The sequence below is a fragment of the Gossypium hirsutum genome, chromosome A11 (assembly GCF_007990345.1).
Source record: "Gossypium hirsutum isolate 1008001.06 chromosome A11, Gossypium_hirsutum_v2.1, whole genome shotgun sequence".
Lineage (NCBI taxonomy): Eukaryota > Viridiplantae > Streptophyta > Magnoliopsida > Malvales > Malvaceae > Gossypium > Gossypium hirsutum.
In genome coordinates this window covers 5686672-5830337 of record NC_053434.1, presented here as the reverse complement: position 1 = coordinate 5830337, position 143666 = coordinate 5686672, and the positions used below count along the sequence as shown (strand labels likewise).

General features: G+C 32.2%; 11 protein-coding genes, 2 long non-coding RNA genes and 2 pseudogenes across 22 annotated transcripts; 7 read left to right on the top strand and 8 right to left on the bottom strand.

Moving 5' to 3' along the window:
- The first annotated feature begins 4936 nt into the window (after positions 1-4936).
- Positions 4937-21445, top strand: LOC107924210 (uncharacterized). 4 transcript variants are annotated; one of them, XM_041080766.1, is made up of 22 exons: positions 4937-5008; positions 5330-5556; positions 5632-5694; positions 5799-5962; positions 6061-6121; positions 6225-6302; positions 6388-6447; positions 6563-6667; positions 6978-7088; positions 7939-7980; positions 8129-8242; positions 8318-8505; positions 9904-10193; positions 10267-10388; positions 10546-10588; positions 10690-10781; positions 16778-16826; positions 17459-17529; positions 17680-17799; positions 18764-18864; positions 20219-20264; positions 21179-21445. In XM_041080766.1, the coding sequence occupies exons 2-22, from the start codon at positions 5419-5421 to the stop codon at positions 21245-21247; spliced, it is 2127 nt and encodes a 708-aa protein (XP_040936700.1). In that variant the 5' UTR covers positions 4937-5008; positions 5330-5418; the 3' UTR covers positions 21248-21445. The 4 variants fall into 4 exon arrangements, 3 of the variants coding, with proteins under 3 accessions (XP_040936700.1, XP_016710041.1, XP_040936702.1); XM_016854552.2 differs by having other exon boundaries at positions 4953-5226; XM_041080768.1 differs by lacking the exons at positions 4937-5008; positions 7939-7980 and adding an exon at positions 5023-5226.
- Positions 21446-26572: 5127 nt separating this feature from the next.
- Positions 26573-36434, top strand: LOC107923825 (aspartic proteinase nepenthesin-1-like; annotated as a pseudogene).
- Positions 32148-33497, bottom strand: LOC121209682 (uncharacterized). Its single transcript, XR_005904770.1, has 2 exons — positions 33439-33497; positions 32148-32425 (listed from the first exon to the last, which is right to left on the bottom strand). It is a non-coding gene; the product is annotated as an uncharacterized lncRNA (long non-coding RNA).
- A 5302-nt stretch (positions 36435-41736) lies between the features above and the next one.
- Positions 41737-48683, bottom strand: LOC107924604 (CBS domain-containing protein CBSCBSPB3). 3 transcript variants are annotated; one of them, XM_041080765.1, is made up of 15 exons: positions 48417-48683; positions 48162-48330; positions 47935-48067; positions 46892-47056; positions 45482-45560; positions 45251-45364; positions 45057-45123; positions 44491-44596; positions 44354-44412; positions 43464-43570; positions 43260-43393; positions 42928-43010; positions 42737-42826; positions 42099-42231; positions 41737-42016 (listed from the first exon to the last, which is right to left on the bottom strand). In XM_041080765.1, the coding sequence occupies exons 1-14, from the start codon at positions 48530-48532 to the stop codon at positions 42100-42102; spliced, it is 1554 nt and encodes a 517-aa protein (XP_040936699.1). In that variant the 5' UTR covers positions 48533-48683; the 3' UTR covers positions 41737-42016; position 42099. The 3 variants fall into 3 exon arrangements, with proteins under 3 accessions (XP_040936699.1, XP_016710620.1, XP_016710621.1); XM_016855131.2 differs by having other exon boundaries at positions 42099-42270; positions 48417-48682; XM_016855132.2 differs by having other exon boundaries at positions 41737-41988; positions 42099-42270; positions 48417-48682.
- A 1156-nt stretch (positions 48684-49839) lies between these two features.
- On the bottom strand, positions 49840-58831 carry LOC107924778 (fatty acid amide hydrolase). Of its 2 annotated transcripts, none has more exons than XM_016855366.2 (20): positions 58577-58831; positions 58136-58245; positions 56454-56514; positions 55801-55991; positions 55537-55666; positions 55185-55262; positions 54954-55101; positions 54757-54869; positions 53772-53847; positions 53612-53683; positions 53307-53358; positions 52631-52702; positions 52431-52511; positions 52069-52172; positions 51871-51966; positions 51237-51305; positions 51053-51117; positions 50885-50946; positions 50670-50765; positions 49840-50176 (listed from the first exon to the last, which is right to left on the bottom strand). In XM_016855366.2, exons 1-20 carry the CDS (start codon positions 58674-58676, stop codon positions 50114-50116), a joined length of 1839 nt encoding a protein of 612 aa, XP_016710855.1. In that variant the 5' UTR covers positions 58677-58831; the 3' UTR covers positions 49840-50113. The 2 variants fall into 2 exon arrangements, with proteins under 2 accessions (XP_016710855.1, XP_016710856.1); XM_016855367.2 differs by having other exon boundaries at positions 51871-51963; positions 58577-58829.
- Positions 58832-72570: 13739 nt separating this feature from the next.
- On the top strand, positions 72571-79468 carry LOC107923929 (probable glucan 1,3-alpha-glucosidase). The gene is made up of 6 exons (XM_016854128.2): positions 72571-74404; positions 76188-76461; positions 76539-76674; positions 78151-78361; positions 78467-78673; positions 78966-79468. The coding sequence occupies exons 1-6, from the start codon at positions 72833-72835 to the stop codon at positions 79317-79319; spliced, it is 2754 nt and encodes a 917-aa protein (XP_016709617.2). The 5' UTR covers positions 72571-72832; the 3' UTR covers positions 79320-79468.
- A 1119-nt stretch (positions 79469-80587) lies between these two features.
- LOC107922693 (aspartic proteinase Asp1) lies at positions 80588-84218 on the bottom strand. The gene is made up of 8 exons (XM_016852823.2): positions 83480-84218; positions 83054-83171; positions 82421-82641; positions 81652-81876; positions 81413-81551; positions 81108-81311; positions 80933-81005; positions 80588-80817 (listed from the first exon to the last, which is right to left on the bottom strand). Exons 1-8 carry the CDS (start codon positions 83665-83667, stop codon positions 80705-80707), a joined length of 1281 nt encoding a protein of 426 aa, XP_016708312.1. The 5' UTR covers positions 83668-84218; the 3' UTR covers positions 80588-80704.
- Positions 84219-86035: 1817 nt separating this feature from the next.
- On the bottom strand, positions 86036-102897 carry LOC107922919 (DNA topoisomerase 3-alpha). Of its 2 annotated transcripts, XM_016853124.2 has the most exons (25): positions 102475-102890; positions 101713-101891; positions 101554-101626; positions 100719-100841; positions 100514-100635; positions 100342-100414; positions 100129-100245; positions 99676-99759; positions 97951-98130; positions 97731-97859; positions 96750-96824; positions 95962-96051; positions 95746-95850; positions 94439-94473; positions 92963-93092; positions 92466-92518; positions 92294-92393; positions 91357-91395; positions 91070-91148; positions 90636-90707; positions 88474-88545; positions 87874-88035; positions 87217-87337; positions 86501-86743; positions 86036-86264 (listed from the first exon to the last, which is right to left on the bottom strand). In XM_016853124.2, the coding sequence occupies exons 1-24, from the start codon at positions 102760-102762 to the stop codon at positions 86515-86517; spliced, it is 2730 nt and encodes a 909-aa protein (XP_016708613.2). In that variant the 5' UTR covers positions 102763-102890; the 3' UTR covers positions 86036-86264; positions 86501-86514. The 2 variants fall into 2 exon arrangements, with proteins under 2 accessions (XP_016708613.2, XP_040936697.1); XM_041080763.1 differs by lacking the exons at positions 86036-86264; positions 86501-86743; positions 87217-87337 and adding an exon at positions 87344-87526 and having other exon boundaries at positions 102475-102897.
- Positions 102898-106952: 4055 nt separating this feature from the next.
- LOC107922704 (uncharacterized) lies at positions 106953-110672 on the top strand. 3 transcript variants are annotated; one of them, XM_016852839.2, is made up of 4 exons: positions 106953-107600; positions 108007-108083; positions 109529-110123; positions 110321-110672. In XM_016852839.2, the coding sequence occupies exons 1-4, from the start codon at positions 107391-107393 to the stop codon at positions 110342-110344; spliced, it is 906 nt and encodes a 301-aa protein (XP_016708328.1). In that variant the 5' UTR covers positions 106953-107390; the 3' UTR covers positions 110345-110672. The 3 variants fall into 3 exon arrangements, with proteins under 3 accessions (XP_016708328.1, XP_016708327.1, XP_016708326.1); XM_016852838.2 differs by having other exon boundaries at positions 106955-107600; positions 110519-110672; XM_016852837.2 differs by lacking the exon at positions 110321-110672 and having other exon boundaries at positions 106955-107600; positions 109529-110313.
- Positions 110673-111817: 1145 nt separating this feature from the next.
- On the top strand, positions 111818-113833 carry LOC107924425 (RNA polymerase II transcriptional coactivator KIWI). Its single transcript, XM_016854872.2, has 4 exons — positions 111818-112028; positions 112200-112305; positions 113388-113410; positions 113489-113833. The coding sequence occupies exons 1-4, from the start codon at positions 111891-111893 to the stop codon at positions 113546-113548; spliced, it is 327 nt and encodes a 108-aa protein (XP_016710361.1). The 5' UTR covers positions 111818-111890; the 3' UTR covers positions 113549-113833.
- A 563-nt stretch (positions 113834-114396) lies between these two features.
- LOC107924426 (AUGMIN subunit 1) lies at positions 114397-117350 on the bottom strand. Its single transcript, XM_041080762.1, has 6 exons — positions 116832-117350; positions 116602-116734; positions 116363-116497; positions 116148-116271; positions 115421-115558; positions 114397-114807 (listed from the first exon to the last, which is right to left on the bottom strand). Exons 1-6 carry the CDS (start codon positions 117097-117099, stop codon positions 114700-114702), a joined length of 906 nt encoding a protein of 301 aa, XP_040936696.1. The 5' UTR covers positions 117100-117350; the 3' UTR covers positions 114397-114699.
- A 12151-nt stretch (positions 117351-129501) lies between these two features.
- Positions 129502-130313, top strand: LOC121209680 (uncharacterized). Its single transcript, XR_005904768.1, has 2 exons — positions 129502-129759; positions 130033-130313. It is a non-coding gene; the product is annotated as an uncharacterized lncRNA (long non-coding RNA).
- Positions 130314-134967: 4654 nt separating this feature from the next.
- On the bottom strand, positions 134968-136061 carry LOC107923737 (putative methyltransferase DDB_G0268948; annotated as a pseudogene).
- A 1253-nt stretch (positions 136062-137314) lies between these two features.
- LOC107923801 (uncharacterized) lies at positions 137315-138468 on the top strand. Its single transcript, XM_016853955.2, has one exon. It carries the CDS (start codon positions 137543-137545, stop codon positions 137981-137983), a length of 441 nt encoding a protein of 146 aa, XP_016709444.1. The 5' UTR covers positions 137315-137542; the 3' UTR covers positions 137984-138468.
- A 4172-nt stretch (positions 138469-142640) lies between these two features.
- LOC107923793 (nuclear transcription factor Y subunit B-1) lies at positions 142641-143340 on the bottom strand. Its single transcript, XM_016853951.2, has one exon. The coding sequence runs from the start codon at positions 143288-143290 to the stop codon at positions 142661-142663; it is 630 nt and encodes a 209-aa protein (XP_016709440.1). The 5' UTR covers positions 143291-143340; the 3' UTR covers positions 142641-142660.
- Between the last annotated feature and the right edge of the window lie 326 nt (positions 143341-143666).

The following is a 143666-nucleotide window of genomic DNA, read 5'->3' as shown; positions in this document are numbered from 1 at the left end:
CAACCATCATATCTTCAAGTTCATATAAATTGTAAGAAATATATTGAGAAGATCCCTTAAAAAGGCCCATTAATCTGTCATATATAGTAATTCATTCATATAAATCATTTAGATTAAATCTAATAATACTTTAAAATGATACTCGTGACCCTACAATTGCACATAAACTCAATGAATGAGTCCCATGTTAGAGATTACTTTTCCTTATAAATACCTTCCTGACCTCAAATAAAAAGGAAAGATTAACTTCACCCTACAAAAAAATTCATCTGTTTCGATTTTATTGACTAATGCTGTACAGAAATGTTTAAGCTTAAAAGTGTCTCAGGTCATGCATTTATTCTTGTAGACCACAACCTTTTTTCTAGAAAGGGAAAAAGACAATATTGTTGGTGGGGTGAGGGGCCCTAAAATGTAAGATATTACATTTTATTCTATTCAAAAATAATAAAATTACGCCTTCAACATTTAAAAAATATATAATTTAATCTTAATCTAAAACAATTCACCAATCATAAATCCAGGAAAAATATTAAAATTAAATATGCAATCGTATGAAATTTAATTTGAAACAAAATGTTCTATCCCGCATATTAAATTTATTATTAGGTTAATATAAAATATAGACAAAATTTATTTATTAATGTTTAGATGAGTTTGAAAAAAATCAGGTATTTTTTATGGAGATTATTTTTAATAATTGGAGTAATCGAGTTGTATCATTAGGATGACTTTTAAAAAAAAAAATTTAAAACATAATCTATCTAATTACATAAAAGTAATGCGAAAAGAAAAAAACACTTTTTGCCTTGTCAGTTTCTAGGTAAACTAATATTGCCATAGGAGGAAGATAAAAAATTTAAGTCCTTTTTTTTTAACTAAAGTTAGTTTAGTTAAGTAATCCGTAACTTAATTTTATTTTCTAAATATGTAATATAATTTTTTTATATAAAAAATATTAAATTCGTTTAATCAAGATTAAGTAATCGGATTTGTATCTAGGGGCGAAGCTAAGGGGTTAACAATGAGCCCCTATCCCTCTTATAATGTAAGTTTATTCTTTTGATCTTTAAAATTTTTTAAAAATTATAAATTAGTAAAGATAAAATTATACTTTAACCTCTTAAAATTATAAAAAATTAATTTAATTATTTATAAATTATAAAAATATAAACTATAAAAAATTAAAATTTTATCCAATCTCTCTAAATATTTATTCTGGTATCACTACCATGACCTTTTGAAGTGTTTGTAAAGGCATTGTTGTTTCCAGAAAATGCCTTCACGCGCAATAAATGTATTCGGATTTCCCACTAATATCTTTCAAGAAAAAAAAAAATTGTGATTGTTTGCAACCATGGGTTGAAACAGGGGAAGGTAGTGGTGATCACAACATTTATGGCCAGATTGATATGTGCCAACTAAAAAGGCTTATGAAGATATGGAAAACAATAAATACAAATAAATAATAACCTTAATATCAATTATACATTTGAAATTGAATTTAAAAAAATTTAAAACATTTAACATTATCTATCAAACCCAAATTAAGACATTACTATTATACGTTTAAGAATTCTAGTTTTTCTTTTTAACGTATAAAAAGTTTTCAAATTAAAAATAATAATAAATTATTTTTTTAATCAATTAGGTACTTAAACCTTTAAAATGTATCAAAAAGGCCCTTAACCATTTTAAAAAAAGCAATCAAGCTTCTGATTATTTTTTATACTCAATTAGGTACTTAAATTATAAATGCATTAAAAAGACTATTTAATCATTAACTTTAATAGTTGAACATTAAAGTTAGCTGCCTCTAATTTTTTTCAGTTAAAGTCACTCGTGTCACAAACACGGCGTGACATGTGAAAAAAATATAAAAAGTAAAAATAAATAAAAGTTATAAAAATTATTAAATTTTAATAAAACAATATAAAAATTTTAAAAATAAAAATCGTAAAAAATTATAAAAAATTATAATTTTTTATAAAAATCATAAAAAAAATTATAAAATGTATCAAAAAGACCCTTTAACCATTAACTTTAATCATTGACCGTTAAAGTTAATGACCTCTAGTTTTTTTCCTGTTAAAGCCATTATGTGTCGCAACATAGTATGACATGTGGCGAAAAATGGTAAAAATAAAAATTAATAAAAGTTGTAGAGAAATTATAAAATGCTTCTTTTAGTACGATATTTTTTTACGAATTTTATATTTCTTTACATTTTTTATAATTTTCTTACGACTTTATAAAATTTTATAATTTTTTTCTATATTTCTATATATATTATAAATTTTTTTTTAAGATTTTTATAAAATTTTATAATTTTTAAACAATTTTTATAATTTTCTCTTCTAATTTTTAATAAAATTTAAATATTTTTATTAAAATTTAATTATTTTTATAACTTTTAGTGATTTTTTTATCATTTTTTGCCATATATCACGCTATGGTTGTAACATGTGGTGAATTTAATTGAAAATTATTAGGTGTGGTTCAAGTATCCAATTGAGTGCAAAAAAAAAAAGAGAGCTTAATTGCTTTTCTGAAAAAGTTTGAGGGCCTTTTTAATATATTTTAAAAGTTCAAGTACCCAATTTAGTGCAAAAATAAAAACAGGAGCTTAATTGCTTTTTTAAAAAAATTTAAAGGTCTTTCTAATACATTATGAAAGTTCAAGCAGTCAAATGAGTGACAAAAAACACAGGTTTTTTTTTTTTTTACACCCTTAAATTTTGTTTTCTTCATTGTCTTAGGGTAGGTTTTGAGTTTTCCACTGGGCCATTCTTTCCGAGCCTTATATAATGGATTTGGGCCAAAGTATTAATTTATGATCTAATAAATCAAGCAGACTGACTTTCCCTGTTCTCAATTCCCTGTTTAACCCTAGTTTCAAGTGATTTATTCTCTTTATTTGAATCGGAACACTAATCTATTTTTAATGTAAACAATAATTTTAAAGCGAAAATAATGGATACAATTACAGTGGTAGGGGTTGTTGTAAAGTTGACATAAAAAAAATCAATGATGAATTCCTATGTAACCACCCATGCTCTCTCTCAAATTGTGATGACTCAAAGGCTAATTATTTAATTAATGATTTTTTCATTATACTTTTATTTGATTTTAATATATCTAAATAACGGTTTGGTTTTGTAGTTAAAAGAAAACAGGCCCAACAAAGCTGTATTGTTGATTGACGTAGTTGGGCCTGTGTGAGGGATTTAATTGTTTGATTTTATCCCGAGTTTTTCAATATTTTCCCTCCATTACTGTTAACGTGAAATCATATTGTCCCACTAACGTGTGTTGTTGATGCTTTGAATTGAAGCCTCCTAGCGTAGCTCTAATGATAATATCCATCATTTCTGCCCAACTCCCAATTACACACTTCCTTTATCTATATCAAGCTTAATTCACTATTTAATAAATAAAAAATAAAAATAGTAAAATTCGATTTAATTTGAAATTTTTTAATTCTGAGTTAATCGAATCAAGTTATTCAGTTTTTTCGAATAAACTCGAATAAATAATTCAAAATTTGAGTTCGAGTTGAATTAAATTTTACTGTTTAAATAATTCAAATCACATATTTTTGTAAATACATATTTACTTACGATTCAAGTTTATCATATTAAAGTATTTTTTCTCTTATTTTGCTTTGAAATAGTTTTCAAAAATATATGTTTTCAAATTTATATACTCTAACATACAATTAGTTATATTGTAACAATATTTAACATGTTAAACATTTTTTAATTTAACTCGAAAAATTTCATTTGATTTAGAGCTGATCATGGGTTGGGCGGCCCGGCCCGGCCCGAAGGCCCGCCTGAAAAATAGGAGGGTTTGGATAAAAATATAGGCCCGAAAAATGGGCTTGGGCAAAAAATCGAGGCCCGTTTAGAAAACGGGCCGGGCCTTGGGTAAGATTTTTTGGCCCGGCCCCAGCCCGAATTATATATTAATATATATTTTTATTTTATTTTTAATTATTTAAAATTTTTAATATAACCATTTTTATTATATTATTAATTTGTGTATTATTTTAAGAATTGTTTTAGTATTATTTTTATTTGTTTTAATATTTGTTTTTATGTTTTTAAATATATTTGATTTATTATATTTTTAAATTTTTTTATTTAATGAAATGAAAAAAAATTAATATGGGCTAGGCCGGGCCGGGCTTGGGCAAAATTTTAGGCTCATATTTTAGGCCGGGCCGGGCCAGGCCTAGTAGACGAGCTTAAAAACTTGTATAGGCCCGGCCCAAACCCGGTCCGACCCGGCCCATGATCACCTCTAATTTGATTCAACTAGACTTAATTTGAAAGAATTTTAAATTAACTTAGGATGATGAAATGAACCTCATCAACTCAAAATTATTTCAGTCGAATCAATTCGGTCAAACACTCGTTACTAATATAAAGTATGAAGTTTGATTTATAGCTTTATTTGATGAGTTATGCTGGGTTGGACAATTGACTTAAACAATGCATTTTTTTTCTTTTTTTAATCAAAAGCGAAAAGGAAGAAGAAATTGAAAGAAAACTTCGAAAACTAAAGTATTGATTTTGAATTTTTTTTTAATAAATTTTAATCGAATTTGATTTGGATATTACTTAATGTGTTCACTTTAATTTAATTTTGAGTTAAAATTATATTATACTTTTTTTATTTAATTTATAAATTTGATAGCATGAAATAAATAATATATATTTAAAATAGTGAAAATAATGAATGTATTAAATTAATTGAAATTTTGAATGGGGTTGAATTCTTTTAATATCTAATTTGATTTGTATTTATAAAAAATGCTGAGCGCGATTAACTTAGATTTGAAATTTAACCATCATATTGTTACTCTAAAAGAAATAATTTAAATAAAATCGTAAAATGAATATAAAATAACACTTATTTATTATCCTTTGATGTTTAAAAATGGATTCAAGCAAATACGTTATCGCCACCTTTTAAGAGCAAGAACCGATGAGAGGAAGACAGAGTCAGCCCTTATTGCGCTGCATATCTATTTCTTTGGTTTATCATATAAATATAATAATTAAATATTACCTAATTATTATAATATAATTATAATTTGCTTGTGAAAACTTAGGAATTTGAATATAATAATAATAATTATAGATATTAATTATTATTGGCATGGGTGGTGAATCTTTGCCGGGTGCTGTAATGAAATATATTGTCTTAGTTAACACGCAGGCACACTCTCGCCTTCCTCTTCCTTTTCCTCCGCCACTCCCACTTATTTCATTGCTTTTCCCCATTTCATGCATAATTTTCTTTGAAATTTGAAATTTGTTAGGTTAGGGTTTTTGGGACAAAAAGGGTCAGCATCATCGAGATTGGATTTGAGATTTTGATTATTGAGAATCAATCGGTGGGAGTAGGGGCATGGAGAACGGTCACGATGGGAAATTGGCGGGCAAATTATCGGGATTGGCCCTCAACGACAAGGAGCCCTTCAACGACGATAGCTTGTTTCAGGTCATGAAAGCCGTTGAGGCCGCCGAAGCCACCATTAAACAACAGGTTTTCTTCTTCTTCTTCTTCTTCTTCTTTGAATAGTAGTAATAATAGAATGATAATTTCTTCTTTGTTTTGCAGGCGGAAGAGAACAATCGATTAAGGTCTGAACTCCAGAAAAAAATTGAGCAACTCGAAAAATATGTAGGAAAATTAACCTTTTTTTTCTTCATTTTAATCAAATTAAGCTCTATATGACTGTTATGCTGTATTTCTGCGCGAATTTATTTATATTTAATGGTAATCAGAAAGTGGATGGTGGTAGTAATCCGAATGCTTCAGCTGACAAAGCTGCCAATACCGATTTTAATGGAACTTTCACTGCACCTGCTTCTTCTTCTGACAATAACAAGGGCCTTCCTATTTCTTTTCCCTCTTCACCCTTATCAGCTGTCTCTTTTCCCCCTACCAGGTACTTCTTTTTTACGTTGCGCCATGTAGCTATAATAACTGGAGGTGTTATAACATGAAATGTACCATTTTTCTGGTTCACTTGTTTTAATATGGTAGGCGTCAACTGGATGGAGAATATGATTCTACATTGCCTCAAGGTCTCATGCCGATTCCCAAAGTAAATAGTTCTAATTCCTATGGAAATAGGTTCCTTTATGCCCTTTTTCCGTGCAATTCCTCCCCCCCTTCTTTTATAGACCGTAACTACTATTTCTCTCCAGGATGTTACCCTAAAGGTACGGGAACAAGAAGAAGAGATTTTGCAGTTGCGCAAACAGCTTGCTGAATTTTCTGTCAAGGTTGTCTCTTGCTTCTTTTCCCCTTTCTATCTTCATTGAAAATGTTTTAGTTTTGGATTCTTTAATAATTCATGGTTAATCACAGGAAGCACAAATACGCAATGAAAAATATGTTCTTGAAAAGCGCATTTCCTATATGCGATTGGTAGGTTCTAGCTTTTACTTCCATTCACTCACTCTTTTTCTTCACCTTATTTGTTTTCTTGTTCTGGAAAGGAGAACTAATCTATAAAATAATTTTTGAAAAATGTTAACATCAGGCCTTTGATCAGCAACAACAGGATCTCGTTGATGCCGCATCAAAAGCTCTCTCTTATAGGCAAGACATCATAGAGGAAAATATTCGTCTTGCATATCAGTTACAGGTGTTTTCATTGTTAATATATATGTTTATATGTATATTCATTTTGACATTATTGGATATGTGCCTGTATCCTATTTGAGCATTGAACCATGTTTTCTGTGTTAATATTTCTCATCATTAATTCTCTAACTATTTCACATGTAAAATTACTTTTTATCTTCACACTTCTTTTCATGTTAGAAGATTTTCTCTCATCATCTTGTGTGATCTTGGTGCCATATATTTTGATATTGCTTATTGATACAATGCTGATGATTTTATCTGTTTTAGAATCGATTTTCATTTCAATGTTCTACTTCTGGTTCTTTCAGGCTGCCCAGCAAGAAAGAACAACTTTTATTTCATCTTTGCTTCCCCTTCTGACAGAATATTCCCTGCAGCCACCAGTACCTGATGCTCAGTCCATTGTAAGCAATGTCAAGGTCAGTCTCTTAATGCATTCCAATTGCATCAATGGATTTTCACTCATACAATCTTTTTTGTTGCAAAATCCATATCAACTCGCTGTAAAACTGGGATGTAGTCTGTATTTTGTATCTATATTGATATTATTTATTTCATCAATTCAAATGGAAGTGTTCTATTCAATCCTATCAACAATATCAAAATGCAAGTGGCAAGCTTAATGCTATTCATGGGGGCATATATCCCCTCCTCAGATACTGAAATGGTCGTTGTTGGTATGAGCATCTTATCTCTCGAAAGAAGAAGTCTCTGCTTTGATATCCTTGTTCTATCAAATCATTGTATCTGCTGATGATTTGCATTTGGTTGAGTCATTTTGACTGTAGTTAGGCTAATTTCTGATGAATATGGTAAAATAGGATAGCATTCTTAGAATTTTATTTAAAAAAGTGTGTTCCATTCGTGTATCTTTGGAGTTTTATTGGCGCTAAAGTCTTTTAGACAACTTGGAGATGATTTTGTTTCCAGTCCTGCATTTTTTTTTCTCTATTTCAAAATTGCCTTTTATTTGTATGCTTGTGGGTGTGTTTTCATTCTTATAATTTGAGGGATGTTTTAGCAGCCATAATAATGTTTTGATCCTACGGTTTATTAACATTATCTGTAGCAAAGTATAAAATATACCTAGCTTCTATTTGCTTTTTTACCTTGATGTCTCTGAGGAGACTGAGTAGAAACGAATGAGGCATATATTAGATAAAGCAAGGGCACAAAACAGAAGAGTGAACAATTATTTTTAATAAGTCAAAACATTTATGTTTCTTTTCTTTAAATCAGAAGCATGAGGTTAGTACTTGAGTTTTGCAGGTTTTATTTAAACATCTGCAAGAGAAGCTTATTGTTATTGAGGTATGTTTGTGGAAATGAAGTTCTTTATAATAGCTGGAGACATCCCTTTTTTCTCTAGTTCTGGTGGAGTTAAACTGGGTTAATTTGTAATCTGTATATATTTTTCTAAATACTTAATCACATTTGTCTTTTTCTTTTGTGGCCTTAGTCAAAGCTTAAGGAGTCACAATATCAATTGGCACCTTGGCGGTCGGATGTCAATCATTCCAATTTTGCCCCCCAATCTCCATTACATTCCCTTGGTGCCACATTGCCTACATCAGTATGCTCATATTTCTTCTTTTGATTGTTCTTTTATATCATAACGATTTTCTTAAAGTCCTATTCTTTGTTTTAGAGCAAAAATGGCCTTGAATTGGTGCCACATCCAACATATTCCCTAGGAAAGACGCAGTTAATTTCTGATGCTCAAAAAGACTTTAAATGGGATCTACCCAGTCAGCAGCAAGGTGGCTTGGGTGGTGGTGTTGCATCTAAAAATTTGGAACCTGATGATTTGGGGAGGTATTCACCTATAGCAAGCAGGTGAGCCTGGTCAAATGGAGACTGCTACTATGAACTGAATGTACAAATTACAACCATCTGCATTTGTTGGTGGGTTCTGTTTTCATTGAATTCTTTTTGTTGTCATGTATACATAAATAATTCTAAAGCTAAATATCCATGATGCACCAATGTGAACCTTCCATTGTGACATTATACTGCCTCCACATTTGATTATCTGTCTACTGGTTAACCATATTGGTATGCTTTCTGTTCTGCAGTTTCTGTTCTATGATCAACACTCTGATCTCATAAATGTCAATGAAGCTTGCTTGCTTTCTTGATCATAAATTGAGGATGCTGAAACATATCATGCCTAGGTTTCCTATACTAAAAAATTTTCACATCGTTCTTATTTTATTACTAACATATATTTTTTATGCATATCACTAATAGATCTATCAGAATTGTGCTTCACATGTTTTGAATTGTTTAATCTAAAACCGATGTCTTTATTATACTTTTACCTAGTTGCCATTGGGAATAAGCTTCTTGGTTATTTCATCCTCAGCTGGCCTGTCCTTTCCGATATTTTCTTGAATATGCTTATTTAGTTTACTAATAGTTCAAGCAAAATGTTAAACTCTTAAATGGATCTTGATATGAATTAAACTTATTTGGAAACTTAAATAGCTGGAGTTGTCCCTTCTCTGATGTCCTCTGTCCTATTAATGTAACTAAGAGATATTTCTTTTTTTATGGAAGTTTGCCTGCTTTTTGGATTGCTAAAAGCCATATGAAGTTCTTTCTGCTGTATTTGTCCTTTGTATGACTTGAAGGTGAAACAATATCTTCTGCAGCTTACCTTTGTATGCAAGGAAATCTAGATTCTTTCTATAATTAATTTGTCTCAGTTTGGTTAATTATGTATTATAGTATTACCGGGTATTTTCTTCCTTAGTATTGTTTTATTTTATGAATATTAATATTTTTGTTAGTATTATTCAAAATAATCATTTCCATGAACGGAATTAATAACTCTAATTAGTTTATCTTTTGCATTGAGATAAAGTTGAGAGAAGCTATTTGCAGATTTTAAAGCTAAATAAATTTAAATATGAAGAGAAAGAGAATTCAGTTCACCTCATTATTAGTGAATCCCAGCAGAGAAATCTGGCCTTTTTGTCAAGATTTGTGAGCCAAGTAATTCCTTATAACTGATATGCATATAAGCATTTTTGAGAAATAGTCAAATTAGGACACAGAAGTTGTTAGTCAAGATGAAAAAGATTATTGAGGTACATTTTCTTGTAGTTTTTGTTTGATTGAAGATGTGTAGAATTTTCTGTGAGGACATGGTGAGCATTTTTTTTATGACAAGGGTATGACATCATTCAAATATGTCAAACTGAAAAAAGGGTTGATGTTAATGGTTTCCAGGGCTTCCACTCCTAATGAGATACCAACACAGCCGGCAGTTATTCCCAGTGACACCCATATTATGCGATATGGTGAAGATACAATTAATAAACAAGTTACATTTCGTGACCCTGTTAGCAGTAGTGAGATGGATTATCCTGATGCTGAGGGACACCAGAATGAAAGAGAACCTCCCTCCAACTGGGGTTCAGGAAACTCTCCTTATGCCGCTGCAAATGATGACCCCGGTCCATCGTACCCTCCTTATCTACCACCGGTTCTTGAGAAGCCTTCGTCTTCTTTTTCTGACGGTACAGTGTTACTGTGCTTTAGTGGTTGCAAGCATTTTTAGGAATATCTTAAATTGTTTATTGCATTTTGCAGCTGCAGAGGATGACCCACTTCCAGCTATAGAAGGTCTCCAAATTTCTGGTGAAGCTTATCCAGGAAGGGAACTCCAGGCATGCGGATATTCTATTAATGGAACTACCAGCTGTAATTTTGAGGTGCCTTTTCAGGATTTATTTTATCCACTGTTTTAAGCATTTAGGATATTGGGAACAAGTACTTCTTCGATGTATTTGGAGATGCCTTGCATTAGATAATATTTCTCTAGATTTGGAAGTATGAATATATAATGCGGTAATGTGCTTGCAATGGCAGTGGGTGCGTCATATGGAAGATGGATCTGTTAATTATATTAATGGTAGTTTCTTATCCTTAATCTTTGTGAGGTTCTCTAATTTATCTTCCCTTTTGATCCATGTTATTCATTGAATATGTTTCTAAAGGAGTTTTGGAAAACAGGAGCAAAGCAACCAAACTATCTTGTTACTGCTGATGATGTCGATACATACCTTGCTATTGAAGTCCAGCCCCTAGATAACAGGAATCGCAAGGTATTGGCTTTAATGTCATTTTCCATAACTGGCACCTTGTGTGTTCATATGTAGCATGTTATCCTTCGCATTTTTGTTTTTACCTATGAATATGGTAAAGGGTGACTTATGAGCATCATAGGACAAATTGCAAGGTGAGTTTAGAACATCGAAAGAAAGAACTTTTTGAGGATGCAGCCACTTATTTTATATTCACCTTTGAAGACCTATTTAACTAAATCCATGTATTTGATAGTTTGCATTGCAGAGTTATCATATTTTCTATCTGTATGTTTAGCACGTGATAGTCATAACATATTCAAAAATTGGTCATTCTGAATTCCTTCTCTTCTTTTTCTTGATAGTGGGTTTGTTTTCACGTAAATGCAAAATGATACATGTTCTGATGGAATTCCATCTCTAACTAATGTGGAAGCAAACAACAATAAAAAGAAATGGTAGAAAAAGAAAAACCTATCTAAAGCTGGATTTCCAGGATGCCTACTAAGCTGGTTGTACCACCGAAGAGCCGATCCTACTAGACTATCCTGAAAACAATGTATGAGTAGCTGGTCTTCATTCACGTAACCAGTCATTTTTCGGCAAAACATGACAAGATGCGCCTTTAGACATCTCGTGCCATCGTATTTTTTGAAATCAGGCACCTTGAACTTCGGAGGCAGAACTAGATCAGGCACCAAACTGAGCTCTTTGGCACTTAGTGCAGAGAAGGCTTCAGTACCCTCTATTGCTTTGAGTCTTTCTTCTAAGCTCTTATACTTCTCTTGAGCCTCGTGATCGTCCGTTCTCAACCTGGCTATTTCCGTTGGATCGTCCAAATCTGGAACAATTGGATTGGCAGGATTAGCCTCAGGATTTGATATGAATATTCCTTGCCCTAAATGAGTACGTGGCACCGGCCGTTGTTCTGGGTCTGTGGGTTCTCCTTGGGTGTACCCTCTTTGTGCTGCGCGGGCGTGTGGTGGAGTGAATCCGGGGGATAGAGCGGGTCTTGATTGTGATTAACTCTTGACCGAGATTCCTCGATGTCAGGGCTCTGCATGGGTTCCTTTCCTTTAACTAAAGCTGACATCATCTCCATCATCTTGGTCATTTGATCCTTCTGTTCGAGCGATTCTTCTCGTGATCTCACCATTAAGTCTCTCGTCTCTTGCTGTGACCTAGCCAACTGCTCTTGTAATTCCTTTTGGATTCTTTCCATTCTTTCAATCTTTTCATTGAATTTAGCCTCCATTGTTCTAGTTTGCTGACGCGTTCTATACGAGTGGCGTGGTTCCAGATTTGAAGTATTGAAACTGCGAATTGTACGTTTTAACCTCAGCAAATGAGTACGGGATATGCCATGAATGAATGAATAAATGCATGAATGCTTGAATGCCAAATGAATGTTAGTCATGAATGACATGTAAGGAATTGGTGTTGATTTCAAGATAGCCCTTATTTAGGCATTTCATTCATCAAAAGAGTTCATTACAAAATATTTTGCCATTTTTGATTCAGATATTACACAAACTTTCTAGCTATATCCCCATATTTCTTTATTCGCTCTAAGAATTTTGATATGCTCGATCGTTGGCTTGGTGGGAATTGGCAACTGAGATTTTCAGCTTCTTCCGATAATTGTACCACGTGCATGGCTACCCCACGAACTTCATTGATCAAATAGCTAAGTTACCTATGACTTATGCTTTCGTGAGTTAACTTTACCTCCGCATAGGCATAAGTAAATGTAATCCCTCGAATTGAACTCGTGAGTCTGTGATGGGCTATAACCGAGGCTTCGTACTAATCTTAGCAGATGACAGTGCGGACAATTCGAGTACCTATCTAGAACCAAAACCGCATATAATAAACCATACGAGCCACCTAACTAGAGCCATGCCGAACCTCCGTCCGTTTAGTAGTCACCAAAATAAGTGCACGGGAGGAACGCCTCTTGCCTTTTGCATTTTCACTTTCTATACAAAGGGGATTGGGTCTGTTTAATAAACTAGATTTGGGTAGTTTGATTCGTTAAATTTTTAATATTTTTTCTGTCTTTATTTAATTACTAATCAAGGTTGTTTGTCTTTGTCGTATTGTTTTTTTATCATGCATTATAGGCATCATATTAGAAAGGTGTTGACTAAAGATCAGTTGCCAAAAAACGGGTTTCTAATGGAAGAGTCAATTATACAAACAACCGAGAAAAATGCCGTAGTCCGAGATTGGTCTCTAAAAACTCAGAAAGAAAAAGGGGATAGTCTACGGGAGGGATGTATTGCCAATTTGCCCGAGCACGTAACTGTGAATGTTCGCCAGAATAACCTTGAAGATTTGGTTCGGGTTTGGAATTAGTGGGACTCGGACACTAGGGGTATCTTCACTAAGAGATATGGGGCCATAGCCAACTTGATTGCTGTCAACATAGACGAACGATTGATCTAAGCCATGGTCAGATTTTGGGATCCGGCTTACCAATGTTTTACTTTCAACCAGGAAGACATGACCCCGACTATAGAAGAGTACGCTGTTCTGCTTCGTATCGATAATGTACAACCCTATAAGATATATGTGAAAGAACCTAAGCCGATGACCTTTAAGAAAAAGTTAGTGAGATTGACAGACATGACTGACGCATTGGCCGAAAAACAGATAAAGAAGAAGAATGAAACCATTTGTATTCCATGGTCTGCCCTACGAGATTTGGTTCTGAACCATCCCAACATGTTAAAAAGGATAAATCTATTCGCTTTGGCCATTTACGGTTTGATCATTTTCCCGAAAGTTCTCGGACATCTTGAAGTTGCAGTAGTCGATTTCTTTGAAAGGTTAAAACAAGGAATCAACCCTGTCCCGACTATTCTAGCCGAGACCTTCAGATCCCTGAATAGTTGTAGGAAAATGGGGAAAGGACGCTTTATCGGATGCGCGCAGTTACTAAATGTCTGGATTTTGAGTCACTTTTGGAAAGTAGAGCGTACCCCGTTCCATATGTTTTCAAAAACATTTGCCCCGTTGGAAGCTTATCTCAAGAAAGAATGGCCAAAGGAAGTCACTGAACAGCATTGGGTCTCAGTTTTTCAGAACCTTCGAGCTGAGGTTATAACGTGGAGAGCACCGTGGATACGCCCTTCGGCTCTGCTATACAAGGTCGGAGATTAAGATTGGGTACCACTACTCAGATTATGGGGAGGAGTCGGATATGCCCCACTATTAGTCCAAAGGCAATTTTCTTCGCAACAATTCATACCCGCCACTGGAGGATTGACACAATCCGAATTCGTTTTCGCAGGCGAAGGGTATATGAAGAGGGTCCGAGACACTGCAAAGTCTTGGAAGAAAGTTCATCTCATGGAATTGGCTCTATATGCTGATACCCTCACCCAAGATTACGACATATGGAGAAAGCAACGAGCGAACAGTCAGCAAATCTCGTCAACGAACTACACCGTCCAGAATCCTTTCTCGGAGGAAATGCCGTCTGAGCTAGAAATGGCAAGACAAGAATTTGAACGAGAAAAGGCCAAGATGTCTCAGGACCTTAGTGCTCTTCAAGAGGAAAACTACCAATTGAAGATCGACGTTCAGATTGAAAGATCCAGAATCGAGAAAGTGCAAAAAGAAGTTGAAGTCGTGAGAAATGACTTAAGAGACCTCCATCTGGAAAATAAAAAGTTAAGAGGCACAATAAAAAATAGTGGGTTGGGCAAGTCGTCGGCAGAATGGAAAGAGGAGATAAGCAACATTAAAGGAGGGATAGAATTTTGGAAAGGAAAAGCAAAGAAAGAGGAAGAAAAGGCTGCGCAGGCTATGATAGAACTGAGGAAGAAGAACGCCGAATATGAAGTTGTGTCTGCCGAGGTGATGACTAGTCGATCTAAACGTCAAGAACTAAAAGAAAGGATACGAGGGTTAGAAGATATGCTGCAAGATCGTCAACAACAGTTAGATACTCTCTTGAAGGCTTTGGAAGAAAATGATAGTCAGTATGATAGACACGTTCGTGCTTACGAAGAGGGCCTCCAGGAAGGCAACTTAGCTATTTGATAAATGAAATTCGTGGGGTAGCCATGCACGTGGTACAATTATCGGAAGAAGCTGAAAATCTCAGTTGCCAATTCTCACCAAGCCAACGATCGAGCATATCAGAATTCTTAGAGCGAATAAAGAAATATGGCGATATAGCTAGAAAGTTTGTGTAATAGCTGAATCAAAAATGGCAAAATGTTTTGTAATGAACTCTTTTGATGAATAAAATGCCTAAATAGGGGCTATCTTGAAATCAACACCAATTCTTTACATGTCATTCATGACTAACATTCATTTGGCATTCAAGCATTCATGCATTTATTCATTCATTCATGGCATATCTCGTACTCATTTGCTGAAGTTAAAACGTACAATTCGCAGTTACAATACTTCAAATCTGGAACCACGCCACAAGTATAGAACGCGTCGGCAAACTAGAACAATGGAGGCTGAATTCAATGAAAGGATTGAAAGAATCCAAAAGGAATTACAAGAGCAGTTGGCTAGGTCACAGCAAGAGACGAGAGACTTAATGGTGAGATTACGAGAAGAATCGCTCGAACAGAAGGATCAAATGGCCAAGATGATGGAGATGATGTCAGCTTTAGTTAAAGGAAAGGGACCTATGCAGAGCCTTGACATCGAGGAATCTCGGTCAAGAGTTAATCACAATCAAGACCCGCTCTATCCCCCGGATTCACTCCACTACACGCCCGCGCAGCACAAAGAGGGTACACCCAAGGAGAACCCACAGACCCAGAGTAACGGCTGGTGCCACGTACTCATTTAGGGCAAGGAATATTCATATCAAATCCTGCCAATCCAATTGTTCCAGATTTGGACGATCCAGCGGAAATAGCCAGGTTGAGAACGGACGATCACGAGGCTCAAGAGAAGTATAGGAGCTTAGAAGAAAGACTCAAAGCAATAGAGGGTACTGAAGCCTTCTCTGCACTAAGTGCCAAAGAGCTCAGTTTGGTGCTTGATCTAGTTCTGCCTCCGAAGTTCAAGGTGCCTGATTTCGAAAAATACGATGGCACGAGATGTCCAAAGGCGCATCTTGTCATGTTCTGCCAAAAAATGACTGGTTACGTGAATGAAGACCAGCTACTCATACATTGTTTTCAGGATAGTCTAGTAGGATCGGCTCTTCGGTGGTACAACCAGCTTAGTAGGGAAAAGATCCGATATGGAAAGTGTGGTCAAAGGCATGACATTGAGTTCCCTACTCATACATTTTGAGGTGCCTTTGATTGATATCAATCGAGCCCGTGGTCTTAAGGGCAAAGGATTTCCATCGAAATGAAGTCCTAGTTGACATTAGGTCCTGGGTTCAATCCTTGGACATCCCTTACACTCTTCCCTTATTAAAAAGAGCTTTGATTGATGGGAGAATTAATTGTGCAATCATCGAAGTCCATAATTCTATCCCTAAGGGACATGCTACCAGTTAAGAACCTGAGCCTTTAACTTGTGGCTCTTGAGTTTGATTCTTGGAATGAGAGAAGTAGAGTAGGGAGACAGGAGGCTTCTCTTTCCATTATGTAGCCTGAGATCATATTTTATTATGAAAAAGAAAATCAAAACCCGGCAGTTCTTTTGTGCGTTTCAGACATGAACCATGAAATAGGGACCTTAATGCATTGGCAATTGAATGCCCTGCATTTGTGATCTGGTTATATCATCAATTCATTTCTATATTGCAAGAAGTCTTTCCATTTTTGTATCTGCATTTGTTATTCCTTGCATGATATGATTTCACCTATCTTGCTGATATAACATCAAGAGGTGCAAATTAGACTGGAGGGTTGCCATCAATAAAGATGAATAGACTGGTTTTTTGTTGTAAAAATTTGTAATTATTCTTTTTTGGGTATATTGCAGTCAGTAATATGAAATATGCAGGAAGAACTATTTTTGCATAGGGACACTATTTCTTATTGTTGCCTTCCATATTGTATAACTTGTTTTCTTTGTTAATTTAGGGAGAGCTGGTGAAGGTCTTTGCCAATGAGCACAAGAAGATCACTTGTGGTGAGTGATATTGATATTACTTCATGTTTCCCTAGCACAGCTTTTCTTTCTAATGTTTGCAAATATGATTTTCTGAAATCAGAGAGAACTTAGCAATTTCCAGTTGATTTCAATAGTGCAATTGTTGCTGTGTTTAATATTGACTAATTAAGGGTGCCGGACAAACATAGACACAACAGTCAACCCTTTTGTCAGATTGACAATTGGTCAAAAACAATATCCATGTTGGTTTGACTCTACAATGCCCCCTGCCAATTACTTTTTTATCCAATACTGTCCTGTACTGTATCATCGTCATCATCATTTGCATATGGGGGATCAATTACTAATAACTGAATCCTAGAGATATAATTGGTGCTTTGGAAATTAATGACAGCTTAAGGAAGGGGGGGGGGTTCTACTTGTATCAGCATGATCTTGGTTTTTATTTTGTTTATTTTATTTTGGTTCTACTAGATTAAGTTTATATTTCTCTGTGCTTGAACAATTTCTCTGCATTTTATCATTTGAAAATTGCTAGAATCTCTGTGTAGTCTCTTGTTAACTTTCTGACTCATTTTCCTGCACTTGATATAGAAAATTCATTACCTGCTTTTTCTCTTCTCCCTTTTTTTTCATTCTACTTTTAACAGATCCGGAGATGCTAGGCTATATAGAGAAGACTCTTTATAGTGGTCATGCTTCATATAAAGTTTCATATTCGGTATGACTTCTACATTTGCACGGTTGTTTTTTCTGCCTTGTTGTGCGATAATGGTTCCATTTAATTTTTCTAGTGCTTATCAGCACAATTAGTTTGAGCTATTAATTGTATTTAATGTGACAGAGTACTTTTAACTCTTTTATATTACAGACAGGATATCTAGATATATGGGAGCCAGCTACATTGGCTATTAAGAGGGACGGTTATACTATTAAGTGTAGTGGACCCCATGGTCTTGTAGTCACCGACAAGTTTCATCCAAACACTGAGGTATGACTCATAATTTACTTGTTCTTTTGAGATCCTATTGGAATGATGCTGGAGTAGGAGGTTAAGATTTACAGCAAATTTGAGATCTAAGTTGATGGAAATCATGAGAAAAACAGGGGAATTGGATGATTCAAATAGAATAAAAAAAATCCCTGAAGTATGAGACCTTGTTTTCCTTCACTGGATCCCTAAGCTTCTCAGGATTAAACTTCACATCTGGTTGTTCTATAGTCCAGTATTCATATAATAACTCCAATTGATTTGGATGCATAGAGTTCATGATGCAGCGTACTTCAGAGGCTTCTCTCTGTTGGAGAGGAGATGCTTTGAGCACCGTGGACTTCAACATTTCACTAAGATCATGCACATTAGTTTTAACCTCAGTACCCTGAATGCCTTGTTTTACAAAGTTTCATAACATTGCTTTTCTTTTTTTTCCCTACTTTATGGACAAACATGTATATTTGACTTCCCCTGCTGCCTCCTCTTAATTAATCATGTTGAAGTAAAGCTAACCTCATTTAAAGTAGTTTTTGAGATTATTTGCCATAAATGAATCTAGCAGAATAAAGTTGAGTTGTTGCAGGAAATCAAATATCACAAGAGATCTTATTGTTTTATTATAATGATAGGGATCCAGGATTAGACGAGTCTAAAAATAGACTTAGAGGTGGCCTTTTAGATCCTAATGATAGTTAATATTCACTTTATGATGTTCCACATCATATTCTACATTTCTTGTCCGTTCAAAACAGCTATCCTTTGTGCAGTTAACAAATTGCCTTAATACACTTGTGCCCATTTATAGCTTTCTGATGGAAATAATGGAATCGGGTTCACTGATCTTGTCTGCTTTTGATATATCTTTTCTTTTTCCTGAAGCATTAGGGATAGCGAGTACTTTCAAATTTACATTCTCATGTATTTATATTTGTTTTTATTTTGTGTTTATTGTTTTCTTTAGGTTAAGATAACATTTGGAGAGCCTACAGAGTTTATGATTATTGGATCAAATGGTGCTCAGCGTCTGTTACGATCTGATAGCAGCTCTCCAGATATTAGCTGGTAAGTTTGAAGTTTCTCCTGTAAGAAATAAATAATTGCGGATTAAGAAATTAACAAGCTCCAAATCCATAAGCAAAGTAAATTTGAGGAACACCTCTTATAGTTCGCAAAATATTATTCTAAGAACAAGCAAGGTACTTCCATTTTATCCAAATGGAGACTTCCATAATCTTCTTTGATGTTTCATCCTGGAAGTTTTATGCTCAGGAATTTTGGGGTGGGGGCTATGGGGGTGAGGTGGGTGCCTCTATTTTTGCAATCAAAGCCCAATGGACCTTCCAAGCATTTACGTAATATCAACCTAGCTAACTTATGATAAATACTATCATTAGGAAGCTCAGATGGCAGTGGTAGGCTCAATGTTATGTAGCATTAAAACCTTACTTAACTCCACTCCTGCATCAAAATATAGAAGGTTTGAAAATGGTTGTTATTCGCCAATTCTAACAGGCTATGTTTCTTCCTCCCACCTCCTTTGTTTGTGTGAGCATACAAAATCGAAGCCATTTATACGGAATCCTATTCTAGCTAGACACAAGTTTAACATTTCGGTTTCACTGGCATTATGCATTCTGAGTTCAGTGAGTATAATCCTCAACTCTTTCCTCCGAATATGGGTAATACCAAATAATCACTTTTGATTACTTATTCCATCTACCTCTATGTACAATGTTGCATGTGATGAGAGAATTAAAAGGGTTGGGGGGGGGGAGATAATACTGGAAGAAAGTGAAATTGAAAGGGACACGATCGGTGGGAAATTTGAAATTAATAGCTAGGTAGGTTTGTTTTAATATAAAAAATCAGAGCCTTTTTTGCACGTTTATGGAGTATGCCAAAGCTTGTTGCTGATCTGAATTAGAGTAAGAGAGCAAATAAGAAGGCCAGAATTCCATGTAGATTTCATAGATATTATGCCCAAGGTTATGTCCATTATGTACTTGTAATGGCAGTTAGCTGAAAAGTTATTGAAGTTGGAGCGCTGATTAAATATGAGGAAATATTGATTTGAATTGATTCTTGGCTCTGAGGACACAAAACACCATCTTATAAGTGTCTAGCACTAAACTCGCCTTGAATGGAGGCCTAAATATATGGAATGATTGTGATTCAGCTAATATTCAAATATATAATGCCAGATCTTGAAATCGATGCATGCCAACTTGGTGTCTTTTCAATTAAACATTACACTTATTCCCCTTTTTCTGTCTTCTATACCTTTATCTCTTTAATCTCTCTAGACAGAACGTTGTGAAAAGGTACAACTATATTATATTATATTATATTATTTTACTTTTCACCACAGTGAGTCTGCAGTGGGTATTGTATTTATGTTTACATTTCCTTTGTGCAGTTCAAGAGACGCAATTGTGCTCACCTTGAGATTATTTATCATACGGGTATTACTCTTCCCTTCTATCCATTTTTCTCTTTGAAAGAGTACCAACTTGCATGCTCACTGCCACGGTAAAAATTCCAAAAGAATTTAAGAGCTTCAAAGTAATTTTTTTTTTTGGCATCTTGGATCTGTTAATCTACTTTCAGATATTTCTTTCAAGTTTACAGACAGGATAGCAATAATAATACTATGGGGTCCAATAATAATTTTCCTAGTTCTTAAAAAAATTGTACTAGTACAATTTCTAATGTTCTGCTCCAGTTGCATGCATCTGCTCTTGAACATGACTTGCTATGTATTTGCCAAATTTTCTTGGTTATTGCCTTAGTTATACCTTATGTCATTCTGGACTGGTTGACTGTCATTCTACTCTAAAATAGATGACTAAGAGCACCTCAAGTCCTATGCCTTCAAAATTGATTTGATTTAGGCCTGTATTATCTCTTTCTGGATCCAAGGATGACACTTTCCCTCTCTGTCTTCTTGGTTTTGGCACTCAAAATTGGCCAGTAACTGTATAAGGCTCTAACCAAACAATTAAAATTTTGTAGGCTCCAACCAAACAATTAAAATTTTGTTTACCATTTTAGCACACAAAATAGTCATACAAGAATTCAAACTTATCTTTGATGACAAAAAAAAAAAAAACTTTTCCACTACCATTTATTTTTGGCTTCGTTGTTTCAACTATTTTAAAGGATGAGAATCTGTTTTGATATATTGGTATGGTTTTGTAATGCATGTAAGCCAGGTTTTCTATGTGAATAACCTGAGATTTTGGCATCATATTAGAAAAAAAAAAAAAACCGATTAGCCGAGTTTCTAGCATTTATAATAGATGTTGTAGGCGTGTTTGATAGGGTTTGTAATCCTTGCAGTATGATGTGCTTACAAGATATTTTTAATGTGATATAGCTTGCACAGGCTGGTGGGAGGAAGAAAGGGAAAAAGAGAGGTTTATTCTTTAACAAGGTACATGGTTAACTCAGTATTAACTATTGATATTGTTTAGTGATATTATTTATTATTATTTGAAGACCGGCTATCTTGGCAAGCTAGCTAGCTCGCTTTTGTGTTCAAATATTTTGTATAAAGGCAGGCAGCTGTGTTGAGTTTGTAATTACAAACTGTATCGATATTTTTGTCCCCCAATGCTGTAATATATCTCAGCCCTTGTTAGTATGTCCTCGCCATCATCATCGTCAATTTCCCATGTCTGCCTGTCCGATTCTCTTTTGGTTTTTACAACGGGAAAGAACGCATTTGGGTCTTATATTCACGAAAAACCAAATGAAACACAGTGATGAGTAGGAGTGAGTAAAATTTGATTTGACTTGAAAAAATAAAAAAAATTAAATTTCGAGTTAAACAAATCGAGTTATTCAAGTTAACTCGAATTTTTTTTTCGAATTTTGAGTTTGAATCGAGTTTGAGACTAAAATATTTTATATTTTTATCCAAACTCCAAACTTTTTTACTTTTCCCTCAAAATTTTTACTCCTTTCTCCCTAAAACTTATACTTTCTTCCCATCTCAATCCCCCAATCTACTCAAAATCAATTTCCCACCAAAATTTTACTCTCCCATTTACTTTTTCTCAAAATTTCACTCTCAAAAACCCTCAAGTTTTTTTATTTTCTCTCAAATTTTTTACTCCCTCCAACCTTTCTCCTAAAACTTTTACTTCCCATCCTACTTTCCATCTACCTCAAATCCATCCTCGCCTCCCAATTTTTTTAATATTTTCACTCCAAAATTTCTCTCCCTTTTTACTTTCTCTCAAACTTTTATTCTTCAAAACCTTTTATTTTTCTCCTAAATTTTTACTTCTTATCCTTTACTCTTAAATAAAAAATCAAAATTATCTAAAAAAAATCAATAAATATAAATAGTAATAATTTTATTTATATCTATTATTTATATTATTAAATTAAATTTCACATTTTATATTATTTATATTATTGAATTGTTTAGTCATATTTAATATTTATATTAAAATTGAATTATTAATTTTGCCGTAAAATATTCGTGTTAAAATTTTATATTGGGATCAATTTCACATTTTATCTTTAAAATAACTTTTATTAAAAAATTACATTTCTACATTTAATATATATTTTAATTTCAAAATACATAGTGACAAGAATATAAAGATAATTGAAATAACTAAGCAAGCAAAGAAGTTAACCAATATATAAAAGATTAATAAATAAATTATGATGTGATGAAAGTTAATAAAAAATTTAATTAAGGTGGAGAAAATTTATTACGATGGGTGATAGTAGTTACTTTAAAATTATTTTTTAAAATTTAACTCGAATAAATATATTTAATTAGATTTGATTCGAATTTCATCTGACTGGACTCGTTTTGAGAAAATTTCAAATCAAATTAGAATGATAAAATATGATTCGTCAATTTGATTAACTCGAAAGTTTTTCATTTGATTCGATTCGATTGAACGCTCACTTCTAATGATGAGATTAAACAAAAAAAAATTATATAAAATTTGCCAGATCCGATCCAGCTTGCTGGGTAGCGGTGTACGATGCAAATTGGAATAATTTTTTTGGGATTTTGTTATTCTTTTCGAATGGATATAATTTGTTAAAAGTAAAATAAAGGGTTTTTTTTTCTGCCTCAAATCTGATTTGATTAACTAAAAACCTTTTAGGAATTCTAAGTGGTTGGGGTCGATTATTTGAGTTAAAAAATTGAATCTGTTATATATATATATATTATATTAATGCCAATTCGACTAGATTATGCCCAGCAACTAATTTTGCATTGTTTCCTTGCGGCTAAAAGGCAAAAAGTAGCAACTTTTACCAAACCACGACAGGAGAAAAATGGAACACAGTAGCTATTTTCGTGTAGTAACCTTTGATTTTGTACAATTCAATATATAAAAAATGATTTTGACTCTGTGCAATTCAATATATAAAAAATTGATTTGGACTCAAGACATTTTTAAAAAAAGTAATCATTAATGTTGGATAAATATAATTGTTTATTTATACTATTATTTAAAACTTTTGATTGGTTTAGTGTTACAAGTTTAAGAAATTATGAGAATGTTTATTTGTAAGTAAAATAAATAATATTATTTGAGTGTATTTTTGTTTTTACTTCAAAAACAATGAAAATATGCTTGTGGGATTTGAACTCTCTCCAATTGTACTAGTAAATTTTTTAATTTGCCATTTAACTAAAGTTTTATTTTAATATTTTATATATTTTAATTTTATTATGCACATTTTATTACCTACCTCAGTTGTATATATTAATAATATTTTTGATTAAATTCGTGTGATAAGTTAACTTAATATTGAATCAAGATTGATGACAACATTATGATAAATAATTTAATATAATTTTTTTCATTTTAATAATGTACATATTTCATGTTATTATTAATTAGTTTCAAACCATATGTTTTATCATTTATTGTGTGTTAATTTTTAATAAATATTTGTCTTCTAAATTTGTGGCTTCTATACGCACATCTGTGTGATAGAATTTGTAGTATATATTAAAAGTTAAATAACGGTGCAATAGACTGATATGTCAACCTAAAGCTTGTGGTGGTTTTAGATTGCATCAATTGAGGGATCACAATAATTCTTTCATGTTGAAGTTGGGGTTCAATCCTGTGACTTACACTAGTTCTCTGTGGGTTTGCGTTCTTAGATCTATTTATGGGGTTAAAGAAGGCATTCTCGATTCCTTAGCTAGTGGTAGGGGGTCTTTTTTGTGAAAATCTCTTTTTAAGATCTGAACCATATTTCGGGATAAATATTTTCTGGTAAGTGGGCAATGAAGATAGAGTTAAATGCTGGAAGGATAACTGGATTTCGGAAATTGGACCCTTAGTTAATCTAATTCCTGCACATGCAAACCTTGATTTGGACTGTCTGCTTAAGGATATGGTTACAGAGGAAGGTATACGGAATTTGGATCTTTTCAGGATTTGGCTGTCAGAAGATATCATAAGATGCATCGCGAGTATTCCCTTGCCTGGTTCTTCAATTGGTTATGATAGAATGGCTTGGGCTAGGAGTGGTTCAGGGTCTTTTTCTATAAAGAGTGCCTACAAAATGCTTTCGGAGGACTCTTGGGATCAAAGAGGGAAAGTTTGGAACCTAGTATAGAAATTTCTGGGACTTCAGAGGGTTTGAATGTTTATTTGGCTAGCCCTCAAACAAAGACTACTAACACAGGTGGAACGAATGAGACGCGGCATCGGGGTCGAGGAGTGTTGTACGGTTTGCGGGCTTTGCGCAGAGGATGTTTTACATGCTATCAAGGTGTTCTGCGGCTAAGGATGTTTGGTCACAAGTTATCCCTACAGACAAGCAAAAACAATTCTTTTCAGGAGATTTACATGATTGGCTTGAGTCTAATTTGAGAAATCGTCTAGAAATTTTCATGAGGGAGATCGATTGGCTGTGTTTCTTTGGGTTAGTAGCTTGGCGAATCTGGAAAAATAGAAATATCTTCATTTTTTAGGGATCGTCGTGGAGTGTTAATGATATTATTAAATGCTTATACAATTGGACTTTATAGTGCAAATCCATGCACAAAGAAGATCATACGAGAAGGTCGAAGCCACAGACAAATCCAAGCAAGATTGATAATTGGATTCGTTTATACTTAGATGGAGCTGTTAAGATTGATTCTGGGGATGCTACCACGAGGGGTATTATCAGGGATCAATGGAGAAATTGGATTCTTGGTTTTGATAGATGGTTGGGACAATGTTCGGTCTTTAATGTTGAGTTTTGAGGTATTCTAGATGGCATGTCTCTTCTTCAAAGCAGAAGGTACAATAAAGTATTGATTCAAACAAACAGCTTGCAGGTTATTAAGGAAATTCAATAAGCATCTTCAAAGACTTCTCATTCAGCTCTAATCGGACGTATTCATCAACTTACAGATCTTTGGGAATTCGAACATATTCTTAAATAAGAGAACGTAGAAATAGATGGTATTGCTAAACTGGCTTTAGACAAGACTACAAGACTATAGCAGTTTGCAGTATGTCCCTGAATATTTTCATATAATTTAGTATGTCCCTGAATATTTTCATATAATTTTGTTAATTTCTTCTATTTGTTTTACATAAAACAAAAGTAATGGTGCAGTAATAGACATGAGTGATTTGTGAAAACTGAAATTTAGTCAAAATATCATCTATACAATCAGATAAAATTAGAACTCGCATATCGTGTTAGATATCATATTGAAGTACATAGATAATTTTTTTTAAAAATTTGACTATTACAAATATAGTACAAGCACATATATATCTAACAACTACATTATAAAATCAAACAATATGAAGCATAATAATGAACAATTAGATGAAAATTAAAAAAAAAATCAAACAAAATTTTCTTCAGGGCATATACATACATTGTGATTGAAAACTTATACATGACAATTACGAATGATAAAATTTATATCCATTTAATATCTTATATTAAATTTTTTTTACATAGAATGCGAAAGACCAATTTCTATGGTCTATCCAAGTTTAAATGTACTACGCTAAGGGACAAAATGAATTTTAATTTGTAGAATTTAAATTTAAACTTCTGATTTTTAATATTTATTTTTTACTATTTAATAAACATTATTAATTATATCAGTTTTTTTTATAAATATATTTATTATATAACTATGTTTTGCATTGCGTATGATATAATGAAATATATATTTGACAATAAAATTAATAAAAATAGATGGAGAAAAGTCTAGTATACATATTGATAAGAAATTAATTAGCAACAATAATGAATATTTGTCAAATTGATAAAATCGTCCAAGGATTAATTTTTTTTGTAATACAACAGCCAATAACATATTGTTAGCCAAATTCCTCGATATGAGTCGAAGCAAATCCTTTGTGCTTTACTATCCCACCTTGATTCATTCATTTGTAGCTCTATATACATACTTGTTCTGGATTCCAAATTATCTTAAAAAAAAATTAAAATGGTTTATTTAAGTCCATTCAATTTAATTTGTAACAGAATATCTCATTTTGTTATTATTTCATAATAATAAAATATTGAAATTTACATTAATTATCATATAATTTTATGATTATTGTTATTTTAAAACAATTAGTTTTATTATTAAAATTTTAATTCCAACCAAATCGGATTAAATTTCGTAACTAAACTCTTGGACAGCTCTAATCACGATGATATCTCAATCTCCGTGCATGTTGGTGAGTGTCGCTTTGTCAAATTGCCTACATTTTCTTTCTTCAACGCTCTCTCCTAGTCTTTTTCTATTTCCCTACATCTACTCCATTGTTTTAACTGTGTTATGTAGAGACCATTTCCACTCTTCATTTCTATATAACCTTAAACTCACAGATTACCTTTTGTAATTTACCCCATCACCCATTTCTCCTTTTACAATTTTTCTTCTACCATGGCTTCATTATATTCTTTGTGTTGTGTTTTATTTTTAGCACTAGCAATAGTTGCCTCTTATGTTTCACCAGCTGTTTCGACGTCGAGACGAGGGTTCGAGCGTCGGAATGAGGTGGAAGATGGGTTCAGGGTCATGCTCAAGCATGTTGACTTGGGCAAGAATTTAACCAAATGGGAACAAATCCAACGTGGGATAAAGCGTGGGCAACGCAGGCTCCAAAGGTTGAGCGTTATGTTTTCGATAGCCATCAGTTCATCATCGGTAGTTAAAGCGCCTGTTGCTGCGGGGAACGGCGAGTTTCTAATGTACTTATCTATTGGGACACCACCGAAGAGTTACTCCGCAGTCATGGTGTAACACCCCTTACCCGAGACCGTTTCCGGAGTTGAGCACGAGGCATTACCTAGCTTATCTTACCAGTTCGGAGCATAAAAACTAGGTTTGAAAATTTATTTCATTATTCGCAGCAAATCTGTCTAATCGCGCAGCAGTTACTAAATTGATTATAACTTGAGCTACAGAACTCGAAATTTAATCCCGTAAATTTTCCCTGAAACTAGACTCATATATCTACTCACCATAAAATTTTTAGAATTTTTGGTTCAGCAAATTAGTACAGTTTATTAGTTAAAGTCTCCCCTGTGTCACCACCAGACTGCCCTGACCTCTAGTCACTAAAAATAAGTTTTCTCACTATAGGATTTTCATATGAAGTTCTTACTTGTTTCTATAGAAAATAGACTCATTAAGGAATCTAAGCATGTAAATTTCAACTCATAACCATTTTTGTACAATTTGTAATTATTTTCTAAACTCAGAACAGGGGACTCCAAAAACAGTTCTGACCCTATCTTACTAAAATTCACATATCTTAAAATATAAATTTCTTTTTTTCTACACCGTTATTTTTCCATGAAAATAGACTCAACAAGCTTTAATTCCATATATCATTCACCCTCTAATTCATTTTATACTATCTTGGGTGATTTTTCAAATTCACGTCACTGTGCTGCCTGAATTCTGTTTCTTTGCAAAATTTTATCCTTTCATGATTTCCATGCATAATTTATCACCTAATCTTTCATAACAACAAACACCTTCATCCTTAATCATTTTAATAACCATACATCATCAACTACTTACACATCACTCATTAGCAAAATCATCACTACAAACATACAAAATAACTAAATCCCTATACATGCCATACACAAAACAAACGTCTAATTATACCGAGTTATTTCTTTGATAGTGTGATCGGCCTCCGACGTTTCCTTCGATCCCCGAGTGGCTAGATAAGTACTATAAGAAGAAGAAAATAAAGAGATTAAGCACTAGGCTTAGTAAGCTTACAAGCAAATAAATCTCAACATTCAACATAATGGATAATTATGCATAATATCATCTAACATCATAAATTTCTTTACTTCTCAATTTCTATCTTCTTCTTTATTCTCTTACCTTTTTTTTTACCTGACCTTTCCGTTTTCATAAATATAATCTACTTTTCCTTTGCTGTTAATTCACTGTAATTTAACTCGTACCCTGACCCGTTGAACCACTCGGAATACTAAGGATACTAGGGTCGTTCCTGTCTATCAATATCCTGCCAATGCCATGTCTTTAACATGGACTTACATGAATTATTCCTGTCTCCAATGCCATATATAATATGGACTTACATGGCTCAATCCTGTCTCCAAAGCCATATTTCTAATATGGACTTACATGGCTCATTTCTGTTCTGTCCTGTCAACCCTAATATCCTAACATTCCTAGGGTTCAACCGGAGCTTTCTAACACTTTTCCTCTGTCACTTCACCTTAAATTCGACTTTAAATATTTTCATAACATAAATATATAAATGCTGGAAATTGACAATAATAATGTAAAATAAAAGAATATTGCATTTATTTACTGTAAACTTACCTCGGTACCAATTATAGCCAAATTTACCAACTTAGGCTTCAACTTTATTCTTCCCTTTGTCTAACCTCGAGTTTCGTACTTCTTGATCTAAAATAGTAAATTTAACTTATTTAATAATCACATTCATCAAAATAGCCCTCGACTCTAACTTTTTCAAAATTACAATTTTGCCCCTAAACTTTTACATAATTACATTTTTGCCCCAAGGCTCGGAAATTAAACTTCATCTCTTATTCTTATGTTTTATAACATTCTGAACATTTTTCCCTTCTATGGCAACATCAAATTCTAATTTAATCCCTTATCAATACTAATTTTATTTTTGCATTCTAACTCTATATTCTCTCTTAATTCTTACTATAAACTCAGTTAAATTCTTCAATTTCCCCATAAATCCCTAATTTCGGGATTCTTTCAATTTAATCCCTATCAATTCAAAACTTATATTTTATTTTACAAATCAATCTTTTACTAACTTCTAACTTAAAATTCAATCATTTTAACCTCTAGTTCATCAATTAATTCAACATAACTCATGTCTAACAATCTACTAACTTTCAAAATATCAACATAAATCAAGTAGTATTTATCTCTAGGATTCCAAAAACTCAAAAATTATAAGAAAAAGACTTAATTTGACTTACCAATTGAGCTTGGAACCTTAAAACCTTAAATTTCCCTTTTTCTTTTCTTTTCTTTCTTTCTTTCCTTACTTCCTTCTCTGTTTCGTTTTGCTCTCTGTTTCTTTCTTTCTCCCTTCTCTGTTTTGTTTTGCTCTCTGTTTCTTTTCTTTCTTTCTTTGTCATATATATAATAATATAATAATATAATAATATAATATAAAACATAATTATTACTTACGCATGTATAATATAATATATATTTTAAATTAAAAATATCTTAGATTTTTCTTTTGTTATGCCGCCTCAACTTTAGAAAAAGGCATAATTGCCTATTTGGTCCTTTAACTTTTCTTTAATCTATAATTAAACTTTTATCCCTATTGCAATTTAATCCTTTTTCATAATTAACTATCGAAACATTAAAATTTCTTAACGAAACTTTAATATTATCCTATTGACACTCCGTAAATATTTATAAAAATATTTACGGCTCAGTTTATAATATCGAGGTCTCGATACCTCGTTTTCGACCCAATTTACCTAATAATTTCTTTTAAATCACAAAATTCACTAATTCAAAAATATTTCTAACTTCTTCATCGAATTTAGTGATCTCAAATCACTGTTCTGACACTACTGAAAATTGGGCTGTTACAACTCTCCCCCCCTTAAAAAAAATTTCGTCCTCGAAATTTCTCACCTGATACAAGCTATTAAGTCAAATCTTTCTTCACCCCTTTCAATCGAAGTCCATAAAAATTAATCATAACTCATATCACTTCCGAACTCATACCAAAACTCATTTTAGAAATTGATACTATGCCTGAACTTAACTGAGCAGCTCTGATGTTTTCTTGCCATCACTTTTTCACTAGTAGTATGACTACCAAGAAATGTCCAGTAATTGTCTGTCGAAACATAACTGAGAAACCCGAATTATCTTATTTAATACCTTTGAACGAAGATCTTGGAAACCCATCCAGCGATAAGAAAGCAGATAATTTAAACTCATTGTGGAGACCCAAGATGTACTGATTCCATCACTGATTATAACTCAATTAACTTTTCAATGAATAACCCACTCTGATTAAAACAACTGAGTCGATTTTATCTATCAGATAATAACATTTCAGAATAATCCAATCTTCTTGTTGTCAAAACAATCCAGATATACCATATATCATAATCCTCTCGGAACACCAATCGAAAATTTCCACAAATAGCATTTAACTCAAACGAATTTTGACATTCCATTATTGACTTGTTGACATAATTTCAGAATTACCTGAGAAGTGAAAACCAAAATACAAGTTTGAGCTCAATCTTCCTCCATCTACACTTTTGCCGATGTCAACCCTTTCACGAAAACTAGAAGGGAATTATATATATAATAAAAATATTTCAATCATTAACATCGAAGCTTTAAACTATACCGAAGCCACAATCATCAGATAGATTAAAAACCATAATGCCATAATAGAACTGACGTTCCAACCGTATAGATAGAACAATACTTCAACATCAATAATGCATTCCAAAATAGTTGAAGAAAACCGAAGTAGTCTCAATAACAACCAGTGCAGTAATACAACTTCTATAATTTGAGATCCATATCACCGAGTTCCCATGATCAAACCAAGATTTATAACAGTAATAAATATAGTTACCTCCGGCCAATGAATATCTTGTACAGATGAACCATGGTTAATAAATAAGATTAGACCATAAGAATAATAAGAAAACCGAGATAATAAAATCCAAGATGTGAAGCTATACTAAATTTCTGAGAAGAAAAACCACATTGAATGATAAAGAGATCGATGATATCCCAGAGAAAATCCAAAAGAAGAATATCACTTGTACGTACTAGGAATAGTTGTGATAAAGACAATATAAATTCCATATATATAATTCGGAGCTTCAACCAGTAGAAATAGAAAATAGCTTCATATGAGTCTTATCATCAAATCTTCCATCGAACATAATAGATTAGAAAGCCAAAGAAAGATAGAGGAATCCCGATCATGAATCAACCAGACTAATAATAATTTCGTCTAACAATACGATTAGCCAACCTTGCTATATGATAAGAATCATATCTGAAAATAAATAATTGCATATACTTCTGAGGATAAAAGAGCATATAGAATACCCATATAGAATACCCAGAAGAGATCATTGTAAAATACTCAACTATAACAACTGCATTCAGATATGTTTGCAATTTTCAACACAATCCCACTGATTACTAAAGTCATCAATAATCTCACATTATCTCAATCATTAAAGAAATCAATTCAGAAGAAATTCCGATTAACCTGCTCTTTAAATTTTATACCTGAGTAAGTCGGTTACTAGTGAATAGCTTCTTCCTTAATAGCGACATTGCAAATCCCAATAATCATTTAAAAAAAATCTAATATCCTTTCTAGAACTCTCTTTACTTGCTATCCCATCCACAATTCTGACTGCATTATTATTCCTTCAATTATTGAACTCTTCAATTTCACACTTGTAAACTTAATGAATACAATTCTTGTAAATTTCATTGTTCAGGTGAGGGGGTGAAGGTCGTAAAGCCTCAAAATTTGACTCTTATATATATACTTATATATATATATACACATAACATGACTTTTATCGTCAATATATTCATTACAAACATTCATTTCATACCTTATAAATCTTTACTCATATAGGCAACTCCCCTTTCTCTATCAAATACTCAAATATCACTTTCATCACTGTCGGAACTAGATCAATTGGAAACATTTTTGTCTATTAGTAAAACATTTCTCATTTATCAAGGTTACTCTTTTAAGTGTATAAATGTATATTTTCATCCTTATCTATAAGGATTACTATTTTAAATCTCCATACAGAACTAAATAACATTTACTTATTCACAACTTTAAATTATTTTATTACAAATACATACTTCTTTATTCACAGCTTTGTAACTTATTTTTCCTTTATAATCATTCATCATGGAATCAAAGATAATCTTTTATCTTGTAACATTTTTTTTAGCAGAGGCCCAGTAGACGAAACAGAACACTTAGGAAATATGGGACTGATATAACATCTGATGGCACCGTCCCTTCTGCGGGAATAGGTGCATTACTCTCTACTTCATCTGTACTAGCTCGTTCAGGATCCATAACTATAAAAGAAAACATTTTAAAATCGTCAGGAGTCGTCACACTATCAAAATACAAGTATGGCATGTATAGCTAGAATTTTTCTCACACTAACTGTTCCGAGAACCGACTAAACCTGGCTCTGATACCAATAAATGTAACACCCCTTACCCGAGACCGTTTCCGGAGTTGAGCACGAGGCATTACCTAGCTTATCTTACCAGTTCGGAGCATAAAAACTAGGTTTGAAAATTTATTTCATTATTCGCAGCAAATCTGTTTAATCGCGCAGCAGTTACTAAATTGATTATAAATTGAGCTACAGAACTCGAAATTTAATCCCGTAAATTTTCCCTGAAACTAAACTCATATATCTACTCACCATAAAATTTTTAGAATTTTTGGTTCAGCAAATTAGTACAGTTTATTAGTTAAAGTCTCCCCTGTGTCACCACCAGACTGCCCTGACCTCTAGTCACTAAAAATAAGTTTTCTCACTATAGGATTTTCATATGAAGTTCTTACTTGTTTCTATAGAAAATAGACTCATTAAGGAATCTAAGCATGTAAATTTCAACTCATAACCATTTTTGTACAATTTGTAATTATTTTCTAAACTCAGAACAGGGGACTCCAAAAACAGTTCTGACCCTATCTTACTAAAATTCACATATCTTAAAATATAAATTTCTTTTTTCTACACCGTTATTTTTCCATGAAAATAGACTCAACAAGCTTTAATTCCATATATCATTCACCCTCTAATTCATTTTATACTATCTTGGGTGATTTTTCAAATTCACGTCACTGTGCTGCCTGAATTCTGTTTCTTTGCAAAATTTTATCCTTTCATGATTTCCATGCATAATTTATCACCTAATCTTTCATAACAACAAACACCTTCATCCTTAATCATTTTAATAACCATACATCATCAACTACTTACACATCACTCATTAGCAAAATCATCACTACAAACATACAAAATAACTAAATCCCTATACATGCCATACACAAAACAAACGTCTAATTATACCGAGTTATTTCTTTGATAGTGTGATCGGCCTCCGACGTTTCCTTCGATCCCCGAGTGGCTAGATAAGTACTATAAGAAGAAGAAAATAAAGAGATTAAGCACTAGGCTTAGTAAGCTTACAAGCAAATAAATCTCAACATTCAACATAATGGATAATTATGCATAATATCATCTAACATCATAAATTTCTTTACTTCTCAATTTCTATCTTCTTCTTTATTCTCTTACCTTTTTTTTTACCTGACCTTTCCGTTTTCATAAATATAATCTACTTTTCCTTTGCTGTTAATTCACTGTAATTTAACTCGTACCCTGACCCGTTGAACCACTCGGAATACTAAGGATACTAGGGTCGTTCCTGTCTATCAATATCCTGCCAATGCCATGTCTTTAACATGGACTTACATGAATTATTCCTGTCTCCAATGCCATATATAATATGGACTTACATGGCTCAATCCTGTCTCCAAAGCCATATTTCTAATATGGACTTACATGGCTCATTTCTGTTCTGTCCTGTCAACCCTAATATCCTAACATTCCTAGGGTTCAACCGGAGCTTTCTAACACTTTTCCTCTGTCACTTCACCTTAAATTCGACTTTAAATATTTTCATAACATAAATATATAAATGCTGGAAATTGACAATAATAATGTAAAATAAAAGAATATTGCATTTATTTACTGTAAACTTACCTCGGTACCAATTATAGCCAAATTTACCAACTTAGGCTTCAACTTTATTCTTCCCTTTGTCTAACCTCGAGTTTCGTACTTCTTGATCTAAAATAGTAAATTTAACTTATTTAATAATCACATTCATCAAAATAGCCCTCGACTCTAACTTTTTCAAAATTACAATTTTGCCCCTAAACTTTTACATAATTACATTTTTGCCCCAAGGCTCGGAAATTAAACTTCATCTCTTATTCTTATGTTTTATAACATTCTGAACATTTTTCCCTTCTATGGCAACATCAAATTCTAATTTAATCCCTTATCAATACTAATTTTATTTTTGCATTCTAACTCTATATTCTCTCTTAATTCTTACTATAAACTCAGTTAAATTCTTCAATTTCCCCATAAATCCCTAATTTCGGGATTCTTTCAATTTAATCCCTATCAATTCAAAACTTATATTTTATTTTACAAATCAATCTTTTACTAACTTCTAACTTAAAATTCAATCATTTTAACCTCTAGTTCATCAATTAATTCAACATAACTCATGTCTAACAATCTACTAACTTTCAAAATATCAACATAAATCAAGTAGTATTTATCTCTAGGATTCCAAAAACTCAAAAATTATAAGAAAAAGACTTAATTTGACTTACCAATTGAGCTTGGAACCTTAAAACCTTAAATTTCCCTTTTTCTTTTCTTTTCTTTCTTTCTTTCCTTACTTCCTTCTCTGTTTCGTTTTGCTCTCTGTTTCTTTCTTTCTCCCTTCTCTGTTTTGTTTTGCTCTCTGTTTCTTTTCTTTCTTTCTTTGTCATATATATAATAATATAATAATATAATAATATAATATAAAACATAATTATTACTTACGCATGTATAATATAATATATATTTTAAATTAAAAATATCTTAGATTTTTCTTTTGTTATGCCGCCTCAACTTTAGAAAAAGGCATAATTGCCTATTTGGTCCTTTAACTTTTCTTTAATCTATAATTAAACTTTTATCCCTATTGCAATTTAATCCTTTTTCATAATTAACTATCGAAACATTAAAATTTCTTAACGAAACTTTAATATTATCCTATTGACACTCCGTAAATATTTATAAAAATATTTACGGCTCAGTTTATAATATCGAGGTCTCGATACCTCGTTTTCGACCCAATTTACCTAATAATTTCTTTTAAATCACAAAATTCACTAATTCAAAAATATTTCTAACTTCTTCATCGAATTTAGTGATCTCAAATCACTGTTCTGACACTACTGAAAATTGGGCTGTTACACATGGACACCGGTAGTGATTTGGTATGGACTCAATGCAAGCCTTGTTCTCAATGTTTAAAACAATCTACCCCGATCTTCGATCCAAAATTGTCTTCTACCTTCTCTAAATTGTCATGCTCTAGCCACCTTTGTGTGGCACTACCCAAACCAACATGCGGTGATAGATGTGAGTATGTGTATTCGTACGGTGATTATTCCTCGACACAAGGGGTGATGGCTACTGAAACATTCACATTCGGCAAGGTTTCAGTTCTGAATATCGGATTTGGGTGCGGAGAAGAAAATGATGGGGAGGGATTTTCACAAGGTGCTGGCCTGGTGGGGCTCGGGCGTGGACCACTGTCCCTAGTTTCGCAACTGAAGGAACCCAAGTTTTCTTATTGCTTAACACCCTTCGATGAGACCTAAAAAAGTACACTTTTGATGGGATCTATTGCAAGTGTGAATCGCACATTGGGTGCAATCAAGACCACACCATTGATACATAATGCATTGTAGCCATCTTTTTACTATCTTTCACTCCAAGGCATTACAGTTGGAAGAACTCGCTTGCCTTTCAACGAATCAACTTTTGCATTCCAAGATGATGGCAGTGGCGGCTTAATTATTGATTCTGGCACCACCATTACGTATCTTGAAGAAAGCGTTTTCAATGTGCTCAGTGAAAGATTCATCAAGCAAATGAAGCTTCCCGTTGACAATTCAGGTTCAACGGGGCTCGAGCTTTGCTTCATCTTGCCGTCAGATACTTCGAAAGTAAAGGTTCCAAAATTAATATTTCATTTCGATGGAGCAGATTTGGATTTACCGGGAGAGAATTATGTAATTGCTGACTCGAATATGGGATTGATTTGCTTGGCAATGGGGCGTTCAAATGGTATATCGATCTTGGGCAACATTCAACAACAGAATATGTTGGTTCTTCATGATCTTAAGAAGAAAACCCTATCCTTCGTCCAAACACAATGCCACAAGTTATGAATTAATTTGTTGCCTTCATTTTCGTTTATTTGCTATTTTTTCATTTGTAGACGATCAATCAATCTTTTTAAATAAAATCGACGTTTGAATTTATTAGTAGTGCTAGCTTCTCATTTCGTTTTAACACAAAAAATTCCTAGTAGTTAATTTTAAAGATCATTTGAAGTAAGGGCTACCAAAGTTTCTGTTAGAATTAAGTGACCCGGATTCTTATTTAAATAAAATACGATGGAAAATAAAATAAAAGTAAAATTCATATAGAACTAGACTTCTTTTATTTTATTTTAGAATAAGATTTTTTAAACCTTATTAAACTCCATCTATTTTATATTGATTAGGATAAGGTGTTTTAATCCTACTAGAATATGGCTTTACAAGCCTATAAATAGACATAGTTTATTCCTCTTGTATTAGATTCCAAATTTTCGATATAGTGAATTTTCTTCTCCTCTGCCCGTGGTTTTTTTTCGAAAGGGTTTCCACATAAAATTTGTCTGTTCTTTATTTTATTTTTTATTTTATTTTATTTTTCACAGATTGGTATCAGAGCTTTCGGGTTGTTCATCTCAATCACAGTAATGGCGTATTTGAAGTATGAAATTCCACTGTTGAATCGCAACACCAGATTTGCATTGTGGCAGATTAAGATGCAAGCAGTTCTTGCACAGATATATCTGGAGGATGCCCTGCTAGGGATAGATAAGATGTCTTCGATATTAATAGATGAAGAGAAAAAGCGTAAGGATCGAAAGGCGTTAACACAATTACATCTGCATTTGTCCAACGAAATTTTGTAGGATGTGATGAAAGAGAAGACTGTCGCTGCATTATGAAAGAGGCTGGAACAAATATGTATGTCGAAAACTTTAACAAGCAAGTTGCATATGAAGCAGAGTCTTTATGCTCATCGTTTGGAGGAAGGTGCATCTGTACACGAACACTTAATAGTGTTTAAAGAAATTCTCTCAAACTTGGAGACCATGGAGGTTCAGTATGATAAGGAAGATCTAGGATTGATTCTACTTTGTTCGTTGTCCCTGTCTTATTCAACCTTTAGAGACACGATTTTATATAGCTGCAAGTCTCTCACTGTTGATGAGGTTTATGATTCTTTAACCTCGTATGATAAGATGAAACATCTTGTGGTTAAACCCGACTCTCAGGTAGAGGGTCTCATTGTTCGTAAGAGACAAAATCGAAATGCTGATGATGATCGTGGTAGGACATAGGAACGGAATCCTCGTGGTAAATCTAAGAATAGATCGAAGTCTTCAAACAGAGGTAAAATTTGTAACTTCTGCAAGAAGAAAAGGGCACATTAAATGTGAGTCTATAAGCTCCAAAATAAGATTAAAAGGGAGGCTGCGAATTAAAAGGGAAAACAACCAGAAAATTTCGGTGAAGCTGATGTTGTAGAAGATTACAGCGATGGTGAACTTCTAGTCGCTTCTGTCAATGATTCTAAAGTAAGCAAAGTGTGGATACTTGATTCAAGCTGCACCTTCCACATTAGTCCTAATCGGGATTGATTTACAACTTACGAAACAGTTGTCTGAAGGTGTTGTTTTGATGAGAAATAATGCTTCGTGTAAAATCGTAGGTGTTGGAACAATTAAAGTTAAGATGTTTGATGGAGTTGTCAGAACACTTAGTGATGTACGGCATGTTCCAGAATTGAAAAGAAATTTAATTTCGTTGAGTACTCTTGATTCAAAAGGGTACAGATACACAGTTGAAAGTGAGGGTTTAAAGATTTCCAAAAGGTCTCTTGTTGTGATGAAAGGGCAGAGAAAGATTGCCAAGTTATATGTTTTGCAGGGCTCTACTGTTACTGGTGATGCAGCTGTCGCTTTCTCTTCCTTGTCAGATGATGATATTACTAAACTTTGGCATATGCGTCTAGGGCATATGAGTGAGAATGGCATGGCAGAATTGAGCAAAAGAGGACTTCTTGATGGGCAAGGAATTTGCAAACTGAATTTCTGTGAGCACTGTGTTTTTGGGAAGCAAAAGAGAGTTCGATTCAATAGAGGAATCCATAACACGAAAAGAACATTGGAGTATATTCATTTTGATTTGTAGGGGCCATCCAGAGTGCCTTTTAGAGGTGGAGCTAATTATATACTAACCTTTATTGATGATTTTTCCAGAAAAGTTTGGGCGTTCTTCTTGAAGCAAAAAAACGATGTGTTTTTCGCATTTAAGTCTTGAAAATTATGATTGAAAAACAGACAAGAAAACAGATAAAATACCTCCACACAGACAATGGCTTAGAGTTCTGTTCTGATGAGTTTAATAGATTATGCAAGTCAAAAGGGATCATGAGACACTTGACAATTCGTCATACTCCACAGCAAAACGGCATTACAGAATGAATAACAGAACGATCATGGAGAAGGTTCGATGTATGTTGTCAAATGCCAACTTACCGAAGTCATTTTGGGCAGAAGCAGCCTCTACTGCATGTTTTTTAATCAACCGATCTCCATCCGTTGCCATTGAGAAAAAGACTCCACAAGAGGTATGGGCTGGTAATCCTGCTAATTATTCTGATTTAAAAATTTTGGGGTGTCCTGCGTATGCTCATGTTGATAATGGAAAATTAGAACCGAGATCTATTAAATGTGTTTTTCTTAGTTATAAAGCTGGTGTAAAAGGGTATAAGTTATGATGTCCTGAAAATAGAAAAATTGTGATTAGCAGAGATGTTGTTTTTTATGAAACTGCTATGCTACCTAACTTATCTCTTAAAGACTCTTCCAATAAAGAAAATCAAAAACAGGTGGAGTATCAAATTAATACAGAGTCAACTCCTCAAGCTAGAACAAAAATTGAGAATAGAGTTGCTTCTTCACCACAATACTCTATCGCCAAAAACAGAACTAGAAGAGAAATTAAACCTCCAAAAAAGTATGCCAAGGCTGATCTAGTTGCTTATGCTTTAAATGTGGCTGAAGATATAGATGCGAATCAAGAGCCATCTAATTATTCTGAGGCGGTTAGCTGTGAAGACTCAAAAAAAGTTGTTCATTGTAAATGGGTGTTTAAAAAGAAAGAAGGGACTCCAGGAGTTGAAGAACCCAGATATAAAGCAAGGCTTGTTGCAAAGGGTTACAGTCAAATTCTAGGAGTGGACTTCACAGATGTGTTCTCTCCAGTTGTTAAGCATAGTTCGATTCGAGCTTTGCTTGATATTGTGGCCATGCATGATTTGGAGCTTGAGCAATTAGATGTAAAAATTGCATTTTTGCATGGAAAACTTGAGGAGGATATTTACATGCAACAACCAGAGGGTTTTATAGTCTCAAAAAAAGAGGACTATGTTTGCTTGCTGAGAAAGTCCCTTTACGGTTTGAAACAATCACCAAGACAGTGGTAAAAGATGTTTGATTCCTTTATGACTTTTTATAATTTCTAAAGAAGTAGTTTAGACAGTTGTGTTTACTTTAAGAAAAACAGTGATGGTTCTTTTGTGTATCTACTTCTTTATGTTAATGACATGTTGATAGCAGCAAAAGATAAAAGAGAGATAAGAAAGGTTAAAGCCCAATTAAGTGAAAAATATGAGATCAAAGATTTAGGACCAGGAAAGAAGATACTTGGTATGAAAATTCTTAGAGATACAAAAGCAAGTAAATTGTACCTAAGTCAGAAATGGTACATTGAGAAAGTTCTTTGCAGGTTCAATATGCAGAGTGTTAAGCTTGTTAGTACTCCTTTAGCAGCCCATTTCAGACTTTCATCGGCTTTATCTCCACAATCAGATGATGAGATTGAGTACATGTCACATATTCCATACTCTAGTGCAGTGGGATCTCTCATATATGCTATGGTTTGTTCACGTCCAGATTTATCATATGCAGTCAGTGCAGTTAGCAGATACATGGCAAATCCTGGTAAAGAACATTGGAAAGCAGTTCAGTGGATTTTAAGATACTTACGAGGCACTACTAATGTTTGCTTACAGTTTGGAAGAACTAAAGATGGAGTCATAAGGTATGTTGATGCTGATTTTACTAGAGACCTTGATAGAAAAAGATCTCTTACAGGTTACGTCTTTACAATTGGAGGTTGTGCAATTAGTTGGAAAGCCACTTTGCAAACTACAGTCGCTTTGTCTACCACTGAAGCTGAGTACATGGCGATTACTGAAGCTTGTATAGAAACTATTTGGTTGAAAGGACTATTTAGTGAACTCAATGAAGACTTTCAAATCAATACAGTATTTTGTGACAGTCAAAGTGTCATCTTCCTTACAAAAGATCAAATGTTTCATGAGAGAACAAAACATATTGATGTTCAGTATTATTTTGTTCGTGATATTATTGCTCGTGGTAATATTGTTGTGAGCAAAATTAGTACTCATGAAAATCCTGCATATATGATGACTAAGTCACTTCCTATAACCAAGTTTGAGCATTACTTAGACTTGGTTGGTGTTCATTGTTGAAGTTAAACCCTTAAAAAATTTTATGGAAAAGGTGGAAAACTTGTTCATTAAAAATTCGCGATGAACTTGTTCATTGAAAATTTGTGTTAAGGTGGAGATTGTTAGAATTAAGTGACCCGAATTCTTATTTAAATAAAATACGATGGAAAATAAAATAAAAATAAAATCCATATAGAACTAGACTTCTTTTATTTTATTTTAGAATAAGATTTTTTAAACCTTATTAAACTCCATCTATTTTATATTGATTAAGATAAAGTGTTTCAATCCTACTAGAATATGACTTTACAAGCCTATAAATAGACATAGTCTATTCCTTTTGTATTGGATTCAAAATTTTCGACATAGTAAATTTTCTTCACCTCTGCCCGTAATTTTTTCCCGAAAAGGTTTTTACGTAAAATTTGTGTGTTCTTTACTTCATTTTTTATTTTATTTTTCACAGTTTCATTGTTAAAATTTGTCTCTTTTTTATCTATTTATGGAGGATGAAAATTTAGTAAATATCTTTGCCGGAGGCATTACCTCAAGTGATAAGATCCACTTGATCGTTTAGATAAGACATTCCTAATAAATACATTATAACCACTAAAACTGTGACATGTTTCTAAATAAAAATAATATAGTTTTTTTACTTATGCATTTTTACATAAAATGCCAACTATTTACATGTATGCATCAAAGACATGGAGGTTTATTTGAATAAAACTGTACCAGTCAAAGGACTTTTTAATATATTAACCTGGCATGATTCTATTGGGTTAGAGATGGTACGGGAGTATGAACCACAATTGACCTAACAATTCACTCTGCTTTTATCACAACACATCCTAACTTAGCTTTTCCAGCTCATAAAAATGCTAAGATGAAAACTAAAATAAAAAAAATTAGTAACGGGCAGTCCATCATTGAGCTTTATTCATTAAAAGAACCATGCATGTCAAAATAGTATACAAAATGCTTACATTTTCATACAGAATGTTTACTATTGTGAGTTACATGTGAAACAAAAATGAATTCTACATCATAATGGATTGAAATTAGTTGAAGTATCAAACCTGCTACCGTACACCAACAGCAGCTCCAATCGGCTGGCCATTTCTTGGGTCGATCTTATTCTTCTTCAAAGAAAACACCCTTCAACTTAATCGATGATTCGAACATGATTAGTCTGAAAAGTTCAATGTTTCCTACCCTAGTTATATAATCAATGCTGTGGTGTATGACAGATTATTAAATAAAATCAGCACAACCTCATAGTTTTGAGCGCTTTAAGTACACAAGCACGCCAATGCTGGTTAAGACAACGGCACCCGCCAATAGGCCTGTGTGAAAAGAGGCCCACCGAGTTTTCGCGGCTGTTACACTTGATTGTGATGTTATGTGCTGAGAGGAATCAGGAAAATCCAGATACAATCTTAAAACCTGTAAGACAGGAACAGAGAGTAATAAATCTAGAACAATGTATTAGGAGCAACTACAATCTTTACCGATTTAGGCTCTTTATTTCTCATATCAACAATTTTTTCCACCTTTTTTATCCTTCATTACTTCGTTAAGATTTAAGAGTTTGATCTCAAAGCCCAAGTTGAGAATTAGCTTGAGCCTTGTTAGATAGAAAATCACACTAGCCAATGACCAACCAAGTACAATAAAGATCCAATACGAATGAAATGAACTACAGCTCACAGATTCAAGTTCAATTATGAAAACCTTAAATCCTAAAGCTGGGCTCCATAAACTTGTCCTCTTAAAGTGAAAAATCAATGAAAAATAATGCAATTTATCTGTGCAAATATTCATTAAAAAGTACCAAGGAAACCAGCAGCAGAAACAAAATAGGATGGTCTAGCAGGAGAGAACCAATAGTCAAATACAGAGAGTGAGTTACCTTTAGTCCTCGGGATCTAGTATGGTTAACAGCAGCAATAAGATCACAGTCTGTGATAAGTAAAACCTTATCACCTTCATCATCTTCATACTACATAAAAATGAGAGGAAAAAAAAGGGAATGAGTACAAACAATAAAATTTGATAAAACCAGAGAAAGTGAAGTAGAAAATAAACAAATAATCAACTCACCAGAAGCTGAGGGTGACTATGATCATTACTAGAACCAATTCTTTGCATAACAGCTAACGATAGCTCGTCTAAATTCTCAATACCTGGAGAAAAAAATATAAATATGGTATTTTTGCATGCATGAAACATCACGGGAAAAAAGGATAATTGCAAAGCCCGCAAACATGCTTACTATCATATTCAGCTGCAGATTATATCTTTCTTTTCAATAATAAAGCCCGGGTGTGGATTAGGAAATCAGTGAATTGATGCTTATAGGTATGAAATGACATGTATTTATAATATTCAGGTCAAATTCTTTAGCAAGTATATTGACCTACATTGCTACGTACCAAAATTGAATCGATGTACACGACCCTTACAATCCTCAAATTTGAAACAAAATGAGTTTCCAAGGCCAAGGGAAGGATAGGATGGTAACCTTCCAGCATCTGCCCCCTCTGATGTCAAGATTGCAGACATTTCACTGAAATGTACATTCAGCAAGGTTGGTTCCAGTGTAACATGTTGGGACCATATGAGACTGAATGAGTTACCTCTGTGTGTCATAATCATCTGGCGGCTGTAAAGAAAGGGCAGAATCCCAGAATTTTTGCATCATTGTGCTTGCTATGTCATTAACAGCTCCAGAGCTACTTTCAACCTTCAAAAGATCAAATTTTCAGAAATAAAAATATAATTTAGGGGGGCTGTTTGACATCCTCGTGTGATAATATAAAGAAAGCTAAACAAATTATGGCAGCCAGATTCAAATAAGAAAATACTACACAGTATATTTGTAACCATATTATAGGGAACTTTGTCTTTTAACTTTTTGCTTGTTACTGGTGAATTATGTTCAGTCGGACAAAACTGTAGACATGCCAAGTGCAATGGAATGAGTCAGAGACCTTATCCAACAACTTGAGAAGGACTAACCTATATGTTTCTGTATGTACAAGTATCCCAACAACTCAAGAAGTATTGATCTATATATAGCCATCAATATAAGTAAGAGGTTCGGAACGGGCTGAGAAAGTTCAGGCAAAAAGTTTTGAAGGTTAGTACTAGGACTTACACAAAAGAAAAAGTTAGAATAAAAGTAGTTTTCATAATTACCTTCAAAACTTGCAAATTTTAAATATCAAGGATTTCAACAAAATTAATGTACATGGAAATACTGCTTTCCAACTTTTTTTTTAATTGTTATAATGAAATTTAATTCATCTTGTCTACTATATAGTCCACAGCGGAATGTATAATGACCGAAGGATTATAACTATTGACAAAAATATTTCCAACTCTGGACACTTGGGGTGAAAAGAATTGAGCTGAGCAAAGTTCTACATCTTCCCATTATGCCTAATAGCCATTGCCTAAACATCCAATTCATATACATGAAATACCGAAGGATTTTGATAGATATAAACATGCATAAAATACATACCATAGAAATTGCTGCATGAGTAATCTGCAGAACATCTACACAAGCAGCAACAGTTCCATCTGCACAACAGCCATTTCCACACACATCAACATGAAAAAATTGTAATCATAAACATGTATGAAAGAACAAAAACCAACCTTTGTCTAGAACAGGAAGATGTAAAAACTTCCCGTCATGCATTATATGCAGTGCGTCAAGGATTGATGTTTCCACTTTTGCACATTCAGGGTTTGGTGTCATAACCTGAGTGATAAAGAAAAGATAATGTCATGACGAAGTATCAAAAGTCTTCTTCATACAAAATGAAAGTATAAAAAAGCTTATAACCAGAAACCATTTATGCTAAAAAATTGCAAGTTATGTCTTGGGGCCATCTAATGTCAAGAATACATGATACAAAATTGCAAATTCTATTCCAAGATCAGATAATGCAATTGAGAAATAGGTAAAACTTAGAAGAAATCAAACATGTTCATGTTCCAAACTTCCAATTTAATTTAATTTAAGTATCACGGCATAGTTTATAATAAACTATGCGACATAAACACTGTAACTGTCCAAAGTAAAGGTACAGACATATAATTGCTCACTATATTGCTGATGTATTTATGCATAAAACAGAGTTGAAACTCAGTTGTAAACTTCATTCAAATACACAATTTTTTAAACAAAAGCACATCAAATCAAATGTATATGAGTGAACCTTTTCCACCATAGTCAGCTCGGGGGAGAGATTTTGTGCCACAACTCGCATAAGGATATCCTTTGAACTGCAGTGGGTAGTAAAGTTAGTAATTGCAAAAAATATTGAAAGAGACCTTTAAATCCACACCAAATACATGTTACAGTGCAAAAGATCTCAAAAGCTAATATTAATCAGTTCATAAGAAAGGTTACGTTAGTATCCCCTGAATTTTGTTCCCCGTCATCATAACAACTGAATTAACCCGCAACTCCCGCATCTTTTTTGCAGCAACACGGACAGGATCTGATGATGAAACAATTGCAACCCTGGAAAAGGAAGAAGATACCAGGACAGGTAAAACCAATAACAAAACGAGCAAGGGTATTTAGGAAATTGTATTTGTATATAACAAGCAATTAGACAACTGAGATGGAAGAAAATACTTCGAATTTTCAGCAATTATAGTTGACAAGGATGGCTTGAACATCCGCTCCCTCAAAGTTTCTATGAAGGCATATGGTGCTGAAATAAAACATGACAAACAAAAGAAGTAATCACTGGTTTCAATCTGTATGGTACAAGCATTAATGTATACCCTTGATCACTCATCAAGTAAAAGACATAGACATATAAGTTTGTGCAGACACACTTTGATATTATATATGAACCTTCTTAATATATATATGTAATGGCGAGGAAAACTTGAAAGTTGAGTCATCTCTATTCAAAAGTGCATTCAACAACCACAATAGCGCCTGTAGTATTTGGCTCAAGAAGCGTGATGCAGAAGCACTTTTGAGCAAAACCTACGAGTGTCTTGCGGTTGTGATGGGCAAAAATCAGCTTTTGGCACTGCAAACACAATGCCAATGCAACCTAAATCAACTACAAATCTCAACCACACAACTGGGGTTTAAGGCTAGACAATAAATTGGAATCTTGCCACCAAGTAGAGCATTTATTAGTGATTATGCAACCATTAGTAACTGACTTCTATTTAAAAAACAGCACACACAAAAAGTTTAAATACTGAAAAATGTAATGTGATAAAAAAATATAAAACCATGCTATATGGCCAAAAAATTGAAACTAGTAGCAGGTATAACAACCTATGCACCAAGTAATAAAGCATAAAAGTTAGTCCATAAAACAACAAAATAAGCACATTAAAACAGGAAATCATATTGAGAAGACCCAAACTTTATTTTAAAAAAATGTACCCGTTCACATCTAATGCAGAGAAAAAAAAGCAACAAACTAAAGCATCAAAATCTATAATAGTATCAGGATGAAAAGGTTGGTTATCTGAATCAAACTAACTGGATCAGATACCAAATTTGCAAGCAGAACATGAAATAGTGTAATCCTTGTCATTTCATGTGCCAACTTTAGGTTGATATATGTAAACACACACAAGGATATTAAATAATGCTAGTGATCTATTTTTATTGACACATACATCAGTAAAAAAATTGATGATGATGATAATAAAGAATAAATGATCATGTTTGCATGCATTTACAGCAACAAAGATAAGACAGCAAGTGTCTATTTTGGTGAATATCGTTGAAACGACAGAGGTTGTTACGAGAGCTTATCAAATATATGCATGCAATGGCCTTGAATCATTAGAATGTTATAAACGCCATTAAAAAAAACTAATTATGATAATAATAATGAATGAATGATTATGTTTGCATGCATTTACAGCTATGAAGAAGAGTCAGTAAGTGTCTATATTGGTGAATATTGTTGGAACAACAGAGGCAACAAAAAGAGCTTATCAAATATATGCATGCAGTGGCCTTGAATCATTAGAATGTTATGATCATTAGTATAGAAGAAAAATTAACCATTGCTTCCCCACTGGCGTTCAACCCCTTCCACTGCAGCAGCAATTGCACTTCCTTGCTCAGCAGCCTTCTCCATTCTAGAGATAGCATCATAAAGGCATTTTGTAATATCCAGCATGGCAATGACTTCACCATTTTCCACAACAGGAAGATGCCTGAATTTACCTGTCAAAAGAACCAGTTACTTAGGTTTAGAACATGCATGTACAATAGGATTTAAAGTTTTAAACAAGTACTGCTATTGTGATCAGCCTTAGTTCAGCTCTGGCATATATCAAGTCAACGCTTTGCAATTTCACCATTGCTTAGAGAAATGGTATAATAGCTTTTGACAAAGGAAAATCCAGAAATGACATTGGACTATTTAAAACCACACTGATAATTGAGGGCTATATAAAACCATAAAACATACTTTTAATTAAGCTAAAATTTTAATAAATTCCAATGGTCACCTTAGGTTCAGCCCACTACGTAAACTCATACATTTTGTCCAAGGGTTAAACCCAAAGCCTAATGTGTGATGATTATAGAACATACTTTTAATTAAGCTAAACTTTTAGTAAATTCCAATAGTCACATTAGTTCAGCCCACTATGTAAACTCATACACTTAGTCCAAGGGTTAAACCCAAAGCCTAATGTTTGATGATTATAGATAATTTCAGATCTAACCTGTCAAACCATTTATAAAAGACCCTGCATGAGAATCTAAACTCAACACCAAATCTTAGCTTTGTCACGCATCTTTCTCACAGATAATTAGCTAACATGAGTTTCATGAACTAGAAGAAAGCAATAATATTCTTCCAACACTCCATCCACCCCCTAAGTCTTTTGCAAGTCCCTTTCTCTCTATTCAAATTTCTTCTAAGAACAATTAACATTGAGTTTGAACCTTTAAAACGTGCCAAATTTCCTTTCAAATGCTGTCAAAACCAATGCTGGAATAGGTTTTCTTTGTCCAAGATATGTCCAATTATTTCTAAACAGAAATAGAATTCAGTTTTAGTAGGGTTATAGTGCAAAAGTAACATAACCAAGCACCTCGAACCATCTTCTGAAGTGCCTCGATGGCCAAAGAGTCCGACGTTACAAAAATTGGACTACATGTCATGATCTTAGATACCACAGTCTGCTCCGGCCTCAACCCTTCTGCTATTACTCTAGTGGCAATGTCCTGGAAATTATACATACATAAATTTGCAATTTTACACACTACACAATAAGAACGTGGAAGGAATAAAACAGTCGAGAGATGCTAAATAAAAAACCTTGTCAGTAATGATCCCAGAGAGCAAGCCATTGGCATCGGTGAGCAACACTGCATCCATACGACGAGCTGCCATCCGCCTACAAGCCTCCGACACAGTGGTTCCTTCCGGGATGGTGAGAGCTTTGGACAACCTCAGCTTCTTCACCGTCCTCTCACCACCAACAGAGCTGACAAAGAACGAGCCTGAACCTTAACTAAAACAACATTTGTTAAAATGAACATTGAAAAGCAATACTAAGTAAAGGAAACTAACGAAGGAGAAGTCGGCTTGGCATTGTCGGATGTGTGAGACTTCTCAGGGGCAGAAGGACCTCTTCTATAAGAATTCCGGCGGGATGCCGGCGGGAGAGACACCGATTGGCTAGTCATTTCGTCGATTAATTCGAGCCAATCGATCAATAAAGCTATTTAGGTTATTAGGGTTTAGGAATTTGAGTGGCGCTCCCTCTTTGACCACGCCCTTGCCCTTTCCACGGTGGCTGGTTTCAAGGCTTCAGCCTCATTGTTGTCTGAACTCTGAATTTATATTTGATTCGTCCACTTATAATTAAACTGTCAATCACAAGCTACAATTTCATTAATTAATTGGGCTAAATTTATTAGTAGTCCCTAATTTATTATTTAGATTTTAAATCAATCCCAAAATTCAAACTGTTCTACTTAAAGTACTCAAAGTATTAATAGTGTATCCATATAATTTCTTTCATCATTCTACCCATCAAATTAGGAGTTAAATGTTAGCTCAAATATAATGTAGAGCATATTTAAATCAAATGTATCAAATTTTAAATATGTATATACCTATCACATAAATTGTTTGAATTTGACACACTATAAAAAAATAGTCTTACTAAATCTTAATGGTGCTATTATTTAGTAAGTCAGATCCAAATTACCTGTAAAATAGGTGTATATATGTTTAAATTTCAATCTATGTATTTTAAAATGGTTTAAGTCAAATTTGAACAGGCATTTAACACTTAAGTTAACATTAGGTTGATGAAAGAATTTAATTGATGTAATATTAATGTTTTAAAGACTCAACAGAGGATAATGAATGTTAAATACTACAAATATAAATAGATTGATAATTTCAAGGACCATTTATGACATTATTAATTATTTAGACAAAAAAAAAAGAATATCAAAATACAACCATAAAATTTCCAAATGCCTTTGAAATTTTAGATTTTATTCTACATTTTTGAATGTGTTGTGTATAAGACTCAAAATTTACCAAAAAAAAAATAAAAGAAATTCTCTTCGTGGAAGCAGCGGCGTAGCTAGGGATTGGCTGGGGCTCGACCCCTAAAATAAAAAAATTTTGATTTATATTTTTTAAAATTTTTAAAATTTTAAATTAGTAAAAATAAAATTACACTTTGACCTCTTTTAAAAATATAAAAATTTGATTTAAATTTTTAAAAATTATAAAGATATAAACTATTAAAACGATGAAATTATATTTTTACTATCATAAAAATTACAATTTAATTTAACTCCTGACAAAATTTGCTGGCAATGGGTCAAAGTATATCCTTAGAAGAAAAAAATCAAATTTTTGTGAAGAAAAAAAAATCAAATTTTTTGTGCCACAAGCTCAATGTTTCTTTAGCAAATATGGTTGTTATAATTCATAACCCAGAAGAACTGCATACAGACTTAGAGGAATGAAATAAGAAAAATCTAATTTAATTTAAACCTGTTTCCAGTTTTGACAAATGCAGATATCTATAAGTCTGTTTATTGATATAAATGAGATGGTACAAGCAGCAGACTATATGATATGATACCATAGCAACAATGGCAACTTGTAAATAATCAAGCAATACTGTGTATTGCTGTATACCATGGTAAGTTGGTTTTACAGTGTTATTCCATCAAGAGAAATAGAAGGTATATGTTGAAGGCCAAAAATATTGGTGTCTCGTGAATTCTGCTCTGCTCTCTTCACTTTTTACCTAGTATGTCGTAGAAAACCTTTGGTTTTCTGTAATCTGTGATGCACAATGCCTACAACCACAAATGTTTTGTTTTAGTCAGCCATACTATATATATAAACTCATATTAGTCCTGACATAGAACTTAGGGTTGAATATATAAATTGACTCCAAAGGATTAACCTGCAAATTGGCTCAGGAACTATATACATTTTAACAATATGGTACTTGAGAAAATTTAATAATTGTCCCAGAACTTGTATTGCTAGCAAATTGCCGATATGGCATGGAGTTGATCAATACTAATTTGTCATGGATCAAGACAGATATTTTTCTAAATGCAGACATGGTATTAACTTCACACATGGCAACTTATTATAGGTCAACTAAATCAGGGTAGCAATTTATACAATCTCATTAGTCCATTGGGTTAAATTCGCTCGATGGAATTAAACCGTAGGTACCTGATTTTGAAAAAAAAAATTCTTTATAGACCATATCGTTAAATGGTGTATAGTTAGGGATCAATTTATACATTAACATAATAAAAAATATAAGTGGCCTACCTGCATTGCAAATGCAAGGTGCATTAAAGTGGGTTCTGACCATGGCTTCCCTATAAATTGAAGGCCAATTGGCAAACCAGCTTTGTCATAACCAACCTATCAAAGTATACATGGAGAATCTGATATTAGTAGAATCATACCATTTCAGTGAAGTTAATAGACATTAATTACAGCATAAATTTTCAAATAAGCGACAAGTGGTAATAAGTTATTACAGGGACAGTAATAGCAGGTAGTCCCAAAAAGTTTCCTGCTATCTGATATCGAATAATGGTACCTGAAATAACAAGATGGGTTAATTTCACTTCATTTACTGATTGTGCTAATAAAGCATGAAGATTTAAACACAAAATACATAGGGAAAATAGGTAAAAAATTCTTACCTCCATTTACGTAGTCAAGCTCACCAGTCTTTAGAGCGTTTTTAGATATTGAGTATGCAGTCATACTGTTTTGAAAGAAAAGAAAACTGGTTAAACTTGGGCATTGCAAGAGAAGGTCTTGCAGTGGGCAGTTTAAGTAAAATAGAAGAATAGATGCAAGTTGTTGCAGTGAAAAAGAGTTTACCCTGTTGTTGGAGTAACTATGACATCTGCCTTGGCGAAAATTTTGTTATGAATCTGCATATGGCGGTACCTGCATAATTGTAGTCAAGCATCTTACTTAAAACTTATTGACAATAAAGGGGTTGGCCTAATTTTAATATAAGACCATAGGACGCCCAATACTTAATATCGCTTAACAACTGTAATGGATCTCCATCATGTGCAAGCAAAGGGGAAGACCAAAGAACCTACCGCATGACAAACTTGAAAGGGACAATAATAGAATAAAACCTGAATCAACATAAAATCATTTGGCTAGTTTTAATTTTAATATATACTAAAAAAAAAACATGATGTTCCAATATGAAAATAAATTTACAATAGGTAACCACAATTTATCAATATTATAAGAATTTTCAAAATTTATAAGTTCAAGTTCTTGTAAATTTTTTGTTTAAGATCATACTCCATCTTAAAAGTATCAATCCAAAAAAATAAAAAAATCAGACCATGAATAACTTATTAAATCACCAAACGACTCTACAATTGATCCTAACCCATTGGTGAACCTGGACGGTTGCTCACCCCTGCGAAGTTTATATTATAAATGACATCTTTTTTTTTTTTTTGTGGGGGGAGGGGGGGGAACAGCTTACCTCAGTTTCTGGGCCTTTATATACTCATTGCTGTTGAAAGCACCATATATATCAACTACTACTCTTGCATCCCATCCAAATTCTGAACGGCCCCTACTTGAAAAAGTTTATATTGTCAGAATCTATAATTTAAAATACTGGAGATCATGAATATAAAGAGTATATAACATGGTGGTTAAAGTCTAGAATATAACATACAAATTTTCCAGATGAGAACTCAGTGCAGTGCTGCATTCGGAACCAATTGTCACATAATGTGCCAGGCGCATTACTTCTAGCTCTGGTATGGTAACCTCTACAGTCTTAACAACGGGGAAATTTATTGCTACAATAGTCTAACTTGGATATATAAAATATATATAACTAACAAAACTTGGTTTTTGATATCATATTATGCATCCGATCTAAAACCTATTGACAGCAAATAGAGATTCCTAACAATAGAACAAAACTCGGGCTTTGATGAAACCGATCTTTAACAGATGTGGGATAACACCAGTTAACAACTTTAATACAAAAATGGGTAGTACTAGTTAAAGAAAGAATCCATTGCTAATTACCTTCCAATTGTAACGCTCACAAAGCAATTGCACAGCATTAGAGCAGCATAATCTTATCTCTTCGTTGCAATCGTTGAACCACTAATAGAGCCGATTGGTTAAAAAACAGGATAAAAGGAATTAGAATTTAACCCTTTTTAAGCTATAATTGATGAAAAAAATGGACTCCAATTAAGTGATCATATAATTTCATCACTTACCTCTCCATATATTGCAAGCTTGATGTTTGATATTGGATTTGTGGAGTTCAGCAGTGGAAAATGTATTTTGGGCTGGCAGGTTATCCAAACGCCAAAGAAGATAAGTAAAAGTCATCCAAACTTAGATTCTCTTGTAAAATTACTATAGTATGAACAGATACATTACTCATACGACTTACCTAGTGAGTGTTATATATGGTATGTGTTTAAAATGAATATGTGTAAACTTCTTTTAAAAAATCGATATATTTTGAGTATTATATCTTATATAGAGGTCTAACTCGAACACAAATATTAAATAAGAATATTTTAGAAAAAAAAAAGAAGATGAAGAGTGGTGGAAATATAGGTGAAAAGAAGACATCACAAAGTCATTATTTGGAACCAACCAACGAAGGTTATCGCTATGTTCCTAGAGCTTCAAGTCATAAAAAATCAAAATAATTAAAGAAAAGGCAAATTCATATCAAAGAATTTTATACTTACAGTTTTAAGTTTCAAAATGTTTATTTACACTAAAGAAAAAAGAAAAAAAAATATATGATTGTATGAGAAATCGGTTTGGCACAGAAACTGATATCAAAATCAGCTTTCTCCTGAAAGAAAGATGATCTGTGCATTGAAAACAACAAGTAGTACCCAGAATTTTTAGTGAATCTCTATAACTGGTACTCACAGGCAAAGTGGTTGGCTCATGTGATGGAAGATGACCACTAATAGCAGCATAACTGAAAACAGAAAACAAATTAAGTCATATCTACAACTAACAACGTAGCCTATGAAAGTCAATGGAATTCAGTGATATATATAAACTCGAAGCTTAGTCCCATTGATTCATGCAATCACTTTTAAGAGGTGGCATCTAACAGTTTAGGGGTTTCAGGTTTGAATCCCATCTGCAAGCACTTCCTTATTCCCTGTTTGCGTCCTTCTCAATTCCAAAAAAATAAAATAAAATAAAAACAGGAAGAGAAAACTTACACAATAAATGCATCCTCTAAGGTACCTGCTAGTACTCCAACCATTCCTACTGTCCAGTTCAGAGGAAGAACACTGGAAACATGATAAACATTTTTAGATATTGGTTAGATTTCACACCTAATTGAACACAAAGAATTGTTTTACCTAAACAAGTTCTCACCCTGAATGAGGAATGCGTCCAAAAGTCGGTTTGAACCCGACAACACCAGAAAGGGATGCAGGCATTCTCACAGATCCTACACAGAAACCAAATATGAAGTGCGTTTGTCCTTTGAACTTATTCACGTGGCAAAATTTTCTGTCGCCTTTTTTGCAATATTGATGAATGAACAGTACATAGAGGATGATAAAATAAAGATGATAGTGCATAGCTGCTCGTTATGGCAATGAAAGAATTGTTACTCCTAATTGATTGTTATAATATTGCTAAACTATTCAGTTCTCAGGCTCAATAGTATATCACTCAAAAAAAATGACTAAGAATTCCACACTTCTTCCATTTTGGAGGTAATAATAAAGGATTTAACCATAGTTGCAGTCGTGAAGGTTTAATTTGGATATTTATCACTGAGTTTTCAGCAGTGGCAGATCTTGGCATTAAGTTTTGGGGTCTAACTAAAATTTTTAAAAACTTTGAGGGTTTTAGTGAGAATTTTCAAAAATTTTGGTAGGCCCATTAAAAACTTTCAAAATTTTAGAGGTTTTATGAAAATTTACAAAAATAAAAAAATAAAAATTGAATTGTCTAATTGAAATTTCAAAGGTTTAATAATAATTTTCAAAAATTTGAGGGGCCTAATTAAAATTTCAGAAAAGTTTAAGGGTATAACTAAAATTTTCAAAAACTTGGGGTAGGGGGCCAAGGGCCCGCTAGGCGCTAATGAGGTCCGCCTCTGGTTTTCAGTCCAAGAGAATCAAAAGAATCTATTCAGGGATGAAACTTGAAAGCGTTCAACCATGGTTACCTTGGACAAGTTTAAAAGGTGGAATTAATTGCACATCTATTTCTATACTTGTTGTCTATACTTTTACAAGTATATCTACGTAGATTTAGTGTTTATGTTGATTATCTAATCATAAGAGTTTGCTATTGATCATAAGTTTAAAAGTTCGGTTGTTTTTCGACGAAGGATGACAAACTTTACCTCCTCCGTCCACACCAAGGGCTGCAGGGCATAACCCTGCACACACTACTGCTGCAGATCCACTAGAAGAACCACCAGAGATTCTGCTGGGATCATAGGGATTTCTCGGAGGCCTGCAACATTCACAAAAGGAACATGTTACAGTATTTAGTTGTAAGTTTGGTTTATGAAAGAGGAAAGCAACAAGAAATTCCCACCCATAGTGGGGATTTATCCCACTTGGTGTAGCTCCAAGCTCATGCATATTAGTCTTTCCAACAAGTATAGCACCACAGGATCTGAGTCGTGCAACACAGCATGCATCGCCTGTACATGGTCTAACCTTGTGCAGCCACTTTGTACCTCCTATAAAAATAAGAACTGAGATAGGGACAAAGAATAACCATTAAATAAAAGGAATCGATGTGCAACTGAAGAACTTAGGTGACCTGTAGTTGGATATGGAGAGCAATCTATTTCATCCTTGACAGCAATTGGAACTCCATCTAGAGCAGATATTGGAGCTCCTGAATAAGAGAACAATTAGATCTGTATGAATATTAGACGGTATTGACAAAGGGATATTGCAAATAGAAAAAGATTCTATATGAAAATGGAAGTCCACTTCTACTAGATTTGGAAATCAGCTAACTTGTTTTTCACTTTGGTCTTCGCATGGAATATAAGAAAGATGAAGTATGCTTGAATATGCTTATTTCCTTATGATAATGTAAACAACAATGTCTCAATAAGAAAGCACATTAAGATATGTAATGTGACTTAATTACTGTAAAAGGCTACCTCTTTCATACCGAAGAGTTGATTCTGTAGCTTGCCTTAGGATATCTTCAGCATCATAGTTAATGAAGAAGGCTATTGACAAAGGACGACTGGAAGATTCATGAACAGCATATATAAACCGCTCTGCAACCTGCAGAATTGAAAATTGGTTTCCGTGATGATAGAAATGTAATCATAAATAATCATTCTTTAGGTGAAAACCTAATCACAAATATTAGTGGGATGTTGACAACATGCAATAAACTAAGTAACCAAGAGTGGTACCTTCAATGGAGTTATTTCCCCATTTCTATAGGCTCTTGAATAATCCGCTATTGTCCAACGCCGGAAACAGCTGAATTTGAAAGCATCTAGTGAATTCTCTGAGGTTAAAGGAAGGCAATTCATAGCCTGTTGAACTCTTTCTGCTGGAGATGCATCAGAATCAATCTCTATGACTTCTTGCTCATCAAGGTCTGTGTTGATGCAACCAAATTAGACACAACATTAGAAGTTCATAATTTGAAAGGATATAAACAGAAGCTCATAGAACTATAATTCAAAAATAAAAGAAGAAGCATAAATACATACATATGCCATTAGCTAGATATTTCCCCCAGTTATTGTGATCTATCTCTACCTCAAATTATGCATCCCATGAACTTGACTATATAATGAACATTCTTATAGTTCCCTTAACAGTCCACTAGATGAAGCTTTAACAATTCATCAAACACCTTTGGAGCATAAGAAACTTCCAGCATTTGGTTATTGCAAACAGAAGTTGTAGAAAATTCATAGATCACTTAACGGCAGCCAATATTTTGATTCATTGGTTAACTAGTTTTACAATGCTTCCAATCATCTAACTACTAATGTGATAAAGATCAAGGACTATGTGTTGTATCCAAAATATGTTTGATCTAAGGCATGCGTACCAACATAAGGATGCAATGGAACAAACATGGGTGGTTCCTCCACCGTTGCATTCGAGATAAACTGCACAAGAGTAAAACATGTTGTGTAAGAGACTAACCATAAACACCAAACAAACAACCATGTCCATCACAAAAACACTATTTTCTTTTTTCAGGGATCAAAGATACCATATTCTTTTTATGGCTGAATGATTCTCTTCATATCAGTGCATTGCAAGTACATAAAAATGCAACAAATTCAGTGTATTAAACATGTTATAAATTATAATATGCACGGATTTTGAGAAAATAAAAAATAAAAAAACCGTGATTTAGTTAGAGAAAACAAGACTTGCATTCAATGAAATGGCTAATTAAACAGTAATTAATTTTAATGCAAATATTTTTATTCATCATAAGATTACATTGTTTTATTTATAATGGTTTAGTACATAAAAAAAGTTTAATGAAAAAATTGGCCACTAAAATTTGTATGTTTTGTCAAAATAGCCTTAATTGTACATGTGGAAAATAATAAAATAAATAATACATTAAATTAAAGAAACAACTCTTAATTTAAAAAAAATAAAGTTACTTATCTAAGAAAATTTCTACATTAAATTAAAAAAAACTCTTAATTAAAGAAAATAAACGTAATTATCTAAGAAAAATTAACTCTTAATTTCATATGTGAAATATTTTTAATGAGATTTAATGAATAAATTTAATGTTTCAATCTTTCATACATTTATTTTCTTTAAATTAAGAGTTATTTTTTAACTTCATGAATTATTTATATATTTTATTATTTTTCACGTGTAATTATTTTTATTGGATTATTTAAGCAATAAATTACATATCATTAAAAATATTCCATGTACGAAATTCCACATCATCCCGTTAATTTTTTTAACGGTATTTTCATCAAATTTGTTAAAAAAACAATTTGAAAAAAAAACAAAGGTTAATGGCCAAAAAAAGGCTCAAAAATACAATATGTAAACTTTAGTTGTAAGATTTGTCATTAAGTCTAAAAAAAAATTACCATAGTCACTAGACTTGTCCATGGGCTAAACCACTGATTGGGTCCGAAAGCTCATTTGAAAAGTAGAAGGATTTTGACAAAAATATAAGCCTATAAAATAGGTTTGGAAAAAAAATAAGACCTGAATTTGTAAAAAAAAATATTATTTTGTTAGTGTTTTTTCATGGTTTGTCTGTCATTTCATTATTATGATGTTACTATTTTATTGTTATTGTTTGGACATTGTATAATTCTTTTTTTATTGTTGATTTTGCTATTATTTTAGAGAGATTTGGTTCTTAAGTTGCAATCATATAAGTCTTATTTAAATATAAAGACTTTTTTTAATTTATTTTTAATTTGTTAGAAAACATTTACTTTAATATTTTGAGTATTTTTTATATAAAAATAAAATTTAAAAAAATTAATACGGTCTATCGTACCTAAATTTGAGTTTTTTTATTCGGACTAAGCTTGATAAAATTTTAAATTTATTTTTTAATCAGAGCAGTTGGCCCGAAGATAAAGAACTCTAGATACAACAAGAGCGTTGGTCATAAAGTCGATGATAGTGATGAGTGAACCAGAAACATTAATGGCGTTGCTTCTTCGAGATTATAATAATTAAAGAACAAAAAATGAACAAGTGAAGCAGAATGAAGGCAATAAGTGTGTTTACCTTGTGAACTCGATTCAGCCTCTTCAATATGTAGAACGCCAATGCTCCAAATATCCTTGACTCCAGAATCCACGCAAATATTTTTGCCAGCAATCCTCCCATGCGAGGAGCTACATACATACATATTCAGAAAATTATATATATATGCAAAAGGAGGCAAACTTTGAAGGAGAAAGTCAACGACAGCTGTCTTAAGTAGAAACAGAACATCCGATGTTCCAGATTCAGCAACTGTTGAGTCAGTAAAAAGAGATTCTTAAACAATTCGATGAATACTCAGATTCAGACAAAGCTTCTCAAAGCCTGTCATTTTATCTATTTAAATAAACCTCTCTCTCTCTATATGTATATATATATATATCTGAATTTGATGTGAAAGAAAAAAAGTGATGATGATGATGAAGATTGGAGAAAAATGGATGGAAATGAGGAAATAGAAACCTTTGATATCGGCTTCGACATATATCTCGTTACTGTCAGGACCAAGATCAAGTTGCTCTACTGGCTTGTAAACCACACCAGCAGCTCTCAATAATCCCATTTTACTGGGAAAAAAATTTGCTTTGTAGATCGCTGCTGCAGGTTTTGGGCAAATGCAGTACCAGAGGTTCAATAAAAACAGGTCAACCAATACATATATAAGTATATAATTTGCACTGCAAGTAAATAAAGTACAGCTAGGATATGATAGGATATTTGTGAGAGATAACTGTGAGGAGATGGCTACATGTTGGTCGTTACTATCAATGCTAATATTATTAATACCGATCATTTTGTTGTATTATTGATTTAATTGCATTATTAATTGGATAAACTATCAAAATAGTTACTTTTATTTGTCTTAAGTTATATTTTAGTCACTTATGTTTAAAATGTTACGTTTTAGTCTCTTATATTATCGTTTTATTACGAAATGATTATTCTATTGTTAAGATATGTCACCTCCCAAACGACAGTCCTACGTAACAGTTAAAATGGGTTTTAAATGTTAATGTGAATGTCCGGCCAAGTAATTTAATTGATTTTTTTAATTAAATAAATTTAATTAATTGAATTTTCTGAACTAATTAAAGGAAAATGTTAATCTGGTTTTCTGAAATAATCAAAACCAATACATCGTATTAATCTTTGAATTGAAAAAAAAACGTTCGATCTCCTTTTTTCTTTTAGTTTTCGTTTTCATTTTGACTGAAAAATTATTCATTTTCATAGTCATCTTTTTTTAACCGAAATAATATAAATCAAATTGAGTGTTTCATCAATCGATTGGATTTTTTATTCAAAATGAAAGAACAAATGATTAATTCAATAGAGGGTCCAGATATGGATTACAGTAAATAATAGACTTTTTGTTCTTTACCTAGATTTTGGGTTCAAATTCTTTTCTTTTTCTTTTTGCAAAAAAGTGGTTAATCTTTTTATGTTTTTTTTGTATATGTGACAAACAAAGGACATACTCAAATCGATAACGTTTTAATGATAGATATTATGGTTTAACTATCACGTCTGATTGTCGTTTAGGAGGTACAAATCTTAACGACAAAATAACCATTTCGTAACAAAATAATGATTAAAACATAACATTTTAAACATAAGTAACTAAAATATAATATGATGTAAATAAAAATAATTATTTTACTAATTTCCCCTTATTAATATCAACCTCTCCATTCGTTTCATTTCATCTCTATTATAAAAGTCTCTTACGGAATTTGATAGCACGAATAACTAACATCGCTTAAATAAAAGAATAAAAAAAAATCAAGGAAACTACCTCTATTGGAATTTCTATTTAAAAATTGAATTAAAAGTAGTTTTATTATATTTATATAAAAATAAAGAAGGGACCAAATTTTAATATTATTTATTGAGTGTAAAAAGTGAAAAATGAAAGTTAAGGGTATCTTGAATTGGGTAAAACCGTAAAAGTGAAAAGTGGAAGGAGATATAAGAATAAGGGACCCTTTACAGGCTGCCAAGGAGGAGTACGTTTTATTATTTTCTGCATTATCCAATTTAAAGCAGACAGTTGTCTGTTGAATATTGGCAATATCCCACATTAGGAAAAGATAGAAATGGAGGGGGTTTGGTTTGTTATATATAGAACCCCTCCCCCTTTGGTTGTATTATCCCAAAATCTTCTCCTTTGTAATATTTCTAGAGGAAATATTAATTTGGTAGTGTCCGAGGACGTAAGCTAAATTGGCCGAACCTCGTTAAAACTCTGGTATTTTATTTCTTATTTGTTTGCTTTTATTTAATAGCTTTATGTTGGTTATATTTATTTAGTTATTATTGCTATAAATATCTAAGTGAGTTCTGTCTAGTTGTTGGGTTTTAAGCGGGACCATTGTGACCCCTCCAATTTAACTGGGAATTTTCTTAGTATAATTGTTGGCATAATAATTATCTAAATATTTCTGATAATATTGTTATTAATATTATCGTCGCTTCCGCAACAATTGGTATCCGAGCCAAGGTTTTGTAGTATGCTCTGTGTTTGCAGCTTAGTCTGATCTTACACATCAGAAACATTTCCTAAAGCTTGTGGGTATTCTGCATTTGGTGGCTATTAAGTAGAAGCTATGGCAAAAATGACAGAAGAAAAACCATCCATATCAACAACTTCCACTTCGTACATTTTGCCGAGGATTGGAACTGCAAATACGAGATTTGTAGTGGAAATTTTTGATGGAACAGGTCATTTCGGCATGTGGCAAAGTGAGCTTCTAGATGCCCTCTTTCAACAGGGTCTAGATATTGCCATTGAGGAAGAAAAACCAGAAGGGGTTGATGATAAAGAATGGAAGACCATCAACCGATTGGCATGTGGTACAATTCGATCATGTCTTTCCAGAGAGCAGAAGTATACATTCAGTAAAGAGACTTCTGCAAGTAAATTGTGGAAAGCATTGGAGGAGAAATTTCTGAAGAAGAACAGTCAAAATAAGTTACATATGAAGAAAAGACTGTTTCGTTTCAGTTATGTTCCTGGTACCACGATGAACGAGCACATTACCAATTTTAATCAGCTGGTGGCTGATTTGTTGAATTTGGATGTGACTTTTGAAGACGAAGACTTGGCGTTAATGTTGTTGGGATCGCTTCCTGAGGAGTTTGAGTACCTTGAAACTACTCTACTTCATGGAAAATCGGAAGTAACTTTCAATGAAGTAACTGCTGCATTGTATAGCTATGAACTACGCCGAAAGGATAAGTTGAAAGGTTCAGGTGAAGCAGCAGTGGAAGCATTGGTAACAAGAGGTCGTCAGCAAAGTCAGTCTAAGGGGAAGAGAAGAAAGTCCAAAGGTCGAGCTGTTGCCAAAGATGAATGTTCTTTTTGCAAAGAAAAAGGACATTGGAAGAAAGATTGTCCAAAATTGAAGAAAAAAGGGAAGACTCCGCAAGATGCAAATGTTGCAGAATGCAATAGTGAAGCAGAGTCAGACTTTTCTCTTAGTATGACATCTTCAACATTATATGCAGATGAGTGGATCATGGATTCTGGTTGTTCCTATCATATGTGTCCCATTCGGGAATGGTTCTTTGAATTTCAAAAACTAGATGAAGGGGTTGTTTACATGGGTAATGATAACACATGTAAAATAGCCGGGATAGGTTCAATTAAACTGAGGAGTCATGATGGATCTACTAGAATTTTGCGGGATGTACGATATGTCCCAAAGTTGAAGAAGAATCTCATCTCTTTGGGGTCGTTAGAATCTAAAGGCCTAGTTGTGACAATACGAGATGGAGTTCTTAAAGCAACTTCAGGAGCATTGGTGATGTTGAAAGGCATAAGAAAGAACAATCTGTATTACTACCAAGGTAGTACAGTGGTCGGGACAACAGCAGCAGCAATTACGAGTACCAAGAAGGACGCTGAGGCAACACAGCTGTGGCATATGCGTTTGGGCCATGCTGGTGAAAAATCCTTGCAAACTCTAGCCAAGCAAGGATTATTGAAAGGTACAAAGACTTGCAAACTTGAATTTTGCGAGCATTGTGTTCTGGGAAAACAACGAAGGGTGAAATTTGGCACTGGGATTCACAATACTAAAGGTATTCTGGATTATGTGCATTCTGATGTATGGGGACCGTCCAAGACTCCATCACTTGGAGGAAGACGTTATTTTGTCACCTTTATTGATGATTTTTCCAGACGAGTTTGGGTGTTTCCTATGAAGAACAAAGATGAGGTGCTTGAAGTTTTCCTTAAGTGGAAAACTAAAGTTGAAAATCAGACAGGAAGGAAGATTAAGGTTCTCCGATCAGACAACGGTGGAGAATATAAAAGCGATCCTTTCCTGAAGATATGCCAAGATTGTGGCATAGTAAGGCACTTCACCGTAGGTGGAACACCGCAACAGAATGGGGTGGCAGAGCGTATGAATCGAACGCTTGTGGAGAAAGTTCGATGTATGTTATCTAATGCTGGATTAGATAGAAAGTTTTGGACTGAGGCTGTGACGTACGCTCAACATCTCATCAATCATTTGCCATCATCTGCTATAAATGGCAAGACTCCTTTGGAGAAATGGTATGGAAAACCTGCTACTGATTATGACACCTTGCGCATTTTTGGTTCTATTGCATATTATCATGTGAAAGAATCAAAGTTAGATCCAAGAGCAAAGAAGGCTCTATTCATGGGCTTCAATGCTGGTGTTAAGGGATATCGTTTGTGGTGTCTAGAGGCAAAGAAGACGATAATCAGTAGGGATGTTACCTTTCATGAATCTGCCATGTTGAATAAGGTAAATCCAGAAGGAGTGAGTAGTACTTCGCAGCAGGTGGAGTGTACTCCGCAGCAGGTGGAGTTTGAGCAGAGTGTGGTAATTCCAGCAAAAGGTACCACTAGTGATTCTTCATTGGCAGATGCAGAGTCAGATGAGGAAGAGGTTTCTACCCAAGAACCTCAACAGCAATCAGAGCCAATTGCAGTCAGAAGGCAGAGACGAGAAATTCAGAAACCTGCTCGTTTCACTGACATGGTAGCTTATGCACTTCCAGTTGTTGATAATATTCCATCCACTTACACCGAAGCCATTCAGAGTTTAGAGAATTATAGATGGTTAGGTGCAATGGAAGAGGAAATGCAATCTCTAGAGAAAAACAAGATGTGGAAGCTGGCACAACTACCAAAAGGGAAGAAGGCGATTGGTTGCAAAATTGAAGACACTATTGAAGTTTGTGTTATGAGAAGATGTTCGAAGATGTGGAATATCGCCAAGGTGGAGATTTGTTGAATATTGGCAATATCCCACATTAGGAAAAGATAGAAATGGAGGGGGTTTGGTTTGTTATATATAGAACCCCTCCCCTTTGGTTGTATTATCCCAAAATCTTCTCCTTTGTAATATTTCTAGAGGAAATATTAATTTGGTAGTGTCCGAGGACGTAAGCTAAATTGGCCGAACCTCGTTAAAACTCTGGTATTTTATTTCTTATTTGTTTGCTTTTATTTAATAGCTTTATGTTGGTTATATTTATTTAGTTATTATTGCTATAAATATCTAAGTGAGTTCTGTCTAGTTGTTGGGTTTTAAGCGGGACCATTGTGACCCCTCCAATTTAACTGGGAATTTTCTTAGTATAATTGTTGGCATAATAATTATCTAAATATTTCTGATAATATTGTTATTAATATTATCGTCGCTTCCGCAACATTGTCTTGCTCACGTTATTAATTATTCACTATTATTATGTTTTTGTTTTTTCCATAAATGGAATCATATAATATACGAAAAAAATACTTATGATAAAAGATAAATTATATCAATACAATAAAAGTTTTAATCTCAATATCAATAAAATATTATGATACGTTTACAATTAATTTTGTTATAACTCAAGCACAACATATTTAGAGTGATTACAAACATTTAATACAATAAGGAAATCAACCCCGAATGGTCCAAAGTGACAAGCAAAAATCTAAAAAATAATTTTGCATTCACCAAACTAGAGAGGACAACAACAAAATTATTCCTAAAATCACTTGTAAAATTAAGGTATTTTATTTTTTAAAATATTATATAAATCTAATAAAAATGCATACTTGTGATTAGATTTAAATTCAAAATATCATATTTTTTTATATACCAATTTTACTATTTCAACCAAAATCATATTTAATTTATATATATATTTTTATAATTTTATTGTATAAAAGTTTTTACCCATGTCATAGATATAGTAAAATCTTTTATATATATACACACACTAGATTTTGATACATAAAATCAGAGGCAAAGTCAGAACAGTTTTTTAAGAGGGGCCGAATGAAATTTTAATTTTTTATAGTCTATATTTTTATAATTTTTAAAAAATTAAATTAATCTTTTTTACTTTTAGGCGGTCAAAAGGCAATTTTACCTTTATTAATTTAAAATTTTTTTAAAATTTAGAAGGCCTAAATAGTAATTTTTTATTTTAAGGAGGGCCGGGACCTATGCCAGTCCCCCTCTAGATTCGCCTCTGCATGGAATGAGATGAGGTAAACTTCACATCCTATAGGAATATCAATCCCTCCACTCCTTTCTCATGATGGAGTCATTTCAACTCATTAATTAATCGTTATATAGTTAGAATTTGAATTTTGAAATCAACATTCTATTAATATATCACATTATTATTGTCACAAATATGTAATTTATATTTATGTTCACGTAGAATAATAATATAAAATATAATATTTTTAATCGATTGAATTTTAATTCAATTGACATCATTGTTAGAATAATAAAAATGAAGTTCATTTGAGAGCGTTTAAACACATTCTCCTTACTTCAAACGAGTTGTAAGTAGAAAGTAGGATTATATCAACCCATTATTTTATACAAAAAATGATTATATTTTAAGCTCTTTGTGTTTGGTTTAATTATAATATATTATAAGCTTTAAAAGTGAAATGGTCCTCATGCGAGATATAAAAAAATAAATTGCACATCAATACGAAAACAACGATCCTTGTTTATACAACCATAATCTAATCATTAATTAATTGATATAAGATCATTGTTTAGAGTTGAAAACTGTGCCCACATTTTTTTTAATTAATGCCTATGAGAAAGGTCATCCATTTTATATAACCTTAATTGCATCTTTAATAAGTTGAGAGATTGTTCTTAACTTAATAATTTTAGTTTTGATGTATAATGATATTTGTGATTCGATTTATTTACTTTAAATAAAACGTGACACATATCACATGCATAATAAACACGTTTTTTGACGTGATGGTATTATTATCGAAAAAAATTGTTTACCTTTCTAAATAATAAAACATTTAATTTTTCTATGGCAACTATTTAATTTGTTAACGCTTTTGATATTTCTGCAAGTATTTAGAGACTTAAGTTACGTTTGAATGGTAGGATTGTTAAAATAAATTAACTACATGAAAATATTCAATATAATTAATTTAAAATATATTTAAAAAACATAAATAAATATAACTAAAATAATTACAAGTTAAATAGTAAAAAGAAATGACAGGTAGATTAAAAGAATACTTTTGACCTCTACTAAAGGTACAATTGTTAGCTAAACCTAACATTTCTAGTTGAAAATAAGAGCATCGTTGGAGGAAAAAAATCGCACTAAGAGAGGCATAAAATCAAGGAAGTTTTTATATTTAAGGGCAGATTGTATTTTGGCTTATTTACTAATAAAAATTGAGTAAATTAATTCTTTTGCATTTCGAAACACACAAATTAGATCATTCGATAAATTTCATCTGTTAATGATGGCGTGGCACATGAATTTTTAACTATAGTTTAAGGATTAATTTAATAATTAATTATTTAAATTAATATTCCACATCATCATTTAACAAATAAAATTTAACGAAGGGGTTAGTTTGCATGTTTCAAAATGTATAATGACTAATTTGCCTATTTTTTCAGTAGAGGGGCTGAAATGCAATCCTTCCCTGAATACAAGGGCTTCTTGGTACTTTTACCGGTTGTTGCTTAGATATTTCATATAGGTCAAATTCCACTATTAGACCTTGTATTTTGTATAAATTGTGAAATTAGGACATATATTTTAATTTAATCAATTTTAGCCCCTATACTTTTTAAAATTTAAAATTCTAATCCTGATGCAACAGTAATAGTTAAATTTATTTGATTAAATTATGTTATTAGTATTGTATTATGTGTAAAGTTATAAAATTGGTCCACGTTCACCAATTGGATCATTCTTAGTGGCTATATTTTTTTAATTTCAAAATTTTAGTCTTAATGTAAACAATAGTTATTAACTAATTTTTTGTAAGTAAAACGTGAAAATAACAAACAAATATAACATTATACATGTGATAATATGTTTGACATATATCAAAAAACTTAACTCAATAACTTTAATAGCTATCATTTGACTAGGACTAAGCTTTTTAAATTCTAAAAGTGTAAAGATTGAAAATGATCAAATTAAAATATAAGTATTAAACTATAATTTACGCGAAATACAAAGTCTAATAGAAAATTTTAACATTTCATATATCACTATATTAAATTATTTAAATATCATTTATATTTTTTAAATTTTAAAATATTTTAATATTAAAAAAAATCTTCTTTCATATCTAGAAGTCCTTTGTTCCATTTCTTTTAAAGATAATCTCGCAGTCTAGAAGCCCTTTGTTCCATTTCTTTCAAGGATAAGCTCGAAGTTTTCGTGACCTTTAGGTGATATAAAAATCATATATATATTGTAAAAATTTTAATATTAAAAAAAAACTTTCTTCAGGTAATGTAAAAACCATATATATATATTCTAATCCGTCGATGAATAATTCAGAATTTTTGGTTTATATTTTTATAATTCAAATTGTTTAAATTAATGCATAATTTCATTATATGACATGATAAGATATAGAGGTAAGTTGAGAGCAATTAGATGAATTGTATTGGCATGAAAATATTGATTTTCAAGATAAGGATATTGATGAAAATGTAAAATTGAACTTGAATTGATTGATTCATGCTATCATATGAATGAAATGATTATTTGACTAATAAATTGAATATGCTAAATTATAAATTGCCTATAATTGGAAATTAAATGGTTATTATCTATTAATTGTTCGGGTAGAGACAAATATAATTCGCATGCTATAGGATATATCGAGTACGGGTTACTTCAACTACGAGGCGATGAGTGCTAGGAACATTTCTACTTTGATTATACCGATAAGCGTTGGGCGCCAATCTCCAGCTTTACCTCCCAACATTAAAAATTTATTCAGATCATGACACTATTACAAATTGTTGTTAAGTTACTTATAATTTAGACAAAATATATCATACTCAATTAGTTTATTCATGACTCAACCTTACCTATAAAAATCTATGTATTTTTTAACTATCATATGACTGAAAAAGTACGGACATAACGGATTTTGTCAGCCACATGATAGCTAAAAAAATACATAAATTTTTTTCAAGAAAATAATTAAAGTTTTTATGGACCGGATTAAGTCATAAGTAAATAAATTACATATAATATAAATCGGAGTTATCAATTATTTAAAAATAAATTATAATTGTGTCATGATTTAAATAAAAATTTAATCTTCAAAAAGTTTTTAATAAAAAAAAACTTTACATAATAATATATAGGGACTCTTATACCCTTCATTAAATAAGGCATGCTATTAATGAATGTGATGTGATTGTACAACTTTTTTTTTTATCTAAAGTCAAATTTCAGTGCAAGAGAAAAAGGTCTATTATAGATTTACTGTAGAAGGTAGTATAACAACTTTTGCGGCATTTAATGAATGTCATGCTGATTGGTCAAAATATTTTAAAGATAGTTAAACTATTTGTTAGTCCCTGTATTTTGATAAAATTTGAGATTTTATCTTTATATTTTGAATTTTTAAAAATTAAGTCTTCCTACTTTTCCTATTTAAAAATATCAGGATAGTGATTACAATCATAAGTTTTTTTGATAAAATTTGTCAACTTTAAATTTTGATTAAATTATTCTCATATGATGTGACATATGATTAATAAAAAATAAATATGATAAGTTAATAAATTTTGATAGAAACTACCAATAATAATAATTTAAGTAGGATTTTAAAATTAAAGAAATAGAAAATTTGATTTTTTTTTACTTATAAAATATACAAACTAAATCTCTGACATTTATACAAGTACGAAGATTAACAACATATTTTAACCTTTAAAAATTTCTTTGAATTTCTAGATTTACATTATTTTGGTTTATATGCATTTTGTTTTAGTGGAAATCAGAAGTATTTCAAATGAAGTGCTTCTAATTGAACTTTTTGGAGGCTAATTCTATTTTTTTTACCAAGGCTTATTATTTGTACTTTAGTAATGTTCCGAATTTATAAAATTAGATATATTTTTGAGGCTTTTTATTTCGATAGAAGTTAAAAATAATGGTAGTAGTGAGATTAGTTAGTATATCGATTAGATTGGATAATATAACGAGATTAAAATTAATAATATAATTTGTGTTTAGATTCAATTATAGTAATGATAATGAGATAAAAATATAAATGACTATGGAAGACATTAGTAGAATGTATAGATAATATAATCAATAATTAGAATTATAGGTATATTAAATTTTTAAAATTTTTCTATACTTATTTACATTTAGACAAATTATATATAATAATTAAATTGATTTAGTTAGTAGTTTCATATTTTAAAGATATTTAAAGATATTTTAAAGTTTTAAAATGAAAAGAAAGGAGAAAGATATTTTAAGTAAGATAAAATAAATAGAAAGAATTTATATAAATATATATAAAAGGAAGCTTTTTTTTTGTTAAATTTTAATTTTGATTTTTTATTATGCTTAAAATTAAATTTTTGTACTTTAATTTTTAATATAATTTGATGTTTATATTTTTTATAATATTATTAATTATTTCTCCTTAATTTTTTTATTAAAATTTATATAGTTATATATAATTCGAAAACAAATTTTTAAATTTAAAAAATAGAAAGATTAATTTTTTTAAGAAAGAAAATAAAATTTTAAAAATAAAAATAGAAATTAAATTTTAAATATATAAAATGTTTATAAATTTGGAATTATGATTGTCTGAACTAGATGTAGAATTTATTGAGATATTGATCCCGAGAGAGATACATGTATGAACTAAGCTGATAGATTGAATCACCGATTGGGATTTACAATTTTTACTGGATGTAAAAGCATCGGTCAGTAACCAGGTTTGGAAAGACACCAGAATGGCAGGCTGGTGTTATCCATACACTTCCAAAATAAAGCTGCGTTTCAGTTAAAATTCTTTTGCTTCCAATTTTTAGTTTTTCACCGCACTGTAGCAAAAAGTGCTCGGTTTCGAATGGAGGTGTTTAAGGCAGACTAGCGATGGAGTCCGTTGAGATATTGAGCATTGCCTTAGTCATCAGAACAGGGTTGGTAGCAGAGAATCAACCGAAAATCAGAATGGGTTTACTATCATAATCGATCCAGGCAGATGGAGTGAAGTGAGAACGAGAGAGAGAGAGAGCAAGAGGCTTCGTCCTCCTTCCTCTAGCCCGATGGAAGGCTCCTCGGCACTGGAGAGATCGGATTCAACGGAAAAACCAGGCTTTACATCTCGGCAAAAAACAATATATCAATAGAGAAAAGGATGAAAGCGGAAGAGAAGTCGGGATAAAAATGTCTGGTGGTGAGTGACGCCAGGCAAGAGGCTGGACGGCCGCTCACGTACCCAACATCTCATAACTTCATCGTCAAAAATCTCTATCACTACCAATTATTACCTATACAGTTGAAACAAATCAAAACTGTTTCCCATACCAATTTTAGCCAGATATTAAAAAATATGGATCAAAACATTAATATTAAACAAATCTTGGCTATACATAATCCAATAATTCTCGGCTCCTTATGATTCACATAACTAATACTCATTTTATGGCTATACATATGTCAAAATAGTGGACCCAAAAAAGTAGGTATGAAGTTGGAACAAATAAAATCATAATAATCAAATTAAAAGAAAATATCAAATTGAGGGCCAAATGAATATTTAAGTCAATTTAAAAATTTTATGGCATTTAAAAAAACATATATATTTAGTAGAATTAAGGTATTCTCCATTTTTTATTTTACAATTCATAAAATTTAATTTTTTTTGAAGTTTATAATTATTTCTTTTATTAATATTATCTCCCAACATATTCAAAATATGAAAAGAAAAAAAAAGCAATAAGAATAGAAGAAAATCTTATGATAGAGGTACAAAATAAGAATAGATAGTACGGATTCAATATTAGATAAGAGATTTTTAATTATGTTACCACAATGTGTCTTGTGACCCAATCCAATTGGTGACCCCACTACTTGAACATGGCAACCCAACTTGGAAATTCGAACAGCTCGCCAATTCACTAGGTAGCTAATCCATAATTCGTCGTTTTCCTTTTCACTGGTTGGTTGATTCACCACTCTCTAGTTTTACCTCTAAACTCATTGTTCCCCAGCTCACCTACTAGCGAGGAGGCCCCTTCAAAGGAACTTTTGAGATTTCATGTCAAATTTTGAGGGATAATATGTCGTTGTGCATGACACCTAGTTATCCCCTGGTATATTCCATTAAAAAACCGTACCTTATAAATATAAAAATGATTTCCATGAGGGAAACGACGAGAGAAAAAAGGCTTCAACAAATTCTAAATCAGTTGAAATTAAATTTAAATAGTAAATTTTACTTTGTTTAAAATTAATTATAAATACGCAAAAATATTAATATAAAAATGTGTTAAGACTCAATCTAGGCCCAACTTAAGTTAAGACTCAAAACATTTTAAAGGATTGGGCCGTTGCATAACCCATTCACACCTATAAAAAATGTAGAGAGACTTACACATATTTTCTGTTGAAAATTTGTGAGATATAAGTAGTGTTATCATTTTTATGATTTCCTTTTCTATGAACAATGTTTTTAACAAAATCGGACTTTTATTAAAATATTACATTTTTAATTAATTTTCAAAATAAAACACTTTTGAGATTATTTTTTCAGTTATATGCTATTTTTAGAGTTTTCTTTTAACATTGATCTTATTATAGGAGGATAATGCATTGTAGCATACTCGAACTCATATATTTCTACACTTGCAACAATACCAATGCCAATCAAGTTAATACTCAATCGGCAAAAATAAAAAAATTATATATTTAAATGCTTTGATATCAATATATTGTAAGGCTATAATCCTTTTATGTGTGGTGTCTAATTTATGTACTATATAGTAATGGACATTTATAATCAGGACATGATAATAATAAATATTCACTTAATCTAATATTATCAAATATATATTTAAATATTTGTTAATAAAATTTATTTATTTATAAAAAACAAATTATAAGAATAAAGTATTGTATAAAAAATTACAAAGTATAGTTTACTTTTACATAAATTATTAATTAAATTTATAAAAGAAATATAAAATAATTTAGGGATAAATCTTAAAATTATACATGAACTTTGATTTAATGTGCAATTATATACATGAATTTTAAATTGGTGCAATTATACGCATGAAACTCTAATTGTGGTTCAAATGTATACTTGAAACTTTAATTTTAATTTAATCATATACATTTTAAAAAATAAATACATTAATTTATTTTTGTATTGGATAAATATAATTATTTATGTATGTAATATATAAATATAAAATGATGTTATATCAATAATTGTGTTAATAATTTACAAGAATTAGATCAAATCAAAATTTTATGTATAAAATTACATAAAATCAAAGTTCGTAGATACAACTGCATATTAAATTATAGTTCATGTATAATTTTTGGGCTTATCCCAATAATTTAATTTACATTTTAATTGATACATACAATTAATTTGTATATCGCGATAATTATTTCACTATATAATGCATTAATATAAATAATTTTATTTTATAAAATAGAATAAAAATCTTTTTGAAGAACAACCTCTTTAAAACAAATTTTGAAATTAAATTATCATTTTTCAAAATTAATTACATAAATAAATAACATATTTATAAATTTATAAATTCAACAATTATACAAAATCTTAAATTGTATTTTTAGTAAGTAATGTGAAGTAAAAAAAATTATAAATTAAGAAACATTATAACTTTCTCTATATACAACCTTAAAAAACATAAAAAATTTTAATAAAAACTATTAAAAATGATATAAGATTATTAGTAATAGATTAATATTTTTAAAATGTCACGAATTCTGTAATTTTTTTAAAAAAATAAGTATAATATATTTTAATTAAATATAAAAAATTAATTAATGTTTAATTTTTTAAATTACTAAATATTAATTTTATTCATATTTTGTAGCTCTATTAAAATATAGATATTATCCTCGAATTTTTAAACTGCTTTATACTCAAAGACGAAGATGGAATGCTACACCATTGTTTTATTTTTATACTGCATTTTATAATTAATTTTTAATAAATATTTGTGCTAACTGAATTAATAAAAAAAATTTAAAAGACTGATGAAAATCGAAAATGTTGTAGCTCAATATACTAAAATGAAAAAGTTTAATCCTAAATGAAAGCATTCAATTTAACCTAATATTTGAAGTGTTATCTCCGACGTTGTACATAACTGTCACTCACACAGGCTTCATTTCCATCCATCCCATGACATTTTTCCCATGAAAAAGAAGCAGGTTGCCTTCCTTTTCCTCATTTTTCTCGCTTCCCAAACAGTCCATTCCTGGAAAAAAGATGAGTTCCGAGCCTGCGACCAGACCCCCTTCTGCAAGCGAGCTCGATTTCGCAAACCCGGCGCCTGCACTCTAATCGCCCACGATGTCTCCATCTCCGATGGTGATCTCACTGCCAAGCTCATTCCTAAAGCTCCACACGACCAAGACCAAGATCAGATCAAGCCGTTGACTCTCTCTGTTTCAGTCTACCAGGATGGGATCATGCGGCTCAAGATCGACGAAGATCCCTCGTTGGACCCACCCAAGAAACGGTTCCAAGTCGCCGATGTGGTTATTTCTGAATTCGAGACCAGAAAACTCTGGTTGCAGAGTGCTTCCACGGAGAAAATCAACGGCGATGATGGGGTTTTATCTTCCGTGGTGTACTTATCTGACGGATACGAGGCGGTTCTTAGGCACGATCCTTTTGAGGTTTACGTCAGGGAGAAAGCAGGTAACCGACGTGTAGTTTCATTGAATTCACATGGGTTATTTGATTTTGAACAATTGAGAGTGAAGAAAGAGGATGAGGATTGGGAGGAAAGGTTTAGAGGGCACACTGATACTAGGCCTTATGGTCCACAGTCCATTAGTTTCGATGTTTCCTTTTATGGGTCTGATTTTGTGTATGGAATACCGGAGCATGCCACTAGTTTTGCACTTAAACCCACTAGGGGACCTGGAGTTGAGGAATCTGAGCCATATAGATTGTTTAACTTGGATGTTTTTGAGTATCTTCATGAGTCGCCTTTTGGGATATATGGTTCTATCCCTTTCATGGTATCGCATGGGAAATCTGGACAGAGTTCTGGATTTTTCTGGTTGAATGCTGCGGAGATGCAGATTGATGTATTGGCAAAGGGTTGGGATGCAGAAGGTGGAATTCTGATGCCCACAGAGCAGAGTCGGATAGATACGTTTTGGATGAGTGAGGCAGGGATTGTAGATACGTTCTTTTTTGTTGGACCAGGACCAAAGGATGTTGTCAAGCAGTACGTGAGTGTGACAGGTCTGCCAGCAATGCCACAGCTGTTCTCCACGGGGTATCATCAGTGTCGCTGGAATTACCGGGATGAAGAGGATGTAGAGAATGTGGACTCCAAGTTTGATGAGCATGATATTCCATATGATGTTTTGTGGCTTGATATTGAGCATACTGATGGAAAGAGGTATTTCACATGGGATAAGATGCTATTCCCACATCCAGAAGAGATGCAAAGGAAATTGGCTGCCAAAGGTAGGCATATGGTGACAATTGTGGATCCGCATATTAAGAGGGATGAGTCATTTCACTTGCACAAGGATGCTTCCCAGAGGGGGTATTATGTAAAGGATGCAACTGGCAAGGACTATGATGGTTGGTGCTGGCCAGGCTCCTCCTCCTACCCAGATATGTTAAATCCCGAGATTAGGTCATGGTGGGCTGAGAAGTTCTCCTATGATAATTATGTCGGTTCAACTCCTTCATTGTACATTTGGAATGACATGAATGAGCCTTCTGTGTTTAATGGACCTGAGGTATGCCACTTTTGTTAATCCTATTACCTATTCATGATGTTGTCCTTTTGTTATCTTCTTATCCCATTTTGCATTATTCTAATGCTTATTCTTCTAAGCTATTATACAATTATACGCTCTAGCTTATTGCTGTCCCACCTATATCAATCAAGAAAAGATAAGAGGGAGAAGAGGAGAATTGATGTAATTATGATTCAAGGGAAAAATATAGAGATTGCATAAGAAGTAATGGAGAGAAGAGCAAGAGATGAGATGAACACTTAATTAGAAGGTTCTCTTTTATTCAAGTAATAAATAAAATTACACCTTTCTAAGTTGGTATTTTATTGGATTTTCTTATATGATGATCTACAATTGTATTGTACATAGTTGTGACAAAATTCAGCTCACACTGTTCACTTAATTAATTATGAAGGAACTTAACTGCACAATTTGTCAGCAAATGTTTCTGTGTTCAGGATAATTCATACAATAAATAGCCAAAAGTGGGCAATCGTTGGTCTGCTAATAAACTCTATGTTACTTAAGTTGGATTAAACTTAATTAACCATTATATATGCCCTTAGACTGAATATAAGTGGACTTAGCCACTCAGGTTCTTGCTTTTTATAGGTGGTTGTTGTTAAAATAGTAATGAACTGGTTGTACTTATTTCTTTACCTAAGATGCCTTCTTGCTTTTATTTAGTGTTATGTTACTTGGACTCTTCGTTTTTCTTGAATTACCTGCATCTGACGCTTGTATCTGATGCATGGATATGAGGATATGACCTTAAAGGCTTCTCCTAACACACGGAAAAACTTGGAAAAATCTAATCATACCCGTGCCTGATGCATATCTGTATCCGGCGCACTCAAATCTGACATAAATTTAGTGCATTAGACAGAAAAGGAAAGGAGACCTTCCCCTATGGAAAGCAGAGACGAACATAGTTACAACCTTTTATCGGAGGAAACTGGTTAATCATAAAGAATGCAGATTCTCAGATCTTTGGTTCTTGTTGTGGTTATTGGGAGTATTTTGTTGTATATCCATAATATGCTCTTTTCATGCAGCATGGCCGTTGGCCTTTTTATCAGGCTATTTTGTTTTAACCTGTTGTTTGGCATGATATATTTATCTACTTGTTTGCATATATAAACTAGATTAAAGTAGTAATAAGTGGGCATACTCTCTGTAGATAAATGTACTTAACATGGTACCCTGGTTTTCTAACAAATATTATCTGATTTAGCCATGATAGTGCTTTAAGTTGGGTGTTTAAGTTTATGGATGTTAGCATGCATGGATGTTATGTAGACACAATTAGTTTGTCCTTATGTTTTGCGTTTCTGTATAATCTTGTTTATAATGTTTTCAATGAAATGGATAAGAATGTAAAGCTTTTATTTGTTTATCTATTCTTTTGTGCTACAATTTTTGTTGTTTAGATAAGTAATGGTTGGCTAGTGATGATAGAAGTTCTTTATTTTCTAAATTAAGCATGAACAATGTTTTCCTCTATTTGTCCAATGTTTGGAATGTAAAAGCATGTTTATAATCATGCTATATTTGTTATTAATTAACTTCAAAACCGCATTTCCATGAAGATGGAGGTGAAGTTATTTCTGAGTATTGTTTATCTACGGTGGCTGCACTTCGAAAACCATGGAAATTCTGTAGAATTTTTTTTGCACAAAAGCAGTCATACCTTGTTCATATATATGGATGTGTGTGTGAACTCATAAAAATTGCATATTAGCAGGCAAAATAGCACAAATGACTAAACTTTTGCTGTGGTTAGGTGACAATGCCCAGAGATGCTTTACATGTTGGTGGAGTGGAACATCGGGAGTTACATAATGCCTATGGATATTACTTCCACATGGCAACAGCTGAAGGCCTTCTAAAGCGTGGAGATGGTAAGGACAGACCTTTTGTCTTGTCCAGAGCATTCTTTGCTGGAAGTCAAAGGCATGGAGCAGTCTGGACTGGTGATAATTCGGCGGATTGGGATCATCTCAGGGTTTCAGTCCCAATGGTTTTGACGCTTGGTCTTACTGGAATGACATTCTCTGGTATGCATGCCATTTAAATGAAAAAAGTTCAAAACTTTTGCACCTTCTCCCTTTTGATGTTAGATAAACTTTCACAGGGGCTGATGTTGGTGGATTTTTTGGCAATCCTGAGCCTGAGTTATTAGTGCGTTGGTATCAACTTGGTGCTTATTATCCTTTCTTTAGAGGTCATGCTCATCATGACACAAAAAGACGAGAGCCTTGGTTGTTTGGGTATGATATTGTTAACATCCATGTTAATTCTACTCTCTTCATCTTAATGTATTAACATTCACTTTTCATATTTATATAAAATGTCACTAACATGCAAAACTACAACTGCATATTGAGCTCATTTCTTCCCAAAGTTGCAGTAATCTCAATTAGGAACATTCCACTGTTCTCATTTTCTTCCGTATCTCATTCTGTACATCTTAATGAGTTCCTGAATTGGTTTTATTCAACTTTACTTTTTCACTGTTGGTATGCCTGTCGTTTGAGTCTCCAGTGAGAGCATGTGAATTGAATTCTGATCAGCAGCACTACATTGTATTTTGGGGGCTATGATCATTCTGAGCCTCTGTGAATTATGCAACTGCTTTCATTTGTGTTTATAGAATTTCTTGGAATAAGTGATCTGGTTGATCCCTGTAAAAACTCTTTTAGTAGAAACGGTTTGACTGAAAGTAGTTTTTTGATCTGTTTTGCTTAATGTTATTGAAGTTCAAAATTCTAGTTCTCACACTGATTTATGATGGCTCATTTCCTCAATAAGTAGCTTCATTTTACTTATATGAATTTCAAGGTTGTTTTCTTTCAAGTTTTAATTCTATGTTTTGGCTGGAAACTAGAAAATAGTTTGGACTGTTGAGACATGCAAAATTTGAGTCAAAGGTTCTTTGAGGGTGGCTACTTTATCTATATGAAGAGGACATGAACAAAGTGAATTTTGGTCAAGGATTTGACATAGCTTGATGTTTGTTTTTTTTGTAATAAAAGATATGGCCATGGATTTGAATAGAAAAATGTGATTTATGAAGGAAAGGTTTCCATGCTGAGCCTCAACTGCTCAATGACTGATTGCAAATCCAGTATTTGTAGCTACTAGTGACTTGAGTTGCTTTTATGGCATTGTTTCAATGAGTTTACTTGATTTATTCTGAGGTTATGCAATGACTTGCACTATAAAAGCCCATTTGGAGCCATTGTCAAAAATTATTATGAGGTTCCCATCCTAAAACACCTTGGTATAGGTGGAAAGGCCCCTTTATTTAAGGACTTGTGATAACCCACTTTTAGTTGATATGGTATTTGTTCTCTCATCACTACTCACAGTCCCCCCCACAGATCTAGGGGCAATAAATTATCACATGGCATGTACTTTAATATATATGTGGGTTTATTTTAGCACCACATCAATAAGCCTAGCTATCATTCCCTTAGTGCATCATGAAGGTTTAAAATGTGTTAGTATTTAGATTTAATTGCTGCGACTGCGACTGAATTTTTGGTTTTCTGTTGCTAATCAGGACTAGTTTTTCTTCCTTCTGTGAAGTTGTGGTTGTACTAATTAAAATGTATTTTGGTGTGATGTAATCATGGAAATGTTTATGAAATAAAAAGTTTGATATTGTTATCATATAATATCTCTACATTTATTATGTATTTACTTTTCCGATCTGCTATGTAACGAGGTATTTGTTATTTCAGTGAACGAAATACCGCACTTATGAGAGATGCCATACGAATTCGTTACACCTTGCTTCCATACTTCTACACATTATTCAGAGAAGCAAATGTCAGTGGTGTTCCTGTTGTACGGCCATTATGGATGGAGTTCCCATCTGATGAAGCAGCTTTCAGCAATGATGAAGCCTTCATGGTTGGGAACAGTCTTTTAGTACAAGGGATCTATACTGCGGTACTACTCGTAACTGGACCTCTACTGTTTCTTATTTTCTCTGTTGCTTTTCTTATCTTCTTAGCCTTTAAGTAATTGGAATCTCATATATTTTCTTTTATATAGAGGGCTAAACATGCATCAGTATATTTGCCTGGGAAGGAATCGTGGTTCGACCTTAGAACAGGAACTGCATATAAGGGAGGAAAGGTCCATAAACTTGAAGTTTCAGAAGAGAGCATTCCTGCTTTCCAAAGAGCTGGCACAATAGTGCCAAGAAAAGACCGGTTCCGTAGAAGCTCCACACAAATGGTGCATGATCCTTATACACTGGTATGTGATGATGCCGATTGGCCCCTTTAATATTCTCAAATATATCTTACTATACTTGGTGTAAAATAGTACCAGATAATTCTTGCAATATGTATTTTCTAGTACAGTTAGGCTGTTTGATGGTTCAATATTGACATGGTTTATGTCTATCCCCTAAGGCACAGAATAAATCAACTAAAGCACACGAGCACAACTTCTGGTTAGGTGCCTTTGATTAGGCACTTGATTGTGCTTTTGGTAGGCAAAAGGTTATAGAAAGCATGCTTGACTTGAAGTCTCTTGGCGTGTTTAGGTAATAGCTCTGAACAGTTCCCAAGCAGCTGAAGGCGAACTCTATGTTGATGACGGAAAAAGCTACAACTTCAAACATGGGGCATACATCCATCGCCGCTTTGTGTTCTCGAATGGGCATCTAACATCCTCTCCCGTTGGCAACTCTAGGTTTTCGTCTGACTGCATTATCGAGCGGGTTATTCTTCTTGGATATACCCCTGGGGCTAAAACCGCACTTGTCGAACCAGGAAATCAGAAGGCTGAAATCGAACTTGGTCCACTTCGGTTCGGGGGACAACATGCTGCTGTTGCTGTAACCATCCGGAAGCCTGGTGTGAGGGTGGCTGAAGATTGGAAGATAAAAATTTTGTAGGATGTCTATTTAGTTCGGTGAAAATGTAATGCCAAGTAAAGCTCTCCTGCTACTTCGTTATTCTCGACTTTTTAGAGTTTATGATGGAGAAAACTGGAAAGCCGTTGACATTTCCTTCGTTCAATTTACTTTCTACTATTAAGAATTTATCTCTATCATTCTTAAACGCAAATTTCAAGATTTTATCTCCAGAAACCCTAATTCCAAAATTTCAAGACCAAGTTTCCTGATGGTCTTTCAAGCTAATTTTCGAGATCCAGATCCTTGTAACAAATTTTATTGAAGAAATGAATTTGGGAATTTTTTAGGTAGATTGGGAATTAAAATTTTAAAAATTAAATTCACGATTTACAATTTAAAATATTTGAAATTTCATTATTTTGAATTTCAATCAATTTTAAATTTTAAAATCATTGTTTTAGAAATATTATATTATTTAATTTTGTCCACATTGTATATAACATCACACACGCATAATCAATTCAAAAATGTTTTTTAAAACCATGTTTTTAGACTTTGAAAATTTAGAACGAGATATTGAGATTATACTAATATATGTTAAAGTGGGTTGATATTTTTGCGGAAAATTTTCGAAGTGTCATATGCTGAGTTCCAGTTGGTCCCTCAATAAGTGGTATTGTTTTGGGGTTGTGTTAGGGTTTTGTCTCTTGCCTTTACCGAAAGTTATGTACGATTCATGAGAGAAAACTCCTTAAGGGAGCACGTTGTACGTGGACGCACAGCCACCCATTAATGAAGTGTTCAATTTATTATTGTGCTAAAAAAAAGTACAATTTATGAAAAATATTAACGCCGTGACTAATCTTTAGTTGCTCAATTTTGAAATTGACAGAAATTAAATTACATTAATTTTTTTATGAAAAATCAATTTGCTCAATATCAAGATTTGGAGAACCAAATAATTCATTTTACCATTAAATTTATCTCTTACAAAATTGAAATTGAATTTCCTCAAATCCAAGTCTATTTTTGTATTGGATATCCAAACAAATAATTTGAATCCAAATTCTTTCACAACAGGCAATTAAGAATTTCTAGAGAGAGTAATCCCCATTTCTGATAAATAAATATGATTTGATTTCAAATTTTCTATCATATTTTGGACTAAGATATTTGTATGTACACTAAGACGTTGCACTTCATATTACTGCCTTATTTTATTTTTTATGATTATTTGCTCTCAACAATAGACATTTTTTTATTGAAATCAGAATACTACACATTCTTTCTTTTGGTTATTATATATATTAAGAAAATAAATTAGACGTATAACCATACAAATAAATATACAAAGTAAACACATTTATGGTTTGTGGGTAATCTTCTGCATAATACTACCTAAGATTGAAGGTATCATATGCTGTTCACATATAATAAGCAGATTTGAACCTAGGAAGATGATCACAATTTGCAGGGCTCCATCCTATCACTTGTTTCTCATTGTCATAAACCACCATTCTGTCTTGCATTGATATGTCTGTTCAAATCACCAAGCAGAAAAGGAGAAGGTTATATCACTAAGAATAAAAAACCGCAGACCCGACAATTGATCAGTTCGATTAAAACAGTAAAATGGAATATTAAGTCTTTACCTCCAATGACATTCAAATTTTGCAGCCCCACTTGTGTTCCATTTAGAATTCCCAAGCAAACATTTCCCTTGTTCTGTCAAAACATTAAGTGTTTCAGTATGAACAACAAAAAGACATAAATAAAACATATACACATATATACATATGTGTGTGTATGTGTATGTTTAGTGCTCACTGATATTATAAGGTAAGCTTCAGGGTGTAATTCAAACTGGGTTTTTCTTCTGCCACTATTTGCAAAGGCCAAAGCCAGTGAGGTCTTGAAGTATTTCTTGGCATCGTGCACACTTCTGAAAGGCTTTCGACCTTTCCAACATAGTGGGAGTGTCTGGTCCTCCGGGGCTTCCTTTAGCGACCGTCCGCTTAGTTCTTTTTTCAACTATACATGTAAGAGTGAACTTGCATGAAAAACATCATACTTGGATTCTAAGTAACAAAATTAAGACTTGGAAGATATTCTGAAATTGGCCTGGAACTTACCAACAATGTTAATGCTTGATAAGCCTGAGAATTAAGGTAAGTGTAAGAGCTCCCACTGTCAAAAATTACGATGAGATTTTTAATACCGGTAGCTTTCCCACCGAAGTGTAGTTCTGCACTTCCCGGGGAATAGTATTTTCTGCCATGAAAGCCAAGCAGAAGATTTGTTATCAGGTCTTAAAACCAATCAGTTATAATCAAGTTTTAACCATTGGGAGTGAATATGAACGCTTAATTACGTAAACTCCTGAGACATTGATGTCCAAGTCACATGTGAAGAATCATAGAGACCGTCCCCGAAGAAAAGAAATCCGCCACCTCTTCCGCTTAAACAGTGGCCTACGACATTCCGCACCAAACCCTGGCTCTGAAGTTGTGACACAATGCTAGATTTTCCTCTTCCAAGGCCAAGTATTCCATCCAAGGGATGGTAAGATGTGCCCGGAATTTGATCATACCCGCATCTGCAGACAAGGAAACCGAAAGGCATAATGTTTAAGGATGTATTGAGAGACAACTTATCAGAGGATGAGATCTTCTAGTAGACTTCATCTGCTAAAAGCACTGAGAAACAATTAAATGCACCTTTTGGAGTCAAAAAGCTTTTTTTATTTTTTATAGAATGCTTAGAACTACCCATAACTCATTCTGACCCCTTAAATAGGAGGATAAACACACTTCAACATACTCGAACCCACGTCCTCCTGCACTGACAACAATACCTATGCCAATCGAGTTGAGACTCGATCAGCAGAATCAAAAAGCTTCCTTAAATGGTAGATGTTACGTAAAAACTAAAGAAGTAAGAAATAAGGTCTAATGCAGATTCAAACAGATTCATTTTTAATTTCCTGATATGTATCATTGGGCCCAAATAAGCGCTTGGAAATGATAAATGACCTTTGCTTATATAACATGGGATGGTGCCAGGGGCAGCTTGCAAGATCAATGAACTTGAAAGGAATATTACTACTGATATCGAATATAATTTTGGACAAAAGTACAAACCCGAGGGCCAAACGAGGACTGAGTCGAACTCCATTTGTATAGTTTAAAGAAAACACGTCTCGCACAAGGACTCCAAGGGATGAACCACCATCTGCATACTCAACCTCATAGTCACATTGGTCTGGACTTTCACATTTGTAGTCAGGCGGATGCAATGCTGCACATAGCGGATGTCTACAGGCAACTAGGTCATTGCTGGGTTGGTAAAGCGGATGAGGTGCCTGCAAAGACAGTGATAACAATATTTAATAAGGAAATTCGGAGCTTCTACAACAATCCTGGAAACCAGCAGATTTAACAAGGAAAAAATATAAAACTGATAAGAGTGTGGATGACACAGCATTGAAGCAAGAACCCTATAAGATTAGAATAAGAAATTAGGCTAGAATTTTGTAATATGTGACATCTGCTGCAAATAATTGGACTAATTAGTCAGTTTGCTGGTTATCTCATCATGAATCCATCAGGACTCGAGGTGATTGAGAATCAGCAAGTTCATATCAATTAAAAGAAAAGCTCCATACATACTACAAACAACAAAGAATTTGGCAGTACTGTCATTAACGATAAGGAAAATATATATATGTATGCGTACATATATATATTCAAGATATTATATACTAATAATTTCACCTCAATACAATGGACGCATGGAGCGTTGCATTGGAGCCATGTGAGGTCGCTTCCAGTATCAAGATCAAGAAAGTAAGGCTTGGGAGGGTGACCTATATTGATGGTAACATTATAGTACCTACAAACAGAGAACAACGGTGAACTCCATGATTTCATTCACATTTACAGAAATTTGTGAGCATACAAATTTAAAAACTTCGTTCAAGAAATTTAAAAAAGAAAAAAAAGAACCCGAAAAATAAAGTCAGAGACAGACATAAAATCCCCTATATTCATAGACCCTGTTCCAGATGAACAACATTCAAAGGAAAAGTACACACTTTAATGTATCTATAGATTCCATATTAGATTCCCAATACACATGATTTATAAAAGGACTTTGCAGAAGAGCCTATTTTGACCCACAAAATAATTTACTGAACTTACCCTGTTGGATACACATTTCCATGAATTGGGAACAGGATGGAGGACCCAACTCTATTCATCATCATGGAAGAAGAAGAAGAAGAACCGTTGTAAGCTGACATCATTGCTTTCCTCCATTTCTGATCAGAAGCTGAAGAGAGACTCAAAAACAGTAACAAAAAGAACACATTCACTTGCCCTTTTCTCATTGATCACTGTTTTGAGCTTCCCCTCTTTGAATGACAAATGATTTGTGAGGAACTTTCACTTGGGCTATTCGTTATAAAAAAAAAGGCTGAAAGAAACAAGACTAAGACTATTAGTTTTATTCTGGTTTCGGCCTTTTTTTTTTTTGTATGTTTATATATAGGGCCTTGAATTGATTAACGAAACATATCTGGTATTTAATGTCGAGAATCTACCAAAGGGTGCTTTTCTTGTAGGTAATATAAACAATGCAGGAGAATTGCTTGGTTCTTGAAATTTCCCATTCAATGGTATTTCCGATTATTAATAAAGAGGGATTGTTCTTCTGGTGTAGTGTTGCCAATGCCAATAGGTTCTTTGCTTCCTTTCCTCTTAGATGGGGGAGGATTGTTTGCACAGTGGTATTTTCTTTGGAATCATTCTTAACCATGAACACGTTATCTGACCAATATATATAAATAAATAATCTCTTTAAAAAAAGAAAAGAAAAATGGAAGAAGCAAGTCAAACAATGAAACAGTTTGAGGAATAAAATAAAAGTGAGTTAAGGTATAAAGGGTTTATAAAGTAAAGCAAGCATATTTATTCAATTAAAATAATAAATAAAGTATGGCAATTTCTTGGAAACTTCCTTGTAAAGTCTTCTAGAATGAGAAAAAGGGCTCTATTTCTGATTGCCAAAATCCTCAGTTTCCTTTCATGTCAGCACTCATTATTTTTTTTTATAATTGGGTAGGAATGGATTGAACTTAAATTAATAATATAAATGCAGTTATTAGTAGATTAAGAGATTATTGGGAATGATAATATAAATAATTGATTGTATAAGATAATTTAATTCAACCCTAAATTCAATTTATGAGTTTTTACTTGCTAGTTGCAACAAGACTCTGGTTTCATTTTTATATTATTTATATTTTACTTATTATAAAATACAATAATGTAAAATATATTTAATATCAGACCATGTTTAATGAATAAAATTGATCAAACGGTTAAAAGGTTTTGTTTATTAAATATTCCAACTTTTTAAAGACATTTGGCCAAAATAAATATCCATTTCAAGACTACTAACTAGGTCTTTTATGTGTAAAACAGAACTTTTTTGGGGGGACATAAGTGAAAAGGAGACGTTAAAACTTTTAGATTTTGACATTCCATATAATATGGGTGGGCTTTTCTTTTCACTCAATATCTGAATTTGGTATTTTACTTTAATATTTTTTTAATATGGTACTTACATTTAATATTTGAATATAATAGTATTAATTTTTTAATATTTAATTTAAAGTTAAAGGTTTTTAATAAAAATTCTTAATTATAATTAATTTTTATTAAATTAACCATAAAACATGAAAAATTACAATCATAAAAAATAAACTTAAAATTTAAATTAAAAAATAAAAATTAACACTACAATCTTTTTGAATATCAAAATATATACTTTTTGCCCAATGCATGTACTACATTAAAAAAAAAAGCTTGAATAGCAATTGAGATATTAAAATTTTTTATTAAAAAAATTAAGAAATTAAGTTTAAAAATTAAAAAAATGAAAATTTCCCAACATTTTGGGGACCAAACGCGCTTAAGGCCACGGTTACAGTCCGCTTCTGCTCTCGTTTATTTGAATCTCAAAGATAGGGAATGATATGAGAATCAAAGTAATATATATAAGGAATTTAGAAAAATAAAAAATGGTAAAAATAGAGCTCTGGATTATACTTGTTCTAGAGTCAGGTGGTTTGGACAAGTGTTAAAAATACAATTACACTTAAGCATGTAACAACACTTTTTTGTCAAAACATTGTGTAACCTCTACCTATCTTAATATACATATATGGTTTAAATCACATTCATGTGAACTTAACTAGCCTCTACCTAACAATATATTCCCCCCTCCCCCCAACTTGTTCTCTTCAATCTTCCTCCACTATTTTTCTACAAACACTCCGTTTTACTAATTTCCAGGGTTTACATTCCCAATCAAAATAACCCTTTACAGAATACTGTTTTAAATTTACGAGAATTAAGCTTGTAAGTTGAGACATTACACAAAAATGCAAGTTTCAGCAACAAGAGGATTTCTTGTAAAATATGCTGTAAACGCATATCCAGGACCAAATAATGTGTAGCTAAACTAGCACTAATTCTGTCAGAAATAGTAGAATTCCATAGCCACTTATCTGATAACATCAACATTCCGCAGTAATTGATCCTGTTTTCGACAGTAAAGATATTTTGTTTAACAAAGAGAATGTCTACTTTCACAAATGAACTTAAAAGTTTTCGCTCATCGTACTTGGAAAACATTTGGTGTCAATGAAAAAAAACCCTAATAAAATATAAATATATTGCAAAACTTATAAATTTTATATGAATATTCGTAGATATCTATTAAAATTATATCAATGGTCCAGATATTACAATTTTACAATCTAAACTAAGATAGAAGCAGGTTTGGTTAGAGAAAAAAAAGTTGAGATCGGTTCTGGTCTGCACACGTGAATCTTACAGATAACATAGGATGTTGCTTTTGGAGTTCCGATTCGCCGTCTCCATTTCTTTAACTTCCATCGGAGCCAAACCATTTAACTTCCTATTTGACAAAATAAAGAAGGTATCAAAGCACATTTTTTATCAAGTTTTGGTACCAAAAAAAAATGAGGGAGCATGTCACTTATAATTCCCTTTTACCACATTTCTTACAAAATCATCTAATCACCAATCAGTTGTATGAAGAAGCTCCACAATTCATGGGTAAGGAGTGCATTGTGAGCTCATAGAATGAAGAAAAGTAACCAAACAGAGAAACAAGGTATGAATGAGAAATACCGTTTGGAAGGGCATTACATGCCACGATTAGGGCAGACATTAGCAAAGTGTGATGGATCACCACAAACATAACACCTGTTGGATACAGGATCCCCGGTTGCTGTCACAAAAGTCGTGTCAGCAGTGTGTGATCTATTGTGACCAGATTGACCACGGCCACCTCTCCTGCCAGAATTGAATGCTGAGCGATTGGTGGAAGGAATGCTTCTTCCACCATTACCATTACTGACGCCATCCTCCCATCTGCATGAACATGGTTTGATGATTGAGTAAACCAGCCATTCGATGAAGCATGTAACATAAGGACATTTATTTTTAAGGCATGAACATTACACAAGAATAGATCAGATACATCTTTCGTGTATCATATTTCCAAATGAAACTATTAATCACTGCCTGTCTTATTTGCCCTATTGGCACTATAAATGCATTTTAAAGCAACCTTATTTAAGTTATAAATGCATTTTAAAGCAACCTTATTTTAAGTTATAAATGCATTTTAAAGCAACCTTATTTAAGTTATAACATGTTAATAAAAGTTACTTTTCAATCCAAAATCAGTGAAAATTGTTGTCATCACTTATCAGATGTATTTGAAAAGCACTAACGCAAGTATAATTCTTTGAATCCTGAGGAGTGCTGCCGAATTGAACTATTGAAAACTACAAAGGGAACCAGTAGTTAGAGGAGATTCTCTTGAGCTTATTTTTACTTACATAAAGAAGTTGCATTCTTGTGATGGACATGAGTAGAACTTTCTTCCCCTGTTATTTGCTGTATTAGCAGTTCGTAAAACACATGGCATTCCACATGTGCTACAGGACACTGAAGGTTCCCCTGCAAAAATGCAAGTATCATAAAAATAGACCAGTTTACTTTCAAAAAGAGAAACAAAAAAAGACCATTTCAGTTCCATGTAGAGGATTCAGAATCGGAAATGAAAACTTGAGCAGCCAATGAAGTCCAAGTGGAGATGATAGTAAATTATGCTATTCTCAACACTGCCTATGTCCTAGATGCCAGCACCTGCATCACAAACAACAATGAAAGGAAAACTATGCTATGCCTATAGAATATAACTTAAGTTTGTGATTGGGTGTTACAGATGTCTATTTCAAGTTTGTTTTTGGGTTCAAAACGTGATGCCTATGTCCTAGATGCCAGGTTTCTATCTAGTCAAGTAAGGTTGTTCAGCTTGAGTCAACTGTTACCACATCCAAAATGTGATACTTAACCACAATATGCAATTTGTGCAAAGTATTATACTCAAGCCTACTGCAAGTGTAAATTTAACTATACTTTAATCAAGCAACAACACTTGTTCTTCTCATGAATGTTAAATTCATAAAAAGAAATAAAACTTTCTTGCATACCATTTTGTGAGTTAGTATGAGACTGAGAATTTCGAGAACGTGAAAACTGTGAAGGGCAATCATTTGAAGAATGGCCTGTTTGCTGACAGTGTATGCAAGCATTGTGTCTGTTGCTACTTCTCTGGCCATTGCTGGATGTTGTAGTGGGTCCTCTACCTCGTGCTGAATTACACATTAAACAAAATTAGAAAAATCCTAATCTTTATCTTCGACTAGAGCAAGACATGCTAATACCAACTTATATTCATATTCCTACCTTCGTTTTTGAGTATATACATATAGACACTTAAAATTCTAAGCACAAAAAGTGGATAGGGCATTATCAATTGCAAGGACAAGATTCAATATAATGCAAGTAAAAGATTCAGCACAAATCTGATAACACCTTAACAGAATATTAATTAAATGTCAATTAAAAAAATTCTTAAACTGGCTAAGAATAAACTGTGATCGGTTCCTGGGAATTACATAAACAGATGATGCCAATAATAAGTGTTATGATTTCATTATTTTGGTAAACACCAGAAGATCCATAAATCAAGTGTTACTCTTCCTTTTTGAACAGCTACATGATTACTACAGATAAACAAGTATACAGACCTGACATGCGAGAACCTGTTCCACATATCTCAATCAGTTGTCTAAGAGTATCGTCACAACCGCCAATGCAACCTGAGCAGGTAGGCAATAAACTCTTCAGTCACTCACTACAAAGCAGCAGCTTTAGATGTGAACATCAATCAGATCCTTGTAAGTATACATGTTTATGCACAAGTTGTAGATTAAATGGAGACATGCTGAGTGTTGATTATCTATACAAGGTAAAGAACAAGAAATAAATCTATATTGAGAACCTAAAAGTGTCCTATAGCAGAAGACAGTGAAGTTCAAAGTATAAACAATTTCATTTATGCTTGTTAACTTTTAGAGGAGTATCCAACCTAAAACAAATTGATCATTTCAAGTGGAGATAAAGCAAATCCAACATTTGTTAAATTGGGGGTAACCTAGCCTAGTGTTGCCAAAGCACGTGCCTAGGCGCTAAAGCATCATGCAGAGTAAGTTACCTCCTCAAGAGCCTACAAGCAAGGCCTCTTGATGAGGCACCCCAAGGGCTTTTATCATCTAGGATGCTTTTCTCTTAAGTTTAAGGTGTAAAAGAAGCAAATCCAAGTAAAATGGGTTCCTACTGTTTTTTTAAAATGTTATAACTTTTTAATTTTAGAAATTTTAACAACTCACATTTAATCTTAATAGATAAATAAAAAAGGATTATACGGTCTATCCAAAGAAACAAACAGTGGCAATTATATCTATTGCTAAGGCTGAGTTTAGTAGAATGACTCAAGGGATTGTGAGCATATTTGGTTAATAACATTGCTAGAAGAGTTACGAGTTAAAACTAATACAATGAAGCTGCAATGAGATAATGAAAGCATGATCTGACAAAACATGATGAAGACCCTTCATCAAGGAAAAAATAGAGTGGCCAAATTTAAACTCCTTTTATTTATAACGGAGAGGAGTTAGCTAATATTTTGACCAAAGAGATGTAAACATGAGACAAAATATTGAAAAATCATTTATTTGCATTGTCATCTGCCTGTAAACTAGTGTCTCAATACATGTTTAAACAATTTTTTCAATACATGTTAAAAAACTGTGGTTACTCAAACCAAACCGATTTCTATTTTTTATTTCATTTATAATTAATTTTGATTTGTTTATGATGTGAAAATAAATATTTATATTTAAAATAATGAAAATGACTTAAAAATTATATATAACAATTATTTTTCAAAAAACTACTATGCCAAAGTTATTGATTTTTTTATTTACTTGAAAATTAATTTTTTTTTAAATATTTATGAAAGACTTTGAAACTTATGGAAAAGCCAAGAAAAATCCAAAAAACTCACCAAACCGAACCAAACTTGACCCTGACACCATGTGATGTGTCTAGCCATTCTTAGGCTAGCTATAGGTGATTATTTCCTTTTAGGTCGTTTGCATCCTCTATATAACCGGTGCATGTTTCTTTGAATAAAATATATGAAAAAAGAATTGCTCATTTTTCAACATTTACCATTGTTTTAAAACTGGAGATAAAAAAATTATTGAGAACTTTAAGACAAAAGGTTTTCACATATTTGAAATTTTGTCAAGAAAAGTGTGATATTTCTATGTGCAAATGTGAAATTTTTGAAAGAATATTTTAGTTATTTAAGGCGCATGCACATGCATATACGATTAACAAACGAAAGGAGGCTTCTCAAAAAGCAATAAATTTATATAAACATTTCCAGAAAGGGGATAAGAAAGAGGAAAATTATTCCATAAGCTGTCGATGAAATTTTTGGATTCCACAAGTGAGATTGAAAATGAGGCATATGGTTGTAGCTTATAGTAAAAAAAAAAAGAAAAGAAAATTTAAATATATGAAAAAAAATGAAATATGTCATCTTTTCAATCCTGCTTGTGGAATCTAAAAACTTTACTGATGGTATATAAAATAATTACCCTAAGAAGAAAATTTTATTAGAATAGGACAACGGGGAAAATAATGGGAGAATAGCACTGCATAAAGAAGATATACGAGAAAATAAGTCATAAGAAGGATAAGTTCAATTGATGAAATATTTAAAAAGAGGACCAATTTAACTTGGTCATTCTCGTCTTCTATAGATACTCTAAAAATGACAAAAAGAAACTCATGCAAATTGATGTAAAGACCCTACGTGTCATGGGACCTATATCCTTACCGAGATGATTAGCATTGAAGCCGGGTGGTATTTCAATTTGGCGAAACTTAAATTGAATCAAATAAACGGGACCTATCAAAAAACGCAAAAGTGCAGTCTGTTAAGAAGCATGAAGAATACAATGCACGTCAATGAGCACTTTAAATAAGGTGGCACATGTGATATAGAACAATTACAATCTGTTTAAGAATTGCTCTGCATTATACTATGCTTTTAAAACTACCAGTATGGCAGTGAAGCTGAACTTTGCCATAGAACCATTAATAGAACTTCGGAGTGTCACATCTAGCTTATAGCCCTCAGCCCCTCACCCTATAATTATGCATTGCACTAAATATTTTTCCTAAATATTAAGTGATCCTGAAGAATCTAATCCAGGTCTGCATATACAATCACTGCTAGCTAAACTTGAAGATAAGATCCCAAGTATATACCTGGATTGCAGGAGCTGCAAATATTACTGGTTACTGCAGCTTCCAGTATAGATCCAGGGAGCCAAATAGCATTCCTACACTGATGAGAGTTCACAGAAGGTGTTACAACGTTAACATACAAACCAGAAAAAGAGCAAGAGTTCACATTAGCCTTTCAAATCCACATCTATCAGGATCAAGTTTCAATTAACTTTTCTTTTTTTTTTTTTTTTTGAAATGCACCAGCCAGTTATTTTAGCTTTTTGTTGAATCATATTTTCAACAAACAAATAAATCCAGGCACTGACCTGTGGAAAACCTGAGCATCCAACCATGAAATTGCCATCCTGTTAAAAAGTACAATGGTTAATAACAAAATGAATAGCTCAACTATTTTCCAAAAATAAATAATATTAAACATTGCACACAGTAAGGCAAAATCATGAAAAAAATTGATGGGCAGGGTAATCATAATGCAACATAAAAATTAATGGGCAGGATAATCATAAAGAACCATAAAAATTAAGTATAAAACAAGAAAAGGTTTACGTTTTAGGATGCCTAGGCCAGATTTTGGCTATAGAACATGAATCTTTTCTCTCCAGTGAAATTCATTAAACATCTGTGATGTTACAAATTATCAATTATTCTCACTTTTGTTGATCAGTACCCTTTATAATAACCACACAGCCCAACAACGTATAGGGGCCAACTCCTATTTCAAAGATTTAATATTTCCTTCATTTCAATACCATAGAATTCAAAGCCTGAGCCTATCCTAAATCTAGCCTTTAGGACATCTATGTTACTTGTTGCATAATCGCTACATTATTAGACAACAACATTAGTGACATAGAAACAATTCAAGCTTTGCCTGACAACAGACATACTGCTGTCTGCAAACTAGAGGAAATAAATAATCAAAACATAGAAAGCCATTTGCATGACAAAAGATGATGACCCTTGAGAACCTCATCCACCATGAAGCTATATTGACACCCTCGCTTACAGAAAAGCTCAAGCAGAGATCTAATCAACCACCAAATCTTCATATTATGCATAAAAGAAGTTACATCAAGAATACTGAAAAGGGAAAAAATGGATGACTTCATTTGAGATAATTGCAAGCAAGAAAGAAGAATAGTGCACAGGAGATCAGAAATGCGATAAAAAAGCAAGCACCAATATAATATAAAACAAAATTTCGGAACTTAAAAAGAGAAATTGAATCAGTGTCATCCATACACGGTTTTTCTTCAGCACCATAGAAGATTCTTGGCAAAGATCACACTGCCTAACCACCTCTCCAGCTGCATAGTTGTCACCCCCAACAGCTCGATTTGATCTGCAGAAGCAGTTAACATCACATCATAACAATCCAATATTTTCTGCTACAATATAGGGAATTAAATAGTACCTTTCAAAGAAGACCGCCATAGCTTCTAATAGTTTCACTTTGTTCAACCTCGCCTGCATACCATAGCTTGTCAAAAACATAACATCAATCAAAGTGTATATGAACACATCAACCAAACACAGCATTAATTAAGCAAATCTGTTGAAAATTTGATAGGTAGCACTAATCTTCTCCCTGGCAAATCAGCCACATTTATTGCATAAGTCCCACCAGAGTCCAGACTACTCACAGGATAACTAATATTTACATTAAAGAACCCAAAACAGGCATCAAAATTGCCTCATCCAAATTTGCGTTTAATAAATGCCAGTTTTTCTTTTAATTCCAAATAATGCATCAATTTAGGCATCATGGATCAAGTAATGTTTTGTTCCATGTATCAGTTTCATTCATCTGTCATTCAGGTATTAGAAACTTGATAGCAATGTATCATCAACAGTATATGTCAGGTGGGATAGTATCCAAAAGGATAATCCCACAAATTGCAAGTAACTTACATCAAAGAAGCAAGCTTTCATCTGCTGCAAGCAAGTTGCCAAAACTTCATGTTTACTCTTATTGCCTACACTAACTTCTTTCATGTCAAACTCCATCATTGACCTGAGATTTGGTTTCCAGAGTTCATACCTAAATATCCATAATGAATGACAAACAAATATAGGTAAGAGGATGGAAGACGATATTGTTTACAATGCAACCACTTCCATGAGCCTAACAAAAACTACCGCAAAAGCAAATACTTAGTGACTTCAGGTAATACAGCTACCAACCAAAACAATCACATAATACAGGCTTTTGGAAGGCCATCTTTCAAAAACATAAACAGCAGTGCAACTTAGCATGACCATCCTCATCCATACAACTTTGCAAGGTTAAACAATTCAGTTTTCATATGATAGGAGGAAAAATATACAGGAATTCTTGTGAGTGATTTAGAGAACAAAAACACGCAGTATCTAATTCTTGAAACAATTTCTACACATGTTTGCAACAGGTTAACACGAGGAATTGTTTTCTAGTTAATTAAGGCTTCAAACAGGCAGATCCTGAATGAATTTGACTCTGTCCATGATAATTCCTTCATTTTTACTGTTAGAGACTAACTCATGTTCACTAATAATTCAAGCATGGTGTTGGAGCTCATATTCATGTCTGTTTAAATTAAGTGAGCATGTTTGTGAACATACTGAACATGTTAGGAACAATTAGAAATTGAAAGCATAAATAAACATAGTAATAAAGAACAAAAACCAATAAAATATAATGTTTTTTATTGTCAAACAATAATTAAGTTATAAACGAGTTTTTCATTAATTAAGAACGAGTTTGTTCATAAACATAAAGAATTGAACACATTTTGCCCAAGACCAGATTGTTTATTAAATGAGCTCTTAAATTTTGTTGAAAACTATTTGTTTAGATTATCACATGAAGAGAAACCAAACCCATTCACAAGAGTTGCTCACCGGTTGTTCTGTTTGATTTATAGTCGTAGTCTTACAGGACCAATTACTCCATTGAAGTAGTGTTCAGAAAGACAGCAAAAGGAGGAAATATGCACCACTTTTCAATATGTTTTAACCCCCTAAATCCTTATTGCCTCTCATAATCACCATATTTTGAAGTTGGAAAAACTTGTGTTGTGAAATGTGTCTCTTTTAGTAGACTTCCTATAAATTCAAATGCCTCAACTAAATAGTAGACTTCTCCAAATGAAATATATTCTAGAATAGCCCTGAAGTTTACTATAGCCTAATATCACTATTTTGACAAATGAAACTGTAAAAAAGTACTACAGAAATAAATATAAACAATGCACCTTCATTACTATTTCAGATATGCCATGCCACTTATAAACTTGACATTAAACCAATTAACCTTTAAACAAGTGAAATAAGAATTAAGATTGTGTATATTCTCCTTAACACTTAAGTAAACTGGCTTCTCAAAAAAATAAAATAAATTCTACTTACCCCATGTCATCATATCCCATAACCAGTGCTTCACCCTGAGATTACACAAGTCTCATAGTCAGTACCAATCAACTTCTGTCATAAAACTACTATTACAACTTAGTAAGAAACACATTCTATTTTTTATTGGAAAAAAATAAGGAAATAATAGAATGTTAGGTAAGTAGGGTAGTTCCTTAGACTCTTAGAGGAGTCCCTTTTATAGCCTAATTTTTTTCCTATATATTTTAGTTAATATACAATAGTGATTTTCCCATATTTTGCATGGAATCAGAACTGAATGCTCTCTGGGAATCTGCATAAATTTGTAGCCTGCAATGCTGAATAGAAAGTTATCTAGAAAAAAAGGTTTCATTTTTTAGGCCTGCTTTGTCATTTTCTCCAGGACTCTGAATCTTGTCTTCTTGAGCACAGATTTATCTTCTAATCAGGTCTTAGGTCTCTAAATCTACAATAAGCAGCTCTTAAATCTGACAACAACAAATGAAGTCATCAACATTGCAATAGGAGAGAAGCAGGATAGTTAACCTGGTTTACATCTCAAATCTTAATGGGAACAACTATTTAAAGCAGTAACAATTTGTTCGAACCTTGATAAAAAGGACGAAAAAACCGAGTCATCTTTTTGGAACAAGATCACAAAAGATGATCTAAAGTTTGCTGCATGTTGAGGAAGACTCAATGGTGATGCCCACATTATGGAATCCATTGATGAACTCGGGCTACCTGCACACTTTTGGCAACAGCTAAGGAGGTTTTGGGGTCCTGATGGCAGACCTATTCTAAGCTACTGTTTTGAGTCTTCCTCAACACCATATCTATTTACTATTGTTATTTACTTCAAAACTATTCCAAAAAAAAAAAATAGATACTGTTTTCTTTATGAACAAAATATTGAAATTCTAAAATAGAACACAATTAGATACTATTTTCTCTTCATTTTAGTGCATGGCATTTACACATGCATTGCTGTGCAGATATATGTATTCATAGGCATACAAACATAAGTACCTACTTACAGATATTAATAAAGTTTTGCAATTCTCTAACATTAATAGATGCATAAAAAGATTATTTAAAAATTACTATGTTTTTGTTCTAGATAGCCTTGTGTCGACTGGATTTTAGAGGAAAAAGCTATTTTAAAACTCCTATTCTCACAAATCTAAAATCTTGATTGTACTCTCACATAAATCCAACTTCTCCCCTAGCTCATAAGCAAAGCAAAAGCAGTAACACAGAATATTCAAAAGTAAATAGTATATGATAAAAAGCTAAAGTGAGAAAAGAAAAGAAAAATAAATTACAAGATTGGTGGGCGAGAAACGAGTATTTGAGTCCTTTGTTGCATAAAATCGATCTAGCAGCTTTTTAATGTGATCATGCATTGTTGCATCAGTACCAATTCCCGCCTTGCAATGCAGAAGAGTGGAAAAAGTTTCAAAATTCAAAATAATTACTCTCTGAAAAACCATTGAAACCATAATTAACTTGGTCAGACAAAAGCACTTCGGACTTCTCACCTTGTCCATACAACTTAGTAAATCAGCTTCACTCAAAAGGGATGGTGGTCTAGTGACTCCTGTGTCTAAAGTCAGTGATGTTGGGGCAAACTGAAACATCACAAGAAATTGAAGAATAAAAACAATTCTGGCCTCAAAATTCAAGAGAGCAATGTGGATCCTTAAGTCTATTTTAAAATCAAACTTGTATGATAAATCATGGAAGTCATAAAATCTAAGAGTTGAATGTCTCTCAGCCATCAATAAGAGAGAAATGAAAATCAATAAATAAAGTACTAGATGGATGTTGAAACATTAAAAATCAAAACGACCATCTTGTTTGGAAATACAAACATTTACCTACATGCACTCAGGCTCTTCCACAAAAAGTTATTCCATCTACACAATTGAACTAAAAACATCTTTTATTTCATTCCTTTCCCTTTTGCTAACCCCAAATTAAGAAATTATAGTCTTTTAAGATTGTTATTTTGAGTCATTGGTTAATCGCCAAAAAAAGGGGAAAAAAAAATCTTTATGTGCCAAGGGCAGGATCAAGTAATTTTATTAATAAAATCTGCATCACAAACTTCTAAGCCAGCAATTTAATCCTTTTACTAGTAATAGTTCCCAATTAGGTTGACAAGCTATAAAATAAAAATGGCAATCAGAGAGGCAACCCAACATGGAAGAAGAGCATATCAATTTACAGGAGCACAATAAACAACAATCAACTTGCAACTTTTTATCAACCAATTTAACTTCCAATTGAAAAGCTTGAAATGATTTGTATAGAAACAATGAAAAACCTGCTGTCCAACAGTGTAGGTTGGAATCATTGAACCTCCCCATGATTCATACCGGTAAACATCTAAGTAGTTTCTCTGGTCAAAATAGAAAAGCAACCTAGTCAAAACTCAAGATGGTTAACAAATCTAAAGACGTCATGAAGCATTAGAAAAGCTACAAAACCACCTATAGACAAAAGATACCTAGCCAACCAGCAACCACAAATCATTCATGCAGTTAAATGAAGCAGTTTCAGTATTATATTACATCTCAAAAAAAACTAATGCGGACAAGAAAAGCTAAGGAGGTTTTAATGTCTTTGTCATAGTGTACATTGCTGATTGGCTCATCAGAGCTTAATAAAAGGTTTTAGTCTTTTATTTTATTCCAAGAGAAGCTATATTCTATTTGCTACTGACATGGCTTCTGAAATTTATGTTAATGAACTCAGAGGACGTAAGGTTTTACCATAAACTTGTCCAACCTAAACAAAATGGCAACTTGACATCATACAGAAAATGAGAAACTACTTTCCAGTCACAAATTTCCATCAGCCATTTCCAGTTCAAACAGGATTGACATTGTAAGCTGCTTGGCTTCAGAAATTCTATTTAATTGAATGAAAGCTAGAGTTGACCAAAATCTTGTCCAACCTTAATGTTCAAAATGGCAACTTGTTGTCAACAGAAATCAAAAACAACTTTCAGTTACAAGTTTCCTTATGCAACTTGCAGCTCAAACAGGAATGGTATCTCTTGGACCATTGAGATATACTGAATGCTCATACAAGGAAACAACAGAAGCCTGACTTTTTTTTTAATTCCTATATTTGTAATCATTCCAAATATCACAAGTCTTGTCGCAGGTGATATAATGGTTAGCTACCAAATTAAAAAAATAGATAAAAAAACAAATGCTGAACACCCCAATGCTTCTTAATTCAAGAGAAAAGCTCAAGTTAAAATAAAAAGAAAATATGGGAATGCTATGAAAATACTTGCCTCTAATATTACTCTTCCTGAGGCAGAAAATAATTCACCCGCAATATCAATTTCAACTGTGGTTTCAGCCCCTACAGCTGGTTGTGAAACACAAGCCAGGAAATGGCGGACAACCAGTTCATATAATGTCTGTGATGCAATGGGGAAAAGAAGGAATTAAATTTCCAAAAAAGAAACTGACAAGACAGTAATTATTATTAGCCATAATACACTTGCTTACACGGTGGTCTTGACTCCAACCATGTTCCCCAGTAGAAAATTTTGTTGGGTGAATGGGTGGATGAGCCTTGTCATCATGTCCACCACTGCCAGGGTTTCTCCAGAGTCCTGTCTCAAGGTCTAATAATCTCTGTGCATAAGAACCCCAATCAGGATGCTCCTGTTGTTCTTGCACAATTGCCTGCATAAAATAGAACCTTGAGTGAGTAATAATGTCATTGAATTCAAACAACATTTGCAGGTAATAAATGACAGGGGATCATAAATATATATTACCTGAAGAAACATTATTCTAAGAAAGCAAAAAGGCAATATGAATTGGTAATATAAAAAAGAAACTTTTTTTTAGATTTTTATGGAGGAGCAAGCATCCTCAGACATTTTTATTTATTAAGGTGATGATCCCAATCATAAATCCACTGCCTTTTTCACAAAAGTTGAATGTTAACTAGACATCAAAATGATAATGGGAATGAAAAGTTAAGAATCGTCTTTGTTTGGCTTTAGAAGTTTGGTAACTAGTTAAGATGGAACTGTAAATGTAACATGGAATTGTGTATATATATATATTAGAAAGAGAGAACCAAAACACCTCCAAAATCCTGCAGGGCACCACTATGAGATTTAAGTTCCAGAAAATGAGTTTTTACTACCAAGAAACAAATAAGAAAATGACTTAAATGTGCTAGGAATGGAATCTTCAATCAGAATAACTAAACAAGTCCATAAAAGAAAATAACAGAGCCAAAAAACTTATTGCCCAAATATTTGATAACAATATTTTGAATCTCCAGCTCTAGGTTTTTTTTTTCTTACTATCAGTTAGTTGAAAAGACAAATATCGTTGAGAAATTCTTGTGAATAACAGAAATGCAATCACCTGGAAAATAGCATACAAGTTCTGTTCCAATTGAACGTACCGATGCTTCAAATCTTATAACTGTCCAGCCATCACTCACCAAACCTAGTGAAGACAAGCTTAAATTTCACAACCATTACCCTCAATCTGGGATTCTGCTCTTGAAACATGAAATAGAAGCAGCACAAGCTTTCTAAATTTTCCTCCTATTACATAAACATTTCTATTCCTGTATATCCATCTCACTCAACAGATTTTCTCTTCGGGTAGCTTTTGTCATAGTTCTCAATTAATTATTACAAGCCTTTAACTTAATTATTCTTATTTACACATATAAGATTGTTAATTCGTATCTGTATTCTTACTAATATCTCTTCTTTATAGTACTCGAGACTCAAATTATAGTAGCAATTTAGGTACATATGCACAAGTGTGTAATAGATGAACTTCAGAAAGACCATAACACTATTTTAGAAATTGAATTCAAGTGAAGAATACTTGTGTCCTATTCATCTCAGAAGTGAAGAATTTATACATGTTGCAGAGGATAGGAAAAGGAAAGAAATCAGAAAACAAATCCCTATCAGTTCTATGATCCCTACAAATCAGCTCTATGAATCAGCATAAGATTATGTACAGCCAGTTACATAGAAGAAAGGGAACAGCTTCTAAATTTTAATGTGTAAAATCCATTTGAAAAAGAAGAAAAAAATATAAATAATCCAAGTTGAAAAAGAGAGCCAACTATATTGAAAATTTTAACCGTTAAAGTTCACCAAGTGAGCTACCAAAAGATTTTATTTCAACTGTAAATTACTAACACAACTTGAGACAAAAGAATCTTGTGAAGAGGAAACAGTTACCAACATGCAAATCAGTCCTGCTTGAAAAGCAATCAGTCTCTGTACGAGGATAACTGATAAAACCAGCTTGGTATAGTTCCTCTGCCACCTATAAACAATAAAAATGAAAGTAACAAAGTGAATTAAGCCATGTTAATTAACCAACATATGATTATCTCCGCCATTAATTACAGTAATTCAAGGACAGTTTTCACAGGAAGTATTTTTTATGATTGGTATCGCAAAATTTTAATAGTTAATGCTAGATATAAGAAAAGCATAAGATAGGCATAGATCAATTAAAACAACTAAAAAAGAAAAAAAAATTGCTTGCAACCTAATATATCAAAATATATACAAACATGCAGATTTGAAAGAATTGTTTTAGCAAGCCTATCAAATTAACCTCTCATTTCTAGTTGGTGAACAAAAGGCACGGTAACACCAAATTAAAACATGTATATTTCCAGCGGCTCACCTTCATAGTGTGTTCAGAACTCATACGGAAATACCGTGAAGCACGCTTTTCAAGCTCAATGGTATTCAAAGGATATGGAGGATACTTAAGCTTTTCCTTGTGTTGAACTTTTGTGACCTATAAGACAAGTGATAACTACTATCATTCAGTAAGAGTTTTTTCTAAGACCAAGAGTTGGAATTGTTCTCAAATACTTGGTTTAGTACAACTCACAGTAGCAGTTGGCTCTTGAACACACATTTCATAAACTATAACTGCACAAGTGTAATCAAAAAGATGACCACGCCTGCAAATTCAGAATGCTATTAACTGTATCCTTATAACTACCTTGAATGAACGGAAAGAAACTTAGAATTTTATATATACAGAAAGCTTTCCAGCTTACATCCAATTGAAGGTGGCAACACCTTCATCTGATCTGTGAGAACAGTTGATTGTCCAAAATTCTTCAGGCTCATGTGACTGTACTTCCCAATACCGTTCCACAACAAAGCCGAGCGTCGGGAACTAAATTGTTAAAAGATATAAGACAACTATAAACAAAGTATACATTGTGAGGTTGCCATTCACAAGAAAATTTCTCACTGTACCTGACAAGGACCATAACTTAGAACAAGATTTCTGTCATCTGTAGCAGAATCGATAACAAATTTATCTCTCAACAGCATAGTCTGAAATCTGGTGAAGGAAGCACCAATTCGCAGGTCTATTTCCTGATAAATTTACAAACATTAACTTTTGCCTTTGCAGATAATAGCTGGATAAATACTAACAAAGACAGAAGTAATATGAAGATAGAATGTTCTTAAACATTCATTGTAAAACCAATTGGGAAAATATGGAGATCTAACTTTAGTTCTCCCCAAACTTAACTGACACAAAACAACACTACTCAGCATCTATGGTGCTCAGACTTGGTTGTGAGTGTTCAATTTTTTCAAAGACTTACATGTGTTAGGAGAATCATATCCCCCATACACATATCCGAACAGTTGTCGGATACATATGTCGAACACAGGACCTTCAAGAAAAATGAAGTGCCAGAGAAACATAGCTCAGCACTCCTCCTCATATTAGTCCCAACGTAAAAACAGCAACAAACAGGCCTACCATTTAAGCAACTAATACGAGGCAATGTAAAACACATAAAATAACCACCTAGGAAACAAATAACTAGATTTCATGTTAAACATCCAACATAAACTTATTGATGAGTGGCTTAACTTAAACAGAAGATGACAACAAACCCCAATATGAGATAATATAGTTAAACAAATTTTCTATACAAAATTTAGCAAACACATGAATAGGTCATAAAATGACCTTCCTTCCTAATAATCAAAATTATGCCGAAACTTGTAAATCAATTGTGTATCAATCAATTAAGAATTTTACATTTCAACCACAATAAGGGGAGTTACTTGCCTGCCTAGCATCTACAGCATCAGAAAACCATGGATTTGGATCAATAAGGTTCTGCATAGCATGATGGATTTCCCTGGCATTTCCAACATCAGACCACCTTAAATCTAAGCCAAAGAAAACAACAAAAGAAAAGGAACAAAAGCATTTGGCTTTAAGAACCTGTCAATCAATGCGGAGAATCGCGCCCTTCGTATTGTAAGATGACGATTCACAGCTCTGCAAACGTCGATAACCTCAAATGCAATGTTTTCACCTTCTCTGTCACAATCAAGCCAGAGAACCAACCATTGACACCTCCTAGCTTCCTCCTCCAACGTCCTCTTAATATCCAGCTTATCCTAAATCATCAAAAGTCCAATAAAAGTGAAATCCAGCATATAAACATTTAGCACACTATACAAAACAAATTATCGGAAATTCTCAAATGCAAAGACTAAGCGGGAGTCAGATTTTTAATTCTTGACCACTTTCATTGCCCCTTTTTAAAGAATAAATCAGATTAGCACTTCAACATTTCCCTGACCTGCTAGTTAAAACTAAAACATTAACTTTTCTTAATAGCACAACGCATGATTCTACTTATCACTTATATCAGTCATTTTGAAATAAGGCTTGTGCAGTCTATAAATCTATACAGTGACAGAAAACCACAAGTTGACATCGTGTTAAAAACTCATAAAAGAAAATACAGATAATTAGAATTCTAACTTAAAAGACGGCATAACATAATTCACTGTTAGTGTATATATTTATACACCGACAATGCATCAAATATAGATCCTACATTTTAAATAATGCATCATTTTTGTTGTAATGTGATTTCGCTATTTACAATTTACTTGTTTTCTTTTATCATCATTTGAGAAAGGAAAACAGTATATCACTGAGGAAAAAGGTAAAAATGTAAGAAAAGAGGAAAACCTCAGGAACGAATTTGCGAACAGGGGCGTGGTAGAGGTCGAGCGGGTCACAGGAGTGCCACTTGCGGAAGCGGTCCTCGAATTCGAGCTCCATTAAGTGGCCAGTGACAGAGGTGAAGAGCATATGACAGGGTTGGCCACGAATCAGGTAATTAAACTCAAATAACCTGTTATACCGGGAGCGGCCATCGCGCACACGTAGGCCTTGGTTCCTTGAGAGGATGCCCGACACTGACTTCGCCACCGACGGCTTCTCCGCCACGTTCAGAACCTTGATTGTGCCCGACATTCGGATGTGGGAGGGTTTTGGATTTTGTTTATTTTTTTATTATTTTAGTTTTGGCAATGGAAGTTTTAAAGGAGGCCTTTCCCGCGTATTAGAAAATAGGAGGTAAATTTCTAGAAGAAGCGAGCCGAGCCCGAATGGCAATGGTGTCAAACGTAAAGGCATAATAATCTTAATTTCACCGTTTCAATTTATGCGAGGTTTTATTTTTATATTCATTTTTTATAAATTTATTATATTTTCTTTAATCATCTTGTGTACGTGCTATAATTTAGTTAATATCAATGTATTTCGATTTAATTGATATTTTTAATATTATTTTTTAAAAGAATTAAAAATTTTGATTTTAGCAAAATAAAACTATGCATACATGTAAATATGATTCAATTATTTATGTATGGAATATATTAAGGTGAAAATATAAATTATAAAATTATAAAATTAAATATCCCGACATCTTTTTTATGGACATTTTTAGTATAAAATATGAAAAAATAAAAATTATTAATAAAAAATTTAAAATTTGGTTTGAGAAAACAAAATCTCATAAAAACAGTATAAATTAACACGTACAAGTACTAATCAATATAGATTGACATAAGCCGCTATGTCCAATATGATTCGATGCCATAATTGATAAAATGTGTTATTAGTATCATTTTATTTTACATTAAAACTAGTGTACATTAATAAGTATAATTATGAGTGATATTTAGCTGGTTTGATGGAGCTTTTTAGATTTTTTAATAGACTATTGTAAATCGTTTTAGTTCAGTTTGATTTTTTATTTTTTATATTAATTTTTTATTTTAAATTTTTAGATTTATTTTAATAAAATAAATTATATTTTATGAATTTTGAATATTATTTGATAAAATAATAAAAAATTAATAACTTTTAAATTATTTATATCATTCTAAATATAAAATATTTATTTTTATATGATAAAATTTTAAAATTAATTGTATATTAAATAAAATTCTTAAATTCAAATTTAGTTATAAATTTAGGTAATTATAATTTTAAAACTTATATTTTATAAATTATCCAAACACTTTAATTCAAACTATTTTTCTTTATTTTCCTTTCAAAACCTTTGCATCATTGATTAATAATACAATGCCAATAACTCTATTCAAATATCAATAAACTATTGCAATGCCAAAGCTAACTAAAACACATTTTGTAACAAGACAAATTTTACTACTCCAAAACAAATCAAAAATTGATTTGAAAAAGAAAATATTGCACCGACCGAGCAGATAGGGATGAAAATTTTCTTATTTTTGTTTTTCCACATGAACAAAGTAATTTATAGTGATTCAATTCTCTCCATCTTTATATTTATAAATTTATAAATGAAACTTTAATTCATTATCTTTTTTTCGAAATAAAAATAACGATTACGATAAGAGATATAAACAATAGCCATTGAAAAAAAGGAGAATGAAAGTATAAAATTATTCACAACCTATAAAGGATACTAAAAATAAAGCAACAACTTTTAACTAGGAATTAATGAAAAAAAACATATAACGTTGTTTGGAGAATGAGACATTACAATGATCTAACCTGATAAGAGACGAAAGCATACTTATTTAGAGAAAGCCTTTCATTTGCTAACTTAAGAGGTGATCCATCAAAAGGGGAAAAGGAAAAAAAAAAAAAAACATTGCATGCTAGGAAACCAAATGATCAATACCAAACAATTTCCTACGGAATCAACCATAATAGAAGACCTAATGCAATATATCGGTTGAGATCCTTGAATATCAACAAAGGTAGAGCATGTAGGAATAAAGGTACTGCAATGAGGTCAAAAGGATAGACAATGACTTGAAAGGTTGTCACATGTTGTATAAAGCCAAACAACCTTGATAGATAATTACTGTGGAGTTAGAACGGGGCAATGACCATTTTGAGTGGATGTTAGTGCAAGACGGTTTATGTATAAAGTATGTATGATTTGAATTTAATCGTTCAAAAAGTTATGTCTTTCAATATCAAAATATGATTAGAATCAAATTGAAAAAAGGATTTGAGTTGCCCCACTTTTCCTATGTATTTTTAAGGATATCATCGTTTTTAATATCGAGTAAGCTATTTAAGTGAGGTTTGAATGGTGATTGATTGTGGTGCAGTGCGTTTAGTTTACTTTTTGTTTCACGCTACAATATCGCTATAATATCTAATTTCACTGCCACCACTATTTTTACACTAATCGCAAATAAACACACTGCCTATCCAAACTAAATTTTAATCCACTTGGTTTGCTTTCAAGTTTTGTTCCCATTTAGCAACAACTTAAAGATTGTTACCAACAATGACACAACTTTCATTTTCATTATGTTAATGGTGGATCTATTCTCAAAGAATAGTTTTGTTATTGCTCCTTCCGATTAAGTTTGGACTTCTTTAAAGAAGTTGAATTTGAGCTAGTCTTGATGGCCCTTTAAGTCTATTGTTCATGTTGTTGCTGGTAAGTTTGAACAGGTGTAATGCAAGTTGGTCTTTATTTTGGATGAAAGTTTTAGGTTGGTGAACTTTTCATAACTTCATTTATTATTTTATCTTTTCAAAAGAATCTCAATTGTAGGAAAGTTCTCCTGCCATAGTAGACAACAACAACAATCTCTCTAAAAATTTGTCTTATAATTTGATCAATCTTTACTGCCTACTGCTCCCCAAATCAAACATTTGAAATGTTCTTACTAGAATTACATTTCAAGAATAAATGAAATTAGCCGAGCCATGCTCCACAAATCTTGATGACTTTGTACACAATTGTAATTTCAACAACTTGTTTGATTGGATGGAGTTAGCAATGCATTACAGCCCAATTAAGTGGGCTCATCACCAAACAATTGTTTGTAATAAACTATTATGGCCCATATTGAATACAGACTTATTTATGGAAGAGGTAACATACCATTCGATGCTTTCCTCACTGAATAAGTGATTCAAGGCACGAATGAAATAACAAATTAATCTAATTTTATTTTTACGAAGTTATTTAATTTAATTCATAAGCAATAACGTAGTCATATATTATCAAAACATTTAAATATAAATTTGTTTTCTAATTTACACATCTCTAACACATTTTTTTTAGAAACATGAAAAAAAATTAGAGAAAGTTTCCATTTTACAATTTCATGAATAAAATAACTTCAAATATCCTAAAAAAAAAAAACTAAACAAGATCACATTTGCTTAGAAGAGATACTTGAATAATGCAAAATGCCGATCCTAATAGGAGATACTTCAATAATGCATCTGCCACATATATTTTTATTTCGTGAATAATGCAAAGGGTCGAGTATTTCCATTTTACAGTTTCATCTGTCACGTCCATTTGGTTTTCATGAATAATGCAAAATAAAAAAGTCCAGGTAGTTAATAGCCCTTAAATCGCACCCAAATGTCATATTCCTAGAAGAGATACTTGAATAGGGTCAAAAGAGTAAGCGTTGAGAATAAAAAGGTGTAGATCATGGATTCTTTCGACTACAACACATGGGGTAAGATTGGCATTCCAACAGACAAGTTCATTTCTTGATTTACAAATGATACAAAGAGTGCAATCAACAACACTACATAATCTCCTTATGTTATAGGTACTAATATTATTTGATTGAAACCGATTAGATAATGAAAAAATATAGAAATAATTTGATCCGACAATAAATAAAGAATCAAACTGAATAATCCTAACAAAATTACAATAAAAGAAAAGATATTTAACAGGTCCTCTATTAGTTTTGTATAAAAAAACAAATATTATCATTGAGAGGTAATCTTCTCGAGAGGAGATCTTTGGAAGGTAATTATTGCATATTTTTTAAAGAAAAATGATGATTTTATAACGAAATTTGAGAGGCACAAGCTGTGTGCCAAACTTCATGAAAAATTGAGTGAGAGCCATTAGATACCGACCGATGAATAAGGGCATACACATTCTCCACAAAAAAAGTCTATTATAATCAAACTTCTAGACAATTTTATCTTCTCCATCATGAACGGAGAAAGTCCTACTGAGAAGGTCAAATCTTCGATTAGAGTTGAGGACTTTTTTAGTCTCAGATTCTAACTAGAGAAATGGTTGAACTTCAATATCCGAGATAGATGGTTTGACTGTGTCAGCTAAAGGACTTCTATTAATGATTTATCATGGTTAAAAAAATTAAGGATTAAATTGAAAACATTTATAGCGAGGACCAAAATGGAAACACAAGGGCGAGTAATTGTCCGTGTAGTTTACCCTCTCTTTTTTTTCTTAATCCCTTCTACCGATCCATGAACAACTCCTGTTCTCGACGAACCCAAAATTAGGTGGTGTTGTGCCCGGAAACTGTCGCTGCCCCTACCGGTCAAATTTTTTCCTCAGATATTCTTTTCAACCTCATAAACTTTAAAATTCAAAAACCAATGTAGATATTTTTTCCTCTTCCCAACCAGCGAAATGTCTATTGAAATAAAATTCAACAGATTTCTTTGATCACGTGACTTCAACAGCTTAAAACACTCTCCTACACGCGACGGATCACTTTTTATCCTTTTGATTATCGATGGCGTTAAATTCTTCAACTCTAAATCTATAGAAAACGCCTACTTTCAAGAGCCGGTCCCCCATGGAAGAAAGTGATAAAAGGATCGGTAATGGTGGGGAAACCTCTTCGAGGGTTTCAGCTGATTCACCCTCTTGGTTGTTTGCTAGCAGGCAAAGGTTCGCCATTCAGCTCAGGCCCGGTGAGACTACGATTGTTTCTTGGAAGAGGCTAGTCAAAGATGCTCAAAACACGTCTCCTCCTTTGACTGCGCCGAAGACCGAAGATTCTATGGTGAGAATTTTTGCTTTTTTTTTCTTTAATTGAAATTAACTTTGCCGGAATGGAATGTGATTAGTAATTCTGGTAACATTTTTTTTCGTTAATTGGGTCTTTCTTATATTGTAATTTTTCCGGCACTGCATCAATAATTTTGGGTTTGCTTATGGATAGGCTTGGAACAACATGTTTTAGGTAAACTTATTGTTCTTTGAGATGCAAGTACTTTTATTTCTGTTAATTAACAGCTCATCCAGTAAACTGTAGGTCAAATACTTTGTTACGTTTCAATTTGGCTTCTTTTGTTTGTTGTTTTGCTAGTATTATTCAATCATATCTTGCAGTGATACTTTTTCATCTATTCTTAAGATATCTGAAATCTTTAATTGATCACTATGTTCATTTGTCTATTGTTATGTAGGATGAATGTTTTCAAGATAGCAAGTCTACAGTTAAACAGAATGGACTACTTGTAATCTCTGAGAAATTGGAATGCATGTGAGTTTTTCCCTCTATTATTCTGCCTTGTATCTTTTCACGTCTTGCCTGCCGGTAATCCAGGAAAACAATAATTTTTCTCTCTTTTTTCCCTAATCTAAATTATATTCGATAAATAACATACCAATAGTGAACAGAATGGATTACTTGTAAACTCTGAGAAATTGGAATTCATTTGATTTTTTCCCTCTTTGAAGTCTTCTTCTTTGTATGCTTTTTATGTCTTGGCTGTCGGGAAGATCCTGGCAAACTAACTTTATGGATTTTCTAATCTAATGTATATTTGATAAATGATATACCAATTGTGAAAGCTTCCTTTTATCAATCAATCCAAAAGCTTTAAAAAATACTAATTAGTTATTATTGGTTTTCTTAGCCATAATTACGAAGTCATGTCTTTTGGTTCAAATTTTAAGTCATGTAATGTCAAAGACGAAATAGCTGTTAATTTTAGTAGCATGCTTAGTTATTGAAAGATACATTTAGTGTCTGTAGTAGTTGCTTTCTTCATTTTCTTTATTTAACGACATTAACAAGAATATACTCCCATAAAAGTCTAAACTAGGCATAAGTTTGTATATCAGAATCTTGTGTAGATTGTTTTAAAGAATGAGTTTTTGGTTAAACCTGTCACTCCTAGTAAACTCCATTTCACGAACGGTTTGATGATCTAGACTCATCAAGCTTTCCAAGTATGTATGACGTGGAATTTTTGGACTTACATATTGGTTCTGTTTTGAGATTGAATTCATGTCAAATTTTGCATTCTGGTGGCTTGATTTTGAACAAATTCCAAACTATCAGTGCTGTTTTTTGCAATATTGGTGCTTTTATGTCATAATTTAGTTGTCCAGAATTACAAAATATGAGCAAAGGCAATGGTACTGAAAGGAGCCTTGGCATTTCATGGAGCTAGGTAAAAAACCGACAATATAGATCCCAAAGGAAGATTAAATTTACATGCATGCCCATTTGGGACCTAATATGGGGGAGACGTCATATATAACATGTAATGGTTCTAACTGAGTATCTTCGTTAGCTATTACTTCAAAAATGTGAAATGTTATAGGACATTGCGGGAGAGTCTTGAAAATGGAACTTTCCTTGAACCTTCTTTTGCCAACACCCTCTCCACTATTAGTTACTACAAAAAAGAATTTGATGTAACAAAAAAATTTCATGCATTTGTTATTGTTGTTGGTTCTGTGCCTGCAGCACATGCTTTTCTCTTCTGCACTTAAAACCCTTTTTTCTTTTAGGAGTAACATTATATCTGTATTTGTTCCACTTAAACCAGGAGGTCTTAGAAGCATAATTTAGTTTTTTTAAATATGAGCTATTATATTGAGCATATAATCACTGATTTATGGAGCATACTTTTTTTTGGTTGCTGATTATGTCTTACTTTTTGTTGAGAAAAATAATGATATATTGTTTTGGCCCAGAAATGAACCTGTATTATCAGTGGCTCAACAATCAAGAAAACGGACTAAAAATATGGCCAAATCTCAAGGAGAGAAAGTTGATGGTCATCTACCAAGTAAACATGTGAAAGTGGAACAGGGGAGGCTAAATTTTGCTGCTACCAACTCTTTGCTTCAAGAAGAATCTTCTGTTCTCTTGCAGAGCTTAGCTGATATTAGTCAACATGATCAGAAATTGCATAAAATGTTGAATTCTTCTGTAAGATCTTCAATTAAGAAACCTGCTAACATTGGAACTAAGTCTGAGCACTCGTCACAAACTGGAATCTCAAATGATGATGATGCTTCTATATCTCCACAAAATTCAAAGGATGCTGATAACTATAACAATGTAACCATCCACCCTAGCAATATAGGAAATTATACAAACTCTGTAGCAACACACCAGAATTATCTGGAAAAAAATTATAGTAAACAACTTGAGTCTCCATTGAGCGAGCTGATGATTGATGAGAATGAGGAAGGAATTTCCGCCAAAGTAGAACAGGGGGAGAGGAGGGCAGCATTTGGTGAACTGCCAGATCTTAATCTTCCTGTTTATCCAGTTCAACCCGAGGTAAGCAATTGTATCTCCAAATTTCAACAACATACGAGGACTTGATCTCTTTTTTTGTCAGTTGTCACAATAAGTAGTTAAAAGTAATTAAATTTTATATATTGATGTGGTTGGCATTGTGTGTTGTGCCTCCCTTCTTATATAACCAATTCCTGTTCACTGTGAAATTAAATTATTATAATTATCTATATTTGTAGGTCTTGATTTCATTCCATGATTAACTGAGCTTCTTCTGATGATGATGCATACGTATATATACATGTCCTACCATAGTCTGTATTACTGGATGGATTTGGCATTGTCTTTAGTGCTGATGCAGCTGCTGGAGGTAGTTGTGCATCTTGCTTGATTTACTATACATAATGAGGTGATGGATTGACTTACATTTTCTGTAGTTAAACGAAGCTGTAGAAGATACTTTATCTGCGCTTGACTGAAAGTTTCAAGTATTGGATTAAAATCTCTCGAGTATGTAAACTTGTAGTAATTTTGAAGTGGGAGAAAGGTAACAAATGATCTATATCAAGTTCTTGGCTGATTTGTGGTTCACCATTATGTAAGTGTTATCACTTCAGTTAAGGGGCCAAATGTAGGCAACTAGGCATGTTTGAGCTCTTGCAGCTAAGAGCGTCCCAACGCTAAAGAATATAATGTTTTTAATTAAAATTGTCAAAAATATTAGAATAATTTGGGAACGAGAACAAGTAGAAGATTTGTAATTTTCTTTATGCCCGCATAAATAATCTAAAGAACAAATGTCATGAAATGATTTGAATTCAAATGATAATCCGAAATGGTGCAAATGATTTGATAAAAAAAATATTGATAAACTCGAATGATTTAAATCTTAAAATGATTTAAATTCAAAATAAAATAAATAAAATTCAAAATGACCTGTAATTTTTAAAATTTTAATTGATTTGACCCAAATGGATTTAATTTAACATTGTTTTTATTTTAAATAAGTTCATTATCCATATTAGATTTCAATATTATTTTCGGAATTTATATCTAATTTAAATAATATCACCTATTGAATATTAGAATTTAATAATTAGAAGTGTTTCAAAATAAAAATTGCCAGAAGGAACAATTGCTAGAAAAGGAACCATTTTTTAGAAAACATCCCTTTTCCCCCGCCTTTCTTTTTCCTACATCTGCTTAATTTCTTTTCCTTTCATGGGAGATTTTTACTTGTACTAATGTAAAATTAATATGATTTTACAGTTCATAACTTTTTTTATAATTAATATTTTAACTATTTATTTTACGTGGAAAACTTTCAACCGTGAAATATATGTTAATATAAATGATAATTTATATCGATATGATAGAAATATTGAATTGATTCAAAAATTTACATGCAATGAAAAGTGTACTTCTATAGATAAATTTAACTGTTGAATTACTAAATTATCAATTGTATACAAAATTAAAATCATGTTAATTTTACACTGAGTTATTAAATTATATTTATTTATGACAATTCTAATTAAATTTAATAAAAAAATATATTCAAATACTAAATTCACATTAACTTCAAATTCAGTTCCTCAATAAAATTTACCCTACCTATTATGTATTTTTAATTAAATTTATTTCATTTTTTAAAGTGTAAATCTATGTCATTTAGATAAAAGAGAAATTTTTTTAATTAGAAAAAAACGTTTTTAGCAAGTTTAAAAGCAGATTAAAAGCCCAGGGGAAAGGGGAGTCTACTAGGAAAAAAAAGCTCACAAATTGCGAAGACAGAGAGAGTTGGAGGGAATGTTGTTTAGAGGGAAGAGAAAGGATGGAGAGGGTCTCGCTTCCGACGAGAACGAGGATCACGCGCCTCCTAATAAAGTCTCCAAGACTTTTTCTGCAGTCGACTCTGACGATTCCGACGATGTCGTCGTCTGCGAGGTCACTCTCCACTTTCGCCCGCTGTTTCTCCATATTCTATTTCACGCCTCAAATTTTTTCCCAAAATATGCCATTCTAGGGCTTTGCGCCTTAGGGTTTCTCTCTCTCTCTTTTTATTATATATTGAACAAAGTTGATGAAATGTGGAATTCTTTTTGTTGTGGGCTGCAGATATCCAAGAATAGGAGAGTTTCAGTGAGGAACTGGAATGGCAAGATTTGGGTTGATATTCGTGAATTTTATGTCAAGGATGGTAAACAATTGCCTGGCAAGAAAGGTACTTTTTCTCTTTGTTTTATTTCCAAAGTTTATGATGTCAAGCCCTTGCTATTTTTTTCCTCTTTAAGTTTAAACATGAAGTTTGACTTAATCTCTAATATTTACAACAAAGTTTAACTGAGAAAGAAGGTTTCATATTGCTTTATTCATTTCATGCCCGCTTTCCTGCAAACTTTTTTTTTTCAGTATAGGCCTAGTGAAGGGGAGTGTTAAATGTTGTTGTTAAGTTTGATTTGTTATAACTTTCATTTAGGTTTGGATCTTTTTACCTATTACCAGTGGGTTGAGGTTGGATTAAAAACGCAGTATTTTGTTTGTTATCCGTTGCTTATTGTCTTGTGTTCATTACTTGCATAACCAACTTTTTTTTTTTTAAGTTTTAAACATTAAGCATACTAAAGTTCATACTTTGAAGTTTAATGTTTCATACACTTCCATCTTCAACAAATTTTTGAGCATGAATATTTTGATTCATTTATTCAGTAGTGTTATGTTGTCATTTTCTCACTATTAGAAGAAAAGCTATAATAAAATTAAGCAAGGGGCCTCTTAAGTTAGAGGGGACTTTTTAACCCTTTTTACCTTAAACTGAGCTTGCCTGAAAAGGATCAAAGGTGCGTTACTTAAAGAGGTAAGAGGCAGTATAGTTAATTCGCTCTACTACTTGGCAAAAAGGCATGCCAATGCTGCTTACACCAAATCACCCTTGATATTTTAGGTTGAGATTAAACCGTTGTTTTTACTTTTTAGTATTAATTTGATTATTGGGTTTGTTTCCTTACTGTTATTGAATGTCCAACAAACTCAAATGGACTTGTCAAAATTGTGAATTTGTTATTTGTGAAAACTTTTAGTTGAAAATGTTATAGATTGCCCGGAGAATATTTGGGTTGGGAAATTACTTGGAAAAGTTTGACCTCTCTCTCTCTCTTCATTCTTATTTGGTGCTACGCTGGTACTCACGATGTCGATGCATAACAGGATTTGGGGATTTTAGCTTCTGAAACTTAGAGTTTTCATCTTTCTTTTTTCCATTGTCATTGTCAATATTCATGAACTAACATTTTCTTATTCTCCTAGGTCTTTCTCTAAGTCTGGACCAGGTATGAATTACAAAGTTACTCCACCTAATATTATTATAATGATGGGTACATTTGACTTCTGATTTTGTTCTGGTGCAGTGGAATGTTCTACGTGATCATGCAGAGGCAATCGATAAGGCACTTGCTGAGAACTCGTAGGAAGTAGACATATGGTATACCAAGGGAATCTAAGTACCTTTTCATATATGTTGGAAAGTTAACTTGCTGGAGGCCTAGGTTTTGTTGTTTATGACAGATCTTAACTTGTTTTGAAGTTGCTATACTTGGAAGATATTTTATGCGGACCTCCATTTTGTGTAATTAGTTGTGTAGCTTTCGGCTACTAGACTGAATTTCTGCTGTATCTTTCATGTTGGATGATATTAACATGATCTGTGAAATGGAAACGTAAAAAAGGAACTAGATGGTGAATTTTGCTATTAAGGAGATGGGAAAAGAAAGAAGTAAATTTCGGTATTTTTGCTACTAAACTTTTTCTTTTGATGGAAATATGTATCATTGAGAAGGGATTTCTAGTAGAAAGGGTTCTCGATAACGTTTATGAGAACATGAATCAATCTGCCTCAAAATTAAACCTGATAATCTGCACATGTATGTTGTATTACGTGTTAGTTATGTAAAGATAAATACAATAAAAATTACTAGACATGTTATGATGTAAAATATATTTGTATCGGATTCAAAATGATTGAATCTAATGTAATGTAAACTTCTCTTCGAAGAAGAGAGACTAGTGAAGTTGCTAATCGAAATTGAATACATTTGCCATGGTAAGCCTGAAAATCCAAATACGACCTAAAAGTCAACCGAGTTTAGTCATCCCTCAAACGGGTTAAAGAAACCATAGTCTGCAAAATAGTTTACGAACAATGCCTAATGGCAGTGCTTCAAAGGGGGTCACTAAGAACAAAGTAAAAAAAAACAAACAAAAAGACAGAAAGGGAGCAGAGCAACATCTTAAATAGGAAACAAGACAACAGTCAACAGGAGCTAACCATATCGAACATATACTTTTACAGCAATTTGCAAAAGTTGATGACAAAGGGGAAAGAGCAGGAGCTTAAGACGATAACATTACAACGTGCATGCATAAGCACACATAGCGTACATACCAACTTCAAATTAATACTATAACACGTTACAACTTCAATCTCATAAATCTGAATCGCTGCCTGCAACATCACACTGTCTTTTGGCTTCGATCACCTGGGCAAACTCGCCCTTCCAGAAGTTCACTAATAAAAAATCAGCACGTTGTTCAGAAGAAAGTAAATTCTATTGTAAGCCAATCAATCTGATGTAGCAAGGGCTGATTGCAACACATCTTCCAGGTATTTTTCAGCAGCAGCGTACTGCCTTTTCTTGTCCTCAATTGCTAAGGCAGCTAAAGCTTTATCCTGCATGAACAAAAATAAAATATCGGTAATACTGCGTACTTCTTTAGAGCACATTCCCTCATTTCAAGGCCAAGGATATGGAAACTAGGGCCCCAAGTCCAAAACATTCCAGACAAAGATGACGAACAAAATTGAACTTTGAACATAGACAATCTGAATTAAGAATGTTACCTATATTATGACTTGTCAATAAGGATGCAAGTTTTACATAACATGCAGTGCCAAGCAGGGCACCACCAAAATGTTAAGACACGTGGAAAAAGTGCGTCTACTTATGTGTTTGATGAGATTAAATGCACATCAAATATAAATTCTGTTCATTTGTTTATATCAAAACCATAAACAATCTTGAGAAAGATACATACAAAAATACCATGTGAAGCTTCACTACAAAGATGCATGGTAACCTCATATATTTACAATTACTATTTTATTCTTGTAGCTTTACATGAAGACATGATGGGCAATGAACAGAGAAAAGGATCCAGTACCAAAGAGTCTGATATAGGAAATAAAGACCAAGTATAATGGAGAAGAAATTTTGATATGTATATAGAAAACATTAACACCAAAGAACAATAGTGCTCCAATGCCAACCATTATAACATATTACCGGAGGTAGGTCCTGGTAGCTCCTCAAAGTATCTAAGATGGGTTTGGTCTTCTTCTCTAAGTCCTTCCTGTGTTCGGCCATTTCAACCAACACCCCATGATTAATTTCAGGTGTGTAGCCCACACGATTCAGTAATGCCTGTCAAACAAGATTAAGCAAAAATGAAACGCAGAAAGAACTCATGCAAGCAACATATAGGTGATAATTAGATCGCCAAAATCTTGATAAATTAACAATAAGGGAGAAAACAAGAATAGCTACATCCTTGTAGCTTTATATGCAGTACTTTATTGTTGAAATTGCAATATATCCAAAAGTGCAATCTTCACCAAGAAAAATGATTCTTCTACTAAAATGATCTAATGATAAATTGTCCAAGACTATCAACTAGTACCTCAGCTAATGATTTTTTCAGCTTTAAAACAGAAGCCGTACAATAATTCTATTCCAACTCTACCTATATAATTTCAAATAGTAATAAAAAGTCATTTTATACATTGAATGTCCTGTCTATATGATTGATAAACTTTAACCCTACCACTCAAATCAAACCATGCATATCCAGTTAAATTTCATCCACTTACGGCAAAGGCAGCTTCTCTTTCCACCCATTTTTGTCCCTTTAACTGATGAATAGCATGTTCATCTCAGAAGAATCAACAGCTTAAATTTCTATAACTAGTTTTGCATCTTAATGCATCCCTAAAAATAAAAATACAAAGGATACCTTATAGTTGTTATACTGTTGCATGTACTGTCGCTCCTTTGATGCCATAACACCCAAGTTCGTCTTCCAATTTTCCATTTGAGCATCACATGGAGCCACATCATCTTCTAGTTGTGCTAATGTCCTATATGAAAATATCAATTTCTTCTCAATAACCATCAAATAGATTCAAACGAAGGGCTAAATTTAGGGTAGTAAACGTACAAATTCTTTACCTTTTCAAATAGGTTAACCTAGCTATTGCTTTTCGAGTATACTCAAGAAGAGTTTTGGACTCTTTGTGCACTTTAGCCCTCTTCTCATCTACCCCAGTCTTTCTCAAAGAAATATCACCCATTGCTACAAGAAAACTAGATTCATTTTGTTTTTCTTCCTCGTTAGGTTCCAAATATAATACATGGAAATCAACATGAATTACGGAAGTTTTCAAAATTGTAAATCGAAAGCAACCCACCTACTAAGTTCGGTGTCTCGAATATTCAACAAATTAGCAACGTTTGCCAGAACTTGCGCCGATGCAACCACATTTGACGGCAAACTCTCCTGCGCTAATCCTACGTTCTCCAATATCTCTCTAATTCGGGCAGCTATAAGAGATTTCAATTTTAGGAAGAACAAGATGAAATTGTTTGAATTTGAGAATTTCAATTCAATTTAGAAAGAAAAAAAAAACAAAATTAGGACCTTGAGAACGGTACTCGGCGGCTTTCTGGCGAAAATCGTTGGCAACAATGTTGGCAGCTTGAGTCTTTGCCTGCGAGACGGTAGCCAGATTGTACAAATGAGCAATGCTTCGCGGAGTGTATTCGAAATCAGGGACTTCTTTCCCGGCGGCATCGAACTGAGCCGCCAGCCACGCCTTCACTTCCGCAATTCGAGCGGCATTGGATCCGCCGCCCTTTGTTGCATCCGTTACCACCGGTTCACCCACTCCGGAGATCATTTCATTCATTTTTTAAGTCGTGAGTCGACTCGGTGAGTTGGAAGCGCGTACCACAGATTCTAATTCTGAAGGAGAAGAGGGTTACGCAAACCGTCGCAGGACCAAACGGAAAAATGCTGATCTCGCCGTCGCCGGGATAACTTTTCAATTTTCAATAGAACTGATCAAATTGTTTGATCGAAAATAACGTTTTTGCCTCCCCCCTTTTAAATTGGAAAAAAAACTCGGCCGGGGTTTATTTATGCCATTATTTCTAAACTAATTTGAAATGAAAAGATAAGTTTAAATTATCTAAATAATCGCTTTTGTTTAGCTCAGGTTATATTTTAGTTATTTATGTTTAAAATATTACATTTTAGTTATTTACGTAATTGTGTTGTAACATTTTAATCACTGAGTCGTTAATTGCTATTAATGGTGAACGGTAAGCTGACTTGTCACGTTAAATCATAATTTCAAATGAAAATTTTAAGTTAAAGTATATAATTGGTTCCTATATTTTTTTCATTTTAAACAATTTTTTTCTTTTATGTTGTTTTAGCTTCTTTTTTTTTTCTTCTTATTTTCCATTCTCTTGTGAAGAAGTCTAAACAGAAAGATTAACTTGTCAGTAAGAAGAGGGTTATTGAGTTAAATACGAGGGTGAATAGTTTTTTTCTTAAAAAAAGAGAAAGGAAAAATGATGACAAGTATAGTGCCAAAGCAAAATCTTGAGAAGCAAATAGAGAAACAAATGGGATGCATGGCTGGCTTCCTTTAGATCTTTGATCGTCATCGACTTCTTTATGGCAAATGCCACTGCTCCCTTAAGCGCCTCCCTTATGTGGAAACGCCGATTGATTTTTATTTTTTGTTCTTCGTATTTTTCCTTTTTCTTCTTTTTTTTTAGGTTGGTTTGTACTATTTTATCAACTTTTTTTTAATTTGTTTCTAGCGAGTGAAAAACGAAGCAAGTGAAGACCGTTGAGACACCAACAATATCGAGAGAATTAGAGAAGCAACCACAAGGCCGAATAGCAACGTCACTGGACCGTTCGAAGCAATCTCCGTTAATATCCGAGCTCCGATATTCGGTATCAGAACTTTCCACGCATACCGGTAATCAAAGCAAGTCACCTTTACCCTTTCCTATTTTTTAGTACAAAGAAGGTAGTGCATGTTGAAAAATATGGACATCACGTATATAATAAGGTAATTACATGTTATTATTTACTATTATAATGGTTAGCCCAAATTAAAAGTGATCTAATTTGGTTAAAATTTTATTAGGCTTTAATTATTAAATAAAATATGGGTCAAATATGTGTAGATATTCTAGTAATTGAGTTCTAATCAAATTCTAATTAATGATGGGCTAATTTGAATTTGATTAGAATTAATATGCCAAGGTTATAAATATTAAGGTTATGGTCCCCAAATTATATACAAGATACCTTTTCTAATATCCCATCTAGGAAAGAGAGAGCAGATATTCTCTGAATTTCTTGTGTGCTAATTTGGAATATCAAATCCCTCAGATCCAGAAAGTTTCAAGGAATCCATAGATTCAGGTACGCTTCCGCATCTAGTTTTGTTCTTGATTTATTCTTAATGATTTGACATGACAGATCCTGATTTATTAAGTTGTATTTTAGATTTATTTTATAAATCTAACAAGTGGCATCCGAGCCTCATCATATCGAATCATTAGGAATTGATTCAGGTTCTTCATTTGAATAATTGATTGATAAAATTTCATGGGTTTTATATTTCGAATATATATGTTATTTTTTGAAGATTTATATTAAAGTTTTTTATTATCTTGAATTCATATTAAAAAAAAATTGGGTGATTTTTGAATTAATAGATTCAATTATAAAGTTTAAAATATTTGTGTAATATTATTTGATACTAACCTTTTTAAGCTTTATTTGAAAATATTACGATTCAGTTCCTGTATATTTGCAAGGCATATGATTATCATTATTTTAATCCTATATGACATTTAAAAATATATATAAATGTACATATAGAAATTGATTCATATATATGTTTTGTTTATATATATAAATATATAATATATGAATGCTTTGATTGGTTTAATGTATGTGGTTTTGGAAAATTATATAAATATATATATGTTTATCTTTTAATTTGATTGAAAGATAAAATTAAGGTAAATATTTTGTAATAAATAAATTCAGATTTTGGCTTTTAATTAAGGATGTCTAATATTTTAAATAAATTAGTTGAAACAAAATGCCGCCAAAGTGACCATTTTTGTATAGATTAGTTTATTTGAAATATTAAGATGGTTATATATTTTTGTAATTCATGCGTTTATTGATTGACCCAAAGGTAAGTTGATATTTGGCAGAATTACAACGACATCTGTGATGATAAATGTGTGACAATTATAAGGTATTTTATGTGAGCAATAAGTTAGTCCAAAGATTAATTCATTGCTTGACATAGTTTATTGTCAATGTTTGATTGCTACAACAAGAGTACCGCTTACTGTTAATATTACTGTCCAAAGACTTGATATTAATATTGTGTTTGGTATCTTGAGATGAGATTAGCCATTATCCTGAATTTATTGTTTACTTATGAATACTGATGTGAGTTTTTTTTTTGTTCTATATTCAGTTAACTCATATTCTACTGTCACAATATCTGCTAATATAAATTTTATACCCATGCTTGATGGGACTAATTTTAAGGAAAGGAAAAGGCACTTACTTATAGTGCTTGGTTGTATGGACATAGACCTTGCACTAAGGGAAGAACAACCTGTACCTTTCGCTGTGGAAAACACCCTTTATGTTAAGAGGGATTTTGAGAGGTGGGATCGGTTCAAATTGCATGAGTCTAATGATCATGAAGTACAATACTTTAGAAGCCTTTAGGGGCATAGAATCTGAAAATATTACTCAGGCCAAGGTTTCCTTGATGAAATTGAGAAACGTTTTGCTAAAAATGATAAAGTTAAAATGACATCATTTCTAACTTCTTTGATGCCTATAAAGTATAAGGGTCAAGGAAATACTGAGTGATCTAAGGGCTATGAATTTTATGATCCCACAATTAGGAATATTTTTGAGACGAGAATTGAAACATTCTTTTAGGATGTTGAGTTTGGAGGGAGAAATAAGGTTAGAGACATTGTTTTTAAGGAGGAATTGAAATTTAACTCAGTTCCTACTATCACTTTTGATGATGTTTAGGTTCTCATACCTATCATTGATTAAGAAGTGAATCTAGAACCTCAATAAAATAATGTTAAACAACTCCATATTCAAGATGAGGTAATTGTTCTAGAAGAACAAACTCAACAACCTCAAAAATGAATGTTATTAAAAATGTCCACTAGGGAAAGGGTTATAATGGTTTTAGGGGAATATTTTGATATTAAGCTACATCAGATGAATATTAAGTTAATGGTTTCTTAATGGTAACATTGATCATACATTTATATGGTGCAATTAAAAAACTGTGTCTGATGATGCAAAGGTAATGATTTGCAGATTAAAGAACTTCATCTATGGGCTTAACTAGACTTCTCGTCAATAATATTACAAAATTTACCAAATGATTATCTCATTCGATTTAGTGATGAATTTTGTTGATAATAGTATATATCATAAGTTTAGTAGGAGTAAGGTTCTATATTTGGTTTTATATGTTAATGACATACTGCTTGTCAATAATAAATATAGCCTCAATCAATGCCCTAAGAATGATTTTGAGATTACAAAAATGCATAAGATTTTTACATTTTAGCAATGGAAAATCTAATGTACATTCAGGTTTGTATATATTGGAATATTGTGTATATTATTGGGATGTTAGGCAGATATTTTAAGCAACCCTAGTTTGGACCATTGGATAGCATCCAAAAGGGTTATAAGGTATTTTTAGAGAACAAAAGATTACAGGCTCACATATCAAAGATCTAATTAGTTAGAGATCATCAGGTATATAAACTCTAATTTTGATGGAATATGGATACAAGATTTTGTCACTAAGGTGCAAATTGTGAAAATAAATTGTAGTCTTTTATTCCAATAGCAACAGGAGCACATTAAAGTTAAAACACTTAGACTTTAAGTTCCTAGTTGTTAATGTAAAAGTTCAGAGTGGTTAGGTACTTATAAAGCATATTAGGACAAATTCCATGATTGCGGTTCCACTTACTAAGGAACTATACCTAAGGTTTTATAAGAGCACATTGCTCATATGGGTGTAATGTCATTTAAAGGATATTTGGTTTTAGTGGGAGTTTGTATTTTTAAATGCTTTTATGTTATGAAGACATTTTTAGTTATTTCAGTTTAAAGATAATAAGTTTATTTTCTGCAGAAATAAAGTTTAATTGGTTTATTCACACTCTGATTTTGGTAAGGTTTGATCTCACTAAGGAGGACCAGTTGGAAATAGACAAGTTTAGATCATATTGCATGTAATTTCCATGCTACACATCCATACTTGATCTATGTCATTTGGTTGTATTAATATACATTATCATGGATGGATTTAGTTATGATATATGTAACGAAAGTCACCTTGGTTCTATGTTAACATAATTAATGGACAAGATTGCTCAGGATACCTTTTGGATATGATAGTAAAATTTTGAGCTCATAAGGTTATATAATGACATGTAATTATAGAGTATTTAGTATATATATGGGGTCCAAGTGGGAGATTGTTGGAAAATATGGACATCACATATATAATAAGGTAATTACATGTTATTATTTACTATTATGATGGTTAGCCCAAATTTGGGCTTTAATTATTAAATAAAGTATGAGTCAAATATGTGTAGATACTCTAATAATTGAGTTCTAATCAAATTCTAATTAATGATGGGCTAATTAGAATTTGATTAGAATTAATATGCCAATGTTATAAATATTAGGGTTATGGTCCCCAAATTATACACAAGATATCTTTTCTAATATACAATCATTAGGAAAGAGAGAGCCGATATTCTCTGAATTTCTTGTGTGCTAATTTGGAAGATCAAATCCCCAAGATCTAGAAAGTTTCAAGGAATCCATAGATTCAGGTACGCTTCCGCATCTAGTTTTGTTCTTGATTTATTATTGATGATTTGACATGACAGATCCTGGTTTATTAAGTTGTATTTTAGATTTATTTTATAAATCTAACAGTACAAGGTTGCCATGGAAATTTTTCAAAGAAGCTCCAAGGCTCTCTCTAGATAGCAGAGCTGTCATTGATGCCAAAAGAAGCCTTAAGCCCCGAGAGATCCATGCGAATGCCGCTATATTATTTGCAAACCAATTCGAAGATGAGGTGGATGACAACAATAAACAACGATTGTAATGACTCGAAAGTTGGGGGGAGGGAGATTGAAAACGTACTTCTGGGGCACCGTCTTTTCGTGTTGAGATTAAAAAAAATTATATTTTGGGAAATTACTTTAGAAGTTAATTAAATGTTAATTTGATAAATCTAAATTTTTAAGGACTATACTAACCATGAAAAAAGAAATAGTTGCTAGGACTATTTGAATAAATAGTCCATTTCTTATGTTAGTCAAATAGAGTTAGTGCATGAGTATGAGACTAATATGCATATACATATAGGTGATATCATTAATAATTATAATAGGATAACTATTATATATGAAAGAAAAGTGAATAAATAAAAGAAAAGGTAATAAGGTAATGAATAAATAATAATAATAGGAGATCAAAGAGAGAGTAAGTGGAAAAGAAGGTAGACATGAGAGTGAAAGTCTTTGTCTCCCTTGCTGCTAAAAATTAGAGGAAGAAAAGAAGAAGAATGTTCAGCCATGGGTGTTAATGAATGTATAAAATTGCAAGTAAGGTTTAATATCTTGGCATGAAATTTATGTTTTTGATGATGTAATGCTATGAGCTAGGTTACCCATGTTGAAATTTTAAGAATAAATGGAAATTATGGAAAGTTACCATGGATGAGAAACTCAAAGGTTTGGGGATTATTTTGTTGAATATTAAATGTTTTGAGGTGATGATTTGGGTATAAATTTTGTAGATTAAATTGGTCGTATTGAGTGGTGATTTATTGATAAGAATTTTTAGGGACTAAAATGTTATTAAGTCAAAATAACATAGCTTGAATTGTTAATTTTGTGAGTTATAGGGGCTGTTTTTAGTGGACTATTAGTATGCTGGAAAAAATTGGGACTTGTTTGCTAAGTCTATCAAGTACATGGAATATGTTGTGTTATGAAATGGACGAGTAATAATTAGATTTGAGAAAATATTATAATATAAATTTGATTAATATTAGTAGAAACAAGAATAGTATTAATTGAGCTAAATTGTTAAAAATAGATCAAGAGAAGAATAGATCGAGCATCAACCGTGGAAAGGAGAAGCTCACTGAGTAGATATCCATCGTGTTTTGGTAAGTTCGTAAACTCGAACTTGATTTTACTTTTAGTTACCATTTAAATTAAGTAATTTTAAATTTGCTCATGATATAAAATGTATCTATGTTATTGAATAATAATAAAGAAAATAAGTGAGGAAGAACGTTGAAGTAAACAATTGTATAATCGTCGATATGTTTGACTTGCAAATCTTTGTCAGTTGGTCTGACTAGTGCTGGGCACATAACCATTTGTTAATCCGATTAGCACTGGGCGCAATTACTGTTGGTTTATCCAACTAAAGCTGGGCTCAAAATCATTATCGTCGGTATATCCGACTAGCACTGGGTGCAAATATTGTTGGTTAATCCAACTAGAGCTGGGCTCACTTTCATTATCATCGGTTAATCCGGCTAGGCACGGGGTGCCACATCATTACTTGATTTCATGATGAAATTACTTGAATCTTTGAGAGAATTAAAATCTTATTTGGTTAAGTTAGAATTCATATTAAGAGAGGTTGGATTGTGTTTAACTAATAAATGAAACCTATTAATGATAAATTGATTTACATGTTACAGGTTAGATATATAGTAGAATTGGATTCGGCATCCAGTGGGAATCCTGTCCTCAAAGTTGGTGACGTTTCTTCTTTTTGTGTTTTGGCATGTGCCTAGAATGTAAATTTAATGATAGTGTTCTTTTGCTTAATGAACACTAGAGCACTAGTTTTTGTAAGTGTATATCTTTGTAAATACTTGTTGACATTTTATACTATGTTAAAAACGATATTTGCTTAAATGAGATGAATATGAATGATAAATGAAGAATGTGCATTTAACAAATTCAATGTTATATGTATTAATGGTACACGTTTTAAGTCAATTCTTGGATTGATTTGAATGCCTATTATAATATGGTCATATGCATATGGTTGAATTTAGGTTGGTATCAATTTGGGTGAGAAATAAGGCTTGAAAATAGCCTATTTTTTTCCACATGGGCAGAGACACAGGCATGTGTCTCAGCCGTGTGAGACATACAGCCATGCGCACAGACGTGTGGTTTGGCCGTGTGTCCCCTGTATCTTAAAATATAGAAACAGAATACTGAGGTAATTTCATATGGGCAATGACACCGGCATGTGTCTCAGCTGTGTGTGGCACACGGCTTAACACACGGGCGTGTGACTTGGCCGTGTGGCCCTGCACTTAATTTTTGAATTTTACATTGTTTACACGGCCTAGCACACGGGCGTGTGGTTGGCTATGTGTCTCAAGTCAGTGAGTTACACGGGTATGGACACTAACTGGGACACGGCCGTGTGCCTCACATCGAATGTCCACACGGCTTGGCCACACGGGCGTGTGACCTCTGTATCTTTGAAAAATTTATATATATTCCAAAAAATTTCTTGAGTACCCGGTTTAATCCCGAACTAATTTTAATGATGATTTTAGGCCTTGGGGGCTCGTATTAGATACAATATGAACATTTACTAGTGGCTTTTGTATTGATTGAGAAATATGCATGAAATATTTGATTGATCGCATTATAAGTCTGATAATACCCAGTAGCCCTGTTTTGGTGATAAATATGGGTTTAGGGCGTTAAATGGTAGCCACCAAGCGTAATTGTAAGGCTTATGAGACTAGAACCATTACCAGATTCAAATCCTGAACCAAACGGAAAAGCTCAAAATAAAAAAATATAGGGGGTAATTGTATAATTAACCTAAAATTTTCATTTGAAATGATGATTTAATGTGCCAAGTCAGCTTACTATTACACTGTTAACGACAATTAACAGCTTAGTGACTAAAATGTTAAAACATGATAATGCAAGTGACTAAAACATAACATTTCAAACATAAGTGACTAGAATGTAACTTGAGGTAAACAAAAATGATTATTTTGATATTTTACCCAAAAGATAAATATCTCAATTGCTACAAAATATTAAGTTAAACTACAACTAAGGTCACTAAACTTTACATTTTGGTCACTCAACTTCAAAAAGTTACAAAATAGTCACAGAATTATTCAAAAGTTTTTATTTAAGTTGTCGAAACCATTTTTTTATTTTGAAAAATGGGGATCAACTTTAAAACTAAATATGGAGTCGCTACCAATCCTTTTTGTTTAAATGTGATCGGGTCACCTAATAAAACATTTTAAAATATTAATTTTGGCTTATGAAATTCAAGAAAATGGGTTCGGGAGTCGGTTACGTACGGGGAAGGATTAGCATCCTCGTTACGCCTAGAATTGGTATCTAATTGATTAAATAATATCCTTACGTCTAAATTTGAAAAGATTTTGAAAAACATTTGAACAACTCGAATTGAAATTTTTGTTACGAGGGAATAAAAATCACATTCAGTACGTTAAGACATAACCTTTTAAACCCTCGAAACAAAAATCGACTCTTGATCTTTAAAAATTCAGCCATTGAAAATTACAAAATGATATTCAGTTATTTGGTCCAACGAAGAACCGAAACCCAGCACGTTAGGGCACGATTCATTAGTTTTTTAAACACATAACATTGCTTTATCTCGAAGTTTAGAAAATACGGACGAAACTTTAAAGATTTTTGATTATTTGAACAAACGGAAAATCGAAACCCAACACGTTAGGGCAGGATTTCTCGAATTTCCAAACATCAAACATTGCCTTTGTTTTGGGAAATTTTCAAATAAACAATTATAAAGCCGGTTCAAAACGCATCTACTTAGTTCGCATGAGGTACAAAAACCATGAAACAAATAAAATCGGCCCAAATACGTTGGAGATGAAAGCATAGTATCAAGCACAAAATAAATATACGTGAATATAACATTACATTATTGAATGACAAAGATAACAATATGATCATACAATTTGAAATATACAATAATGATAACTTCCCAACACATCATTTTCAAACAATATTAACAATCAAAACCAAATACATACAACATATATTTTATAACATTTACATAGCAAATTAATAAAATATAAAATAAATTTTTGAATGATAATAAATGAATTTAAAATAAATAAAGAAAAGGAAATTTGAAACCAATACATGTATATAATTTTAACCTAAATTATGTGCAAAAATTCTAACAATGGGCCATGCAGGAGAAAATTTAAAATAAAATATACAATAGAAATAAGTATAATAACATATGGATAAGTTTTAAAATAAATATTATGTAAGAAGACATTTAAAATAATTGAAATACTAAATTATTTAAAACTAGAAATATATTGATTTATTGACAACATACATAAAATGAAAACTTAATAGAGTTAATATGTATATAAAACAATAATAGATGAAAAAAAAACAAAATATATGGTAAAATAGGATCTTTAAAAGCTATAAATTATATATAAATAAATTTAAGAAAACGTATCTACATGAATAAATTCAAAAGGAAATATATACATAAAATAACATGAAAATCCTACAAAATAATTTGCAACAAGGTTTATTAATCAACAATTAATAATATACATAAGGTGAAAAACTTGATATAAATAAAGTACATATACAAGAATAATAATACAAGACAGTGTTTGAAATAAATAAAATACTTAAAAGAGATAAGTTATATATAGATTTAAAAGAATATATATGTCGAAACCATTTTTTGATTTGAAGAAAAACGGGAATCGGCTTTGAAAACGAAAATGGGAGTCGCCACCAATCTTTTATTTAGGTGTGATTGGACCACCTAATAAAGCATTTTATTCCATTTAAATCGATTTTGGCCTACGTAAATATGAGAAAACAGATTCGGGAGTCGGTTACGTATGAGGAAGGATTAGCACCCTCATTACGCCCAAAATTGGTACCAAATTGATTAAATATTGTCCTTATGTCTGAGATTTAAAAATATTTTTGAAATGTGGTTCCTTTTATAAACATTTGAATAGCCCAAGTTGGTCGTCAAAATTCTCTTGTTTCAGAGGAATACAGCATCACATCCAGCACGATAGGACACAATCCTTTATACTCTCGAAAACACGATAAATTTCGACTTCCAAAAGTTTATATGTTGAAAATCACAAAAGGATGCCCAATTATTTAGTCCAACGAAAAAAACCGAAACCCAGTACAGTAGGGCACGATCCATCGAATTTCTAGACATTGAACATTGCCTTGTTTTAGAATTTAGAAAACATGAGTGAAATTCTAAATGGATATTTGATTATTTTGAACAAACGGGAAATTACAACCCAGCACGATAGGGCACGATTTCCCGAATTGCGAAACATCAAACATTCCCTTTGTTTTAAAGAATTTTTAAAGACATGAGTGAAATTCCAAAGGGATATTCGATCATTTTGAACAAACGGGATATTGCAACCCAGCATGGTAGGGTACGATTCCCCGAATTGCCAAACATCGAACATTTCCTTCGTTTTAAAGAATTTTTAAATGAATAATTATAAAACTAGCTTAAAACGCATTAATTCGACTTGAAATAAAACAAAATACTTAGTTTTAAAGAGTTGGAAGTTATAAAGCAATATTTCATAAATCAAAAGGAAAACAATGATCATGGGATGCTATGCGCATATAAGATACAATACGTGATGAGCGAGGGTAATATAGCTTTATTTAATCAATTAACAAAATAAACAATTAAATAAAACTAACCAAAAACATAACCCAATTTCAATAATGTACGGAGAATAATTAATATAACAATACAAAACAATGAATAAATAATATGCAACGACAATGTATGGCACCATATAAATCAATCAACAAAACATGTACAAAACAAAATGGAAATTAGAAGTTAATGTGGTATAAGACATTTTCCAAAATAGTGATGAATTAATAAACACATAATATATAAGTTGACAAATTTGTATAAAAACTAGGGATATATAATTATTGAAATAGATATTATAGAATAAAAGTTTGAATCAAATTATATGCAAAATATTTTAAACACAAATTCATTTAAAAATTGACAATGTACATGATAACTTAAATAATATATATAATATGAAAGAATAATAAAAATACATGATAAGATATAATACACATAATAGATTTACAAAACATGCATATATAAATAGATTTATTGTAAAAATAGCATGAGGTTAATAATATATATATATAAAATTAAGTTAATCTATAAATTATATACGTACCATTATATAAAAACATTTAAATGAGATACTATATAAAACATAAAAATAATATAATATAAAGAAACATTCCAAAATAATAATTTTATAAATACAAATATGAAATTCTTAAAATAGTTTCATATATACATAAAGAAAAATACTTAGTGAATCATAAAGCAAGAAGTATTTTAAATAAAAAAATCTATTAAAGTAATAGATGTATTAATATATATATATTAATATTTAAACAAGAGGTTATATAAAAGTATTAAAATAGCTTAATGCAAAAAGAATTTTAAAATGATGATTTTATAAAACAAAATAAAGTTATGCATGTACAAATATATATATAGAAATAAAAAATATTGTACAAAAGATTAAAATAATTTAATAAAAAATCTTCAAAACAATTGTACAAATAAAAACCAATAAAATGATTAAAACGGACCAGCATATATAAAAATATTAAATATATTAACATGGTAAATTATACAAATAGAAAACTAAATTAGAATAGAATTAAAATAAAAAGGATAATTTATAAACAAGTCATTAATGTTAGAATTAGGACCAGCACGCCACGCATGCGAATACACAGGGACTATAACTGGAAATAATCCAAGCCCCAAAACGCTGCGTTAAGGCACGGATCCATTTGCAAACATGCGCAAATTATAGGGAAAAATTTAAAAACCAAAGAAACACAAATATAAGCTGATTGAAATGCGGCGCAAAAAGGGATGGACTACATTGTAAATATCCCTCAATGGCCAAACACGCGGATCTTGACCGTGTGGGGTCGGGTCATCGGGTTGTGGCTCCTGAAACGACACCGTTTTGTAGCCACTGAGATTGGCTTAAAACGACGTCGTTTCATATGCTTCATAAAACAAAATTAAAAAACCCTAAGTTAACTATTAGTCATTTGAAAAGGAACCCAACAAATCCTAAAGCCCCTTCCCTTCCCCTCTCATTCGGCCGAATTAAGAGGCACCCTTGGACTGTCGTTTGGCATCCATGTTTAGCTGCCGGTTATCACGCGAAAGCCTAATCCGGCTCCGTCCAACCGCGAATCCAAGGTTTTGCTCAAAAGCTTCAAAGCCCTCGCCTAAACTTCGATTACGACGAAGTGAGCGAAGATTCGAATGAGCCAATATGAAGGTAAATCCCCCTTTTTTTACTCCCTTTTAAATGAACATAAATCATGAAAAAAGCAAAAAACGAATGAGATGTTAGATTCAAAACAATCACCTCTTTCAAAAAATCTTCCGAAAATGCTCTTTTTCTTTGTATTTCAGTATGCGTGTATCTCTGTAAAAAAATTACAATCGATTCCCCCATGGCTTTATAGCCGAATGTTCAAATAAAAATACAATTTTTCTTTTTGCTTTCATATTGGCTATTATTGCTGCTGTTTGCTTGTTTTTTTTGCAGGTACAGAGCGTGTGTTGGCACCTAGCGTGAGGCGTACGGAGGCGCGCGTGGTGGCCGTACAGTAGCTGCTGGTGGCTGCGGCGCTAAGCAAAGGCTAGGGTTTCTGCCTTGGTTTTTTGGTTTTTGGGCTAGGGTTAGTCTTGGCTGAAATTTGGTTTAGGCATTGGGCCTATTGGGCCATCAAGGTTTTGGGTTAGGGATTTGTAATTGGGCTGGTTAGTTTTGGGTTTTGTTATGTAATTGGACAATTAATGGACTGTTAAAAAATTTGGACTTTATAATTTGGTTTTCTTTGTTAATTTATTATTTTTATTGTGAATAGGGCTAGGACATAATTGGCCTATTACAATATATAAACATAAATAAATTTAAAAGAAAATATATACAAAAAATACACCATCAATATAATAACAATGTATAAAATTATTTTAAATCAATATCAAATGGATTTTTAAAGCAAAGATATATAAAAAAACATAATAGAACAATTTAAGAAACAATTATACAAATGAAAGATATAACAAATTAAAGCAATATTTTAAAAAAATATGTTAAGATAATTTTAAAAAACAAATAATAAAATCCTAAATAGAAACGAGTAAAAATATAAACTAAAAAAACTTGATTGAAATAAAAATAAGGTTAAGAGGACCATCTATAAACAAATAAAATTTCTAAAACCAAAAATTAGATTAAAATGAAACATGTACCAATGATTAGGGATCTAAAATACAAATATCTCAAACTTCGAAACATGCCATTTAAACAAGGACTAAATTGAAACAATGCACAAATTCCAGGGAGAATATAAAAATAAATAAAACAGAATCGAGGCCCAATTAAGGATCAATGCAGGAGGGGAGGGACTCATCACGCAAATAATGCTCAAAGACCAAAACGTGTGGATCTGACTGCGTCTGGGTTGGGTTCTCGGGTTATATCACCTGTGTGACACCGTTTTAGAATTTCCGGATGCTTCAAACGATACTGTTTCACCTCTTTTATGATCAAAACAAAACCCTAAAATATTCATGAAATGAGGGAAAGAATAAAAAAAAACCTAATTCTTATATTCGGTCGATCCCATAGTCCCTGCATTCGGACGCACTTACACCACTGTAAACGGTGGTTGGCGACTCGCAGAGGAGCGATGTGAGGCCAAAACCCCGAGGGCGATCTGCTTTGGCTTCGAATTCCCATCTTTACTTCGATTGCAGCAAAGAAGACGGGCTCCGATCGCTAAGGTAAATCTTTCCTATCTCCCTCCTTTAGATCCATATCAAAGTAAAAGAAAATGAAAATAAAATAAAAAAACGAATAGGGGAAAATGGAAATCACCTTTTGTAACACCCCCTAACCCCAAACCGTTACCGGAACGAGGTTATGATGTATTACCGGATATATCAGACAACTTACGAATAATTTACAATTAATATAACTTTCATAGTATAATATAATAATTAAGTCCCTATCTTGAACTCTCGAAGTTCAAACACGTATTAAAAGTAGAACGGGACTTGTTCGAGTATTCCAATTTTTTTTTATAAAAATTTCGGCAGTATTTCTGCTTATTTTTACCTAAACCTCCTCCAAATTCAAACCAAAACAACCAACACCAATATTTCACATTCATATAACTAGTATTTATATCATTAACATAATTTTAACTTAATAACTATCATAGCATCATTCAAAATTGATTATAAACTTCATTCATTTAACAACTTAATGTTCATGTATCAAAATATCATGTACTTTCCTTACCATTTCATTTAACCATCTAAATCTTATAATTCATCCTTCACTACTCAAAACAATATACATATTCAAGTGACTAAATAACACCTATGTACATGCCACCTTTACCCAAAAGAAAAATATACATCACCAAGTTTGTGTTGGAGTCGGGATTGTTCTGGATGCTGAGTCAGGACACTTGACTTTTACTAACCTGCGCACGGAAACAACCGTACGCTGAGTATGGATATACTCAGTGGTATTACTATAAATCAAGACTATTTGACATTAATAAATTACAAACATCAACCATAAATTTTATAATTATTTAAACTACTTTTATATACAATAATTTTACTTCATAAATCTTAAATTCATAATTCATTTTTTTCATACTAACTCAATTCATAATTTAGTTCATACATTCTTTCTCGTACTTTTCAATAGTGCTAAAACAAATAATCTCATTTTCAAAATTTCATTTCAATTATTTACCCTATTAACAAAGCTCGGACTATGACAGATACGCGGATTCCATCCAAACACACCAGAATATCCAACCCAAACACACCCGGAATATTATAAATCCTCCATAACACACCGGTATAATATATCCTCCCAAACACACCAATAAGGCATTAAATGCCTATTCGGATAAACCGAAATATATAATAACAGAAACATCCTCTCGGCCGAACTACAATCTCTTCATCACATCACAAATCCAACGGCATGCCATTTGTATCGAATCTAGTCCGACAAGTTAATAGGGTATTATTTTACTTTTTCTAATTTCAATTTCATTTACACAAAATTTTTCAATACTCATTCAATTCAAATATCTATTATCTTAATTCATATACAAATTAATTTTCACACAAGTGTATACCATCAACACCATACATTTGTCACAATTTATTTATTTTCAATCAATACACTTTTCAAATAATCATTATAATATATAAAACCTAAAAAAAATCTTTGATTTTATTTCACCAATATGCCACCTCATTTGTAGTCAATGGCTTAATTGTCATTTTAATCCTTTTTATTTTCTATTGCTTTATAATTAAACTTTTATCCTTTATTCAATTTAATCTTTTTTATTACTTACTCTAAATTAAGCTAAATTCACTTAATTAGATCCTAATTAGACACACCACTAGGCTCATAAATATTTTTAATAATTATTTTCGAACTTATTTCACTAAGACGGAGGCCCTATAACTCACTTTTCCGGTGCCCATGAATTTCAGGTCATTACACCTTTAACAAATATTGTTTTTATTTTATTTTATTTTATTGATCTGTATGCGTAAAAAATACAAGATTCGTGTGTGGCTTTTTAGCCGTATAATTACAATTTTTTTTTGTTTTTTCCTTTTTCTCTACTGCTATTGCTTTCTATTATTCTTTTCTTCTCGTAGGTTCTCTTGTACGGAGGAGAACGCTCGTGGGGGTGACGTGGAGGGAGTACGGAGGTGATGCTGTAGGCTGGAGGCTGCGGCACGCCTAAAGAAACCCTAGGTTTTTTTAGTTTTTAATTTTCGGGCCAGTTGGGCCATGTATTTGTTGGGCTAGGTTTTAGGTTTTGGGTTTAGTTGGGTATTATGTAGTTGGGCTCGGGTTATGATTTTGGGCTGTGTAAATTGGACAGTGGACATTTAATTTATTGTTATTTTTTTGTTTTGTTTTTTGTTTTGGTTTTGGTGTAGGCCCGGGCGAAATGGGCCTATTACATAAGTCACTAAGTTGTTAAAATCATTGTTGTATGACATTCTTTATTCATATTGCTTGCACCAATTAAAAGCTCTCATTCCATTCTCTTCTACAGCTCAATTTTTTGTTTATGAAACAACTTTAAACGTCACAAACCTACGATTCAAAATCCAAATAGACTTTTTCTTCAATTTCTGACATTGATAGTCGAGTCTACTTGGATTTAAAATATGCTATTCTACTCATCAATGGGTAGGGGTGTTCAAACAGTTGGATAGATTAATACCTGAACCGAATTACCATTAACCGAAACCATAAAAGTCTTAATCGTTAACTGAACCGAATTTTTTTCAAAATCTTTTAACCGATCGAAATGATTTCGGTTAATTCGGGCGATTAATCGAATTAACTGAAATTTTTACATGTTTATTTTTACTTTGTTCAAATAAGTTTAAAACATGTAAAAATACCACTGCAATGTTATTTTTCTTTGCTTTTGATTAAAAAAAACAATTTACACAAAAACATTAATTTAAAATCATTGTAACAAACATTGAATTAAAAATAATAAAGTTAGAGACTTGAGTGATGAAATGAAAAAAAAAGTTTGAAAATGAAGAAAAAATTCAAAAAAAGTCAAGAAAAATAGAAGATGTTCTATTGTCAAGCGGTGCCCACCTAAACTTTGTCTTGAGTTTGGCGATGGAAAGAAGTAGGACTTCTCTCTTTTAATTTTTTTACTTTTCATTTATTTTTAGTTTAAAAATATATAAATCTATTTTGATTTTAAACGTATTCTTTAATTTTTATATTTTGAGTTACATGATATATTGGACCCTATTTGATTATTGAGCCTATAATATTTTATTATTAATAATATTGGTTAAACAAATAATGTGGTTAATTATTTAATTTTGAATCAGATTAATCATTAATCTATATTCAATCGAATAGATTTAATGACCGACCGATTAATCATAATATATATGTTTTAATTCGTGTGTATTTTAAAAATAAAAATAAAAATAAAACAATAATATATTTAAATTGACTAACCATAAATTAATTGAAAGATTTGATTAAAGCAATAGTTTAATTCAAAAATTGAATTAAAAGAATTTAAAAATTTATCAAATTATATATTTTTTAATATTAATGTCGTTATAGGTTCTTATCATTTGTTTTTTTTATACAATGTCTACAATTATCCTTAGCCTCTCTCCAACCCTCTTAAATAGGAAGTTAATGCGTTTCAACGCACTCAATCCCCTTTATTCCTGCACTAACAACAATACTGATGCCAATCAAATTAAGACTCAATTAACAATTCTACCTATAATTAAGATTTAAGTCTAAATTATCATTTTGGTGCCTAATTAAAGTTTAGCTAATTATCATTTTATGAAAATATTTTTTTCAACTAATGAAATAATTTTCCTTAATTCAAAAACCCTTTTTTCATAAATATTATTATTTTATTTATTTAATTCTTACTAATATATCATAAACTATCTATTTTAAGACATAAGTAAACTATTTATCAGTAAACAGCTTAAGCTACAATCTTAATTCCCAAAGAAAATCATAGTTTGACTTTCCCTGCGAGCATAAAAGCCTTGTAAGCAACTGATCTAACCAAATTAGACCTACCCCATGCAGTCTCCAATTCTTTCACAACATTTTCAGACAACAAATCAACGCCCTGATTTTTCGCTGTAACAACCGCCGGCCAAGATCTCAACATTCTCAAAAATCCCTCGAACGACAGTTTCTTAGGTATGTCCAACGCCAATGGCTGCCCTTCAGATCCCCCAACGCCAATGGCTGCCCTTCAGATCCCAAACCAACACTTTCAAATGGAAAAGCAGTGTTTTATACCCATCAAAAACGTACTGAATGTTGGGGTTCCAATCAGGAAGCGTGGTGTCGTGGAACCGCTTCATTACGGGATCAAATGTTGGGTTAACGGCGAAGTTGTTGTAGCACCAGACGGCGACGATACCGCCGGGCTTCCGTAGAAGTCTGGTTACCAGAGAGTAGAACTTTGGTAGATCGAACCAGTGGACTGCTTGAGCCACCGTGATTAAATCGACTGAGTTTTCACCTCCGATTGAAGATAGCAATTCCTCGTCGGAGATTGACAACGGAGTGTAGAGACACTTTACCTTTGGGTGCGGTATTGCGTGTTGTAATTGGGCTTCACTCACATCAGTGCCGATCACCTGCTCGTAATGCTCAGCAACCTGGAAAATTAAACATAAAAACATAACCTATTAGGTTTCTTTTACCCAGTAAAGTAATTTGGATATATTATATAGCAAAGGATATGTTGATAATTTATTAGGTTAAACAGTGTCAAACTTAGGAAATAGTACTGACACCAATAGCAGCTTGACCATTGCCTGTGCCCACATCCCAAGCCAGAGAGCGGTGGAGAGTGCGAGCGGCGAGCATAGAATACCACTGGAGGGGATACGTTGGCCTTGCGTCTAAGTAAATATCTGCTTGCTGGTCGAACAATCCTGCCATCTTTTCCCTATCTGCTGATTTGGGATTTGCTATCTTGGCCTTGATGGCGTTAGGCATGAAATGATAACTTTGTTTATTGGAATTCAACTTTATTTATGAATACTTATTTGAATTCAACTATCTATAAAAATTATTTTAATCTTTTATTTAATATTTTTTTCTTGAATTTATTTTTTTATCAAATCATTTTAAAATAAATAAAAAAATTAAAGCTTTTTAATTTTCCTGACATGAAATATACATGAATTGCTTAATAAATTCCAAAAATATAATTATTTTAAAAAATTAAAAATCATTAAAATTATTTAAAAATATTTTCTAATATTTTAAAATTTTTAAAAAATAATTAAATGTTAACATATCATACACATATATGTCTCTCGATAAAATTAAACGTTAATTTTTTCATCTAATTTAAAGTGATTTAAAAAATATAAATTTGAAGACTAAAAAATAAGAAAACTTAAATAGATAATTTTTTTTATAAAATTGGAGGCGGAAAAAGATAATTACACATTTATAAACAACTCTAATTTTGCTTGTCAAACAGAAAAATTCAAACAGCAGTTGAGTCTGGGGAAAGTAATATATAGACTATTAATGGGGTATTGTATAATACGTGTAATTTGTTGGAGTTACATAGGCGTTTTTTAATTTGTTGGAGTTACATAGGCGTTTTTTAATTGTTGGAGTTTTACTCATACGAAAACGAGACAATTATTTTCACCTAATTTAAAAAGGAAAAACGGTTTTTTTAGGAAAATAAAATACCTTTTCTTCAAGCATATTTATTTTTTAACCTAAGTGAAAATAAATTAATTTAATTTTTTTATTTTTTTAATCTAATAAAATGTTATGGCAATAATTTATTCTTGATTTTATAGAAAACTATGCTATATAGATATAGGATCAGTAAAATATGAAAATTGAATTAAAATCAAATTTTAATATATAAATACATCAAATTAAGGTTAATGTGTAACATTACAAATCGTATCAAAATTCATGTATAAATTTAATATTTATCTCAAATATTTTATGATAGTTTAAAATATAATTACAAAATGTTTTTATTATTAATTTTTTAATATATATATATTATCTTTCATCAACTCATGTTCGACTTGATTTGGATTTGCATTGACGGTCAAGCTTGGGAAACCTAATGTTGAATTTAATAATTTTAAATATGTATGGTCTTAAAAGGTGAGCATCAACCATGTAACAAAAATATAAACGGAACACGTTGTCATTCTCTCTCTTAATCCTCATTCCCACATTGTAAAATTGACAAAAATGAACCATGTTTTACGTAAACAAACTTTTGAACATGCCTAACTTCGGAGAATCCCACCATAGTTCATCCAGCCTGCAACAACAACATAACAACCTAGGCAAAATCCCATCTCTAATGGGTCCTTTCGATCCCATTAGTCTAAAGCATGGTTCATCATCACGACGGGAAGATACTCATATTTGTTTGTAATAATCATAATAATAATTCCTTTCTTTGTACATTTCCCAAATGTCTGAACCAGATCAAGTTGCTAGCTGCACTTACATATGGGCCATCTCTTGCATCTTGTTCATATGCGTCCTCGCCGGAGGCGGTTGCCTTTTGTGTTATATTTTCGTCCCCGAATTTCAATCCTCAAAATTGCTCCCTGTCCTTGGTTTTATCTTCATTAGCACGCCTTGGGTATTTTGGATCCTAACCGCAGTGTACAGGTTGATGTCGAGGGCATTCGGGTTCAGGATGGTATTTAGTTGCTTGTATGGTAATAACACCGCGAAAGTTGCTAGCGTCGGCGACGGCGATGCAGCTAAAGACATTAACGATATCGGAGATGTAAAGATTGTGGATGTGAATGTGAGATCTCTCGAGAATGAAGATGATGGTGTCAGCCAAGAAAAAGAAAACAATGATAAGAATGAAAAGGCCTTGGCCTCATCCATCGCAGCGTGATGTAAAAATATTTGGTGAACCATTTGCTAAATTTAATTCCAAAAAGGTTGGGTCTCTCAAATCAATTGATGATAAATTTTCACCTGGAAAGAGTATTTTTTTTCTTTGTTTCATGATTGTAGATAAATTATACCGAGGCTTTTAAGATCCAAATTGTTGCTTCAATTCAATTCAATATAGAGCTAATTAGCCGTCTTTTGTTTATACAATCATAACTTGATGTTGGAATGAAAATGCACATTAGACCTAAGAAGAAGAAGTTTAATCTTGTCATTTTATTAGCTAATACCATCTTTGATAATCGGTGTTTTAGAGGGTTGTCCCTTGCTAGGTCAAACTTTCTCTTTGTTGTTTCTTGAAGGAGATCGAGACCTTTTTTGTTGTCTCTATATGGCTTTTAACTTGTTGGCCTTTCTCCGTCTCCTAGAGCAGTTCTAGAATAGGGTTTGACTTGGTTTCTCTTGCTTGTTTTGGTCCTGTGCATGTGCTCTTGGGGTTCCTCTTATACCATTCTACTTCTAGCCCCATGGCTCGATCCAATGCACGAGCTTGGATTTTCAGGTTTGTGGCTGATTTTCTTTTATGGTTTTGGTCCGTTGCCTAATGTTTTTTGTGATAGGAAAACGTCTAATGATTTTGGATGCTCTCTGACTTCATTTGACGTTCAATTTTCTTTCCTGCTTCACAGTGTTTGAGACAAGTTTTATTTATTTATTTATATTATGTAACACCCCTAACTTAAAAATATTTTATTACACTCATTTCATGTTTATTTTTGTCCAGCAATTAACCAATGGTCTAATTACTATTTAATGACTCTCAATTTAAAATTTCATAACAATTGAACACCTCTAGTATGTAGAACTCAACTTTTACACTTTTTACGATTTAGTTCTTTTAACTAAATTAAGTGTCCGAATGTCAAAATTTTCGAACGAAATTTTCATCAAATTATTTCGTGAAATCGTAGACCATAAAAATATAATAAAAAATAAAATTTTCATCGTCGGATTTATGATCCCGAAACCACTGTTCCTACTAGGCCCAAAATTAAGATGTTACGTATTAATTTTAAGTATTTACTCAACAAATCATCGATTCAATTATAAAATTATAAAAATAACCTCATATATACAAATTACCTTATATTTTTTATGATTATGACGAATAAATAAAAGTTTTATCATAATAAATATAATGTAATTAAAACTTCAAATGATTTTTATGTGAATTTATAATAAATATATTTATTATATAATTTATTTTTGAAATTTCTATAAAAGCAATCTTATACAAGATTATATGATCAATGAAAATATAACTTATGAGGTAGAAAGGTCTACCTATAAGCTAATAACTTTTTAGTTGAAAAAAATATCTCTCCAAGTCAATTCATTTTTATTATCAATAAAATTGTGCTCTATAAATTATTTTATTATCAATTTTTTTTAACATTAATCTCATTATAGTTTTTTTATCATATCTGTTTTTTTCATACAATACTTAGAACTATTTATAGCCTCTCCTCAACCTTTAAATAGGAGGATAATGCGATTCAGTGCACTTAAACCTATGTCCTGCACAGGGTAACAATGCCGATGCCAATCGAACTACGACTCAATCGACTTTCTTATCAAATTTTTAAAAATACAATTTTTTGATATGCATAGCTTGTTTCGAAAGATTTACAACATTCCTTTTGTATAAATATTTTTATTCATTTTTACAAAATTTCAACTTACTAAATTCATTTTCAAAAAGGGAATCCTTAAAAAGTTTTATTAAATAAAATAATATTTAATATATGATTAGTCATATAATCGTGATTACATAGATATATTTTGTTCAATACCCTTAATAAAAGGTATAAGAGAATTGATAGAACTAACTCAATTTTTTATGGGCAAGTAATTGATCACATTACATTTTTTTTTTTCTTTTTGGGAAGCAAGTATAAAATATTTAGGGGAAGAGGCATCTTTTTGGAAATATTTTTAATATTTTAAATTAAAAAATATATTTAGTAAATAAAAATTTATTTTTAAACATGAAAATATGTTCGATATTTATTTTTCAATAATAGAAATAGAAAAAATAATTTTTTTTGTATTTATATAAATTCAAAACAGGTATTATAGATTTAATATAAGAAAAATTATTAACAAAATATGCATTTCCGTGAATTTAAACAATGGCTGATTTCATTTAAAATTAAAACTTTTTGTTTTTATCAGTTCTATAAAATATTTTTAGTGTTTAATTTTTATATATTTTTATTTTTAAAAATTTCAACCAAATATATTTTCTTCTATATTTTTTATTTTTCAAAAAAATAAAAAAAAATGACCTCTATTTTATGAAACCAATGGAAGATTAAAATTTCCACAAAAATGCCTTTTTCTTTTTCCTTTTCAAAATAATTTTTATTAGTTCACTTAATATGTTTTTATTAATAAACTTAGTTGATTATGTATAAAAAATAGATAAAAGTTATTAGAAATTAACGTGTATGCATATGAAAATCACTATCTAGAACATAAAAGTGTATTTAAAAATAATATGTAATAAGTAATTAAATTAATTAATACCACATGAAATATACAATAGATGTAATAAAGTGTGCATAGTAGCGAAGTCAAGGGCTGGTAGGGCCTCAATCCCCTTAAAATAGAAAATATTTCATTTAAGCCTCTTTATAATTTATAAAATTTCAAATTAAATTGTCCCCAAAAAATGATAAAAATTTAATTTGATCCTTTAAAAATTATAATTATATAGAGCATTAAAATGGTGAAATTATATTTTAACTATTGTATATATTTACAATTTAATTCTCGCCCCCAAAAAAATTTTTGACTTCGCCTCTAAGTGTGCATAATAAAATTAAAATGTATAGAAATATTAAAATAAAGCTTTAGTTTAATGACAAATAAATGTTTTATTGATGCAATTGATATAGGTTCAAATCCTACCATATGTATGTTTTTATTAATTTTTAAAAAAAATAAAAAGACTAAAGTATCGTCAAATAACATAACTTGTTTTAATTACGAAATGATATTTTTATAATATTTCTAACTGAATTGAGACCTAATTGATGAGTGACACTAACATAGTAGCAGGCTTAACAAATAATATAGAATATTACAATAATAATATTCATTTATATTTTACGAAATATAAAAGACTTAGAGTAGATGGTATGACATACTTATTTTTATTTATAAAATTCATTCTATTGTTTCAATTGGGTGCTATTTGAAATTCATCTCCTATTTTATAAAAATTAAAAAGTTAAAAGTTATATTTTACTAAAATTGAAAAGTCAGTGCAATTGGTGATAAACACATAAACTTCATCTGCTATTTTTTTATTAATTTATTACATATAGATTGTTAAATTATTACTTTTTATTTATTTAACGCATATAAATTTCTTAACCGATAATTTATAGATTAATAATTTATCGAAAAAGTTTAATAAGATAGTTTTTATCATATTAAACTAAATTCTCAGTTTTCATAATAAATTTCAATTTTTGACCAATTAAAATTGAGGAATTATTATTATTTTATTTCTGAAAATTAAAAGATTAAATTCATATTGTTAAGGTCTTAATTAGGAGATGAAAACTTAAATCCTAGTTTATTAAGATAAACACATGGGAACAAAATTATTTAGATATTTATATATAACATTTCATAATAATTAATTTTTAGACACCCACGGGTGAATTCAATATTTATGTACAAATTTTAGTTTTTATAAATAATTATAGTTTAAAAAAGAGTGAGTTATTGATGAGAAGCTATATAATTATATTTTTATTTATATATATTCTCTTCTTTAATTTATAAATTTAGTATTATTATATTTTTAATAGTATTATTTTTTCAGGCTCGTTCTTGATATTTTTGGAGCCCTAAGCGAAACAATAAATTGTGCCCCTTTTAAAAAATATATATAAAATGCAATACAATAAAAGTTGAAAAATTTTTGGGTCTTAAGAGATGAAGCATTTATGATAAAAAATTGAAAGCACTAGGCTTTCTAGGCATTTAATTAATTTATTTTAGTTTGAATTTTTTTTTTCACGTTAAAAGTTGAAAAAGAAAAATTTTGACCCCTTCCAACCCTGAACCCTACGCGGCTGCACTCTCAAATAACTCCTAGGGTCAGACCTGTATTTGATTCGTGACATCAAATTAAATTATAAATTTATAAAAACAAAAAAAAATCTATTTATATTTTATTTTGATGAATTACAATAATAGGGTAAAACTCAAACAACCAACGTGACTACGCGATTCAAACTTAGGCCACACCAATACCCTTAACCATCATGCCATCATATAAATTCAAAATCTATATGTATTTATGAATTAAGATCTACTTCATTTGGGTTATACAAAGGAAATTAATTACCTTATTATCATATTTCATATCATTTGATTTTGGTACATGTTAGTCAAATTCATTTCAAGAGAAAAAAAACTTTTTTTTTAAATAAAGAGATGAGATGATTAAATTACTCAAAAACATATAAAGTTAGTAATATATTACATAACAAATAGTAAACAAATGTATATATGAAATTAATTTAACATCACAGTGAAATAAAAAAGAAGAAGAAAAAAATCAACTGTTCTTACCAATGTCCCACTGAATCAAATCTGGCTACTGTAATTGCTTTTGAAAGGAATTGGAGGAGAAAGGCAAGGAAAATGGTTGATCCGAAGGAACAAAAGAAGGGTAAACATTTATTGAAGAATTTACATTGTTGTTACTATTAGTATTAATATTAATATTGTTATTGTTGTTGAAAACTATATTTTGTTCATATTCCGAATGTTGTCGCCTTTGGTCCGATCTTTGTTGCTTTGGGAAAATAAGCTTCTCCCCTTCCATCTCTCTATATTTGCTTAAGTACAATTTCAAGGGTCCTACGTATTCCTCAAACCCTAATGTGGTGATTGCCCATATGATATCATCTCCATTGATGGTCTTCCTTTTCTCTCTTTGGCATTTGTCCGATGCCTCCCCCGTCACGAAGCTGATGAATTCCGACACGCATTCTTGAATCGTTTCTTTCGCGTCTTTGGAGATCTTACCATTGCTTGGTATAACTTTTTTCAGAATCCGGCTTACGTTTGCTATGGGAAGGAAACGGTCTTGTTCTTTATTATTGTTGTTTTGATTGTTGTTGTTGTTACTGTTATTGCTATCACAACATGTTACATGTGGGCTTTCGGGGCTTCCTTTGTTAGGCACATGTGTCACGTTTCCATGCTTAATTTCATCTTCCATTTCTTTCTCTCCTTTTTATTTTTCTAAGTGATTAATATCTCTAGCAAAGATTAAAAAATTATTAAGAGACAATAATTTGATAGAAGCATGAGATGTTTTGGGATTTTTATTTTGGATGAAAATAGATGGAACCATTTGCATAAAAGTAGGCTGTTGAAGCTGAAACTGAAAAAAAAAAGGGCCTTATTTTAAACCGAATGAGTCCCCGGGACTCGCTCCGGCGAAGTTGTTATGAGGCTATGACCGTATCTCATTAACTAACATTACTTTTTGTTTAGGAAGTGTAATTGGGAATTTGACATTTTCTTTTCAATAAAATATTTTTTAAGTTTAAAATTTGAACATGTTTTTATTTATTTTTTAATTTTTAAATACA

What these genes read in the sequence shown, in the direction of transcription:
- LOC107924210 (XM_041080766.1), top strand. Translation starts at nt 5,419, where the DNA reads ATGGAGAACGGTCACGATGGGAAATTGGCGGGCAAATTATCGGGATTG. An exon ending in TTGAGCAACTCGAAAAATAT is followed by an intron (nt 5,695 to 5,798) that starts GTAGGAAAATTA and finishes AATGGTAATCAG; the next exon opens with AAAGTGGATGGTGGTAGTAA. An exon ending in TTGCTGAATTTTCTGTCAAG is followed by an intron (nt 6,303 to 6,387) that starts GTTGTCTCTTGC and finishes GGTTAATCACAG; the next exon opens with GAAGCACAAATACGCAATGA.
- LOC107924604 (XM_016855131.2), bottom strand. Translation starts at nt 48,532, where the DNA reads ATGACTAGCCAATCGGTGTCTCTCCCGCCGGCATCCCGCCGGAATTCT. An exon ending in ATAATTGCTGAAAATTCGAA is followed by an intron (nt 45,365 to 45,481) that starts GTATTTTCTTCC and finishes TTCCTTTTCCAG; the next exon opens with GGTTGCAATTGTTTCATCAT. An exon ending in TGTACATCGATTCAATTTTG is followed by an intron (nt 43,011 to 43,259) that starts GTACGTAGCAAT and finishes TTTTTTCTCCAG; the next exon opens with GTATTGAGAATTTAGACGAG.
- LOC107924778 (XM_016855366.2), bottom strand. Translation starts at nt 58,676, where the DNA reads ATGGGATTATTGAGAGCTGCTGGTGTGGTTTACAAGCCAGTAGAGCAA. An exon ending in TCCATTGCATCCTTATGTTG is followed by an intron (nt 55,992 to 56,453) that starts GTACGCATGCCT and finishes GCATCAACACAG; the next exon opens with ACCTTGATGAGCAAGAAGTC. An exon ending in GGGATAAATCCCCACTATGG is followed by an intron (nt 54,870 to 54,953) that starts GTGGGAATTTCT and finishes TGAATGTTGCAG; the next exon opens with GCCTCCGAGAAATCCCTATG.
- LOC107923929 (XM_016854128.2), top strand. Translation starts at nt 72,833, where the DNA reads ATGAAAAAGAAGCAGGTTGCCTTCCTTTTCCTCATTTTTCTCGCTTCC. An exon ending in CTGTGTTTAATGGACCTGAG is followed by an intron (nt 74,405 to 76,187) that starts GTATGCCACTTT and finishes TGCTGTGGTTAG; the next exon opens with GTGACAATGCCCAGAGATGC. An exon ending in TACTGGAATGACATTCTCTG is followed by an intron (nt 76,462 to 76,538) that starts GTATGCATGCCA and finishes AAACTTTCACAG; the next exon opens with GGGCTGATGTTGGTGGATTT.
- LOC107922693 (XM_016852823.2), bottom strand. Translation starts at nt 83,667, where the DNA reads ATGAGAAAAGGGCAAGTGAATGTGTTCTTTTTGTTACTGTTTTTGAGT. An exon ending in TCAATGTCTCAGGAGTTTAC is followed by an intron (nt 81,552 to 81,651) that starts GTAATTAAGCGT and finishes CTTTCATGGCAG; the next exon opens with AAAATACTATTCCCCGGGAA. An exon ending in ATCAAGCATTAACATTGTTG is followed by an intron (nt 81,312 to 81,412) that starts GTAAGTTCCAGG and finishes TTACATGTATAG; the next exon opens with TTGAAAAAAGAACTAAGCGG.
- LOC107922919 (XM_016853124.2), bottom strand. Translation starts at nt 102,762, where the DNA reads ATGTCGGGCACAATCAAGGTTCTGAACGTGGCGGAGAAGCCGTCGGTG. An exon ending in CAGGAAGAGTAATATTAGAG is followed by an intron (nt 96,825 to 97,730) that starts GCAAGTATTTTC and finishes TATTTTGACCAG; the next exon opens with AGAAACTACTTAGATGTTTA. An exon ending in CTTCAATGCTAATCATCTCG is followed by an intron (nt 88,546 to 90,635) that starts GTAAGGATATAG and finishes CTACCTGCTCAG; the next exon opens with GTTGCATTGGCGGTTGTGAC.
- LOC107922704 (XM_016852837.2), top strand. Translation starts at nt 107,391, where the DNA reads ATGGAAGAAAGTGATAAAAGGATCGGTAATGGTGGGGAAACCTCTTCG. An exon ending in CGAAGACCGAAGATTCTATG is followed by an intron (nt 107,601 to 108,006) that starts GTGAGAATTTTT and finishes ATTGTTATGTAG; the next exon opens with GATGAATGTTTTCAAGATAG. An exon ending in TCTGAGAAATTGGAATGCAT is followed by an intron (nt 108,084 to 109,528) that starts GTGAGTTTTTCC and finishes GTTTTGGCCCAG; the next exon opens with AAATGAACCTGTATTATCAG.
- LOC107924425 (XM_016854872.2), top strand. Translation starts at nt 111,891, where the DNA reads ATGTTGTTTAGAGGGAAGAGAAAGGATGGAGAGGGTCTCGCTTCCGAC. An exon ending in ACGATGTCGTCGTCTGCGAG is followed by an intron (nt 112,029 to 112,199) that starts GTCACTCTCCAC and finishes TGTGGGCTGCAG; the next exon opens with ATATCCAAGAATAGGAGAGT. An exon ending in TTTCTCTAAGTCTGGACCAG is followed by an intron (nt 113,411 to 113,488) that starts GTATGAATTACA and finishes GTTCTGGTGCAG; the next exon opens with TGGAATGTTCTACGTGATCA.
- LOC107924426 (XM_041080762.1), bottom strand. Translation starts at nt 117,099, where the DNA reads ATGAATGAAATGATCTCCGGAGTGGGTGAACCGGTGGTAACGGATGCA. An exon ending in CGCCGAGTACCGTTCTCAAG is followed by an intron (nt 116,735 to 116,831) that starts GTCCTAATTTTG and finishes AATCTCTTATAG; the next exon opens with CTGCCCGAATTAGAGAGATA. An exon ending in AGGTTAACCTATTTGAAAAG is followed by an intron (nt 116,272 to 116,362) that starts GTAAAGAATTTG and finishes ATTTTCATATAG; the next exon opens with GACATTAGCACAACTAGAAG.
- LOC107923801 (XM_016853955.2), top strand. Translation starts at nt 137,543, where the DNA reads ATGTCTGAACCAGATCAAGTTGCTAGCTGCACTTACATATGGGCCATC.
- LOC107923793 (XM_016853951.2), bottom strand. Translation starts at nt 143,290, where the DNA reads ATGGAAGATGAAATTAAGCATGGAAACGTGACACATGTGCCTAACAAA.